Source organism: Astatotilapia calliptera, chromosome 17 (genome assembly GCF_900246225.1).
Source record: "Astatotilapia calliptera chromosome 17, fAstCal1.2, whole genome shotgun sequence".
Lineage (NCBI taxonomy): Eukaryota > Metazoa > Chordata > Actinopteri > Cichliformes > Cichlidae > Astatotilapia > Astatotilapia calliptera.
Window position 1 is genome coordinate 13,393,409 of NC_039318.1, and position 144,179 is coordinate 13,537,587.

Below are 144,179 nucleotides of genomic sequence, written 5' to 3' on the forward strand. Positions count from 1 at the left end.
TCGTGGTTTAAAAAAGGCATCCATCTCAGTCAAGTCGAGCAGCCAACTCTACGTTTTTGGTATGTCTTGATTTTTTGAATTAATTTTTACCATATTTCAGCCAAATGTAGTTAAACGTCTAGAGTGTCGCCATGTAACATGCTAAAAAAGAGCCGTTAGCTTATTTGCTGTTTTATCTGTTGTCAAAGAATTGGCGCTTTTTCATTTGAATTTGTCTTTGGCACAAGAGCCGTAATATCACATTAAACCTAATTACGAGGCACTCATAACATAATTTGGTTTTCTGTGTGAATAGATTTGCCAACTGACTCTTCAGTTACATTGTGTATTTACTGCACCGTGGTGTTAGTGAGATTTTGGACATTGAACAGCTTTAGCTAATATCATCAGCGGCATTATGCTAGCTTACATCCCTACCCCTCCTGCCCTCACCTGCTGTCCTTTTGTTTTTGTTTTTTTTGCTGCACATTGAGAGACGACCTCTATTCTGCATTTCACCAGGAGTCAGCTGATGGATTGTGGGTTCAAGGTGTTATGGTAAGAAAGTATATTCTATTTTCGTTTCTGTAACTTAATTATAATAGGTTTTTTATAATTATTAGGTACATGCATACTCACCCTATTAATACAACTGAGAAATCCAAAATCTGCCATAGGTTTAACTTATACCTGTATGTATTGCCAGAAAGGTGATTACTGGACTCGCATTAATGCACACTTGAACTGAAATGAGGTTGTAACTTGTGGGTTGTTGGGTTGCAAATCAGAAACAAACATCTTTGGATTTTTTTAATCCCATAAGATCTGGAAACACAGTTTTTATTCAACAAAACATTACTGATTAACCAAGCACAGTGCCTGCTGTTATTTCAAAATAATTTTATGTCATTTCAGATGAAATGCAGCATTCCAGTGCATCCCAACCATGCATACAGTCAAGGTTTCTGACGGAGCTGAGTTTCTCTCTGACAGTCTACTGAAAGTGTTTGCAAAGTGATCGGGGGAACAGGGCACAAAGCTAATGGATGTAGCTGCCATTATGACAGTAAGAACTTTAAAATTCTTTAACTACAAAGTGTATATGTATTGCATTAGGTCAGTAAAAGATTTTTATGCTACATCCATTGAAACCGTCAACTATTACCTGTGAGTACTGATTCCACTAAAAGGATGCCATAATTTTCGTCATGCATTTACTGGCCCACTGAGAAAAATTTATCTTTTTTAAAAAATAAATGTTCTGGAAACGATATATCCATAAAGTTGATGTCAAACAGGAACTTTTGATATTGCTTTGTAGATGCTGGTGTTGCATGTTGACTGGTTTAAAAAGTCAAGAGTTTTTGTCTGGGATCATTTTCTTCTGTGCTACTGAAAAGTTCACAAATCTCTGTTTTCTTTGTTATAATACTTTAGGATGACATTAATGCTCGGAGTCCCTCATCAAAGTGCTCCGCATCTGTGTGAAAGACAATTGCAACATCTTGGTGCAGGAGTTCATGGTGAGTGTTTTATGAGTAGATTGTGGCTTTGCAACATTTAAAAATGCATTTAGTTATCCACTTGATCCTCATTGGACTGGTTAGGACCAGTAGTCCTCTTTAATAATTTGAAGTTCACATGAGGCCTGGTAGTGAACTCAGCCGCCGGCCCTTGAGGCCCCACCCCTGTATTAGGGGTCACATCAGTGTGAAAAAACTTTAAATTTGTCATTCTAGTGAACAAAGAAAAATCCCCCCAATATTTACATTAGCTTTTGTTTGAAAAAAAAAAAAAAGACCAACAGCTAACCAAATTGTGGGGCTGAAAGTCTAAATTCTAACATCTTCTGAGTGACATAACCTGGATTTCTGATGGGCCGGTGTCTTTCTAACAAAAACTAATGTAAAGCATTTGAAATTATTATGTTTTTCACCCTCTCTTAGAAACTCTGTTAGACCATGAATGGCAGCATGGCAGGCCACTCTTTGGCTATAGCTATTTACTATGTTGCTTGCATTGGTTTAAATTACTCTAACATTAGAACTGGTAGATTCAAAAGAGATGAGTTTAAAAAGGAATCTTAAAGAAATGTTTTGTGTTTAACCAGGACTTGACTGAGGCCACTGCACAGATTGAGAAAACCACAATGAACATCTGTCTCCAGAGATGCGCCAGGCAATGACTTTTCTGATGTTGTTCTTCAAGATCTGGATAACGTGACCTTTGCAGTAGCCATGCTGTTTGGACTTTTTTTATTCCTTCAACATGAGTTACCCATCACAACTCTGCTACACTTTTGAGGTGATTCAAAGGGTGGTAATGGAGTTGGATGCAACTCAGCTCTCAAGAAAAGCTCACAACTAAGACAAAACTGCTCCTGCAACGAAGCTCACTGTTATGCATGTGAGGTGACCAGCTCTAGGTGAGAGGACATTTAAATCTCACACTTGTTCTGCTGCATTTTTGAAGCTCAATTCCAGGAACGGATCGCAGGGTTCATTTTTATATACTCTGCAACTGCCATGAGGACAAGCCGTTTTTTTTGTTGTTTGTTTTTCCTTTTGCTCTGTACAAGTTCCGTTTGTCTGTTTGGCAGCATTTTTAAATTTCTCTTTGTATTTTTTCTTTCTTTTACTAGTGAAGAGATGTAGCGTGAACAGTTATACAGTCTAAATATCCCATATGGGTCGTGTGAAATGGTATTTTCAGTTTCATTCAGTTGAAGTAAGGAACGTTGAATATTTCTAAGTGTGCTGTTTTGAACCAAGATGTCACAGTATGATCAGTGCTGTAATTTTTGACAGTCACTGTATCAATGTTATTTTTGCGTCTCTTGAATAAAGGTTTTGACCTGCAAGTGCTAATTTCTTTAGTTATTGGGGTAAAATGGGTAATGTTAATAGGAAGGTGTTTGCCAATTCAGTAACCTAATTTAATGTTAATGGAAACTAACATTACCTCAAATTGTTTAGTTATAATTGTTGTTTAACTGAATCTTGATGTCAGAGGCCTTAAATAGAATGTTTTGATTTGTTCTTTCCCAACATTTTTCAAAAGAAAGAGTCTAATTTCTTTACTGTGATTGATTCCAGAGAACATGGAAGAACTGACATTATTTAACTGTTGATTTATATAGATTCAGTGGAGGAGTAATGTCAGTTTAATTCTTTACCTACTGTCAATGCAGTGAAATTAGACATGTTGTTTTTAAAGGTTACTGGTGGATGCCAGCAACCATCTTGGAAGAGAACAATACAATCTGTTATAAGGCCTCCATTTGAAAATTGTGTATTTGATACTAGAATATAATAGCAAAATGTAATTTGAAGATAACATGTAGTATTTAAGTGACCAAGTAGTATTGGGTAAAAGTTATTGAATCGTGTTGGGATAACGTGAGAAAATTGTGAAGGATTAAAATATTCCAAGAGCTCAAATTACTTCATCAAAACATGTTTAAGTCACATTTTATCAACACAAATTGCACAGGTTTATTGAACATGAATAAATTGTGTTAATTTAACTCAATTGTTTAAGTTGCTGCCGAAGCAAAACATCTGTGTGCAACAAATGTCCACCATTGAATTAAGTAAATCCAACAACATATTTTTTTCAGTGTATGAGAGCTGCACAGTGAGAGTCACGGGTGCCTCGGTGGAAAGCTGTGAAAAGAAGGAAAGACGATTTTTTTTCACAGGGGTTTTACCTGCCTTGAAAAGGGGGCGGGGGCAATTAATCATGCACAAGACTGCGCATGCGGTTTGATCCGCTTAGTTAGTCGTAGTCCTCGTTCCACATAAAAAAAACAAAACCACTCGGGTTTTTCATCTTTGTTTCCATTTGCCACACACAAAGGCTAGCTAACGTTTCCCATCTTGAAACAACAACACTGCACTCCCTCACCGCCTTCCCGCCATGACTTCTTCGACACAAACTGCCTACTGTACATAGGCTATTCGTACCAGCACAAGGCCGAGTGATGTCAGACTTGTTATGATTCTCCTCGCGGGTTCCTCCCCTTCCCCCTCCCTCCCCCGCGCGCGCGGCGCGAGAAGCCTCTCGAGCAGTCCGGTCGCGTCGCTGGCCGTAGCTGCTCCTCCTCCTCGTCGTCTGCCCGCCCTCCGTACTTCATGTAAACAACTCCATTAGCCCCACTGCACAGGGGCACTATAGCCAAAAATAAATAGATAAATACAAAATAAATAAAAATGGCCGTGTCAGACGTGGACAGCAAAGCAACATGTGTAACAACTAGACAGAGCAGCGGTGTCAGGCTCGGAGCGACGTCTGCTGTTGGTAGTGACTATAAAAACATTCCCTGTGATGAAAGCGCGTCCATATTGCGTAAACCCTTAATGTAAATAGTCGAGGAATGGCTTATAACCCACTAACAGTGAAGGCAGCAGGGAGGCCAGGAGTAAAGACAGTAAAGCGAACTAAAGAGGAATAAACACTGTCGAAGCTTGTCGTTGCCTTCTCCCCTCAAAGAAGAAAAAAATTAAAAGTTGGCCAAAGAGAAACAACACTGTTATTTACGTCAGGTCACGCAAACATGCACGCTTGTTTTCACTAGCGTAAATATGCACGTGAAAAAGCGACTTGATGCAAAAACACACATATATATATTTACACATAAGTGCAACGTTCGCAGTGAATATTGTGCAGCCAAACGTTAACGCCCAGCGTTGCACACACACCCCTTTTCTGGGCAAAAACAATCAGCATGCTGTGGAATCTAAATATAATCATTTCTTTTTAATTGCATCCAACTCGCATTTAACGTGTGACGAACAACGAGCTCGCTTACCTGCAATCCCCCTGTTTAACGCCCCGTGTTTACATGAATATTTTTAATGACGCAGCAAGACCACACAGAGCAACGTGATTGTCGCCATTTTTTGTTGTTATTGAATTCTCCAAAGCCATGTGACAAAAAAAGCGAGAGAAAAAAAGATCGTGATTTTAAAATCAGGTTTCCGGTTTCGCGGACAAAAACTACTTTTCCGAAGCTAAAAAATTAAAAATAATAAAATAGAATAAAATTAAAAGGAAGGAAAAAAAGGTTAATCTTCTGAGCTGCTGGTCTGATGGATTAGTCTGGTTATTCCACTGAAGACTCAAGGTTGTGCGCAGTATTTGACAGCTCCGGGACGCTGCCTCCGCCGTATGGCTCGCAACAAGTACTCCCTAGATTCCACCCGTGCGCAAATGTTTCGCGGAATGACGGCGTCTCGTTTGCTTGTTTCTGCGCCTCATGCCAGCAGTGCGAAAGCGTGAGAAATTAAGCGGCGTTGTAAAGGCTCCGATCGGCTGAAAATGCTGTCAACAAGTGGTGAAATCCAAGCATAACCAACTACTTTTAATGATTAGCGGGGTAACGTGCACGATTTTAAAGCAGAACTCTCACCATTGGTTTAAAGTGACCTTCCCACTGCGAAGCAATTAACTGTGTAATACAAATAAACCCACTTTTTATTTTTATTTTTTTTAAGACCGACAATAATTATTTTATTTTTTAAATAATCTTTTTCCTTTTTTCCTTGTTTTTTTTATTTTATTTTATTTTGATGCATTTGTACCGCCTACGTGAGGTAAATATTATTATTTTAAAACGTGGCTATGATAGATTGGCAGATAGATGGATGGATAGAACAGCAGTATTTCTTTTCTATGCCGTTGTTAAATATAATAATAAAATTAATGTAAACTTTCCCCTCTCTGTCTTAGAGTGACCCATTAGTCTACATATGTTTGTGGGCTGTATATTTAAAGAAAACTACAGTAACCAGTTTACCCTGCGACGTTCTCTCATCCGCATTTTTTCTGGATGAATGTGCGCAGTAAAATAGGGCGTTCTGGAGACTCCCTCATTCATTTGCAGACAAATCGCTAGTCTTAAAGACGAAGGCGTAGCGTAACGTATCCATAAGAGAGCCTGAAGAAAAAAGGGTGTTTCGACTTGATCCGAGTCTGAGAGCAGGATAGTCCCACTGTGCGCAGAAAGTGGGCTCTGTCTGCGTAAAGATCCACAGTCTCCAGAGATAGGCTGAAATTTACATTGGCAGAGTTTTTTTTTTTTTTTTAAACCGCCCTAACCTTAGATCTATTTGATTGCTCATGCTTGCAACTGATGAGGAATTTAATTAAAAGGTGAGCCTATCTCTGTCTCTGACGCACAACCTGCAGAAGTGACATCTGAGCATCTTAGAATTTTTGTTTTCACAGTAGCTTTTAAGATATGGCCAAGTTATTCCGAGCTGCTATCATGGGTCCACCGGGATCAGGGAAAGGAACGATATCCCAGAGGATTGCGCACAGTTTTGGCCTGCAGTATCTGTCCAGTGGTCATTTTCTACGAGAGGGCATAGCGGCAAAAACAGGTAGGATATGCACAGCAACCTAAACGGCAATACTGTGGTGTAAACAGGAAGAAACCGCGCGCAGAGGGAAAAGTTGATGCAACTCTTAATTTTCTTCGCTGCATATCTTAAATTCACGACCCCCCTTCTCCCGCGAATGCAAAAATAGCAAAAATACCAATCCTGCTAAGGTTGCAGGAGGAAGTTGTGCGCATTTGTTTGTGTCCACAGTTGTTTCACTGTAAACTTTTAGCCCTCTATCCAAACTGCACCGCGCAAGACATTTATTGTTACTATCAACTGTATCTGATTTCAGTCAAATTCACCCAGAGCACTAACTCCAGCAGTTTCTCCAAACAGCCTAAAACCGTTTCTTTCTTTCTTTCTGTCTTTCTTTCTTTTTTTTTTTTGGTTTTTGCGTGCATGTGTCTCTCTGCACTTCCTCATTGTGGCTACAAAAGCACAGTCAGTTTAATTCCCAGCATGTGCCAAGCTCACACTGACAATAAGGTTTAGTTCACTATGGAGGGCTTAAGTAAAAACACATGTGCCTTAAGAAAACCTTGCTGCCATGTTTCAGGAAAATAAATAAATAAATAAATGAACCTCCACACTGACACAACAAGCCCTGTCCTGTTTTGTTTAAGAACTTCAGAATCTGGAATCACAAACGGACACATGTTGTCTGTTTTCACCTGTCTGTTGTGTATCAGAGGCATGCTTGCTGGTGAAGACCTATGTAGAGAGAAGCATGCTGGTGCCTGACCATGTGATGACCAGATTGATGCTGCCCAGACTGGAACAGCTGAGCGGTCACAGCTGGCTGCTGGATGGTAAGAAGAACTGGGTTGTTTTTTGTTACAGTGAATGCTTCTTTCTTTTCTTTGCTTTACTTTTTCATTAACACTTACATATAGCACCCTGCCCCACTACTCTGTCTTTATTGTTTGTAGTGAGGTTGGGAGGGATGTTTTCATGATGCAGCCTCATGGCAGTGTTAGGAACTGCCAGCTATCTTTCAAATCTGATTGGCCACCACTTGGTGCCACCCCTCAAATCCTGACACTGAAAGCTAGAGAGAGAAAAAAGAAGAAAGAAAGCAAAGACACACTTCTGCATTTTCAAAATTTAACCACAAAGAGTCATATGCTTTGGCTTTATTTAAATCTGAGGGGATTAAAAAAATACTCTCCTCACTATTCTACATGTGTGAGTAATAAAGTTTTATGGTCTGATGACCTGGATGAAGAACCTTCACAGACTTTTAAGGTACTGATTTTGCAAGTGTGTGTACCCTGCTTCACTGGTAAAATAAAATGTAAAAAACACTTTCCCCTTTACAGGCAATAGCATTGTTCCATTACCTTTCACCCCCCCCCCCCCCCCCCCAAAAAAAAAAGATCACTTTTTTATGATATTCTAATCATATGCTAATAATCACATACTTTTCATCAGTTAGTCATTAATAGCAGTCTTTATACAGGATATTCATACTTTTGGAAGAACTTGTTACATGAATAAAGCGCTGACTTTGCAGGTTACCGTGTCTTTTTCAAGGTTTAATATTAGCCACTGCCATCAAGAGAAATGCAAAACATTGACGAAACAAGCTAGTGAGTGTTAAACCAATTCAAACCTTGAAGCATGATCACTAAACAAATAATTGAGCAAGAGGGAAAGCAAATCAAGGTTACACACACACACACACACACACACACACACACACACACACACACACACACACACACACACACACACACACACACACACAGACATACACGCCTGCATTTCCTCGATCATGCCTCTATCATGCCTTTGATAGTCTGTGTTGCTGGTGCCAACTGGATATTTGGTTTTTACCATTCAAAGTTCATGTCATGCTTTCATTTACCTAGCTACATACATGCACTATAGACTCCCAGTCTTCGGCATGTCTTCAGTATTTTGTGTCTCTTTCTGTGTTGCAATCTTTGATTTAGTGCTTTTCTGTGATTCATTTGTGGGCTCTGGCATGGCAGCTCTAACCCTGGTGGTTAGAGTTGTAACGGTGCATTATTAACCAAACAAAAGAACAGGAGTGTTCGAGAACTGTCAGTTCTTGGACACAGAGGAAAGGTACAAACCAGGGACACTGTGTAATGTAACATTTAAGGTCAACTGTAAAAAAAGTGCATTGTCATAGCCAACAGAACTAGAAATACAGAATCCATTTGTAGATTTGACTTCTGCCATTGTACGTCCTTGAAAAACTTTGTATCGATTCCTTGTGTTCCGTAGGTTTCTTGGCTTGTGGTTTCTGAGTAAAAAAAGAGAAAGGAAGAAGTTTCCAGATAAAGATCAAAGCACCCAAAACAAATTTTTAATGTGCAAGTGTCATAACAAAAACATGGCATAAAATAGGGGCTGAGCCCCTCCTGAAGCCCGCAGTTGTCTCCACTGCTTTGACACCGTTTAGTTCCAGGTTGTTGTCTCTACATCAGGCTGTCAGACTGTCAGTTCCCCCCTGTAGGCAGACTCATCCCCACCTGAGATGGCCCCAATAAGGGTCATGTTGTCTGCAAACATCAGAAGTTTGAAAGCATAGTGATTGGAGGTGCAGCAGTTAGACACAGGCATTGGCAGCATGAATGAAAGGCGCTGGCTTGTCATTTCTGCTGGTGCTTGATAAAAGCCGTGTAACTGAAAGCTTCGGGGTTTTTTCACCCCATTCATTCACAAGTGCAAAATCCTGATATAATATCATGACTGCAAGCCATTCCACAGGAAAACTGTAAACATCTTCTGCCAGCTGGTGATATTAGCAAGAGGAAATAACAGCATCTGAAACTGTAAAACAGAATATTTCACGTGTACATTGTTTCTTACTCATGCTATTGACTGAGCTGTGATCATGCCTTCAAAAGTGCACATTCACTTTTTAGTCTTTTAGCTAACTCAGTGTGTAACATTGGTTTTTCCTGGTTGACCACTCGATGACTCATGTTTTCCCTTCCCTCTCCCTGACTGTGCCTAGGTTTCCCCCGCACACTCGGACAGGCTTTGGCCCTCAACAATTTGTATCAGCTAGACTTGGTTATCAGCCTAAACATCCCCTATGAGACTCTCAAGGAGAGACTGAGCGACCGCTGGATCCATCCAGCCAGCGGCAGAGTCTACAACATGGGCTTCAACCCTCCCCGAGTGCAGGTGTCAGCAGCCTGGAAGTGGCAGCATAGCCACAAAGTTTGAAATAGTTTGGAATTTAGGTTTTTATTTTTTGTGTGGATGTTTCTTCCCGACGGGTTTTGTGTCATTGTGGGGTTTTTTTAAGCTGTTAGGGATTTAGTGCCTTTCTTCTACAGGGTGGAAACCTGCCAAAATGAAAGGCTGAAACCAGATGAGGGGGATGATTGTTGCCACACTCCCGCACCACCACCACCACCACCACCACCACCACCACAGCTTTGTGATTGGTTTTCTTTAGTTTTTTTTTAAGTTTCCAAAGTCCCAGTTAGCACATAATTACAACTATCTTATCTTATATATAACTGACTTATCATTATCTTAAATATGCAATATTTAACATTGTGTGACTCATAGTGGTGTGACGTGAAGATATGAAGACTCCAGTGCACATTAGCGATTCACAAATATGATATTGTTGTTTTTACGGAGTATTTCTTATGGTTAAAATGTTCTTAAAACAACTGCATGTAAGCATGAACTAATTACAATGGAATCAGATTGCCATACTTTTATCTTATGTCGACTATAATATTCCTGAAAGTAAGCTCCTTAAGATCAATATATGGGTATCATGTTGACTGCATATTGTGGACGTAATGCAGCATGCGGAGGCAAATGCACTGTTGTTTGCTAATTAGTGCATTGTACTGTGCTTCAATCCCATTTGCAAATGTCATTTCACTGATTTGTGTTGTGTTTGCCTTTGCTGCGTTGTTGTAACCTTGCATTGCCTTCTTCAGGGTAAGGATGACATCACAGGAGAGCCACTGATTCAGCACGATGACGACAAGCCGCAGGCTCTGATGGCCAGACTGAGACATTACAAAGATGTGGCAAAACCCGTAATTGATTTGTACAAGTCAGTAAATACTTGCACTTCATTTGATCTTACTTTATATTTTGTTATTTTTGACATTTGTTTAATCATAGTCATATTTAAATAGCTTCTAGAGGAAATATAAAGTATGATAATTTAATACAAGTAATACAGCTTGGGTTTGAACATTACATGTATGTCTTGATGCATGCTCAATCATCCAGGTATGTAAATCTCCAAAAGTTGATTCTGTTCATCTGGACATCTTGAAACGTTTCTCCTACTAAAAACGCTACGTCCAGATGAACAGAATCAACTTTTGGAGATTACAGTTGCATGTGTGTGAATGTTTGGTCACAGAGCTAGAAATAAGTGACTTCTTATTACCCTACTTCATCTCTGCATTGTCAAGTTTGCATTAGTCACAGTTAGCATGACATGGCCAACTCTCAAATTATTGTCAGTTCAGTTGAAATGTGGGGAGTGTAGGAAATAAGCTAATAGAAAAGTCAATACACTTGATGCATCTGTTCTAAATTGTCCATTTTGTGGTACAGCCTCCAGATAATGTAAGAACTGTACCCACAACCCGCTTTTCCTCTCATTAGTTCTCCTATTTCTTCACTCAGGTCACAAGGAATCCTGCACTCATTTTCCGGTACAGAGACAGACCGGATTTGGCCTTATATCAATTCTCTCCTCAGCACCAAGATGCACACACAGCCATCAGATACCTGCCAAGCTCAGACACCATGAGTCTACCCCGAATGAACAAAAAACCAAGGGGAAGGGGGGGAAGAAGTGCAGTGGTGCCTTTATGTACTGGCCTGGTGTCAGCTTTCGGTTTGGCCATTAAGAGTGAACTTTAGAACAATGGACCAGGTCACTGACACACATGTTTCTCATTGACTGTCCAGTTTTCCAAATGAAAGATTGTATGACAATTTTCAAAGACTTATAGAATGAAGATTGTGACAAATTCAGATTCAGAATCCTGACAGTAAAACATTCAAGATCGTTCAAGTGTGCTAAAAACCAAAATGCTTAAACATCCAAATTCTGCACAACACTTTCATTAATCAGTTTATCACACATGAATTTTGATCTTCAGTTGCTCCGGTCCAACCACTGAATGAGCCAATATGCAAAAAGTAAACACTAATGTCTGATTTTTTTTATAGTAAAACCAAAAAACGATGGGGGAAAATAATACTCACATGATTAAAAACACTTACAGTTTTTTAAATATAAATCACAACATAAAATATCACCACATTATTGCCTAGAAAACACACACGAAGAGTAAATATTCTCATGCCATTGCTTTAACTGAGCAATAGTAAAGTTCATCATCGCCCCTTATATGAAAACATCATTTGAGTCATTTTTTTTCTTATACACTAGAAACCTGTTAAAGCCTGTGTGCTACATGCAAAGTCATCTGTTACATACAGAACAGTTTTTTATTTAAATGTATTTGTGATTGTACACTATAGCCATCAGTTACACAGACAGTGCAAGCTGTAACAAACTGCTAATCTTTTTTGCTGAAATGCTGTTAACTTTGGTCTGCAGTCATCTTTGGACTTGTACAAGAATCCTGTACAGTGACTCAGCGGCACTGGGATGAAGATCAGTGCCTTCAGTATTGTTACATTCCTTAAAACATGCCATAAGGTTGCCTTGAGATTCTGATCACCAAAATGTGATATTTTTGGTATGCTGCAATGATTTTGCAGTGATTGTTCAGCTAAATACTTTTATGATTCTGATATGGTCATAGATGCAAAGATGTTCTCATGTCTGGATTGTTTGAATGTATAAATCAGTGCTGCAGGGTGAACAAAATATAGTAGGTCTTTGCAGACTTTGCTTTGTAGCTTTTTTTGTTTCATGTGATTGTTTGAAAGTCGCAGTGATTATTCACAAAACAGAATAGCTTATGAAATGATGACTAAGACAGTAATTTAGCCACACTAATAACTAAAACACATCCATCATCAAATATGTTTCTAAAATATTTGATGTAGCTCTGTTAGTGCTGTCCAACCATTTTAAAAACTTGTATGTAAATTAGCACCTGTTTTATTCACTGCAGCACATTTCCCATGAGCTTCTCTTTGTTTTACATCCCAGGTTTGTAATTTTTTTTCTTCCATTATCTGTGTTTTGATTGTATGGGTATGTTGTACATTTGATTTAAAAGTATTATGAGTTGACTCTCATATTGTAACCAGAAGACCAAAGAGGAAGTAAACATGAGAGTGCAACAGAGCCTGGGGAAGGAGCAAAATAAATTGATACATGTTTGCTAATGTAGGACAAATCCAGACTCTTAGAGGGAAGTGGGTTTAGATTGTGCTGTGTAGGACTGAATGCTTCTTAAATGAATGGATGTGGCAATGGGTTTTTGCCCTGTGTTCATAAAGTGTTGTCAAAACATGTTAGGCATGTTAAATCTGTTTTTCCAGCTTTCATTCATTCAGTCAGCTTTCATTGTTTTTCTCTGCGATTAAGCCAGTACTTGCTTGGCAACATGCACTTGTGCACAACTAGATACGTTTCTTAAGCTCATGCAATATTGTGTAACAGACCTAGGAGATAATTAAATGAATGACAATAATGGGTGTACAAACACACACCTTGTGTGTACAGTGCGTTCTTTAAACTGTTTCTCTACTTAATAAAGAGGGCTGTGTGACCACAACAACTTATGCAATAGCTACTCCTAGGACTTAAATACAGTGCACGCTTCTGTCTATACTGTGGTAGTGTCTCTTCCTTCTTGTCTGTCTTTCTTTCTAGAAAATATAAATGTGTGAATCTTGTATCTCTCAAATCCTCTGAGGAAAGCAAAACGCCAAAATCTAAATGTGTGCCAGCTGCAGGGCATATTTAAAAGACCAACGCTAACACACACTGAAACCACACGAGCATGCTTAGGAATACTATCTCTGTCCTCCCATCGTGTCTAATCCCCTCTGATCTGTGAATCAACCCCACGTGAATTAGAGCTTGGGTGAAAGGCCTTCTCCACTGTCGCGGATTACCGTCTCATCTGCTGTGTTTACCTTCGACGGGAGGCGCAGCAGGGTCGACTGTGAACACCTGATTCAGATTTGGATGATGAACAATGTTCTCACCTGCAACAAACCAAACCAAACACGAGGATTATTATTATTATTATTATTATTATTGTTGCCCGGGGCGGCATCACGGGCATCGGCAAAAAAAAATAAAATAAAAATTGCTCGTATTCATGCTGCCCCGACGTCATGCCAGCGTATATTGGGAATGGCCTAGGCACTGATCGGTTTTCTATCGCCCATTTGCTGGGAGTAAGGGCGCGCCTGCTGCTTGGGAGGAGGGAGGAGAGGGCGGGGCGGCGGGGGATTCTCTGGCTGGCTGGAGCAGCATCCAATAACCAACTCGCAAAATAAAAACAAACCAACAAACACGAAAACACCAGACATTATGATACAGACTTATAATTTGCACCGATGTTTTTTCGAAATTCTGTACGCGAAAAGTGAGCGCGAGAGCCCTCGGTGCGCCTGCTCGCTGCTGAAGTCAAAGTAAAACTTTATTGTCAACTCCGCTACAGTACAGAATATAGAGACGAGACGACGAGGCTCCAGTTACAGCAGTGCAAGTAAACAAACAATATATATAAGAAGAGTAAGAAAATAAATATGCACTTTAGGACTCGGGATAAAGGGATCAATAACAATTTAAAATTTATATTTTACAGTTTGATGATTTAAAGTCTCACACACAGCCCGTCGAAAGGGGAGGGGCCCTGCTGCTTCCAAATAGAGCACATTTCATTCATAATGATGTAAATCCAAGCCCATTATGTATTCATGATCTGAATCCTGGGTTGTGTGAAATCCCAGAAATAAACCTTAGACAAAGTGAATCTGTGAACTAAGGTGTAGGTGTGCTAGGTTATGTTGTGGTGATCCTCGATATGGGGGATGGGTGTTCATACTGGAGTGCAAAATTAAAACCAATGGAAGATGGATAAGAAAAGTTCAAATCCATCAGGTGCTCAGTTTAGAAAAAATAGAAAAGAAGAGGAGGAGAAGATGCAGGTAAGCAAATGTGTCATTGGATAATGGCAGGTCATCCTGAAACAATCAGAATCAGAATACTTTATTAATGCCTAAAGAAATTATGTGGGTTACAGTTGCTCCAAGAAGAAATGGTTAAAATAGCAACAGTAACAGACTAAACTCCAAACTGTTAGGTGTGGCTGTGTGCAGGCAGGAATAGGACCCAAGGTGCAGACTCCGGAGACAGACGTGAACTCAAAAAAGGCTTTAATTTAATACTCAAAATATAACAAAACTAAAAAAAAACTCAAAACAAACTTAAACTAGAGAAATGACAGAACACACAGCTAAGAAAACAGTAGATCGCAACACAGACACAGAGAAACACTGGGCTTAAATACACAGAGGGAGCAATCAGGGAATGGGTAACAGGAGGGAAACACAGCTGGGGCAAATCAGGCCTAACGAGACAAGAGGAAGCAAAACCCGACACATTAACATCAGACATGGACTTTCAAAGTAAAACAGGAAACACATAACACAGACTGAACAAAGACACAGACTCATATGCAGGCACTACAAAGGGAACAGACGTGTGAACAGGGCAGACAAACACTGACTGAACAAGGGGATATAGGAACTTAAGATACACATAGACGCGAACTAGACAAGGGGATGCAGGTGATAGGGGAGACAGAGCAACTAAAGAAGACAGAGACATAAGCCATAAGACAGAACTCAAAGAAACCAAAAACTAGACAGTATAAATAATATCGTAAACTCAAAAACCCTGGGTCAACGACCCAGGCATCCTAACACAAACAATACATTATGTTACAGATTTTAATATTAATTAGTCATTGTCAATTGTTGATTTGTTCTGTTCTCATTGTATGACAAATTATGATGGCTGTTTGGTAGCTGTTTGCATACTATGCCTCTCTCTCTCTCTTCATATGTGTGTGTGTATGTTTCTCTGGTGAAATTCAGTATGGTTCCGACACCAATTTTATGTCAATGGACAATCCTTAATGTGTGTGTGTGTGTGTGTGTGTGTGTGTGTGTGTGTGTGTGTGAGAGAGAGAGAGAGAGAGAGAGAGAGAGTGTGGTGGTGGGGGAGGGGAGGGGGCGCCAGAGGGTGTGTTCACCCAGGGCGCCAAACAGGCTAGGGCCGCCACTGATTGCAATGTGTGCCAAATCTGAAGCATGTCTTGCATTTTAGTGTCGTTTAGCTGACTCGTGACTATTGCGGGGTTTTTTTGTTTGTTTTTTTTAATCTGCTTTATGAATTTATGAATTATGCAGATTTTTACAATTATTGAACGCATCTTTGTGTGGTACGGAAACATTGTCCTTGCCCTTCGCTTCTCCGTGCAGTCCACTCCGGGTTTTCCCCCTTCAGTTCAGGCAGGTTGCGCTGAGCGGCGCAGTTTCTACTGTACAAATTCACGAACATCCACGCTCCCACCACCGCCTCGTCTTTAACTCATCCACATCTTCTACAGATCTACCAATCGCCATCGCGGGACTTTGTTTGTTGATCATGTTCCAAAATGTGATTATATGATGATGCCGTAGCCTCCTGTTGTTTCTGTCATTTTTTACGGGTTAACCTGGAGTTACCGGGGAGTTGTTACATGACAGCAGGTCTCACAGGGCGTTTTTAACGCACTGACCTTTGACTGGCAGCGAATGACAAATCAAAGGTCGGTGTCTGTGAGCAGAGCGCAAAGCGCATCACCACCTCGGCACAAGACGGCGCTCCCGGGAGGATGGTAGAAGGCGCTCAGAAAGGTAAAGTCATCCGCTGGATTTTCTATTCGCACTCTTTGATTGAGTTTATGAGAATTACAATTTATCGTCTCGGGCTCTGCCTCAAAGCAGGAAGAGAAGCGGAGAGCATCACGATCCGTGTGTGGATGTTACATAATATCTACCTCCGGAGATTGTGGCCACTTCCCTGACAGTTCATCCCTGCTCGGTGGACAGATTTCGCTTCCAAGGAGAAATGTTTCCTCCCAGTTAGCATAAGAGAAGGATTGATTAGAGTTAAACAAATTAAAATACACTTGTTTCTGTGCAGTTGGCCTATATTTTGCAAGATGCGCTCACGATTAGGATGAATGACATCATTTGGGTTATTTCTGTCAGGGGCAACGATTTTTCCCTCCCCCCTTTGCATATAAGACATCGTGTCCCTTCTGCAAGAAAATCACAGCTATTGTTACTTTGCTCGTAGTGGCATCGACCTGAGGTGACTGGCTCACGTCACGAGGACTGGCACTTTTCTTTTTTAGTAGTATTTAGATTTTTCTATTGGCAGGTGATTTCGACCATAACTGCATTTCAGGAAATCAGTTAAAAGCACATCCTGTATGTCCCGTCCTCAATTCAGTCTCGCAGGACAAATTTCAAGAAACAGAGCACCGATGTTAAATAATGCTGTAGGAGGAAAGGGTGCTATGTATTTTCCATCACATGCACCATATTTATCACCGAGGGCTCGCTCTTGTTGAGAGGAAGGCTCCTCTGTTTTGATCCAATAGCGTACCTTTACATCACCAAACGTCATGCACACCACGTGAGCGGATTACAGGACTTGGCGTGGATTGATGTTTAACCACTGCTTCACCTTTCGCACCAGGATGTTATAGTCACCCCTCAGGATTTAGAGGACTTGTTTAATGCAAACAGGCGTAAATGGTTTCATTATGGCTCAGTATAAATTGTATGCACAAGGGCTTTAAGGCTTTTTATAGTTAAGTGAAGAGAAAGTCAGATAAACAGGCAGCATCATTCTGTAGATTTTCATGACAGTGCTGATGAAAGCTACAGCAATGCACACTCCAGCAGCGACAATATTTACTCAGACATGTAAGAACTGATGCAACAGCGGCTCAGCAGTTGATTCAGGTCTGCTACCTGATTTATCAGCAGAGTCGTGCAGCTGATGCAGCAGATTCCTGGATTCTGCTTTAACTGTTATAGGGATAATGATTAATCTTCAAACTACCTTTGAGGGTAATGGTAAAACCATTATAAACTGTGATACAGCTTCTTTTCACGTTACAGCAGTTGCCATATAGCAGTACAGTGGAAATAGAAATGAATTCCCAGAAGGTCATAATAGCGGCTTCTCCCATGTCATTTAAAATTTAATGGAAAACAATATAAGAGGTGTATGGTGGTGCGGTGGTTAGCACTGTCACGTCACAGCAAAAAGGTTGGCCCATGTATTCAATAGATGAGCTACTGTAGCTCACTTTAGTGTCAGAGTACTCAGTGCATCACAGTTTGTTGCGTAAGGGGCTGCATAGCTGCAGACCAATCAGGGTACCCATGCTGACCCCTGTACGTCACTGTACAATGGACACAGAACTGGACCACAGAGAAATGGAAGAAAGTGGTCTGGTCTTATGAATCATATTTTCTATTACATCATGTAGATGGCTGGGTTTGTGCTTGCTGCTTACCTGGGGAACACCTGGCACCAGGATGCACTATGGGATGAAGGCCTTCCCACAAAGTAAAAAATATCTCAGGAATGGTTTGAGGAGTTTGAGGTGTTGAGTTGGCCTCCAAATTCCCCAGATCTCAATCCAGTCGAGCATCTTTGGGATGTGCTGGACAAACAAGTTCAATCAATGGAAGCCCCTTGTCACAACTTATTGTGTGAATGGGTGGATGACTGGATATGTAAAGCGCTTTGGGGTCCTTAGGGACTAGTAAAGCGCTATATAAATACAGGCCATTTACCATTTACCATTTATTGGGCTTAAAGGATCTGTTGCTAACATCTGGGAGCCAGATACCACACCTTCAGCGGTCTAGTGGAGTCAACGGGTCAGGGCTGTTTTGGCAGGAAAGGGGGACCAACATACTATTAGGGAGGTGGTCGTAATTTTTTGCCTAATTGTAACCTTGACATTAAAACCAAATTTAGAGTCTGAAAAATGCCTTCAAAATCGTGGGAACGGACATTTAGTCCCCATGTTGGTCCCCACAAATATAGTAGCATGTCATTTGTCTGTCCTCACAAAGGTGTCTAAACATGTACACACACACACACACACACACACACACACACACACACACACACACACACACACACACACACACACACACATATAATCAGTTTAAAATTTGAATTTAAGTGAGTTTTTTTTTTAAAAAAGCCAGAAAACCTTTTTACAGATTATATTATATATTATAAAATACAGATCTGAATACAGAACAGACAAAAAGACAAACACAACGAGATGAATTAAAGCACATTACATGCTACAAATATGTATTTAAGTTCATGTGTAATGACAAAGCAAAGAGCTCATACTGCACCTGCTTGCTGTGTGCTCAACATGCAGGGCATCACTGGCTAAATACTGGAAGGCACGGTTCGGAACTAGACTGGAAGCTCCTTTGCAACAATGCAGGAGCAGCACGTTGCATCCGGTTATGGCCGGGGTATCATTCTTCCCTTTTGGACATTCCGTTCCCGCTGCGCTTTGAGCTCCCGTCTGTTTTCCTAAAAGGGTTTCCCAGGCTCATGTCCTCTTTTCAGAACCATGCATGGTTTTTGTTGCCAGGGGACAAGGCCTAGGAAGGAAGCATGCCATCACTGGTCAGTGCTTTGTCCTACACAGACTTGGGGTCATAACACAAAAATGAAACGGACAAATTTGGAGCTAAGAGACAAATCTGCCTAATTTTAATGGCTATTAAAATCCAAGTTGGTCCAAAAAAAGAAAAAATGAAAAAAGAAAAGAAAATCTTTATGAGGAAGAGTTTCCTTTTTGTGGCAAAGCATGGCACTATTGTGCCCCTGCTCTTATTCATTCTGACAGAGCCAGGAGTCCCTGTTCATTTTTAGTGCAGGAGTCAAATGAAAACTGTTCTCAGTTACGGTCCCAGACTTCTAATCTGGACCTTATTTACACAAACAAAAGCGGCTCTAAATAAATTCAGGTGTTCAATTGCAACACTGGGAGCATTATCATTTAAATCAATAATTCATCTACACACACACCTCAGACCATTCAAATCTCTGCCTCTACTATGCACATGTCATTGCAAGCACGATTCATCATTTGATTGTGGAAATCCAACAGTTTTGTACCCTTCATCACTTAAAAAATGAACTGATTTACTGGGAGAAAAGAAGCCACTGTTCAAATCATCTGTTGATTATGTGAGTCCATTTTAAGTCCATATTTTGCTGTCTTATTGTAAATTTTAATACCTTTGGGTTCTTTATTAGTTTTGACCAAAACAAGTCACTTAAAGACATGGACTCTGTTATACCGTGACATGCATTTTGAACTATTTTGGGACATTTAATATGATTTAATCCAGCATAAACACTGGAAGTAAGTGCAGTTCTTTACAATTGTCCTAATATTTTGCATTAATGATATAACAAGTGAAAGATTTGGGATATTACTTACCAGATTTAAACGAATGCTTCTAGTCTCAACCAGCCTATTAGAGAGTGTGAGTGCAGCTTTAACGCAGGACGACTGTGAGTGAGTTGGGGTGGATTTCCCTTGTACTCAGTCGGGGACTACAGCAGTAGCACAATCGTCGTAGTAGAATGCGCTGCTGAGAAAAGGAGGACGCAATAGAGGAGAGAGAGAGAGGGAGAGAGAAAGAGAGAGAGAGACCACCCGGTTTTCTATCACAAACAGAGGAGAGCGGCCACCCTCTCATCCCCGGACATGTGGTGCACCCAGCAGCAGCAGCAGAGGAGGAGGCACTAGCAGCAGTAGCAGCTCGGGCAGCAGCGGCGGTGACGGCGTCGCTTTCTACGTCTTCTGGGGTTCTTTTGTGTTTAATTTCCCTTCTTTTGTTTCCTTTGGGTATGAGCTTGCTGGGGGCCTACAAGAAAAAGAGCAGTTACGATGGATATGAATCTTTGCAGCTGGTCGATAGCGGAGGGGATAGCTTCAGCATCGGCAGAGGGAGCAGCGGCGGCACACTTGGAGGCTCCATAGCGGCCACCCTCGGACCGAAGGCGGGCCCGCTGAGAGAGGAGGACTGCAGTACCATGGACAGCTCAGGTAAGAGCCCCTACCGCCTCCGGCTGCTTTACGAATGGCGTTTGGAGCCTTCGTGGACGCGGAAAGGGCTTTAATGAAGGTGTTTTGACTTTACTGAGTGTTACCGCGGCCTGTAATTGTCTTGGTAGCAGTGGACAACATAATGGCTAACATAAGTGAAAGTAGCCTACAGAGGAATCCTAAAATCCCAGACCCCACCTAAGAGACTGTACTGAGCTGCTACTGTAAAATAGATGTAAACATATATGTCATATATGAATTTGTAAATACGCCTCACTCTTCTTGCATGACCTATCTGTCCCTATCAACTTCAAACAGGCTTCTATAGATTCAGATGTTTACTGTATCCAAAAATGTGTTCTGAATTTTTTAAACACTTATCAAATTTTTTCTATTAAAATTACGGGAAAAGTCTATGCAAAGTAATTTTATTGCTATATTTGGGTGCTATCTGCTACGTAGACCATATTTCATGGTTTATTTACTTTGCACATGGGCTTTAAGACCAAAATTCTACCGCAACTGTAGCGGAAATATCATATGTCAACAGTTAAGAGGATAAATCTTGTTTAGTTTGGGGCGGTAGAAGCACAAATCCTCTCTGTTTAGGTTTTAATCTGGTAGTTGTTGATGGCAGATTATAAGCCCCACATATCGGATCTATAAGAAAAACAAAAACCCCGTGGATGTTAGTACTCCAATCCACCAAAGTGCTGTAATTTAATCCAGCTGTTTCAATTCATTGGTTTTGACAGATTCAGTTTTTTGTTTAAAAATAAGTCCTATAGGGTGGTATAGTTTTGGGATAGTTTCTGTTGCCTGTGCTCCTTCCATACTTACTATTCCTAAAATAGCAGACTCCATGATAAGAGCCAAATACCTGGCTCATGATACAAATATAAATTTTTGTCACATGCCAGACATTTGGCTCTTTCCATGCACTCTGCCACTTTTAATAATAGCAAAGCATTAGCATAACATCCTATGGACCTCTATATAGAGTCATGTGATGAATGTGAATATGAATGCTGATCAGGCTTCCTTCTCTTATAAATGTATACAAGTAATCATTTGAACATGTCAAGTGTGAACAACCAACTCAAACTTAAAAATAATTTCCAGTTTTAAAAAATTGAAATGACGACACAGTTGTCCAAAAATATTAGCACCGCAGTTATTAATACCTATATTACAGAATAACAACAAAAATTAAAACATATGCAAAATAAATAAATAACATAAGGCTGATAGGCGTATCTAGATTGTGAGGCCTGTTTGTAGAATGTGTGTTCACCACACTGCAGTACTCTGTGGAGTCAGCCAGTCTCCAGAGATGAACATTTGTGTGAAACAAAAGAAGCTGGATGAGGAGGGGTAAGGAAAGGGGATTGTGGGTGGGGAATGGGGTGGGTGTGCGGGGGCACTCAGATGTGTCAGATGTCTGCCTGGCCAGTGTGTACAGACAACCTTTTTGATCTGCGTGTGTGTGCATGTGTGTGTCTATGTATCCATCTGTTTTTCCCCACAATGCTGGATGCGGAGGGGTAAAGGTTGGCACTCTAGGAGGAGGGAACCACATCCAAACAAGCTATTGATCTTTCTCACAAAGCCAAGGGCCCTCTGTGCTGCTGATTTCCTGTGCTCTCTTCCTCTAACTGGCCAGGCTAACCGCTGCTCTATTACCTGATAGAGCCTGTATCACAGCCTCCTCTGGTGTCTCCATTAGCAGGGTTTGTCACTGTAGTTGGCTCACTAGCCAGCAGACTCCCACATCCATCTGGTCATGGACACAGAGGCACATGGGCGAGCTACCAGACCAACAGGAAAGCAAACAGGCAGATTCTAACAGATCTGCAGGGGGATAATGACTGAAAAAAACAGAGATAGGCAAAATGTGCTGAAGCAAAGGTGAGGGTCACATTGAGGGTGTATGACTACAAGGTAACCACACTCTAATAAATATAGATAAAAACAACTTAGGAAATATATAGAAAATAAAGTAAGCCTGCACAATAAAAAATAAATAAATATAACTTGCTTAATTAAGCACTGGTATCATTTCGATTGTAATATTTCAGCAATACAATAAAACTAAAGGCCCTAATGATCTTGCTGAATACACCAATCTTTACTTTTCTTTCACCACTGCTAAATACTTTCTAAGTTATCGTGTAGCTAGCTTAGATTTTTATTGTCTAATTTAATCTAGATTGGGGTTTCTAAACTCTGTGGTCACAGGATGATTAATGGGCCATTGAAATCATGTTAAATACAATTTTTCTTCTTAAATATAGATTTCATTGCCTATTTTAATGTGAGTCCTGTGGAGTTTGGCATTTCACAGTCTGTCTGAAATGATCATATCTCCAGGCCTATGAAACAATTTGTTGTTGTAAGCAGATGCTGCTTCAGTTTAACAGTTTGAGAATCACTGCGTCAGCTTTATAAAACGTCATTTGGTGTAAAGTAGCTGATACAGCTGACACTGTGCAATTAAACTGACAAAAAGGGAACCACTTAGGATAATTAGAATATGGAAAAAATATAGACGTGTGAACAGATAAATGGTAGATCAAGTTCGCTTTCCAGTTTGGTTTCAGTCTTCAGCAGGGTCCTAGTACTTTCCCCCAAAATAAGCAATTGTTTATCTTTTGAGTGAAGGGTTAAAAAAACCAACCAACATCACCTTGTAGGATCTTACTACAACACTTTCTGCCATTTACTGGGGCTAATTTATACAGAGCATGGCATAACCCCACCACAGTTTTACATCTGTTTAAATAACTCAGCTGTTTGTATTGTCATTGTATGTTTATCAAACGTGTTACATGTGACGATAAATAGTTTCTGTGGACACTGCAGTGCCCATAGAAACTCTTCCACTCTTCATTATAGCGTTGCTTCAGCTCATTGAGGTTTGTGGGCATTTGTGTATACACAGCTCTGTTAAGCTCGATGCAGCATTTCAATCGGGTTGAGGTCTGGACTTGGACTGGCCCATCGCAACACCTTGACTCTTTTCTTTTTCAACCATTCGGTTGTAGATTTGCTGATATGTTTGGGATTGTTGCCTTAATGCAAGATCCAGTTTGGACAAGCGTTAGCTAAAGCTAAGGAGGGTGAAAAGAAAAGTGTCTGGACTTCTTGAAGTTTCTTGAAGACGTTTAACATGTCAGCTGAGGAGCTTTTTCAGTTCCAAGAGCAACTGGTGGAGAGTCCCAGATTTTTTAAGCCCTATTGGGAGTGTCCCTAAATGGTTTCCAAATTAATGGGCTGCATCCTCCCAAGGCCGCATTTGTAGACTGATTACGTCACAGCAATGCGACAAAGGCTGTCCAAATTCGTAGACTCCTCCGAATGCAGCTGACAAATGCATCCTCCTTTTCCCCGAATTTGAAGGATGGGTTGGGTGTATCCTTTGTGGCCCACTATATCCCAGAATTCATAGCGCGGCCCAGCCAATTCCAGTTTTCAACAATGGCGGCTGCTTCTAAGTTTAAATATTACTCTTATTACTCTTTCTGGGTCACAAAATAAACTTTTAACATATTTTCAGGCGAGAATGTAGCTGTGTAAACTTCTGTTTACCCAACAGCTTGATAGCTAGCTGGGAGCTCGAGGGTCACTAGAGCCGGCGAGAACGGCAAACTCCCGGCACATGATGTTCAGATCACCGTGGTCTTTCGCTACTCAGATTAAATGTGATATATAAGTCACTTAGATAAACTAAAAATGTTATTGTTTGGCTTTTTTCAGTGTTTTATTTGTTCGTGAGTAAATCGGTTTGGCTGAGATTAAAGTTTATTGATTTGATTAGATAAAATAAAACTTTATTAATCCCCCTGGTGGGTTCCTCCTTGGTTTTCACACAGCTGAATAAACGTCAAACAGAAAACTGATTAAACAGAAGTGTGAGATGGTCGAGAATTTACGCCAGTGTCATGTTATATTTCAGATAGCAAGGAGCAGACAGCTGAGTTTATTAAACTCCACCGAGACAGCAGTGACGCAAATCTGAAGGCTAGACCGCCGTTTACTTCCGGCCTACCCAATCTTCTGAGGACCCTGCCCACGTAGACTGGACTTTAGTGTCCCTAAGAGGGTTAGCTGAATGTTAGCTGAAGCTAGCATTTGATGCTAGAAGAGTTTGGAATACAGACGACTTAAGGTTTGACTCAGTGCCTGCAAGGTGCTCAGGTTGTGTGGTTTCAAAACAAGCCCAGATTATCACCCCTCCACCTCCATGCTTGACAGTTGGCATGAGGTGTTTGTGCTGATATGCTGTGATTGATTTTCACCAAACGTTGTCTCGTCTGTTTGAAGGACATTGTTCCAGAAGTCTTGTGATTTGCTCAGATGCAACTTTGCCAGCATGTGCTGTGCTGCCACAGTCTTTTTAGAGAGAAGGGATATCCATCCTAACAACCTGCACTTATTCAGTCTTTTTCTAATTGTACTGTTATAAACTAACGTTTAGCATGCTAACTGAGGCCTGTAGTATCCGAGATTTAGCTCTTGTGGTTTTTGCAGTTTTCCTGAGCGTTGCACAGTCCAACCTTGGCACGTGTGTTAACACACACTTGAATGCTCCATTTCAGCAAACTGACCAAAGCTTCTGGTTTACTTTAGGTCCTGTAAAAAGTCTTTCACAAGACTGTACGTAATGATGAAGTTTAAAACACAGATGACACAGATTAGTCGGGTTTGTTTTTAACTATCCCAAGCAGCTTTAAGGATCTGAAGGTTCAGAAGTCGTGACAATCTTTTTTAAAATTATGAATTTCAAAACTTTTGTAAAAGAATCAGTTTGCCTAATTCTCTGTCAGCTTCCTCCTACACTTAGTCAGAGCTGTAATACCAGCGTGTCATGCTTTCAGCAGCATGTAAAGGCTTGCTTGTCATTCAAGGGAGCGGAATACACTTCTGGTTAAGCTGTGTAGTAGATGATTAATCATAGACTCCTTTTCTTATCAGCAGCATCTATAATTAAGCAGATTAGCGTCGGGTTGACACTGCAGTTGTTGAAATTCAGGAAGATACAAGGCCTATGATTATGGTACCCCTGAGGTTAAGTGCAGGGTTTTTGCCTTTCGAGCTTTACTGTTGTCCCTGTGCATCTATCTGTGTCGTTAACACTATGCTGGATATTGAGGGAGTAAGGTTTGAGGCTATAGAAGGAGGGAGACATATGCTGACAGCCAACAGATCCCTCTGGACATGAATAGAACTGCCTTGTCTTTTTTCCTCTCACTTCAGTCACCTCTGTCTTCCCCTCCTGTTTCTATTGGTCAGCTTAGTGAATGTGATACTAGGCAGCTGAGGAGGGGCGATGTAGGCTGTCGGACCGGCCTTCTTTAAGTGAAAAAGCTCTTTTGGATGTGACATTTCTTTATGAATGTTTGCTCATTCAGCATCACTGCTGCTTCTCCATCTGTACAGGTATCAAACATGACTGACACATATACTTAGTTCTTGATGTCAGGGTAGAGTGTAGGATCCTGGTTTTCTTAATCCTGTCAAGGTCACTGACTGGCAGATGTGTATGCCAAGGAGCTTAAAATGGGTCAAAACGTACCACTGAAATCACAGCCTTGCCTAAAAAAAGGAAAGAGGACTGTTTTAGCTTTTATTGTTCAGTGTAGACACGCCCAATGATGCAACTATCTATCTATCTATCTATCTATCTATCTATCTATCTATCTATCTATCTATCTATCTATCTATCTATCTATCTATCTATCTATCTATCTATCTATCTATCTATCTATCTATCTATCTATCTATCTATCTATCTATCTATCTATCTATCTATCTATCTATCTATCTATCTATAAGACATGTTTATGCAGTTACATTGTATAAAAACTCGACTTAACACTGGTAATCTTTGCTGTTTGCAAAGTTCAATTCAATTTTTTTAGCATGGGGGAATTTTGGTGTGTCACAGGCTGCAAGAGTTTTATTTCTCAGTAAAAATAAATCCCTGTCATGCACATCATGCCTCAGCAGTCAGAGACCAAAAGTCTAATTTTGGAACTTAGTGAAGAATCGCTGCAAATACATCATGCATGTGGCGAAGGAGTCTCTGTCGAAGGAGTTTGAAGCAGCTGCTGTATGTGGTTGTATATCAAACTTTGCACGCAGCTTTTCTCCTAGACGTTGTTTGTAATGTCTTTGCGTCTTTCCAAGCTCCTAAAATAAGGATGGAGTTGATGCTTTCAAGCTTCTGATCCAATTGCAAAGAAAACATTTAGCAAAATGTCAAGTTTTGACATTTTGATAACATAGCAAAAGTATGTGGGTAGATGTTTCAGATAAAAGTGAAATTTTTTGTTTGGCTTCTGATTTTGACAACCTCTGAGCTTGGCCTGACAGTCTGACATGCTGGTTGGCTGACATGAAAGGCACGGCAGCCAACCAGCATGAAAACAAATATGTCCTTGCATAGCCCATTAGCTATTTCTATGAGCTATTCCTGTCATATTCCATTTTCAGAGTTAGAAACATCCCACAAACTACTAACTAGTGGTACAGTAGTTTCTCGTTATAATGAACCATCTGTGTAACCTCAATAACCCTTTTCCCCAGTACTGTCCAGATGAAAGTCATCGATAAACCCATAACATCTTTAAGAGTGTGAATCTGACATTTCCAACTATTTAAACCAAAGAAAAACTTTGTACAGACTCAGTCTGTTTTTGCATAAGTGCACAGTGTTCCTTCTCCTGCATCACTGGGACTTTTCTTTTTGAAATAGAAGAAGAAGTTGCCTGTTAAAAATATTTTGCAATACTTCCATTAGTTTATCCAGGCCAGTGCAACACATAAACTAAGCTTTCTTTGTTTTTAATCATGGGGAAAAACCCACTTGCACATACGTGAAGATGAATTATAGATGAGGAAAACCAAAAAACAACCCTACTCTGGGCCCGATCTAAAATTTGATGCTCAGCTAGCTTAATGATCCCCACTGACCGGTTTGGTTGGGAGAAGCTCTTTTCACTCCTCACAGATCATAAACTCAAGCACTGACTGAATGCTTCTCTGTCGGCAAGTGCACATTTCTGCAGACAAGACAGGTTGTGCATGAAGCATGATGCTAGGACGAGACTTTGCCTAAAATCCGGTTGTGGGTGTTTGTCTGCGGCATCATGTTTAATGTCGGTAGATTAGTCAGCACTGCCAGATGATATAAAGTAATGACATGGTGGTTTCTATGCACAGTAGGTGAAGAGGGGAGACAGAGGAGGGAGGGTCTGAGTGACTCAGATTAAACACATGGGCCTCATCCAAAGTTAAGAATATATGCAAACACACACAGATGCGCATGAGCTGGTGTGGATTTTAATGTGTGTTTTGTCTCTTATGTCCTTCTCCATCATTCCTTCACACCTACACACATGTTTACTGAGTGTGTAGAGCAGTGACTCATGTTCATCACCAAATGAAAAACCTCTGAATTAGGGCTCGAAGGACTGTGTGTAAATCCATCATTTGCGCAAAAACGTATGATGGGACGTTTCAGCAGAAGGTTGCCCTCCTCTCACGTGTAATTTTGGACGCTTTCCCTGCGCCACAAAGGTGGGATCAGCTGCAATGACTGCCCTAAAGCAAAATGAAGTAGGAATTTGTAGGACATTAGTGACATCAGAGCTTGAAAAGCTTCTTGCTCCTTTGTTCTCAGATATGGATGCAGGCTATGGCGGAGGACTGCTGGATATGGTCAAGGGAGGAGCTGGCAAGTTCTTCAGCAACTTTAAGGACAACCTGAAAGACACGCTGAAGGACACCTCCACCAAAGTCATGCATCAAGTTGCTACGTAAGTGACCACTGCATTCATATGGTTTCATATTACAGGAATGAATACAGTTTTGCTCAAATGTTATACTAATAAGCAAAGATTATTTTTCGAGAGACTTGTGCAACAAAAGCAATGGAGACTTGGTCGGCTACTGCAACTGTATAGAAGTGATGATTAAAAATAAAAAAAACTCTTACAGTAGTTGATAAAAATGTGGCTGATCTTATGTTCAAGGTTGTCGTGTTGTTTATGTCCAGACAGTGATTTTTAGCCTCACATTAACGTCTATTTCAAACTGACCTGAATATTGTCAAAGATCATCACTGTTGATGCTTTCCAGCAGTTTTCAGGTGAAGAGTTTGAGGTTTTCAATCCTGAAGGGAGCACATCCAGTGAGGAACAAAACCAGGATCGTACTTCACTGGGTCAGATGGTCAATACAGAGCTCTGCTGGAACATGGATGGACCTGAGGGCGAGTGTCTGGTGCTACCAGCATGTCTCATTCATCCGAGCATTTTTTGGCCAAACTAACCCAGACCTTGCCCAATACCTGGATCACTCACAGGAGTGATCAGCTCTCTGCAACTTTGTTCACATCCCAAAAACGAAAACAAGTTAAAGCATCGCAGAAACAAAGTCTGACCAAGAGACAAAAAGAAAAGAAAAAAAGAACAAAAACAGCCCAGAAGTGCTCAAAATGATGACCTTGAATATAAGCTCAGTCAGTGCTTCTGATTTTTACAGATACGATTTTTAGTCATTGTGATCACATCTAGTTTATCTTGAGTTTATTACCATGTGACACTGAATTAAATACACTGTGCAGTCAAACACAAGGGCCAGGGGTCAGAATTGGCCCGCCAGAGACTCCAATCAGGTCCACTGGATGGCTTTGGAAAATGTGAAGGAGGGCATAGATTTTGGACTTTTAACTTTATTTTCCTAAATTTTACAGTTTTTCTACTAACCAGGGACCCTATTGTCATTCAAACCACACCAAAGTAATAAATAATAATCTATAATTTTTCTATAATTTTAGAAATGCTAACAGATGTCTCACATTAATTGCTGCAGCATTTCTTATATTAAATGAAATTAAATGTGTAATTCACTTCTTTACCCTGATAAAAAAGGAACCATCACTGGTTCGGCCCTCTTCAGATCAAAGTAGCCAATGTATTTGGCAAACAATTTAAAACATGTTTGACATCCCCGCTGTAGATATTTTTCTAGTGTTGTACAGCTAAAGATGAATACTGCACACAAGTCCAGCTTAAATCTGTGCTTCAGTAGTGAGCGAACTGGTTAACCGAATGCTGTTTCAGATGTTGATCACAAGCGTCTCCAACTAGCTTTAGAAGTGAAGCAGCAGAGCGGTTGGGATGGAGGGAGGAAAGAGTGAGGTTTCAGAGTCTGGCACGGCTCGGTCGTCCCAATGTGTTTGTGCACAGGCATCTGCACAGGGCGGCACAAAGAGGCCTCTGTATTATCAAACACACACACACACACACATTTGGTTGATCGACTGCCCGCTTGGCTCCACCTTTCTTCCTTTCCTCTCTGCCTCCCTCTTTGGTGTCTATTGCCCCACTTCTGGCTGCATTATTCATGGCGGTTCATTGTGCCAAATGGCCAGAGCACTGCTGATACAGAAGGATTCATTTCATTAGGAACCTGTGTGATGCGATGTGAAGTGTGTTTGTGGGGACTGTATATGCATGTGTGATAAGGGATAATGGAGGGAGGAGAAGTAGGCTAGCTCATACCTTTTGCTTTCTTAAACAGTATGCATTCAGACCACTTCCAAACAATTCTGTTTCGATTAATATATCATTATTCCAGCAAAACATTCCATATTTTCTTGTTATGTAGTCTTTTGGTTAAGTTGTTGCTTAACAGAAGATGAGTAAATAGATTTTAAGCAAATTTTGGACTTTATCTCAAATGTGACTGCCAATATTCAACCGTGTCTGCTGACATGGACAAAGTGTTAAGGCAGGTTTAAATGAGATACAAGAATGTCAACCAAGGGAAAAAAAATTCCCTTGAGCTTCCTCGGTATAACGTGACACCTCTGCTGTTAAACGGGCCTTCTTTGAATGCCCCGACAGGTCTTGATCCGTTCCTCTCTGCTTCTGTTCTCATGCGTAGTCAAGGGAAAGAGCTGCTTCTGAATTATTAAAACCAACCTGTGTTTCTTTACGTAGCTGAAGAAGAAAAATTTGCAGGGCAGGCGACTTGAAGCAACAATGTGTTTGTGTCTGTGAGAAGCGCAATGAATATGGAGCCTTGATGGCTGTGCTGGTTTTGTGAATAACACGGTGTGCTTGGTCTGCACCCAGGCTGTAACCCCCACTCCACCGACCTCCCTATCAGACACACATTAATTTGCCTTTTCCCCTCAAGTTTTCAAGCTTTGATCTGCATCTAAAATTCCAGTTTTCCCAATTTCATTATCCATGTCATTTTTCAGACACCTAAACATACAGAACACAAACTTACAGCACATCTTATCTGCAAAATAAGAAACTCTGGTGAATTAAAAAAAAAATCCCACTGTGATTTTGAAGAGTGAATGAAGATAAATCAGGCCCCGAGGATAGATGATTGCAGTGCAAACACTATGTAGCCACTTAAATTGGTTTAAGCAGACATGCTATAAAAATCCTGCTTAAACAAAATGAAGACAAGTGAATTTTAGAGAAGACCATAGGGGAAATGTAGAGAGCCCGACTCTAATATCCATCGGGATCTAACCCACTTACATTGATTTGGTTGAGACTATGTTTGTGTAGTCTTGAGAGGTTCTAATAGAGCACCTCACTTCTCATGTATTCAGCCTAAAATGTCTTATAAGCTCAGGGTGTTTACTTTCTCGGAGGAAAGCATGAACATGAAGTGCTGTACTGCTCAGAATGGGTTTAATAACATACCGGTACATCTATACACCAACCCAAGCAAGTTTACCTTTTGGGGTTTTTTTTTACTGTTTTTTTTTTTTTATCACAAAATGTGAGTTATTGCATCAGAGTTAATACCAATATCAAGTTGAATAAAGTAGTGCAGCAATAAGAAAGTCACATAAAAATTAATAACTGCTAAAAATTGTTGTTTTGTCTCTCAGGTCAGATAGAAGAAAGAAAAGATCAGTGGTGACCATTAGTGATCATGTAATCCATAGAAAGATGCCAATGATGGGGGACCTGTTACAAGCCCACTACAGTAACAAAGTTTGGATGCTGTGTAAACTGTAAATATAAACAGAATGCAATCATTTGGAAATGTCATAGACCAATAGAATGTAGAAAACATAGATAAAATGTTTTGGAATGAGAAAATGTACCACTTTAAAGAAACTATTAGCTCATTTTGAATTTGACGGCAGTAACTCGTCTAAAGAAAGTTGAGACAGAACTGCGTTTACCGTTGTGTCTTCTCTTTTGTGTTCTTGGTGAAAGGTCTGGACAGCAGGCAGGCCACTTTAGCACCTGGAGTCTTCTACTATGAAACTGTGCGTTGTAATCCGGTAGATGCAGTATGTGGTTTAGCATCGTATTGCTGAAAAAGACGTTGTCTGAATGGGAGAGTATGTTGCTCTAAAGCCTGTATATACCTTTCAGCATTGAAGGTGACTGTTCAAGCAGTCGTTTCCATAGGCACTAGTGCACCAACATCCCAACAGAGATGTGGACTTTTGAACTGAGAGCTGATAGCAAGCCAGATAGTCTCTCTCCTTTTTAGTCTGAAAGATGTATCAACAATGTGTTTCATATTCACTAAACAGTTTTCCACTTCCATTTCAAACAACCTCTGACCCAGAGAAAAATCATCGGCCTGAAGAACTGATTTTCAGCCTTGTCATTTAAAGAGATTTGTCGGGGATTCTCTGAATCTTTTTGATTCGGATGTTCAGCTACTGTGTTCTGAAAAAGATCAGATAAAGTACTTTTACATCAAGGAACAATATTCTGATATGTTTCTGAAAATGTTTTACAATTAGAGACATTTTTTGCAGATTGGTAAACATCTGTCTATCTTTACTTCTCAGAAACTCTGCCTTGGTAATATGATCCTTATTACCAGCCTGTTACCAAATAACCTAATTAGTTGCAAAATGTTTCTCCAACTGTTTCTTATTAGTACCCCTTACCATTCCAGCCTTCTGTCCCCCTGTCCCAATGTTTTAGAGATCTGTTGCTGCCATCAGTACAATAGTAAAAAGTGTTTTAGTTCTCTTTCGCCTCACTTTTGTAGACATCTTTCTTCTAATTGGCTGATACTCACAAACAGGAGGTTTGAACAGTAGGTGGGTGGGGCTTCTGTGCTTACAGCCAGTACCATGTGCCTTAAGGCAGCGGTCCTCAACTCTCACGGTCCGTGAGAGTTGAGGCTTGGGTGCTACAACTCTCACAATAAATCTTCTTTTTTTTTGGTTCCGGAACTGATTTTATTTGTTGTATTTGTCCATGATACCTTAAAGGTTGTGAAAATATTGTCGGACATAAACCGGTCCATGGCGCAAAAAAGGTTGGGGATAGTTGCCTTAAGGGGCAATGTCCATAGCTGAAGCAAAATGTCTGAGCTTTAGCCAAACCTGAAGCTCAGAATGTAAAGTCCAAAACCAGTGGGTGACGTCACCAAGGCTACCTCCATGTTTAACACTGTCTATGTCTGAAACCAAGCAGTCTGAAATGTGGCTCACAGGGCTTATTTGGACACTAAATAAATGACCTCTTTATTTGAAACTCTGACTATGTTTAATTGGAACATCCCCCATTGTAACAGTATACATATGAGAGAAAACTAAGATGTGGAATGATATATTAATGGTATGAAATACTAACATCCGTACAGGGATGATAAGTTAATGAATAAGCATTATGTTATCTTAATGAGCTAGCATGATTAGTATCTTGGTAAACCACAATTTTAGAAGTGAGTCCTTCAAATTATTAGTCACACAGTTGCTAGACTGACTACCTTTAGATAAATTGCCCACTTGGTGGGGAAAAAAAGGGATTCAGTGGCAGATTAAACAAAGTCTGAGTCCAAAATCAAACCTTCTGACTATTTATGTGCAATTTACATCAAAATGTATCTAATCATTTTCCAGCAAGAGGAAATTGCACCAGTCTCGTCATTATCTTTTAACTTCCTGTCTGTTAGACATGGGCTTGTTTTTGATTGTGCGCTCTGATATCGACTGCATATCAACAGCTTTTATCAAATGTCTTTGTGTAACACAAAGGACTGACAAGACATTTTTTATAGCAGTCTGAAAAAACATCTGCTGGCATTTAGCATCTCCACAGTAATTAGATCAACGCTCCACCACAGCTGGGATCAGCTGGTCATTACCGTTTTTAAATTGGTCTTGTCAGGTGTTGATAGTGGTGTTATTGTTATTAGCTAGTTGGGGGGTGTTCAGATTGCACATTAATACAATATTTTTTATTTTTCATACTGGAGATGCGTTTCTCTATTACACACAGTTTAGTTGGCTCATAATTGTGTACCTGTTTCCATGGTAATAGATGTATTATTCAGCATAGAAATAGGAAAAACCACACATATGTACACACAGAAGTGTTAATATCCAGCAGAAATGTCACCTTTCTGATCTCCCAGACCCGATTTACTAATAAAAGTATAATGTAAAGATAAAACTGACCTTTTTTTCCACATTAAATTGGTCAAACGTTGACTCTGCTTTTCTACTCTGGGAACAACAAACACTCTGAGATCAAAATAGAAGCTTCAATTGTGGTCCAATTACCTCATTATAGAGGACTTACATGCAATGCCCTCACTGTTGGATTTAATTAAGGTTGTTTGTCTGTTATATTGTAGTATATTAGCAGTTACATTTTTTTTTTAAGGCTAAACTACACAAACGGCCTAAATCAAAGGACACATTCACGTGATATGGTACGCTTGGTTTGTTTACAGAAAAACCCATGACTCATTTAGCAGTCTAGCTGAGAAGGACTGCATTACATAACCAGGTCTAGGACTGCAGCAGGCCCATATGGCACTCCTCCATGATCACACGGAATGACGGTCCCAGCTAGGCCTAGCTTGCAGGATTTACACAGTAGGCAACAAGCCAACTCAATTTGATTCGCATTAGCCTACAAACCTGTCTTGAAAGATAAATGCAACTACAGTGAGCTGAGCCTTCCTCTGCTGCTGTCAGTTGTGAGATTTTCTTTTTGTGAGTCATTTGTCCAAAAACAAATTTTCGTCTCTCACTCTAACCCCACCCTGAGCCTTTTTGGCAGTGTTTCATTAGTATGTGTTTCCACCACTGCTGTGCTGGAGCACTAGTGGACTGCTTGTATGTGAGTGCACCACAGCTGCCCCCACAGTCGAAAAAAAAAAAAAAGGTCCATATGGCAGAGCTACATTTGGCAATGAAAGGCAGTGCTGCTCAATTTAAGAATTCACATATGGTATTTCTTTGATCCCAGGCAGTTCAGCCTAGAGTGGTGAGCCCGAACAAGATAACAGCTCTAAAGCCTGTTGAAGTTAATCACTTGGATATGCCTGTAATGCAGTTCAACCTGTGAATGACAGAAAGGTGGATCAACCTTTTTGGATGCTGGATATTCTTATACTAACTTTTTATATATGCATCATTTTGTCTTGGTAGCTAAATGCACAGAAACAGTCATTATGAATCTCTAACATTTCATATCTAAATCACAGAAATACAAAAGCAAGGTGATTTTGTAAAGCCTACTACAACTTATATTTTAAACATTTATTGAGATGCTTGTGGACAGTGGATATTGGTTTTACATATATGATGTAATAAAACATGTTTTCAAAGATTTCTTTTTTCCTTACAGTTATACCAAAGGAGAGCTGGACATTGCCTACATAACATCACGGATCATAGGTAAATGTATTTCTAGCGAATGGGCATTGTATATACGCATGTGTGTAGATAGATGAACTTTAACAATGTTACTTGGACTGTTTTCCAGTTTTTTGATTGGGCAGCAATGTGCCCTTTAAAAGGCAAAGTCAGTCAGACATTTGTCACTCGAGGGCTTTATATCCCATGGTAGTCATGCTGGAGTGCAGAGCTACTCAGCTCACCTTTTTGCAATCCTGTACTCCACAGTGGGTAAAAAGACAGTTATGTAGAAATGAAAAGTTTTCACAGAACCCTTCTGTAGTCCTGTGAAAAACTAAGCACACTCTTACTGCTTCCATAGGAATTAAGACAGTAAGTAGCAGCCATGTACTTAATTAACTGAACATCAGCAAGTGTGAGCACCTCCGTAAAAGTGGAATTTGTGATCAGTTTGATGGTCTGGTGTGCTTTAAGACAATACCACAGTCTTCCCAGGAGCGGGGGTCATGGAAAATTCACTCCAGGTCAGACTGTACAATTCTCAGAGTTATGTTTTGGATTCTACAGGTCTCGGTTAGCATGTTAAAGACTGACACTCACTGAAAAAAACTCTTTGAATGAACATAAAAAAAAAAAATCGATTAAATTGCTTTATTTTAGTGTTATTCAATTCTGTTATTCCAATGTGTAACATACTAGAGTTGGACCAACTTAATTAATTAATGATAAATCAACTTATTTACTGGAGTTAAGTCCATCATAATTTCATTGAATTGATCCAATCCATGCAAATTATGTTAGCCCAACAAAAGTACTTAATGCTAATAGAAAGATATTTATTTACGTGGAAATCCTTTTCATGATTATTTTAAATTCGAGGAGTCAAGAAAAAGTAGGAAAGGTATGATTACAAGGTTTGATACAGAATTTTCTTTACGTTTTTGTGCTTGACAGGTAAAACCACAATAAATAGCAATGGCATACACAAGGTGTGCGCTTTTCTTCTAACCCCAGTGATTTTCTGGTGGACTGAAATCTTGCATGATCTCATGATATCGCAAATCCAGGCAACTAACCACTCTTACTTGATCGCATCATGTCATCTCAAGAAGAATTTCATGCAGGTTGTACAGGATTTAATTACATCAACCATAGAAACCTTAAAGAATAGTGGTGAATTAGGTAAAAGTATTCTAGAGTCACGTGTGAGGCCATCTCTGACATTTAATGCTTGGTTGAAATTGGGTCATACAACAGAAACAGCAATGTTCCTACGTACACAAGCAAATCCACAAAATTATGGCTGAAATGTTATTGCTGCTAAAGGAGGTTCTACAAGCTGCTGAATTATAGGCTGTGCTTAGTTTTGAACGAGACTGTTTAGAGTTCTGTTAAAATGTTCTCTGTCATGACTGAGTTTGTCTTAATTGCACTGTACATGTGAACATGGCAGCACGGTGGCACGGTGGTTAGCACTGTTGCCGCATAGCAAGAAGGTCCTGAGTTCAATTCCAACATCAGGCCGGGGTCTTTCTGTGCGGAGTTTGCATGTTCTTCCCGTGTTTGCGTGGGTTCCCCTCCGGGTACTCCGGCTTCCTCCCACCGTCCAAAGACATGCAGCTTGTGGGGATAATTGGATAATCCAAATTGTCACTAGGTGTGAATGAATGTGAGTGCGAATGGTTGTCTGTCCCTGTGTGTTGGCCCTGTGACAGACTGGCGACCTGTCCAGGGTGTACCCTGCCTCTTGCCCTATGACAGCTGGGATAGGCTCCAGCGCCCCCCGCGACCCTGAAAACGATAAGCGAATGGATGTGAACATGTCAAACTTTTTTTCAGTGATGACCTATCCAGCTGAGTCGGTGCAGATTGGCTACCAGAACCATGTCGAAGACATCCGCTCTTTTCTTGACAGCCGGCATGCGGACCACTACACTGTTTTCAACCTATCACAGCGTAACTACCGTGGGGCCAAATTCTCCAACAGGGTGAGTGTGACTGTAGCCCATGGATCTCGATGAAGCTGTTACTCATGTAGTGGTTGCTCCACCTTTTTCGCACTCTTCATTTTATAAATATAGAAGGGAAATAGGAGGGCTTAATTACAGTTTTAGGCGTGATTGTTCCTTGATAGTCTCAAACCACCCAGAGAAAAGTTTCATTTTGCTTTTTTTATCAGGTCTGTAATAGCTAAGGATTCCGATTTCATTACCGGATCACTAATTGTATGGATTATTCATTTGATTCCTTATTGAATCTCTTATAGGTTCTCATTGGGTTCTCAATGGCTCTGCTTTGAGAGTTACCACCATCACTAAGCAGAATATCAACCGCATTACATTCAGGCAAATTAATTGCATGCTGTGTGGTGAAATGTTTGTGCACATTGCAGGTATTTTCTCTCTTTGTTGTAATCAGTGTTAATTTTGTGGTAACACAATATTACGTAGAATATTTTGCATAAAGGTAATGCAGTACGTTACTTAAATATTTCAAGGTTTTCAGTAAAATGACCTAAAATGCATTGTCTCATGAGTCTACTTTAGAATCATGAACAGGTAGAAATGAAGACTGCAGCATGACAGGCCATCAGTTTGTTACCTGTGGAAGTTCAGGGTCTGGCTACTAGGCTGGGGTCAGCAGTTGCTCACTTTTAACATCAGCCTGGATTCTTAGCTGCCTTAGTGTTAACATGCTTTCTGTGCATGTACTTAAAAAGAGCTGAAGTTGTTTTAGCACCATAATTCAGATGTTTCTGTCCTGAATGCAGTTTGCCATTACCATCGAGCTCTCGTCCTATGTGATAAAAATAAAATGAATGTCCATATCAACGCTTTAGACTGCACCGCAGTTTTTCTCCTCCAGCGCAAAAACTGATATCAGCACAAGTGCAAGAGGAACCGATAAGCACAATCAATAAGCATAAGTAGATAAACAATTTCATTGAACTACTGTGAACCAACTCTCTGCAACAGCCGGTACTTGAGTCCTATTCCTAGTCATTAGCTTAATGCTAAAAAAGTACATTTTTTCTTTCTTTTTTTAAACTTGAGAATAATTTTTTGAGTTTCATAAAATTGTTGTTCAAACAGTATATGAAGTATCCAGTGTCATCAGCTGGTTTGTGTATAACCCGTCAATTTGGCAGTCACCATTTGGTTTTTTAGAAGCCAGAACTGACTACATTTCGACAAGAAGGTGGAAAGTTTTTTTACAAGCTAGATCGCTAACAAAACCAGAGCATGGCTGCATCACACATGACATCAGTACTTGCTAATTTGTGCTAACACATAAATAAATGGTAGAATTTTACTCTTACCAAGAAAACAAAACAGGATAGTTTTTTTAAATATACAATTAACCCTGCAGCAAGTTGAATAATTACTCAAAAAAAAAATCTCACAAAATACAACAAAACTTCAAACACCTTTGAGAAATCCAGTGTAATGATGCAAATTAACTGATGCAAGGCCTAATAAGCAGCTAGCAGCGATCAACCTCATCTGGCTGTTCCTGAAACTGCAGTTTTTGGTATTTCAGCACTCATTTCATTATTCAGAATTTAATTTGTGTTACGGCTAAATTACCACATTTGGAACACACAGTTTATTGTATCTTATTTTGCTTTTATGGTTATGCTTATCTTTCAGCATCGGGACATTTCCGCAGCTAGGTTTCCTATTACTGCATAGAAGGCACATGTGGGAGCTAAGGAGTCAGGCTTGTTAGGAGTCATGCTTTGTTGAAGCTGGCCCCCTGTCTGCATTGTGAAGTCACTGTATCTTTAGCAGATGACTCATCATGGCAACTGGTCTGTTGTGTTGCTCTGCTGCTGCAGTGCTGTTACTAACTTCCACCACTCCCCTTTCCTCTCCTCTGTTCCTTTTTTCCCCAACCCTTTCCTGCCCTTTTATCTCTCTGATCTGCCTCCTTTTTTCTTTTTGCTGGAATCCCTTTCCTTCTCCCTCCTTTTATTCCTGGCATCTACTTCAATACAGGTTTCAGAGTGTAATTGGCCTTCACGCCAAGCACCCAGCCTCCACAACCTGTTCGCTGTGTGCAAAAACATGTACAACTGGCTGAAACAGAATCCCAAGAACGTCTGTGTAATCACATGCTCGGTAAGGAGATGCACATACATTAGCCCTATATTAAATTCTTCATCCTCCTTTGTATAGTTGAATTTATTAAGGATTCATATGAAATTATTACTAATCATTCTCCCATGAAAAACAAGTACATAGTGAGGTACTTTTGATTGTTATGTAAAGGGACTTGTTTTTGTTGGTCCCACAACACATCCGTTAATTTTTGAGCTGTTTGATGTCCTGTGACCCACTTTTGAATCAAAGCAGAGAGTCTGAAATAGACCGAAGCATATTTAGTGTCAGAATCTTTTTGTTGCCCTTCCAAAACATTTTGCTCAACAATGATATTGGCATCATTGATTACATGTCAACTTTGCTTTCACATCAAATGAAGTGCTTCCAAGACACGGATCTCTAAAGTCTGAAATTGTTAAATGCTACAACAACTGCTCAACAGATTTCCAAACATGACTCACCTTCTATTTCCACATCTACATAAATTGTTGGGTCTGTGTTTCCACAAGCCCCGCTGGTTTAGAGACTTATTCATCATGAAGAAAACAAGACAGTCAGCGATCGATCGATTTACTTGCAAGGGAGGCGTCGTTGGTATCTACCACAAAATGACCCCAACGACGGCCTCCGCTTGCTGCCTTTTATTGGGACAACAGTTCACACAATACACATCACAGCAAAAGCACCGCCCACGTAAACCCCCCCAAATGGTTCTAAGGCAAGGCACTGTATGTATATATGTGTGTGTGTGTGTGTAAACATCTGTATGCATGTGAGAATGTGTGTGTGTGACCTCCTGCTGACCAAAAGGGTCATAAAAGCAGGAAGCAACACCACAAGAAACAGCTCTTCCAGATAGGATGTATCTGCAATAAAACACTACATCACCCCAGAACCTCGAGAGGCTGGGGAGGGGGATAAAAGAATTCCTTTCATCACAGAGTTAAAACAATGTAGAGATGGTAAGCATAAAAATGACAACATTTAACAATTCACTTTAACATAAATCAAAACAGTTTTGCAAAAGGGATCATTCTTCCAGATAAAGACTATGTTACCACCCAGATCAGAAATCTTCTCTTCCTCTTCAACGGCTGTTGCCAATCCTTGACGCTGGAGTAACAGTTTTTTTTCTCCAAATACATTCCCGCTCGGAGCTCTTCAGACTGCTCTGGTGGTCTCTATTAATCAGCCGTGTGAGCTTCCTCACTGTTGTTACTTAGCAGGTGGTACTGAAAAGAAAATGAAAAGCAAAGAAGAAGAATATTTCATTTTTGCATTTTGGTCTGTGATGTTCAGTAAAAATGATAGAAGTCATCTTATTATGCTTATTGCAGAATGGTGTATTCTTTGGTGTCCTATTTAGGCTTATTGGATGAAAGGCACTTTTAGTGCGTGGATCATCACACTTTAGCAATATCAGCCACTTGCATTAGACACATTTGGGAATTCAACCATATCTGACTTTTTCAATAGAAACTGAGTTTCTGTTTATTGGAATTCAGTGACATGACTACTATAGACTGGCATGTGCTGGGGCATGTTATTACCAAGTCATTGTGGGTTTGGCTTTGCCTTGGCAAACTGCTCCTTCTTGCATAATCTTCACGAAACCCTTCCTTTTTTAAAAAAGCTGTGTTTTCACCTCAGTTAACAACAGTGTTACAGTATCCATGTAACCTGAAATGAACTCAGAGTCAGTTCATATGTATGAATAGACTCATAGAAAAATAATACGTGTGTTTATTCAAAAGAAAAAATCCCCAGTGGCTCAAATTGCAGTTATGATAAGATGTACATGTAATTTTATCTTTGTTTTGGGTTTTCAGGATGGTCGCGCTCCTTCAGGTGTTTTGGTCTGTGCCATGTTCTGCTTCTGCCACCTCTTCAATAATCCAGTTCCTGCCATGCAGCTGCTCAGCGCCAAAAGACCAGGTTCTGGCCTCTGGCCTTCACACCGCAGGTTTGCATCAGTGAACATGGGGATGTGAATGTGACAGAAAGAGAAGTGGGAGCCTTGTGCTCGGTTGTCGTCCTTTGGTTCTGCTGATGTTACATTCTTCAATGTCTAATAAATCTGCAGTCTATTTTTCATAGATAATGAACATTTACCACTTCTAATAAAGAATCACATATTAAATGAGGTCAAAACACATTCACACTTAAGAAGAAGAGCACAGTTTCAGATCATATGCTGTTACAGGCATAACATGTTGAAATTTACATACAGCCATCACTGAAGCCAACAGTTATTAGTTGTCTCAGCATAAACATAAACTCTTGATTGCTGGGCAAGAAGAACCACGAGTCCGCCTGCCATACTTGTAGAAGCTAACAGTCGATGGTTGTGCAAGCGTCTCCTCACAAGTGACAATTAATGCATCATTCAGAGTGCTGAAAATTGAAAACTGCTGTTTTTGTTTTCTCTGCCTGCAGGTACATAGGCTATGTATGTAGCATGGTATCAGAGAAGCCTAGCCTACCCCACTCCAAGCCCTTGGTGATCAAGGCCCTCACTATGAGTCCCATCCCCTGTTTCAACAAGCAGCGTAGTGGCTGTCGACCTTTCTGTGACGTTCTCATTGGAGAGACGAAGATCTTCACCACTGCACAGGAGTATGAAAGGATGAGGTAAGTAACATTAGCGAGATTAATAAAAAATTTGACAGCATTGAACCGCAGAGAGCACGGTAGCGTTGCAGTTCTGTATTGGAATAGAATAACTACAAATGTCTCAGAGATTTTATGCTGAGTATGATATGAATGAAAGTAATCAAAGTGTCATTATATCCCCTTCCTTTTTCTCACTCTGTAACACTTTCCCTCAATTACACTTTGCTGCACCTTCTCTGCACGCCTAGAGAGCACAGGGTCCAGGATGGCAAGGTAGTTTTCCCTCTGGGTGTAAGCGTACAAGGAGATGTTGTGGTTTCAGTCTACCACATGAGGTCAACCATTGGAGGACGACTGCAGGCCAAGGTACGCTTCTGCTTAGTCTGCTTTATAAGATAAAATGTCGATAAAATCAACATCTCAATCTAACTAGCAAGCAGCAAACTCCAACTAAGTCACAGTGACAGTATTGGAACGATTGCGGTGATAAGATCATGCTAAAGTATAAGCCATTGTAGAGTTTCAGGTAGCTTCAACAGCTTGTTGTGTCTCATTGTTACATTGTTTAAGACAAGAAGAAGCTGGATGAAGGTTTTTGACTTAATGATTTACTTCATTTATAGCAATATGCAGATTTACTCACTCATCACTGCTGCAAGAAGCATTTATGCACTATTTATGCTATTTTTGGTTTAGTTTGGTCCAGGTGTTTCATCTGGGTATTATTGTCTTTCAGTAATCTTATGACAGATTATTGACACATAGGTGTACATCACCATGCGTTGCATTATAATAATATGTGCATATGTAGCTTAATGACTTCATTATTTTGCTATATAGCACATTAGTACTAAAACCTAGATCAATAGTACAAAATAATTAAAAATCCATTCAGCTAAAATGGTTAAAGTGGGCTTGTCTTTTTTTTCTTGAACATTTTTCCTTTTATTTTGTTTCTTTTACTGGATTTTCTTATTTCACCTGCTTCTATTTTATTACATGACAAAGATTTATCACATGCAAAACTTGAACATAACACCTAAAAACATTTCAGAACAACAGGTAAGGGGTAACTGACTGCAGGAGAGTGCTGATAAAATATAATGTAACCAACATTTATCTTTGTTCCTGCTTGTGTTAGGTATCCAACACACAGATCTTCCAGATTCAGTTCCACACTGGCTTCATCGCTCCTGGAACCACTATGTTAAAGTTTAACAAGTAAGGAAAATCTCTTACAAAAATCGGGGAATTCTGGTTTCTCACTATAAAAAATAATATTGCTAGACTTCCACTCTGTTGACTGTTTTACCATCTCAATTTTCTTTCTCACACATATTGATTTTCCTCTCAGACCAGAGCTCGATGCCTGTGACTCTCCAGAGAAATATCCCCAGCTCTTCCATGTGATATTGGAAGTGGAAGTGGAAGGGGTGGACAAACAGAAAGACCTGACACCACCATGGGAACAGTTTCCTTGTAAAGACTTGAGCCCAAATGTGCTCTTCTCTGGCCACCAGGAACATCAGGATGCACTGGCGATTGCTGGTAAAAATGGGAGGGTTTCACTGGGGCAACAACTGGTGTTCAGTCTATAAAATACGACACATTAAGTTTTGATTTTTTAAAAACTCAAATCAGATGTTAAGTTTAGAATCAAACATTTACTGCTTTGTTTAATCTGTTGTCAGATTTTACTACCAACATAATTAAATTAACGCAAAAATTTCCCTGTTGTGGGATCAATAAAGTCTTATCTTATCTTATCTTATCTTGTCTTATCTTATCTTATCTAAACTAAAAATATTTAGCTAAGAACTGAAAATGCTGAAGCAAAATGGGTTAGCTGCTAGCAAATTAGCAGTTAGCTTGACTAACAAGCAATGTGGAATTTTGTATTGAAAATGTTTTTAGTTGGCATTTTTGCTTGCTTGTTTTGTTAGCCTTTACAATTTGTAATCATACCTTTTCCTAAAACCAATTATAATGCTACATTAACCTTAATAACAAACTCTAACCCCACACCTGGATTGACTTTACGTAAGTTTACCTGGTACCAAAATAAAGATTAGGCAAAGAGAACTTGCTACTAATTTTTTTTATGACTTATTTTAATATTTATGAACCAGCCAGCACGACATTAAAGCCATTTGCCTAATATTGTGAAGATCTCCCTCACCTCATCATACGGATGTTTGGAAATATTTCCAATAGCAATGTTAGTGGTTTTATTGTTGTGGCTAATCAATTTACATTAACACATAGTCATAAAAACTAATGTGACTCATTTTTGTCCCTGCAAGATGAGATGGAGGGCTTGGATCTTGAGGGTAAGACGGTAGAGGAGATCACAGACCTGCTAGAGGAACTATACTGTGAGCGTAGTTACCCAGGGTTTGCTTCAATTCACTCATGCTCTACCCAGGAAGATTTTTTGTTATTGGAAAATCCATTTGGTGGTTTCCAACTGTGATTTGCATTGATTGAATTGAAATTTAGCCCATTCTTGTAGCCCATGATGTATCATTTTGGTAGAAATATTTTGTCCTGTGTCTTGTATAAACACCAGTCTTTTAACACAATTTCCATAACATGTATGCCAGCATTTTTTTTCCTGGGCATACAGAGACAGGTTTTTAAGGGTTTTTTTTATGGATATGGAGAACTAGAGGGGAAAACTCATAGTCCCAAAAGGAAATAAAGGGAAAACGTGCCTGGGGAGTAAACAAATCCAACGTTAAAATGTTCTACCAAAGTGAAATATTGCTTTTGATTTATACAGCTGTTTAATCCCATGTACAAGCTTCTTTTTTTTTTTTATCATATTCTTTTACGTTGAAATGTATCACATTTAAGACATTTTCTCCAACTAGCAACTACTAGCTAGAATTTATTTGCAGACTGTGTGTATGTTTGCAACCTCGTAGCACAAATAGCTGTTCTGGCTGTAGAAGCAATGACCTGCGTAGTTTACCATCATCCTCTGCTTCACTCTTGTCCCTTTATATCTGAACCTCAAATTAATTCCCTTTGTCTGCTTTGTTATCTCTTCAGTCATTGCTTTGTTCGTGATTGATGTGTCTTTCTCATGATACTCTTTTCTGTTTTTCCCATCTCATCATTTTCAGAGCCAAGTCGGTCCCACGGAGGTCCAGACGGTCGGGTACGTGGCGAGGAGAGCGAGCCGTCGGATGATGAAATGCTTTCTCTCTCCAGCCAGCAAAGCAATGCCAGTGCAGCCCATCAGAAACCTGACCTCCCAGCTCCCACTTCTGCCACCCCTGCTCCCACCGAGGAAGTCGATCTTCTCGGCCTCGATGGTGACGAGGTCAACCGCCCGTCATCTAAGCCCCCATCTACAGCAGCTGCAACCACTGACCTCCTAGGGGACTTGTTCGGGGGCCCACCTCAGTCAACCAGCGGGCCTCCATCTGCCCAGTCCACTCCACACAAAGTCGCCCCCAACACTGCCTCACCATGCCCCTCACCTGCCCCACCAGGTGAGAAGTTTGAAAAAGCATTTCCTTTTAGGTCCAACCTAAAACTAGACTTCAAATAGGCACAATTACTCTTGCAATTTAGCATAAGACAATAACACTGGTGGATGGTTCTCCTCAGCATTTGATCCTTTTGGGACGGGTCCGATGCCTAAACCTCAGGACGTGATGGGTTCATTCCTCGGACCAGGTAAAGTGGGGCAGCCAGACCCTTTCCTGCATGCTGCTCGCTCACCATCACCCACCCTGCAGCCTACAAGCCTCGGTAAGGCATGCTCCTTGCTGCTCTGCTGAACATTTTCCCAAACCATCGTTTTGGGTGCACTTAAAGCATTTCAAGAGCCTGAACCAAATTAGGGTAAGGCATGTTTTCAGATATTTGCAAGATGCCACTACGATAATTTCCCTTCATCTGTGCGTCTATTTAAACTGACACCCAAACCCGACTGCTGAGTATATATCCATTTTTAGCTTACTCACACATTTTTCTTGTATTGCTCATGTAATGTATGATTTGTAATTCACGAGTTTGCATGCTGTATGTGAAGTGTTTGCAGGTCATCTCATAGGGATTGCGCAGCTTGATTTTTCAACTCCAGCACAAGCTCCTACTAGTAATCTTTTCCTCAGCTCACAGTCAGTATTTTCAACTTTAAACATGACAAAACAGTTTTTCTTAACTTCAGGTTTACACTTTTTATACTTTGAGGATTTAGGGCATGATGTGTGCATGAAGAAGAGCCTTCTGGCTTCAGTCTTCTGTGGACAATTTTTAGTTAGCAACTATAAATTTTGTTTCCACACCCATGAAACAACAGCTCTCTGAAGCTCAGTTCTGTTGTTATTTTATTTGGCTTAATGTTTTCGTGTCCTTCAATTCCCATTTTCCGTGTGCTCCGCCCGTGACCGATGGTTATATGCTTCAACAGGTCGGAGTTCCCCCGTCCCACCCACCACCCCTACTGTCAACATTCAGCAGCAAAACGCCATGGGAGCATGGGACTGGAACAGACCTGCTACCACGAGCACAGGTTCTCCCAAGCACACAGCCACACATACATACAAGCAGATACCACACTGTTTGTAAAACACGTTGGCATCAGTGTCGTTTATTTTTCCTGCTTTGCTGATGGCCGATTCATTCAGGAGGTTTTGGTATGGGCAGTCGGTCAGCCACTACCAGTCCCACTGGCTCAGTCCACAGCACCCCCACCCACCAAACCAAGCCAAACACTCTGGACCCATTCGCTGATATTGGCAACCTGGGGGGAAGCCTTGGAGGTGAGACGCTGGTAATGCTCCTAAGTTCTTAGTATTTTTGCTACTACCTCGCATGCCATAATCTCTGTCCTTTTGATCAGGAGGCTCTGGCTTCTCGAGCAAGCCCACCACCCCTACTGGAACGGCCCCTCCCTTTCCTCCAATGGGCTCCCCATCGAGGCCTCCGCCATCTCCCCAGCACACAGGAGCCTGGCAGCCCCACGCAGGAGGCACTTTCCCCTCGTGGCAGGCTGGTGGAAGTGGTGGAGGGTGGCAACCGCAAGGACAGGGTCCTGCTCCGCAGCCAAAGCCCAGCCCCAGCCACACTTCCATGCCGCACACATCGCCCCAGAATCGACCCAACTACAATGTTAGCTTCTCCGCAATGGGAGGAGGCTCACCCAGCGCAGGGGGAAAAGCACAGGCTGGGATGGGTAAGCTCGACAGGCTCATTGTTACGCTCCAAATGTTGTGGCTGGTCAGTTGGGGTATATTTCACATAAAAGGACATTTTTCTTTTAAAACAAAATAGAGATTACACTTAACTTATATTTCAAAATATAAGGTTTAAAAATGTTATTAAGAATTGTGAGCATTTTGAAGGTTTTAAGGTTTTTTTGTTTGATTTTTAAAGTTAAATGTTTAACAAAATATCTGCAAACATTTAGAGACAGCGCCGCATTTTTTATCCATTAAAATTTTCATGCTGTGCACACATACATTGTTCTTCAGCTCACCGTATAGTAATTAGTACATTTGTTGCTTAACAAGTATGTATTCTGTCTTTGTGTTTGTCTGCCTCTTTGTCAGGTCCGAAGCCCAAACCCTCAGATGCCAACTTTGACGACCTGCTGTCTGCTCAGGGCTTTGCGGGGACCAAAGAGAAGAAAGGGCCCAGGACTATAGCAGAGATGAGGAAGGAGGAGATGGCCAAAGAAATGGACCCTGAGAAACTAAAGGCATGAGCTGTTTGTTTGAAACTAATGAAGTTGAACTAATAAGTTTTGGTTCATTGTGTCTGATTACAATTAGTTTTTGATGACATTTCGCTTGGTGGTGGTCGCCTGTTTATCCAGTGTAGCTCAACAGAAGCAGTTCAGTGATTCCCAAAAGTAGGATAATGTACTCGAAAACCTTTGGCTGTTAAACTTTTTCTGTTTATTTCAGAGTTAATGAAGCGTCCAATGTAGGTCTCCCATGACCAAATTTTGGTTCATCTAATTGCTCCTTTAAAAGCTTTTTTTTTTTTTTTAGATAAAACCAGAGCCAGAACTACTGAAAGCAGTTATGCTAATAATTGTTTCAAATCAGGTCCTCACTGGTTATTGGCTCCCCTCCTCTGCCTCCCTCTTCTGTGCCCTAGATTCTGGACTGGATAGAGGGGAAAGAGCGTAACATCCGTGCTCTGCTCTCCACCATGCACACTGTGCTTTGGGAAGGAGAGACACGCTGGAAGCCTGTGGGCATGGCTGACCTGGTTACTCCAGAGCAGGTCAAGAAGGTCTATCGCAAAGCAGTCCTGGTTGTTCACCCAGATAAGGTGAGACAGAATTTGTGATGAATGGGATCTTTATGCTTCCTGTATGGAGGCATATCCATATGTACAGAATAAATCAAATGCAATAACGAGACATTCTTTACTTAAAAGCAACTGAAGGTAAAGTCAGATGAAAAAATAGAGACTGTCTTTATTTTCACTTTCTTCTCCTTATATCAGGCTTATAAGCAGGGGTGCACATAAGTGGTCTGCAGGTGCGCATTCGCTGTCAAAATAAAAGACGCGCACCAGACAAGAAGTTGCAACGCGTGTTTGCGTACATATAAAAGGCATTGTTTTTGTCTGCTAGAGTGGGATTTTCACGGCACATTCTGCACCACATCTCTGTGCATTGTTTGAAGCCAGCTCACCTCCTACAACCACTTTTCCGAGAATATGTGCTTCTTTTGCAGTTTGGACTCCTTCTGACATTTCTTTGGAGGTGGAGGAACACCAAAGTAATTGCTTAAAGGAGCTTGCTTCTTCAACATCTTTAAGAGTTCTAAACAAATGTCTGTCCTCCTCCAGAAAATCTTATGTACGCAAACGCGCGTTGCAATTTCTTATCTGGTGCGCGTCTTTTATTTTGACAGCGCATGCGCACCTGCGGACCACTTATGTGCACCCCTGATTATAAGCAATTCTGGATGTGATGTGGCCATATTGTGACATGAAAATGATAATGAAAATAAAAACTGGTTTTAAAAGAAAAACATAATTCCTCACAAGCATGCATATACAGGGATGGAAAAGGAAAGATTTGACAGCACTTTGTGCCGTTCTGTAAAAAACTAAGTACAACTCCTATTGCTTCTATAAGAATTAAAGGGGTAAGTAGCAGCCAGATGCTGATAATCATTTGCTTGAGTAAGTGGTCATCAACAAGTTTGAGCACCTGTGTGTAACAAGACGTTCTGCCCGTTTGCTGGTCTGAGTCATCCATGTGTGTTAACACAATGCCACAGAAGGGGACACCCAACCAAATTCATCCCAAACTCAGACCATGCAGTGGTCAGAGAAATTCTGTATCAGAAAAAAGATATATAAAGTACAACGCAATATCTGGCAAAATCAAACACAGGGTATCACCACAAACAGCTCATACTCATAGCAACTGATAAGCACGGTGGTGGAGGGGTGATGCTTTGGGTTGTTTTGCCGCAAGATGACCTACGAACCTTTATACGAAAAATATTCTAGGGTCAAATTTGAGGACATCTATCTAACAGCTAAAGTTTGGCCAAGTACTGAGTCATGCACAATAATGATCCCAAGCATTACAAGACAAACACAGACATGCAAATTTAAAATGAACAGACCGATCACATAAATTTAGACACACACACACACACACACACACACACACACACACACACACACACACACACACACACACACACACACACACACACACAGTAGTGTCTGTGTGTTCAAAGTGCTGGAGGATGAAGTTTTTGCATATATGATGTTGCAACAAGAAAACAACCAAACCAAACTAAAAGTATGTGTGAGCGTGTGAACAATATAATGAAATACAAAGATATCTGAAGCTCTGCACTTTACTCTGTGAAGTGAAGAGTCTGTTAGCGGAGAGTGCGTCACTCTCAGACTCTCAAGCCAAGCCAGGCCACAGCTTTCCTTGTAATCCACTTAAAGATACAGCTATGCAGTACAGCAGCTACCATGTGGTCAGCTGAAGCATTAGGCAGGGCCTTTCCCACTGCACCCACTAAAACAACGCAGCTTGGCTTAACATGGACTCTTATCAGAATTAAACATGGGATTCAAGTTATACCTGTAAACATCCATGCATGCAGGGATGTGTGTGTATTATAGAAAGAGTGGGGTATACTTCCTGACTCTCAGCACTGAAAGACAAGTTAGTGTCTTACCTGAATTTTCTGTAACAGTGAATAATATTATGTAAATGGCCTGTATTTGTATAGCGTTTTTCTAGTCCCTAAGGACCCCAAAGCGCTTTACACAACCAGTCATCCACCCATTCACACACACATTCACACACTGGTGATGGCAAGCTACATTGTAGCATGTTGACATAATGCTCGAGTAAAGCAAGCTATGAATGAGAGACAAATGAAATGGGAATCCCAAAAGGCCAACATGTCTCAAATATGCTTTACTTATGGGTTCATAACTATTGTGTTTTTTCTCTCCTACTTCGTAGGCGACGGGACAACCATACGAACAATATGCCAAGATGATTTTCATGGAACTAAATGATGCCTGGTCAGAATTTGAGACCCAAGGACAAAAGCCTCTCTACTGAATAAAACGTAAGGGGACTTAAGGAGGAGGAGATGATGTCCCTGCTGATTCCATCATCTAACCCTTACAGTGTTACCACCTCTTGTCCGCATACTGCAGCCACACCCTGCAACATCTGCCTTTATACCCATGCTTTAACTCGTGTCTCTCTTCTTGCAACAAAAACGCAGAACTTGAGTGATGACAGGCTATAGAACAGCCTCCCGTGCCCGGACTAGAAGCTCAGACGAACAGCTGACTCTCTGTAGCTCTAATATCCATACTGTATGTATGAACCATCCCATTCAAAAAATTAAAAATCACTGGGACGTCAAAGAGACGGATCAAAACAAGGTGAGAGCTGTTGATCTGGAAAAAGAAATGCGCGAGAATAAACTGAGCAAACATTTGTCAGACTGCTCTTTGCGAGAGCTTTGGAGCATGAAGAAGTCTGTGAGGCACAACAAGCATTTAACAGCATTCAAGCCATTTTTTTTGTACTGTGAGCGAACACTGAAGTCAAGATCAGTTCCGTCATATCAAATCCAGTTTTCACACTATTTAATGTCCCTATAAATAACAAACACAAACAGCAGTGTCAAGTTAAAATAGGCTGTTTGGAGGTGATTGGATTAGAAAATCTTGATCAGAGGTCGAGTTTCACCTTGAAGATGTCGTCTGCTGAGTGTAGCTGAGGAAACAAAATTAGTTAAAAAAAACAGTAACACAATAACTTGACTTGTTATGTGACATATATGATATCATGTGGAATGGTTTTGTTATGAAGAGGTTTAATAAGAATAGGTGTGTCTGATATCCTGAAGCCTTGTGGGGAACTGGGGATTGTATGTTTTAGCATTAGCACATGTACAGTTCCTTACATGAAGCACCTTGAGGCCTCGCACACTCACTCATATAATAATATATTTTTGCTTTACATCTCTGTGAAAGCACAAACTGATGAATCAAATCGGTGCAGCTCTCAAGGAAGGCAATCCATGAATTAATTTATTAAATCGCTTTGTTTGTCTTTAAAATATTGGTTCAAATTCAATCTGCTCGTGAGAAAGAGTTCAGGACTTTGAGGCTGTTGTCTTAAAGACTTTTAACGTCTGTCAAACACAGTCGTCAGCCAAAACAGTAAAAACCACTGGCAGGTAAAGGAAATCTGATCACAGTGCAGCTCTCTGCTGGGAAACATCAGGCAGTTCATGAGAATGTGACGCCCTTAACATCACACCTATCCTTCAGACTCCCCAGATCCCCCACGTCTGATCAAGGATCCATGGGACGCACTCTAACAGACGCCTCCACACAACCAGAGGACTCAAAAAATTTGCCTCTGTCCCAGTGCCAGAGTTTGTAAGACACCCCAAAACATCCCATCTTGATGCTCTGATGAGTCAGAGACGTTATAGAGGGGAGCCTGCATTAAATTAGGGAGGTAGTTGTAAGGTTGAGACTGGGTGGGGTAATCTCTGAACCACAGAAGTGACACTAATGTGCTTAAACGCAAACCATCAAGAACGCAATAAGAGTTCTGTTTACTGTATATCACTGTTTCACGTCAGGCAGATCATACTGTGTTTCATCAAAACACTGATTTACAACAATTTACTTTTTATTGATTTGTTTTGTTTACTTTTTACTTCATTTGCTACACGTTTATTCATAATCAGCATAAAAGAATGGGGTATGCATTAGAAGTAGTGAACAGCAGTAGATGCTGCAGCTGATGTGTACTAACCTAACACAAACATTTGCTGATTTTGGATGCATTTGGCCCCTTTTTACGTGCAATTATTCACAAAATCAGTTCTTAGTGCTAAAAGCATTTCATCATTTTAGAGCAAAGTGGAGAAAACAATAAAATATGCAATAACTAGAGAGGCAATGATCAATTTCTTTCAAGCACATGAGGTTTTCACAAAACACTAATATGTTCCTACACGATCCCCAGAAACAGTTTAAGCTGTTTCAGGGTGAAACAGTTTAGGCTGTTTAGGTTTATTCTTCACACACAAATTGAGCCAAGTGTTTACCTTCTCATGCTCATGAGCAGTTGAAGATCCTGACACTGTTAACTGTCTTCATGCTCTCTGATTTGCATAGTAAGGTCAAAGGTGATTTTCTGTTGGCATCATACTGTCTTTTCCCTTCACTGGATTTCATTCGTCCAGTTTGTTCATCTGCATTAAGGATGCTGACTGACTTCTGACCAGCGTAAGAGAATTATGTGAGGTGTGGTTTCATTAGCTGGCTGAGGACCCCGAAAGGATCCCAAAACAAGTGTTGACTGGGCCGTCGAACAAGACTCCGGGTCTCAGGCTGAAAATACTGAACTTTAATCTGGAGGTGACTGCTTTCTTTGTCGTTTTACAAGATATGAGAAGTGTGTAGTATGTGTCTATGCTTTATTTACACTGAGGACCTACATGTGAAATAACCCTCATTGGCTCCCTCGCTGACTGAATCTGCGATCTTACAGCTATGTTAAAAAGCTAACCTCTATATTGTCGTCAGTGGATGTGTGTTGTTTGAACTTGTGGTATGTATGGAGGAGCTCAGAGTTGGATACAGAGTACTGTAAGTTATGTGTTTGCCTGTCTCCTGTTCAAATATTACTTAAGCTGTGTAAAAATTCTGTTCATGTTGTTCTTTTCAGTTCTGTTTACGGTTACAGGATGTACATAATGATCAAGTGCAGTGCACAGAAATAAACAGTAAACAGAAACCGGAGCAGGGTGAGCAGCATTCCTGTTTTTATGTCTCGCTTGGCCTTTGTCTTTGTAACCACTAGAGGGCTGCATTGTACAGCACATGAACTATATGTCATGTTGAGCTGAGAGTCCCAGTAAAAGGATGTGGTGCCACCTTCATGGGGTCTGTTTCTGAGAGTTTGGCCAGAAACATGCACATGAGGACCCTGCTGGTGGTGATGTGCTCCTCATATTCCTCGCCCAAAGGAGCAGATACCAGTCTTGCTATAGTCGAGTCTCTTATAACTGCGCATCTTCTAGTTTTCCCTCCACACTCTTGATACTGTGCCTCGAGACACGGCAAACCTTCTTTTGACAGCTGAACTACCTGTGCAGCTGTCACAGGCTGCAGGTGCAGCAAGTTGTAAACATCTAAAAAAGACCTTGAATTTATTTTTATATGTATTCTTTTTCAATCTGAAAGAAAACCTGTCAGAGTAAGAAAGGAACGCTGCAAAGAAAGGAACCCAAGTTAACTGTGCTGCCATCTCCACCCTATAAGCACTTAGAAGAATATTAATTAATATGATGGTGTACTGCAACTTTAAAAAGGCTTTTCTCCTCACCAGCTTATCACCATCATGCACTGGCTCACAGTCAGGTCCCGAATCTCCAGTAAAATCCTTCTCCTCACCTCTAAATCCCTATGTGATCTTGTTCCCCAGTGTTTATCTGATCTACTCCCCCCCTGCACCCCAGCCTGGATTCTGCTTTCCACAGATACAGATACTCTGCATCCCTCTACACCAAACTCCAATCTTTTGAGGGCAGAGCCTTTCATGCCCCCATCCCCCACCCTCCTGAGATGTCAGGCATTTGGGCTTTGACTTTTGACCAGAAAGCGACCTTCTTGGGTTTCTTGAAAGGCCCTTAACATACAGACTCACAATGGCAGCAATCATCAATGTCAACTTGTGGCAGTGCACGACTGCTCTGATGCTAATGAGCCATTACAGTATAAGCTGTGGCACAACACTGCTATTTGCTACTCGTGCTCCAGCCTCTCCGGCTTTGTTACCATCTGGGGCTGATAGTTCTCCCCTTGGGGCCCAGTTTCGGGAAAACATGGCTGCGGTGCCAGCGTTAGATTATCCAGAAGGAAATTTAGGGTAATTGAATATAATCCCCCCCAATCAGTGATTCATTGTAAAACAAAGTTACTGCTGGACACAGTTTTTCCTTCTTCCAACTCGCTCTGCTGACAGTGCTGACGCACTTCTCGAGAGACTCCAGTGCTGATGGATGTTTACCATCAGCACAGGCCGATGTTTTATTTTCATGATATCCTACACCATTAAACACCAGCCGCATTTGGGTGTCAAGCTGTTAGACACACACAGAGTTTGAAAAAAAGAAAGAAAAAAAACTATGAGCAGAGGGGATTTGGATGAAATTAGAAATGAGTAAGCATGTTTGCACCACAAAATGATCGCTGAGAAGAAATGTATTTAATTTATAGGAATCAGAATCAGAATACTTTATTGATCCCTAGGAAATTATTATAGGAAGTCATTATTGCAAGCAAATTGACTGTATGAGTTGCTTCATAATCTTACTAGTTGAAGCTGTTTTGAAATGTAATCCATTTGCCCTTTTTCTATAATATGGTTGGACTGTTTGCACCAGTCTGTGGAAAGAGGTGCCAATCCTGTCACTGAGCCTGAGCACCACCAAAATAGTTTTGTTTTGTTTGTTAGCCCTCTGCTTAAAATTTATTATATATACTGTAAATTTAATGAATGGAGCTCTGAGAGAGGTTTCCCATTATGTATGGAAAGTAAAGTAGCCCCCAGAGTAAGAAGACAGTCTCGCTCTGGGTTTTAATAAAAGTGTTGTCTTTTATTACAGTTAAATTAACGTAAATCCAATTTTTCTGCCCACAGAAAAGCCAGCTTGGTTTCATCACAGCTCACCTGCTGCTGAAGCGAGTCTCATCTCTTTGTTTTTTGTTATTTGTTTTATTGGAGTTCGTTATTCACTCATCTTTTTGTGAACAATGTGAACATTTCCACATTCAGTGTTTAATGCACCCTGTAATTCACTCTATATATAAAGAGGCCAAAAGATCCGCTGTTTGCTGCGAGCCTGATTCACACAATCAGATTATCTAGATTTTAGAAATGAAATGAAATGAAATATAAAGCCAAGGTAAACACTGACGTGCAGTTCCCAAAAAGGGGGTCTTAATCATCTTTCTAATATAACCAACATAAACCTGGACTGGCCACAAATTGCTCTCACAAAGAGACTGATGGTAACAAGGGAACATTGTTTTTCTGCATCAACGATGAAAAAAAAGTAGATTGGTCTGTGGCGAGCACTGTCGTCAGTTTAAAGGATAAAACTTATTTATGCTGGAAACTCCTGTGATGTCAGGAATGGCTGGAAAAACAGGTCGTGTGCTGCTTTGTGTAACTAAATATTGTCTTAAATGTATTTAAGACAACTTCAGAATTGCACGAGCACAGTACAAACTGTGATCCAACTGCCGCTTCCTGGGAAAATGTCTCTAGAGATGCTATTCCCTCAGTGTGGGAACATTAGAAGTACATAAAAATATCTTTTCACATGGCCTTTCCAGTCAGTGGTCAACAAACAAAAATACTAGGGGCTTAGAACTGGTTGAGTCCTTTTTTTATTGAGCTGATTAGTGGATTTACTGTTAACAATATTATATCATATTTAAGACAATATTATATTTAAAAAGTAGTACTATATTTATTTATTATATTTAACAATATTATATTCAAGGCAACATACAATAAGTATTGTCATTTACTAAAGTTGATTCTATTGAAAAATATAGTGGAAAAGGATCATAAAATCATTCATTACGGAAAAAATATGAATAAAATGTGAATGGTTTCTGTTTAAGTCTTGAGATAAATTGCTGTAAATATGATTTTCATGTTAATGTAGACATATTTTTAAATACGGTTGTGAACAGTAGTTTACGTACACATGACGGGCATCAATAGGCGCAATTGTACAGCCTACATCTTTAATGACTTTAAAAAAACAAAGGAATGGGGAGTTTGGATTTATTTAGGATTTTCTCGAATTTAAACGGAGTCAAAAGTGTACATACGTGATCAAATATATGAATACATCCCCACTAATATTTGTCTAAATGTCCCTCAGCAAGCCATCGACAAGCTTTTGACATCATTCTGGCTGAATATTTGCCCACTTCTTTGATGTGCTTCTTGGCAGAATTGGCAGAGTTCATTTATATGTACTGGTTTCCAGCAGCTTATATTAGCCTGGTTAAGTTAAAGAAAGAAAAACGTTTTGATGCGTGTTTGAGATCACTGTCTTGTTGGAAAACCAAGTTGTGTTCAAGTTTTAACCATCTGATCTGAAGTGATGCAGAAGAATTTCTTCATTATTTTATCCACTTTGTACATTGTATCAATAACACTGGCATCAAAACAGCCCCACAGCACGATGCTGCCACCGCCGTGCTTAACAGCTCGTACAGAGCTCTCAGGTCTCTAAGCTTCAGCTTTACTCCTCCAAACATGTCAAAGTGGTCAAATAGATGAACTTTTATCTCATCTGACTTTAAAACCTTTCTCCAGAACAGTCTTTGATCAATGACCAATTGTCTTTGATCAGTGGTTGTTGATCAATGGTCACAACAATTTGCATATTAATGATCAATTAACTCACCTCACAGCCATTGTGTATTCAGTGGTGCTGGTTTCAGTCATTGTGCAAATGTCCTGTTTATATGATTGGGGAAACCTGCAGTCAGCTGAGAATGAAGAAGTCACTTGGATGAGTGACGAAACGTTTCTCCCACAAAACGCTATGTCCAGATGAACAAATAAACTTTTGGAGATGTACTTACCTGGATGACTGAGCACGCATCAAGACACTTTTCTCCATATGGTATTTGCCTTGTTCATCTGGACAGCGTCAAATTTCAGTCAAGCTTAAAGATGCTGAACTTGGAACAGGGACTTCTTACTTGGTCAGCACCTTCTCATTTCAAGCCGGTATAAAATTCGCATCACTGTGGACAGTGATGTTGCTGTTGTAGTTGTTTCAAGTTAATGGTAGGCTGCGGCTTTTGAATTACTGCTCCTTACTTCTTACACTACCTCCAAAATCTTTAACTTCACATCAGATCAACAGCATCCTTTTTATACTGGCAAAGAGACACATTCAAGTGTGTATGTGTATATACTTGAGGCTCTATGTATACTTTTGATCCCGTGTGGATTTGATAAAAATACAAAATAAAGTCAAACTTGTTCAACCAGTTGTTGTTCCTTAAGTTATTAAAGGTGTATGCTTTACAAATATTTCACTTACGAAAAAGAACAATTCAAAGAAAAAATTAAAAGCCCCAAATTAAATGTCTGTAAATGTGACCACAGCTGTATGAGTACAGATAGCACCAGAATATAGATTTTTAGCTTGTTCGCCGCTGCCAGATTTATTCTGTTGATAATTAATGAATCACTAGAGTCATTATAGTGAGACTAAATTCCAAGTGGTCAAGTCAATCAAAAGCAAAAATAACAACCTCAACATGCCATGAGTGTCCGATCCATGTACGTCAGTCTAATGTAAACCCCAGTGTTTCTGTTTCTTGTAGCCAAAAATAATTTTCATCAAGGAGGTGAGAAAGTCCAGCTTATCCATGTTTTTAGAGTTCTTTGACTTCTGTGAACTTTGACCCTTTGTTCCATGTCCTCAATGAACTGTCCTCAAGTTTCTTTGTTAGTGGAGCAAGTGTGTAGCCAAGAGGCATGTGTGGAATGATTTGGTGAGTTATTCTTCACTTGTGACATTAGTTGACGGTTCTGACAGATTAAAGGCTGTTCTTTTTATGTTTCTCTCATACCCTGAAGTTCGTTATCACTCTTCCCTCATATTTTCCGTTCATAAATGGTTATCTGAAATCCCCGTGCTACAAGCATCGACTTGAATGAAAGGAACATTCTGCAACACATCCTGTCTGATGCAATAAGACTGTAGAAAGAGAGGGAGGGTGTGTGTGTGTGTGTGCGTGCGCATGTGTGTGTGCGTCTGTGTGTGTGTGTGTGCCTATTAGTCTCTCACTCACACAAACAATGTGCACGTGCGCGACAGATGAATAGGAATGTCTGGTTTGCACAGCAAAACACTGAGATATTGCTGCCTGGGTGTTAATTTCATACATCAACAAGAAACAGAATATCTTCTTTTTTTCAGTCTTGTGTTTTTTTAATGTCTTTTCTCCTCTATTATTACTGACTGATTACGAACACCATCTTTATGTACGACAACTGGAGACTGATCAACTTTACACATACTGTGCCAAGCGTCAGTTTTATCTCTGAAAACATATCAGCAGAAAACTCAAAGATAAATCTTGTGTGCATTTTTTTACTGATCACACCTGGTTACAGGAAGCCAAGCCATCGTAGCGCAACAGTTGCCAAGATTTTAGGCTGTTTTAAACACTCCAGGTGTCATAGAGGTCGACCCCATAATGCTGCTGGGCTCAGCAGAGGTTTGTTGTCTTACTGGCAGTTTAAAAATAACACTTCTCTCCCCTCTTTGGCTCTGCTGCCAGCTGCAGCTGTGATGGAAATCAATTGAACTATAATAATAACTTTTACAGGCAAATCTCCTTTAAAATAGCACAGCTGTTGTTGGGGTTTGTTGCCACTTGACCCTGATGTTTTGCTTTCCCACTTCTTAAGATTTTGTAGCAGGTGTACAAAGAATTTCTGGACAGTCTTATGTATGTTTAACTTTGAGTTTAAATGGGTCATTTCCTTTGTTTTATTGTTAGATTATTAGATCCTGGCACTTGGAAGTGGGGCAACAAAAGGCTTGTGCTTTATACATTTGTTGTGGATGGTGCCAACCTGTAGTCCAGTATACCTTTTTTCATCAGTATTTCTTCTGTGTTTGGCACTCACTGGAGCAGAACAAACAAATCCAATCTGGAAAGCAAATTAGGGTGATAACTACATATATGTTGATATACAGCAGGGATAAACAATTAATTTTCCCATGGAGCCACATGAGAAAATGCGACTGGTGTGGTGGTTCGTGTAAATGAGCTGAACCCAGTTCTACATATAAAAGGTTCAATAAATATTAAATATTTCCAATATTTAATAATAATAAACAATTCTGGCAAATATTTCATGGTTCAGGCTTTACAGGGTTGATTTTATCTCTTTATCAATTTACAGATGTGGTCCTTCACAACACTCCCGGTTTCTTATGTGGTTCCTTGGGACAATGAATAGCCCGCCTTTGACCTACAATGTAGATAAACAGTAAACCTAGCTATGATGATGTCGTCCATTTGTTTTTGGACTTCCATTTATACGTTTGGCGTGTTGGAGTTGTGACCATGTTTGAATATGACGGTAGAGATAGTTGGCGATGCTAGAACTACAGTGGGGCAAAAAAGTATTTAGTCAGCCACCGATTGTGCAAGTTCCCCCACTTAAAATGATGACAGAGGTCAGTAATTTGCACCAGAGGTACACTTCAACTGTGAGAGACAGAATGTGAAAAAAAATCCATGAATCCACATGGTAGGATTTGTAAAGAATTCATTCGTAAATTAGGGTGGAAAATAAGTATTTGGTCACCTCAAACAAGGAAAATCTCTGGCTCTCACAGACCTGTAACGTCTTCTGTAAGAAGCTTTTCTGTCCCCCACTCGTTATCTGTATGAATGGCACCTGTTTGAACTCATCATCTGTATAAAAGACACCTGTCCACAGCCTCAAACAGTCAGACTCCAAACTCCGCCATGGCCAAGACCAAAGAGCTTTCGAAGGACACCAGGAAAAGTATTGTAGACCTGCACCAGACTGGGAAGAGTGAATCTACAATAGGCAAGCAGCTTGGTGTGAAAAAATCAACTGTGGGAGCAATCATCAGAAAATGGAAGACATACAAGACCACTGATAATCTCCCTCGATCTGGGGCTCCACGCAAGATCTCATCCCGTGGGGTCAAAATGATCATGAGAACGGTGAGCAAAGATCCCAGAACCACACGGGGGGACCTGGTGAATGACCTGCAGAGAGCTGGGACCAAAGTAACAAAGGTCACCATCAGTAACACACTACAACGGCAGGGAATCAAATCCCGCAGTGCCAGACGTGTTCCGCTGCTGAAGCCAGTGCATGTCCAGGCCTGTCTGAAGTTTGCCAGAGAGCACATGGATGATACAGCAGAGGATTGGGAGAATGTCATGTGGTCAGATGAAACCAAAGTAGAACTTTTTGGTATAAACTCAACTCGTCGTGTTTGGAGGAAGAAGAATACTGAGTTGCATCCCAAGAACACCATACCTACTGTGAAGCATGGGGGTGGAAACATCATGCTATGGGGCTGTTTTTCTGCCAAGGGGACAGGACGACTGATCCGTGTTAAGGACAGAATGAATGGGGCCATGTATCGTGAGATTTTGAGCCAAAACCTCCTTCCATCAGTGAGAACTTTGAAGATGAAACGAGGCTGGGTCTTCCAACATGACAATGATCCAAAACACACCGCCCGGGCAACAAAGGAGTGGCTCCGTAAGAAGCATTTGAAAGTCCTGGAGTGGCCTAGCCAGTCTCCAGACCTCAACCCCATAGAAAATCTGTGGCGGGAGTTGAAAGTCCGTGTTGCTCGGCGACAGCCCCAAAACATCACTGCTCTCGAGAAGATCTGCATGGAGGAATGGGCCAAAATACCAGCTACTGTGTGTGCAAACCTGGTAAAGACCTATAGTAAACGTTTGACCTCTGTTATTGCCAACAAAGGTTATGTTACAAAGTATTGAGTTGTATTTTTGTTATTGACCAAATACTTATTTTCCACCCTGATTTACGAATCAATTCTTTACAAATCCTACCATGTGGATTCATGGATTTTTTTTTCACATTCTGTCTCTCACAGTTGAAGTGTACCTCTGGTGCAAATTACTGACCTCTGTCATCATTTTAGGTGGGGGAACTTGCACAATCGGTGGCTGACTAAATACTTTTTTGCCCCACTAGCCAGCTTGGTCAGGAAGGATCATCTATTTGATTTTCATGTGATGAAATGAAAAGCAGACTGAAAACAAAACACAATGGAGAAGTATATAAATGGCCAACTCCTAAAAGTATCTTTGAATCTTACCAAACTCTGGGATCTTACCAAACTGGGACTGTAAGAAACTCAAGGATACTGGATGTGTTATTCTGTGTGAGGGACCAGTCAACCACAGGGTCCACATGCCCTCATTTCTTTCTGTTTTACTGCAAAAGGGCAAATGATTTTCAGTTTCTCTCTCGCTGTTGAACTGAAACAGACTCAAAATAATAAACCCATTTAAAAAAATGCTTACTGAGCTCACAAAAAAAAGTAGAGCCAGTTTAGCTTTGGATTCAGCACACTCAGACTTCTTCCTGTAACCAGTGGAGATGACTCAATCTGGCCAGTACAAAACATATAGATTTAAGGAACTTCTGCATTAGACAGCATTGTTCATCATGTATGAATGATATGTAAGAATATAGTATAATGCAAGAATGTAGTACAGCAGCTTAGTGAACATTCCCTTTCACACAAACAGGATGTATTTTTAGACTTACAAGAATATCATGTAAGAGGTTTTCCCCCCCATCTTACAAGTAAATAAAGCAGGGTCATATCCTAAGGTTTGTTTGGCCTGGTCAGAATAAGTATGGGTCAGTGAGGGGAGAGCTGCTGCAAATGGCTCACAACCCAAAGCCAGCTCTTGGCTGTGCGTCAGAAGATTTATGGGATCAAATATCACTCATTGGACTGCATGCACACACACACAGACACAAAGCCCACAGTAGCTTAGGCAGAGGGGAAAATTTGAGGAGGCCCTTCACAGAAGGTAGGCTTGTCACTGAGATCTCTGTGTGCCCACAGCTAGAGGCTTACACATCCAGTCCACTTACATGTACACAAAAATAGAGATGGCTTTTATCCTCAGTGCCATCTACACTTGAGTGGCACCCACTCCAACAGTTACATGGATGATTGTCTCGTGTATTTACACCCTGTCCTGTGTGTGGTGTTGTGAGGGATTGGTGTGTATTCTGATAGCCTGTATCAGAAATAGCACCTGATGCCTAGCGACATGTTGCTCCGCATAAAGCGCTCTCTCTCCGTGTGGGACTTTAAAATGTCCAACTTCAAATGTTGGCCATATCAGCTGGAAACAAACTTTTTTATCTTTCACTTCTGGATATCTGGTGGTGTGGGGCTGCTGGTGAGTAACTGTAAACACCGCAACATTTCATAAGACTGAACATAATCTTGTATGAAGCCTGACAGACTGCAAAGGCCGCCCGTGTCACTGAAGTTGATTTTGTGTTGACGGTTCGTTGGTTGGTTGTTTGGAGAAGTAACTGTCATACATGGTTGATCTCCCTTGTGTTTCTCATCACTCTGCGCTCCATTTGTTATACTGAAACGGTACATTCCCCTCCCTCGGTCTTTATATGTACAGTTTCTCACTTTCTTTCATTCTGCCTCACTTTAATTTAATTAATCACCACAAACTTTCTGTCTTGATAAAATGTCAGAGCTCCGCTGTGTTCTTACTTATTTTCTCTCCAAATTTTAGTGGCACACTTACACCTGTGGCCAGAAATCAAGTGGGATTGAATTGTTTTCAATCTGTGCGTTGACACAAGCAAAAGTGTAGTAGTGTTCGCTTTAGGAGGCTAGTGAGTTGGTATTTGAATGAAAAGAAAAATATTTGAATAGATCAATTGCAAAAACCCAAGAAAACTAAACAAAAAGAGACTGGGAAAAGTAGACTGCAGAGGGTAATGACCATCTGGGAGCTGCACTAGGAGGAATAATTAGGAACAGGGGAAAGATGGGGGATAAACTTGTTGGTAAAAGAGCAAAGTACCAAAGTTAAACTAGCTAGGATGCATGAGAACCAAGGATTACTGTAATGAACCGCTGATCTGTACCATAAGTCATCCTTGCGGGGGTTGTCGGAACTGTATGCGCAGTCGCACTAAGAACAGATGTGATCAGAGGCATGCACCGTAACGCGTATAGAGCAGTCTGTCGCGGCAGGAATAAGTTGTACAAAGTCCATCTAGACATGTGTGTCATGCAAGCTAGCAGCACCCCATGAGACACGGGCCGAAGTGTTTAAGTGTTTACCGGAGTTTTGCACCCTTGGCAAGCGGACTGAGGTATGTGATGAGAGATGATCTGTTGTTATATTTTATTTAACTGAACTGTGTAATCCCTTGATGCTGTTTGAAGTAACCACTTTTGTTTTATTTAATCTGTGACTGTATATCTCAGAATTACTTGTTTGAACTTGCCTGAATTAACTTAAGCTCATTGTTATAGTTCAAAGGGTACTGTACGGGTATCAATTTTTTCTTATTTTATAGTTTTCACGGTGCTCAACGTCCAGAGAATGAGCCGTGTGTGGTGAGGAAATAAATGGCTGCACCCGTTAGAGACTCTTCTGTCGTTCTTGATGCCAAGGGCTGCTACAGTGAAAACTCATCGCTGCCTTGCAGCCATCTACACTCATCTTATTCTTTCGTCGAACTGTGAGTAAAGGAGTGTATCGCATCATCTAGAGACTACTGGATCAGTAAAGGACTCAAAATAAGGACATTATAAATACAATGTCATGCACACCTTCATCTTGTAAGCTGTGTGAGCAAATGATCTTCAACATGGCAGTCTAAAGTAATGCAAGAAAGAAAGACCTCTTCTGTATTTAACACAGTAGCATGTAAAGTTGTGATGCTGAATATCCCACATTTCTTGCATCAGAATGTCTAAGACTGAATCTGGGCTTTATGCTATCAGTTGTACTTCTGTAAAAACTTAAGTGGCAAATTGTCTGATTTGAGGGCATCATCAGTATTATTTTGGTTTTGTTGCCAGTCTGTGAGGTTAAAGGTGTAAATATCTAAGTTGAGTGTTAATAAGTTTGAAACCACCACTCAACCCATTTGAGTTAAGATATATACACTTAAAAGGGCAGGTGCAACAAGCCAAAAATAAAATTAATAATAATGTTGTCCCCTGTTGAAGAAATAGACAAATCTACAGAGGCACAAGAGGCCAGGTCCAGCTCCAGAGAGCGAAGACTAACAGAAAAGGGGCAGGAGATGCATGAACAGGAGGCCAAGAAAAATGAAAGGTCATTTAGCAAGGCATATGAGTCCTGGAAGGAGTTAGCAAGAGGAGTTAGAACAAGGCTGAAAGGTTTCTGCTCAAACGAAGACCTTGTTAGAACACAAACGGACATTAAGGCTAAAGAAGCATTAATGCATGAACTGTATGAGCCTATCCGACGTAATCATACTTCTACTCCAGATGTTGTCAAGAAAATGGATGCGTGTGTTGCCCTAACAACAGAAATTTGTGATCTCATTAGTAAACGACTAGAAGATATAGATAAGACTTTTAATGACAGGCTCGAGAAGGAGCGTGTAAGGATGATATTAAGTAAGGAGGAGTATGGATCTGTTTTTGGGAAAACTGAAACAGAAACAGTTATTTCAGAGCATTCAAAGGGCTCAGATTCATACTCTGGAGCCACATCTACGACTTCTAGCAAACGTGTGGATGCCGAAGCTGACCTTGCAGCTAAACTAGAACAGGCGAAGGCAATGCAACGAATACATGAACAGCAAGCCAAGTTGAGTAGCTTAGAGCATGAGTGGAAAATCAAGGAAGCACAAATGATTGCAGAAATGACAGCAAAGCTAGAGGAAGAGAGAACTAAACTGCAACAGCTACAGGCAGAAAATGAGGTAAAAGTAGCAGCAGCCAGAGTGAGAGCTTACAACAACTACGATGGATTGGAAAGCCTTAAGTATGAAGCAGATGACAAATCACAACTTGATAGCCAAATCATTGAATCTCAGAATCCATTGAATCCATAGGCTGAATCATTTCGACCTCAGTGTGCACCACCTGAGATTTTGCAAAGGCAACAGGAGGTCAGCTTAACACAGGAGCTTGCAAGCTTGTTTGTCTCCAACCGTCTGCCTGCACCTGAACCCACAGTGTTCACTGGTAACCCTTTAAAGTTTATAGACTGGAAGATATCCTTTATGGCATTGATTGGCCACAAACCCCTCCCCGCAGGCGAAAAAATGTTGTACTTGAAAAGTTATCTTGCTGGTGAGGCACGGAAGGCGGTCGAAGGATTCTTCTATCGAAACTCAAAAGATGCATATCAGGGTGCCTGGGAGATTCTTCAGGAGAGGTATGGAAGTTCATTTGTCGTCCAAAAGGCTTTCAGGGATAAACTGATGAAATGGCCAAAAATAGCTCCCAATGACCCAGTAGCCCTCAGAGAGTTTTCAGATTTCCTTCAAAGTTGTGCCGAGGCCATCCCTCATGTTAAAGGGCTGGCAATTCTAAATGATTGTGAAGAAAATCATAAACTTCTCAAAAAACTGCCCGAATGGCTGGTGCCTACCAGCCATTCGGTGCGTACCAGCCATTCGGGCAGTTTTTTGAGAAGTTTATGATTTTCTTCACAATCATTTAGAATCTGCGTAGATGGGGTCGTGTTGTTGTGGATGAACTAGACAGATGTCAAGAGTATCCACCATTTGCTCATTTCACCAGATTTCTACAAAGGGAAGCTAGAATAGCCTGCAACCCCATTGCTTCTCCCTTCTTATTAACCACTAAAGTTACAGATGAAAGGCTTCCTAAGAGAACCAAGGCACTCAGCACCAATGTTCAAGCTAAGCACTCTGCAGGTAAACCAGGGACCTTAATTTCAAAGCCAAGACCACCATGCTTTGTCTGCAACGATGAAACACACGGTGTCGCCAAGTGCCCAACCTTTGCCACAAGGCTTCCTGATGAAAAGAGAGCTTTCATTCGTGAAAACCGTCTTTGCTTTGGCTGTTTAAGAAAGGGTCACACTAGTAAAGAATGCAAAAGAAGGCACACATGCACTATATGTGGTCGAAATCATCCAACTTGCTTGCACATAGAGAGAATTGAGGGAGCCAGTGAAATGTTAAACAGTGATTCACCATCTGCAGGAAATGAGACAAAGGAAGTCCGCAATGTCATGTCACACACATTGACAAGATACTCCTCAGCTACGTCTAGCATTGTTCCAGTTTTTGTGTCATTGGCAGAAGACCCCCACAGTGAGATTCTCACATATGCTCTGCTCGACACACAGAGCGATTCAACTTTCATCTTGGGAGATCTGGTCTCTGCACTAAATGTGAAGACTCAGCCAGTGCAATTAAGGCTCAGTACAATGACAGCAGTAGACACAGTCATAGCTAGCAAAGTGGCTTGTGGATTGCAAGTTCGTGGGCTCCATAGTGAGTCGCATGTTCAGCTACGCCAGGCATATACAAGGGATTTCATCCCAGTCGATAAGTCTCACATTCCTACAAAGGACACCGCACTTCAGTGGCCACATCTGAGGCAACTGGCAAACAAGCTGCAGCCACTTCAAGACTGTGAAGTGGGATTGCTGATTGGCTATGATTGCCCATCAGCACTGGCCCCTCTAGAAGTCATTGTAGGGTCAGAAAACCATCCATTTGCTCAAAGAACCGTGCTTGGCTGGAGCATCATAGGATCAGCAAATCCATATCTTGATAGAAAGGAACATCAAAGCTTTGTACACAGAGTGGCAGTAAAGGAAATGCCATTGCCTCCGGTCAATGATGTGTTGAAGGTCCTAGAAATGGATTTCAGCGAAAGAAACTATCAAGATAAATATGTTTCTCAAGATGATGTTCATTTTGTAAAACTCCTCAGCAGCACAATCACAAAAAGGAAGGATGGACACTATGAGATGCCACTTCCTTTCAAGGGCAGCTCTCCACCTATGCTGCCAAACAACAAGCGACTGGCTGAAGCTCGTTTGCAACACCTCAAGAGGAAGTTAAGGTCCAACAGGCAGTACCATGACCATTACACAGCATTCATGGAGGAAACCATCAGCAAAGGTGTTGCAGAACCAGCCCCCCCAGCACATGAGGGAGAGACAATTTGGTACATCCCACATCATGGGGTGTACCATCCTAGGAAACCAGATAAACTTAGGGTGGTCTTCGACTGTTCAGCCAAGTTTCTGGGCATCTCTCTGAATGACACCTTATTGACTGGCCCTGATCTGATAAACTCTCTAGTAGGAGTTCTCTGCCGCTTTAGGAGGGAAGCAGTAGCCATCACCTGCGACATTGAAAAAATGTTCCATCAGTTCTATGTTCCACCCAACATGCGGAACTACCTGAGGTTCCTATGGTGGAAGGGCGGTCAGCTGGAAACAGAACCCCAAGAGTATAGAATGGCGGTGCACCTTTTCGGTGCTGGTTCCTCTCCAGGGTGTGCCAATTTCGGCCTTAAATATCTTGCACAGCAATGCGAAGCCGATTATCCTTCGGCTGCTGCTTTCATTGAAAAGAACTTTTACGTTGATGATGGACTGACTAGCGTCCCATCAGTCACAGAAGCTACAGACCTGATTATCAATGCACAGCAGCTGTGTAAGACTGGAGGTTTACACTTGCACAAATTTAACTCGAACAAGGTGGAGGTGTTGTGTGGTGTTGCGCCTTCAGAAAGGGCAGTAACCACCGGACCTCTCAACCTTAGCCTGGATTCAACAGCGGAGGGTCACGTACTTGGCATTCAGTGGTCAATAGAAAGTGACGCCTTCAGCTTCAACATTGACAAAAGGGACCAACCCTCAACTCGTCGTGGTATCCTGTCCGCTGTCTCCTCCCTCTACGACCCTCTGGGTCTTGTAGCTCCCTTTATCCTGAGTGGTAAATGTATTCTCCAGGAGCTGTGTCGCATGGGCGTAGGTTGGGATGATCAGCTTCCCGATAGCCTACATGCATGGTGGGAGCAATGGAAAAGGGATCTACACAGGCTAAAGGAAATAGCGATACCCAGATGCTACCATCCTCCAGACTTTGGCAACATAGTGAGGGTGGAACTGCATCACTTTTCAGATGCCAGTAACATAGGTTATGGTGCATGTTCCTACCTCAGATACAAGAATGGAAAGGATGAAGTACACTGTAGCCTTGTGTTAGCCAAAGCAAGAGTCGCACCAACAAAGCTCATGAGCATCCCAAGGCTGGAGCTTTCGGCTGCAGTAATCTCCGCAAGGCTAAGCGTCATGTTAAAAACAGAGCTCGGCATGCAGATTGACGAGGAATTCTTTTGGACTGATTCCCAAGTTGTATTGGCCTACATCAGCAATGAGGCACGGCGATTCCATGTGTTTGTCGCAAATCGTGTTCAGCTAATCCGAGAAACCACAGACCCTGCTCAGTGGCACTATGTGGATACGGCAGAAAACCCAGCTGACCACGCTTTGAGAGGTCTATGTGCAGGGGACATTCTGTCAATGAACTGGTTATCGGGTCCTAAATTTCTATGGAAACCTGAGATACACCCAACACTACATTTTTCACCAGATTTGCTAGTCTGTGACCCTGAAGTTAAATCGGTGAAAACCTTTGCCACCCATGCCAATGAGCAAAATGACATTCTGAACCGTCTAAGCCGCTTTTCCAGCTGGACAACGCTCATCAGAGTAGTTGCAAGAATTAAGAGACTAGGCATGAAGTCAGATCGTGTCAGCAGCATTGTGACGGTAGAGGAAAGGAGAAAAGCTTGTGAACTAGTAATCAGTCTGGTTCAGCGACAAGCCTTTTTGCAAGACATAAAGACACTTCAGAAGGGCAACTCTCTTCCATGCTCTAGCCCCCTAAGTTGTCTTGATCCCATCTTAGATGAAGGACTTCTTCGTGTAGGTGGAAGACTGACAAAGGCAACACTCAGTCGAGAACTAAAACACCCGGTTATCCTTCCAAAGGAAAGTCACATTACAAGACTAATACTGTCTCATTACCATGCCACCATCTGTCATCAGGGTCGCAGTCAAACCCTAGCAGAACTCAGAGCAAATGGGTTTTGGGTGCTTGGGGGAAGCAAAGCAGTTGCCAAGTTAATACATAAATGTGTGCAATGTCGAAAACTTCGGCGCCCCACCGAGGAGCAACGCATGGCAGAGCTCCCGAAAGAAAGGACTGAAGCCTCCGCTCCTTTCTCGTACTCTGGTATGGATTGCTTTGGTCCATTTTCCATCAAGCGGGGCCGTAAGGAGTACAAAAGGTATGGGCTTATCTTTACATGCCTGTCTTCACGTGCTGTTCATATCGAGATGCTAGAAGACCTATCAACAGATGCATTCATCAATGCCCTTAGATGCTTCATCAGCCTCAGAGGAGCTGTTTGCCAACTCCGCTGTGACCAAGGCACAAACTTTGTAGGAGCCAGAAATGAGTTCAGAGAGGCTCTCAAACAATGTGACATGCAGGCACTGGAGGCTTTCCTGGCAGACAAACAGTGTGAGTTTGTTTTCAATGCTCCTTCTGCAAGTCATGCTGGTGGCATCTGGGAACGCCAAATTAGGACCATTCGTAATGTGCTAAATGCCACTACTGCTCAGTGTGCAGGAAGACTAGACGATGCCTCTCTTAGAACTTTGTTTTAATAGGCCATGGCTATTGTAAATAGCCGCCCCTTGACTGTGGGCAGTATCTGTGACCCAAAGGCACCTGAACCTCTTACTCCGAACCATCTTATACTGATGAAGTCCAAAGTTGCTCTACCACCACCTGGGAAATTTGTGAGAGAAGACTTGTATGCAGCGAAGAGGTGGCGTAGAGTACAATACTTAACTGAGCAGTTCTGGGGTAGGTGGAAAAGAGAATACCTCATGAATGTCTCCACAAGACAGAAGTGGCACAAAACCCGCCGTAATCTAAAAGTGAATGACATTGTTATCATCAAGGAAGATATGTTACCAAGGTGTCAGTGGCAACTGGGGCGTATCGTTGAAACTATCGAAGGCGATGATGGTTTAGTCCGTCGGGTCAAAGTTCAAGTAGGAGTCCAAAGTCAGACCAAGAAACAGGACCGTGCTTTCAAGTCCCCCATCATCGAGCGGCCTATTCAAAAACTGGTGGTTCTTGTTGAAAGAGAATAATAACAACCATGTTATTATCTGAGAGGAACTGACATACTGACATAAACAATGTAACAGTCCAGGTGGCACCTGCTCTATGATGTTTGTACACCTGTATATTGGTTGAAGTGGTCTCATTTTGTTGTTGTTCAAATCATGTATGATTAGCTAGTTTGTAAATCATAGCATGATTGGTGGGAGTGTAATGAACCGCTGATCTGTACCATAAGTCATCCTTGCGGGGGTTGTCGGAACTGTATGCGCAGTCGCACTAAGAACAGATGTGATCAGAGGCATGCACCGTAACGCGTATAGAGCAGTCTGTCGCGGCAGGAATAAGTTGTACAAAGTCCATCTAGACATGTGTGTCATGCAAGCTAGCAGCACCCCATGAGAAACGGGCCGAAGTGTTTAAGTGTTTACCGGAGTTTTGCACCCTTGGCAAGCGGACTGAGGTATGTGATGAGAGATGATCTGTTGTTATATTTTATTTAACTGAACTGTGTAATCCCTTGATGCTGTTTGAAGTAACCACTTTTGTTTTATTTAATCTGTGACTGTATATCTCAGAATTACTTGTTTGAACTTGCCTGAATTAACTTAAGCTCATTGTTATAGTTCAAAGGGTACTGTACGGGTATCAATTTTTTCTTATTTTATAGTTTTCACGGTGCTCAACGTCCAGAGAATGAGCCGTGTGTGGTGAGGAAATAAATGGCTGCACCCATTAGAGACTCTTCTGTCGTTCTTGATGCCAAGGGCTGCTACAATTACAAAATAAAACAGGAAATGATGGGATATTCAGATATATATTCAGGAAGAGTGAGAAGTAGAGGAGGCCGAGGAAGAGGACGTGGAGGTGAAGAAGTAGGACGAAGAGGATGACAAGGACAAGGACGAGCAAGAGGAGGACGAGGAGGGGAGGGAGAGGAAGGGTAAGAAGAGTAAGAAATAGAATTGCTGATGACATCAGAGCTACAATAGTGGACCATGTAATCAACCGTGGAATGACCCTGAGGGAAGCTGGCCAACGGGTTCACCCTAAACTGAGCCGCTACACTGTAGCAAGCATCATAAGGACGTTTTGAAATGAGAATCGGTTAGTACAGTCACTTTGCACTAAGATCTGTAGCACTGCCATATTCTAATGAGAAACACAACAATACCATAGATGTAAAAGTCCAGAAGATATTTTCCCCAGTGCCTTCGACTAGAGGACATTTCATGTGATGTAGAAAAAATTTTGTGGCCAGATCCAGAGAGACGACACGATGTAGACTGATTTCTTTTTTTTCCTCAGTGAAATTACTATTTCGTTTTGACTTGGAAATACAGTTTTTTCTGAATGCTTAAACCCTAACTGTGATTCCTGTAGCACAATCTCTAAAACTATTCAGACTTATAGCAAAACCACTCACTGAGTCTGCAAAACTAAAAGCACAAAAACTGCTTTGCACTCAGTTTGCAATTTTGTAACACACACTTTGCAAAACTGTAGGCACAATTCACTGCACAACACTCAATTACCAAATTTCCAACACACTCCTAGCAAAAGTATACACATGTATGGCTATCATTAACACTAATTTGCCAACTGTCTGGCACACTTTCACGTGTGAAAACCTTTTTAGATAATTAGTTCACTTTGCAATCAGCCTAAGCACTATAATACAGGTAAGCTGTGTGTGCAGAGTACAATGGTGGGAGCAGAAAGAGTGAGAAGTAGAGGAGGCCGAGGAAGAGGACGTGGAGGTGAAGAAGTAGGATGAAGAGGACGACAAGGACAAGGAGGAGCAAGAGGAAGATGAGGAGGGGGGAGAGGAAGATGAGGAGGGGGGGAGAGGAAGGGTAGGAAGAGTAAGAAATAGAATTGCTGATGACATCAGAGCTACAATAGTGGACCATGTAATCAACCGTGGAATGACCCTGAGGGTAGCTGGCCAACGGGTCCAGCCTAACTCGAGCCGCTACACTGTAGCAAGTACCATAAGGACATCTTGAAATGAGAATCGGTTAGCACAGTCACTTCGCACAAAGATTTGTAGCACTGCCACATGCCAATGAGAAACACACCAATACCATTGATGTGAAAATACTGAAATTGTTACTTTACAGAATTGCTAGATGACCAGATGCTGGGGCAGAGGAAGCATGTTCACTGCAGACCAAGTAACCCATATAGTCATTATGGCGATTGCAAATAATCCTATACTTGGAAATGAACACTTGTGTTTGTTTTGATGTGTTTGAATAAACACCAGTACTTGAAGTTTGGATCCCTCTATGCTTATGGATCTATGACAGAAGTATGAGCTCAAACTGACATAGCCTACCTTGTGCACAGAGAAAGCAAAAGCCAGATGTGTTTTGTATTCATACCATCAGTGTGCAGTTGGCGCATTGTGTGCTTAGTAGATGATGGCTTGTGTGTACTGTTTGATACGGAAACACCATTTTTATGAAGGTGTGAAGAGTTAATCTAGCTGTGTTTGCTTTTGCAAGAGAACTACAATGTTTTGATGATTGGGTGACAGGTTTTCTTATTTGTGTGTAGAGTTTTGCAAAATTAGCCAATAGTTACAAAAAATGTGCTTAAGCAATCAGAAAAAACTATAAATTTGGCAGCATGGCTCTGTTGCTGGTTGGATGGCAAACACATTTCATTTATGTAAAACAATGTGCGTGGAGATTCACATCAGGAGCATTGTGTCTTCAGCAGTGAAAACACTAACATTTTTATACTCGTGCTTTTTAGGCTGAGATCAGGTGCCCATGTCACACAACTATTTCAGACAAGCCTGAGGCAAGAAACTGTCTGGCTTCGATCGACACTTTAGTAGCTGGCGTTTGGAGAAGGAGCCACTATAGTTTTTCACTCTGTGTTAGCAATAAGAGCTGTGGCTATTCTGCTGGATGCAGAATGAAGCCAGCTGCACAAACTCTGTTATTTAAATTTTGAGAGCAAAAGGTGAGGTAATGGTTACGGACATCTCCATGGTGATGCTGTTTGCTCACTTGAAACGCAGTTGTCTAAATAATATCTATCTATCTATCTATCTATCTATCTATCTATCTATCTATCTATCTATCTATCTATCTATCTATCTATCTATCTATCTATCTATCTATCTATCTATCTATCTATCTATCTATCTATCTATCTATCTATCTATCTATCTATCTGTCTGTCCGTCCGTCCGTCCGTCCGTCCGCCCGCCCGCCCGCCCGCCCGCGGTGTAAACATTAAGATAAACTCTGTGTGTGTGTGTGAGGGAGTTCTGTGTGGATACACACAGCTCTGTTTAGTCTGAAAGCTGACAGATGCAAAGGATGAGCAAGAGATTAGATGGAAAAAAAGAAAGTAACCTAGGAAGCATTATTTGAAATACAAATCCTTCCTGTCTAAAAAGGATACGGGAAGATAAAATTTGACATATATGCAGCAAATTTAAGTTGAAAAAACAAAACAAAGAAACTTTTACTTCTTTTGGAGAACCCCGATCAGATAAACCCCCGATGGATGATGTGAATACCTTTGATCATCTTGTTACAGTGCATTGCTCTGCTGAGAACCCTTTGGTCCTGGCATTCATCAGGACGCTAATTTGAAGCGTACCATTCTGATGTTCCCATGCCTCAGTGTGTCTGCTTGTCTTCCGTCTCTCCTGTGAATCAGCAGCTTGAAGTATATGATCACCAAATGTTCCGGTGCTGCGCGTCCCACAACAAAATACTTCATCCCACCTGTTTATGAGTTTATATCGGTTTATGTCAGTGTGATATGATGCTAATGCTTTTAGCTATGTAGAGGTGCAAATATTCTAGGAAGGAAGGCATGACCCAGTATTCACTTATTGGAAAATATATATATTTTTCCAAGTAGATAAATATAATGAAATGAGTTTCTGTGCTTTGCTTCATTCTCTGTGTTGCTTCGGCTTCACTTTTTCCATTTTCTGCCATTATCGCAGTCCTCGTTTTGTTTGCTCGTTCATTTATATGCCATTTACAGGCACCCATACACTGTTCCTCTTTCTCGGACACTAATTCACCCACAATTTCTATTAAGGCTGTTATGTGACGTGGTTCGTTTATTTTTCTGATAATCTGTTTTCTGATAACACACACAAACCCATGTGCAGTTACACGTGCACATACTGATTTCTACCAAGCTCTGCTTAGTCACTGCTGAACGCCATAGGAAAGGTCAAGCTATCCTCAAAAAGGTGAAAAAATATGTTGGTTAGAAGTTTTGTTCCTTCCATTACTGTAAGTGTTGCAGTTCCAGTGAGTTGCAGTAAGTGTTTTACTCTTATTAAAAATGATTATTTACACAGTTTTTATGTTTTAAATGTCACTCTAAGCCTGGAGGAAAGCTTGATTATAATGACAATGAGTTTGAAACTGAACCGATAGCCTCAATGGTTTACAGCTTCAGACTGCAAATATAACTCGAGGTTCAATAAGCCATTTTGCTTGGAAAACACTGAAATAAAAAAGGGGATTCTATGACCTGCGCCAGGAGAATTTGATTTGAAAGAATAGATATAGAGCATTCATTCAGGATGGCACTGGAAGAAAGTTTGCATCTCAAATGATACGTCCCTGCGAGGCGTTATAACAACCAAAGTGATGCTCTCAGTGGTGCTCAACGGATGCAGTGAGACATTAAGGCATTACTCAAACAGAAACCCACAAGGATGTTATTGCGTGCACTTGACAGCTTGCAGCTGATAATTTAACACGAGTACCTTAAGAATGAAAAAGAAACTCACATACAGGCAACTGAAAAACTGGGGGAATTGTGGACATTAAGCCAAACTGTTGGTAAACACAAGATTCTGATTTATTGATATAAAACAAACTCCAGCATTTATCGGAGCTCCTCGCCCCCCCCCTGGTTTAACTGTTTCAAACTTTAATTTCCTGTAAGTACTTATAGTTTCATGATGACTGTGGTGCAGATTCCTGTGCTTATGTGGAGTGCAAAAGGAAGAGAGTGGTTTTCTTTAATTTTTTTTATTGGCTTTTACCTTTTCAATAGTCTATTCCAGTTTTATATCCTAAAGCTGCTATTTTATGGGAGGCTTGCCACACACAAAATCAGCAGCACAGAGTGAGTGAGTATCATTTACACTTACTGATAGCCTGGTTTTCCAGTTTAATTTGAGTTGATAAAGACTTTAGTGTCATGTATTCAGTAAAAATGGCCCTGGATATGTTTATTGACATTAGGTTTGCCATTAGCATTCAGCAGTTGCTTAGCTACCTATTAGTATCCAGTCAGGGGTGCAGGATGCAGAGCAGCGTAGATGACAGCGATGAAGGCTCCTCTGTTGACCTGATTATATTATTTATTTATGTGCAGAGACTTTGGTATTAGATTTTGTTGGATTAATGTCTGTGTGTTTGTTGCTGCTTTACTTCTCACAGAACTTCCTCAAAGAGCCATTTGTTAACAAATGTAACCTTTCAGCTACGCACTGTGTAAGGTCATCTTGACGTGTTTCACATTATTCAGGTCGAATATTTACAATCCGTCATAGAGACGTCAACATCTGTGTTTTCTGAAACAAAGTCAAAAAAAGAGGCCTGGTAATTCAGAACCTGTCCTCACATAGTTTTTCTGCGTTGACATCAAGCCCGCCAAAAATCTATTGTTGTTAATCTGAGCCATCTTAGTAAAACTGCACATGCTCAAATGCATTAAGGAGAAATGGAAGCTTTGCTGCTGAGCAAAAACAGGCGAATATTTTAAAGCAGGTAGTTTTAACAGGCCAGCAGCAGGACAGCAGAGTTCTAGAGTTAAACATAGAAAATGAAGCTGCTAATGAGTGTGGGAGTGACTAGACAGACAACAGAGCTGGTGTTACAAAAAGAGAAGTGACTGAATTACATTTAGCTTCTTTTTAGAAACACTCTAACCCAGTTTTGTTGCCTGCTTGGGCTGTTTGTGAAGACTCCTCACTGGCATGTTGCTACTTTTTCCTCCTAGATATGTTTGATCGATAGTCTTAGTTAATCAGTAAACAACTACAACTACTACTAATGTTTCTGTTATAGCCCTTCTGTCCACAATAATGTGTTCTCAATATGTAAAAATTGGCTGGGCACAGGCCAAGGGAAACAATGCTGCATGGGCTCGGTTTCCCCTTTCTTATTGCTTTTGCAGCTATCTGTAGGCTTTCTTGAGTTAGAAGGAAGTAGAGGAGTTATATATTTCCTAAATGACCATAGCCCCTGCACCCTTATTTATGTATTTATTACATTTTATAACTGCCCTTGTATACAGCCACACAATGTTTCTGTTTCAGTGTTTCTTACGCATACATCATGTATACAGTTTCACTCACATATATGTATACATATATATTGGTTTTTATTTTTTTATTATTATTTATTTATTTTTTCCCTTCGTTGTATATCGTTTTCTCTTCTTACTTTTGCACCTTTGTGATCCAGCTAACCAATTTCGCTATGCAATAAACTGCACAATGACAATAAAAAGCTCTAAGTCTAGGTTTATGTGAACTTGCTTTACAATATGTTCATGCTGCACAGACTGAATTTTTACCAGTGCCACACACCTGTTTCATAAATGTTCCCTTGGAACTGGAGTATTTTTTCCCCGAGTGTGTGTGAGTTTAAGTTGCCAAAGCCGACACCAGAGACAATCTGATTTGATCTCAATGAGTTCTGTATGTGCTTAAACAATACAGTAGTATAAATTATTTGATCAAACATGACTTGGGAATGACAGGCAATTTGTTTCAGTTTATTCAGCCTGAAAGTCTACTTAAAGATTTAAAATACTAAATCACTGCAGGAAACAAAAGACTCATTGTCATGATATTAGACGTCAGATGATAGTCAACTACTGGTCTTGTTGCCTGACTCCACTTCACTTCTTTACTGTTTTATCACTATTGCCGCGAGGGCCAGCGCACCGGGTTCGAGATAATCAAATCTGATGACGCACAAGTTTTGCTCTGGGAATCCTCTTTTCTCCTATTCTCGCTAATTCTGTCCATATTTGTGTTCTGCCCTGGAAGGTGGAAAGAAGAGAAATGATCCTTTAAAGAGTTTCTCGTCTCTCAAAGGAAAAAGTAAGAGAGAAGCTGTGTGAGTGTCTGAAAACATAATTTACTTTGGACAGAATCAGCGACACACTGGCTCAGTGTGTCAGTGTGTGTGTGTGTGTGTATTCATGTCTTTGTGGGGACCAAAAATTCAAAGTTTACTATACTTGTGGGGACCAACAGCCCTTATGCAGCCAAGGGGCGATCGTGGCTCAAGAGTTGGGCGTTCGCCTTGTAATCGGAAGGTTGCCGGTTCGAGCCCCGGCTTGGACAGTCTCGGTCGTTGTGTCCTTGGGCAAGACACTTCACCCGTTGCCTACTGGTGGTGGTCAGAGGGCCCGGTGGCGCCAGTGTCCGGCAGCCTCGCCTCTGTCAGTGCGCCCCAGGGTGGCTGTGGCTATAATGTAGCTTGCCATCACCAGTGTGTGAATGTGTGCGTGAATGGGTGGATGACTGGATATGTAAAGCGCTTTGGGGTCCTTAGGGACTAGAAAAGCGCTATATAAATACAGGCCATTTACCATTTACCATTATGGAGACAAAATCCTGGTCCTCACGAGTTTGAAGGCATTTTTGAGACTCAAAATATGGTTTCAGTGTCAGGGTTACATTTGGGTTAAGGTTAGGCATTCATTTTTGATGGGTAAGTGGCCAGGGAAAGCATTATGTCAATTAGATGTCCCCACAAGACATGAAAACACAGTGTGTGTGTGTGTGTGTGTGTGCGTGTGTGCGCACGCATGTGTGCACAGAAATAAGAGTGAAACTGTGCACCAGAGAAAGGCTGTGGTTTTATAAGTCATTCTATCAGGCGCTGATGATGTGGTTCTGGCAGAATGGACAACAAAGTGAGAGTCAGTACAGTGTTCTCGTGTCAGCACATTGTCATGCCTGCTGCTGCGGACTGTGCGCTGATTTGTAGGAGCCAGAGGGAAAAGGACAGAGAGGGTGATAGAAAAAAAGAAAGACACGACTACAAGATGAGTAGGCAATACTCATCTCAACTGGGCCCCCAAGGCCTTTGCTATGGCCTCTGATGCTAAACAGCTCCACCCCACGCGAGTTCATCTTCAAGCCTTCCTGGTGTCACAGCCAGATGGATCCACTTACATCTGGCAGTCACTGGTTTTTCATCATGCCCGCTCCACCCCCCCCCCCCCCCATCCCCAACACACACACACACACACACACACACACACACACACACACACACACACACACACACACACACACACAAAATAACTCAGTGCTTTTTGTTTTTCAGGCGGTGTTTGTGCCAGCTGAGGAGCACAGATCTTTACAAATCGAATGAAATGTATTCGCTGCAGCTCTCTCAATGACTCCTGTGAGACCTGAGGGCTGCACACTAATACTCTCTCTTGCTCTCTTTCTCTCTCTCTCTGTCACACACGCACAACACAACCTGTTCAGAGCGGGTGGGGTTATTACGTCATAACTGTGCACATGATATCATCGACCTCCATCTGTGTAGCAGCACAAAGGCAAATCTGTTCAACAAAAACACAGGAGGGTCACCAAAGTAAGAAAATAAGAACAGAAAGCTAGAAACAAATGACTGTTTCCAATGTTAGTCAATTTATCGACCAATCAAAGAACACAAAGAGCAGAAACACATTGCAATAACACCATTGAGCCCAAGGTACATCTTTATTTTGTTTTGGGTTTTTTTTGCTAAATCTATTTTTTTAATGGTTCAACAGTGTTATGAGTGGGCCAGGAGGCCTTAATGTTGAAAGCTTCGTCACCTGTTGCAAATTCAGTGAAAGTATATTGGCACCCAGAGCTGTTTCTGGGGCTTTGTGCACATAAGTGACTGGCTGAGCTGGACTGCCTGACTCACACTTTCTTTCTGCCTCTTGGCTATTTTCTTTGCCAGTCTCTTTTAGAAGTGGCAGACACTTCTAAATTATTGCTGCACAATAATGTTTAATATTTAGTATTTACTGTCATATTCCCATATATCATTGTGATGTTGTTTGTTCTATTACTCTTGTTCTCTTCTGCTTGTTTTCTTTTTTCTTTCTCAACAGGTGATCCAGGTGATCGATATATGCATTTTTTTTTCTTTTCTTTTTTTTTCCTGCCCGTTCTGTTGGTTTTTGTCTTTTGCCCTTCTCCCCCGTCCCTCTTCTCAGCTGTTTCTCTTTCCCTCTTTCTTTCTCCCCTTCTTTCCTCCATTCAAGTCTGTCCCGTATTCAGCAAGTGAAAATAAAATAAACAATAAAAGGTGAATCAAATGGACCATTATGGCAAGGCTGGGATGGTCAATTTGGTAAAGTAAATCCGTTGGGCATCTTTCTTTGCCTTTAGACAACAATTCTGATGGCAAAAGAGCCAAACGGGACAGGCAAAAAAAAAAAAAAAAAAGAAGTGGCAGACACTGCATCTAATGTGCAGCTGTGCCACACACTTGCACATTTCTGAAGAGAAAATAAAGCGCAAGTGAAAAAATAACAATGTCAAAATATTTCAGATTACCTACACTGGGATAGGCTAGTGCCATCAGGGAGTGCCTGTGTTGCAGTGTGTTGTGTGCTTTTTTTTTTTGCCTGTCCCGTTTGGATCTTTAGGATCATCATGGCCTTGCCATATTGGTCCATTTGATTGACCTTTATTATAATTATGTATTTATTTTATTTTCGTTTTTTAAAGGCGGGACAGACATGACTGGGGGATAGGACAGGGAGAAAGAATGAGGGAAAGAGAGGGAGAGAAAAAAAATAGAAGGGAGAAGAGAGGGTGAGAAAGGGGAGAAGAAAAAAAACGAAAAACAAACAAAACACCTGGATCACCTGTATGGAGATAAAAAACCAGAAGAGAAAACAAACAACAAAGAGCAACATAATAAAAACAACACCATTACAATTAACTAGCTAACAGTAGATAACAGTAGATACTTTTTAAATTTCACCTGTTGAGAACGAAAAAAGAAAACAAGCAGAAGAAAACGAGAATAAATAGAATAAACAACATCACGATGATCTATGGGAATATAACGGTAAATACTAAATATCAAACATTATTGTGCAGCATGTAAGATCGACAGCGCACAGTGTGCTTTGAGGTAGGAGCCAAAAAGGGTGTAGTTTGTGTGTGTGAGTCCCCGTGTGTACACCTGTGAGCTTGTTTTTAAAAGGTTCCTTCATGTAATGATCTGCTAGAGGGTGTGGGGGAGCCACAGCCCCGTCCTCCAGGGCATGAAGCAGGTATGGAGGAGATCAAGACTCCAGACATCCAGAGGCCCTCAGAACACAAGAGACCAAGGAAGACCAACAGAGGGGCAGCCGCGCCACTATCCCAGAAAGAGCTGAGGAGAGTCCCAGATGAGGGGTCACTCAGCAGCCGCGGAGCAGAAGCCAGGAGGGGTTGCAGTGACGTGCCCGTGAGCTCCGCTGGCAGCCAGCTGTGCCAGAGTGACCGAGCCCGAAGCCGAGAGGCTGAGGGCACCCCACCCCCGAAGTGGCCCAAGCGGGCCCCAGGCTCCAGGCCCCGACAAGCAGCCACCAAGGAGTGAGCCGGTGTGTACCTGGGTGCCCATCCCCAGACACAAAGAACCACCAACGCACCGATGTCTGAGGGCGTCTGCCACTGGCAGGGGAAGTGGTGGGGGGAGATAGACCTTCATACCTCGGAGGACCTGGGATGTCCCCAGAGAGGTGGCGTCTGATACCCAACCTGACATATGGACACAGACAAACAGGCACACACAGATACAAACATCCATTCCCACCCTCATGCTCTCATATGCAATTACTCAACACTCACCCAACGTGGAGATGGACATAGAGAGACACTGTACACACAATCACACTCCCCAAGCGTACTCTAAGCCCTGGGTCTAGGTACCCTTGCCCCTGGAGGGGGAAACTGCACCCAGACCCAGGTGGTGTTACCCTTTTCCCTGGGGTGGGGAGAAGCAGACCGCCCTGATTCCGCAGCAGCAGGGAGGCCCCACATTCCAGACTGTGTTGTGTGCTTGTCTCAACAATGTTCAGGTGGGTAGCATGTGTCTTAGTAATATTCTGCTGGTGTGGCTTCCAAAGATTGGCCTGTTTTTATTTTAGATTTTGGCTGTACAAACAAGAGCTAATGACAGAAGCAGTGTCAGCTTGTATTTCTGCCAGCACATCCCGTAAGGAAACACGTGTTACAGCTGTGAACTGGGAAAGCACGCTTTTGTCAGTACACACTGCTGCACATATGATGAAGAATCAAATTCATGATATAACAAGCATGTGCCCTCAACTACTGAGTGGTCATGTCTTTTCAGAAAAAAAAACCCATGAGGGCAAAGGTGTGTGTTTGGCAAACTTTCAGGATTTCTTCTGCTCAGCAGCAAGGCAGCTGCCTGCTAGGCGTGACTGCGTTTCTAACAGGGACATTCATAGTGTGGCCTGGGCAAAATGCCAGTGGAAACAAGGATGTCCAGTCCAAGGACCTTCCACAAACATGAAAACAGAGAGCTCAACAGTATATTCTGCACACTGAGCACAAACACACTAAAAACATCTGATGTTCTGTATTGAACTGCACAGATACTCATTCACATCTTTAGAATTAGAAAATTCAAGATGGGAGTTGGAAGGGAAAATGTATTCCCGTAAGCATGGGCCGAAAATTTCCCCAGTGGAAAATACCATATAATAAATAAATTAGTTATATTACGTCCATCCATTTTTCCAAACTTGTCCAATTTAGGGTTCCAAGGGGGGCTGGAGCCTATCCCAGCTGCAATGGAGTGAGAGGCAGGGTACACCCTGGACAAGTCACGACAGGCCTAGATAACCAATCACACTCACACCTATGACCAATTTAAACCATAAGTTAACCCAACCCCTCTAACTGTATGTCTTTTGACTGTTGGAAGAAGCCGGAGAACTCACCGAAATGCGGGGACAACATGCAAACTGCATACAGACCAGATAGTGAATTAGAGTCCAGGATCTTCTTGTTAAAAGGCAACAATTCAATGCAGTTCAATTTTATTTATATAGCACCAAATCACAGCAGCACTCGTCTCAAAGTGCTTTATATTGGAAGGAAAAGATCATACAATAATACAGAGAAAACCCAAACAATCGAATGACCCCTTTGAGCAAGTGCTTGACAATAGTGGGGAGGAAAAACCCCCTTTTAAACAGGAAGAAACCTCATATGTAATGCAAACACAATTGTTCCTAGCACAGAACCCTGTGGAACTCCATAATTAAACAAAGTGTGTGAAGAGGACTCCTCATTAACAAATTAGAGTCTATGATATGATTTAAACCAGCACAGTACCTTTAATTCATACAGCATGCTCTATAATAAAATACTGTGGTCAACAGTAACAGTATCTAACACTGCACTGAGGTCTAGCTGGAGAAGCACAGATTTGATCCTTCTTATTGCCACTGTCACAGGCCATAAGAAGACCACATGTAACCCTCACTAAATCAGTTTCTGTACTTTGATGAGCCCTGAAGCCTGACTGAAACTCTTCAAATAAACCATTCCTCTGCAGATGATCAGCCAGCTATTTTACAACTACCTGTAATTAGCTAAGATATCTGGGTCAAGTGATGCCTTTTTAAGTAAATGTGTAATTATTGCCATTTTAAAGGAGTGCAGTACTTAGCGATATCTAGAGATAGATGATCATATTTAAAATTGAAGTATTAACTAATGGTAGGACTTCTTTGAGCAGTCTTGCGGGAATGGGGTCTAATAGACACAACAATGCAATATACACAATATTTTATATATTATATTATGTTATGGGATCACTTATGGCACACAAGAAGTGTAGAAAATAAATAATGAATTAATGCACATATCTACACAGTTTACTGTTGCTCCTCTTGCTCTGCATAATTTGGCCTCTTGCCCTATCGCTCTCTCTTTCCAAGAAAAAGCAGCTCCAGGACGACAACGCGTGTTTGTGAGTTGTGTTTTGTTTTGTCTTCTCTTTACTCCTTTAAAATTCACAGTTAAGAATACTGAAGAAGTATAAAATTTCTATAGAAAGATAAGCCTTCCTGCCAACTGCAAACGGGTTCCTTCCAGAGAATAGCTGAAAACAAAAACATGGCAGATGAGTAATTTCTGTGGAACACACACTCTAACAATAGCGATTTATCTGTTTCTATTTCCTGCTTTATTTCCTCTCTTTCATGCTGAAATTATAGATGCAAGGGTCACAGCTTAATATGGAAAGCTAGGGTACAAAGCAAGCATGAATTTGAAGTCACTCTTTGAATGTGATTTGAATTCACGTAGAAGGGGATGAAAACATGTACATCATGCATTTAAAATGAAGAGATGATATCATTCCCCTCAAGTGACATCATCCTTACCAGACTTAAGGATGACCTCATCCTCTCGCTATGCAATCTCCTCCCCAAAGGTTTTTTCAGCATGCCATGTGTTTAACTATTCATGAATGGCTTCCCAACCTGTGAGACGCAGAGGCATCTTTATGCTTCAAGCCACTGGGGGGTGTTTGTTAGACAGCATCCACTCATAATGTTGAGACCGTGTGTGACTCATCTGCTGCAGCAATGATACTGTAGATCTCTTGTCAGGTCATCCACCTACTTTTTAGTGGCTCATACAAAATATTGTACAACAAACAATTCATGTGGACATAAGCAGCACGGACATGGATTGATCCCCCCCTTCTCTGACAGCATTTGGCTTGTTGGTGAGATGGTGCATGGCGTCACGTCAAACTATTTGTGACATTTCTGTTTTGTTTTTTTAATAACTTTTTACTATTAAAAGATATTGATCAATTAGATCAACTGAGATTTTTTTTTTTTGGTGGATTTTAGTTGAGGTTTCTATTATATTTTTAAAAAAATGTGTTCCATGATGTGATGTGCATTAGTTTAATAGTAATAGTGGTCGTTTCAGTTTGTATAAGGAACAATTACTCACATGGTAATGCGATGCATGTAGGAGCAGTTATCTTCTTCCTTTTCTTACTGAGCATCAGGGTTTGTCTAATCCCCTCAACAAAGAGCAACCACCTCAAAGACTGAACATCAGCACAGAAAGCACATGCAGACCGGATCCTTGTGGTAAAAAAAAAAAGAACAAAAAACTGCTCCTGTCACTCATCAGATGCTGAGCTTGTAATTTTAAAAATTAGATTTATAATTAGATTATTTTTATTAATACCAGCATACCAGTTGGTGTTGTCACCGCTGCACACACGTTAGCATGATGTCATTCCAGAGGATGATGTCATGCTTTTGGTGAGGCTGTCTTTCCACTGGTCTGTTAATCACTGAACCTTAGATTTTAACCCAGTTTTATGTACAATGTCAGACACTACACATCTAATTTTTCACTAACTTTCTTTGAAAGTGCCATGAAAAATGTCAAATATCCCCAACAGCAAGAATGTCAGCTGAAGCGCTGAAGAGATCTGGGTTTAAAAAAAGCTATTAACTTTGGCAGCAGTTTGCTGTTTTTCCACAATCCAAAGCATGTTGTCTTTATGAGTAATGTCGTCTGTAAGTGTGAATAACACTATTCAAACATTTGCGCTTTGGGGTACTTAGGACCAAGTAAAGCGCTATACAAATACAGACCATTTACCATTTACCATTTAAAAATGGTCCAAAAGTAGGAAAAAAGCATTTTACACTTGTTTTCCATCAAGCAGCTGAATCATATGTTTTCTCACATAAATTGACAAAAAGTAACTAAAGACAAATGCAGCAGCAGGAAAACCAAACATACTTGTCATCTCTCGTCCTTTTACTCCTGTTTGACGCTCATGTGGGTGGATTTTGAATGTGTGAAACCAGATTCTTCCAAGCATCCCTGCAGTATAGTATAGCGACAGTGCAGCGCAGGCTGCTGAAAACAATGAGCCAAATCAATCTCCATAAAGACCGGTGGGCTGTGAAAGCGAGGTGATGCACCTCTATCATGACGCAGATCAAGGAACTCCCCTTGCAAATTAATCTCCTCATTTTTTTGCAAAGGCGGTTTATGCAGTGACGCATCCTTTCTACGTCATAATGGCTTATAGTGACTGCAGGCACTATCTCACTATGGCACACACATACACATGCACACTAGCACTACTATATTTGTGAGGGTATTATCTGTCATTTAGTCCCCAGATGCAAACGTTACTACGCACATGTTGACACATCCGTCCTTCCTGCCACTCAGTAAAGAGCTGCTGGGCCAGCTGCAGTCTCTGACAACATTTAATCTGTTCCTCATGTCGCTCTGGATATCATCCACATGCTCCATTTCCCTGTGAAAATCCAAAGGCATGCGAGTCAGATGATGTGGCATATAAGAATGTAAGTGTGAATGTCTTTGTTAGCCTATTTTAGCTTTTCAGTGTCCTCTCTGCTCTAAAGTTTCTCTGCAGTGTTTACGCTAAAATTGATGGATTGATATCTTTGAAAAGCATTTCCAGCCTTGCTCAGTGAGTCTTTCACATATGATTGTTGTCCCTACCTCCTGAACAAGATTCAAAGGAGTGTATTACTGCATATATTTTGTGTTCACCTAAATGTCAGGGTTTGAGTAAAACCAAAAAACCTTTCTTGTCGTCGCTGTAACAATAATAAACATCTAATTAACGTCATAGTTCTCCATGCAGCTTTGAAGGATGTGAAACTGAGGCAAAAGCCTTTAATCAGTTAACGTTGCAGCTGAAAGTATCATTTGGAAATGAAAAGCCAGGAGCATCTTCCTTGGAGGGTTCAACCCGGGGTTGCGGTCATGGCCTGTTAAGGGCTCTGTTGGCTCTCCGGTGACGGTTTCCTCGTGGCTGCGTGCAGCGGGGCTAGGGGAGGGTCTGTGCTGACAGACGTGGGTTACTGACCTGGTAGCATGGCTGCCCCTGGGTGGGTCCGGGACAGGCGTGAGGTTCTGGGGGCGCTCCATCTCTGGGCTGGGGCCCTGGCTTGGCCTTGGGGGATTGGGTCCCGGTTGGTGTGTTGCCAGGGTTGTGGGTGGGTGGGTGTATGGGGGCCCAGCCCTGGTGCAGGGTTCCGCCGGCTCATTGAGCCACCTGTGGGGCTCTTCAACTGGTGGGGGAGGCTGTTACATCTTGCAGGAGGTCTCCTCTCTTCAGGAACTCTCTCTGCAGGAGGAGGAGATGCAGGAGAGGTGGAGGAAGATCTCAGCCTGGGCGTCTATTGTCTTGTGTAGTCTGGACGATGAGTGGATGACGGGGTGGGTGCAGTTTTCTCTGTGGTGGGGTCGGGTTGGCTGTCCTGGGCTCTGTGGGGCCAGGCGGCGCTGCCGAACTAGGCCCCGGTCCGGAGGGGCCTGGGCCCCCTCTCCCTGGCGGGTTGTAGATTATGGGGGTGCCTACTGGGGTCAGCGGGGGAGCTGGCCGCTGCGGCTGCTGAGTGAGCCCTCATCTGGGACTCTCCTCAGCTCTTTCTGGGACAGTGGCGCGGCTGCCCCTCTGTTGGTCTTCCTTGGTCTCTTGTGTTCTGAGAGCCTCTGGATGTCTGGAGTCTTGATCTCCTCCATACCTGCTTCATGCCCTGGTGGACGGGGCTGTGGCTCCCCACACCCTCTAGCAGATCATTACATGAAGGAACCTTTATCCCAGGTGCATCGACTTGGATAACATCAGATGTGATGTTGATGAAAACATGTGGCCTAACCCTGAAGATCGCAGAGATTAGATGCAAATCTTTTGCCTTTTTATAGCCCCCCTCCCCCTCCCCCCCTTTTTATCTTGGCTTTTTGCTGTTGTTTTTTTGTTCAGAATGCTCTTGTGTGTTTCATGGATATTTTGTTCACTGTAAGCAATACTGTAAAACTTTCTCTGTCCTATCATACCGTGTTTCTACTGTACCTCCTGTAGTGAACAGTAAAGAAACAAAAACTTGTTTGCTTTTTACTGGAATGCTTTTGAATGTGAACATTACTGTACATGTGGACATACAGTTACCAACCAAGACATTTCTGGTGTCAATATGGTGGATTGCATGTTTCGCATGCAAATACCTGTGAAACTGAAACATAAATGTCTATGCAGTTTTTGTAATGTCAATGATAGCCAGTATTTTGAAACCTGGTGTACTTTGATTGACTGCAAATACAAGCGCGTCCATGCTCACAGCTGTACACACGGGGACTCACACACACAAACTACACCCTTTTTGGCTCCTACCTCAAAGCACACTGTGCGCTGTCGATCTTACGTGCTGCACAATAATGTTTAATATTTAGTATTTACTGTTATATTCACATAGATAATCGTGATGTTGTTTATTATGTTGCTCTTGTTTTTTTCTTCTGCTTGTTCTCTTTTTTTTTCTTTTTCAATAGGTGATTCAGATATTTGTATTTTTTGTCTGCTTATTTTGTTGGTTTTTGTTTTTTGCCCTTTATCCCCGTCCCTCTTCCCTGCTGTTTTTCTTTCCCTTTCTTTCTCCCCTTTCTTTTCCCCAGTGAAGTCTGTCTCGTATTTAACAAGTGAAAATAAAATAAAATAAATAATAAAACGTGAATCAAATAGACCATTATGGCAAGGCTGGGATGGTCCATTTGGTAAAGTAAATCCGTTGGGCATCTTTCTTCACCTTTAGACAATAATTCTGATGGCAAAAGAGCCAAACAGGACAGGCGAAAAAAAAAAAACTGTCACATAATCACTGTGACAGTGATTATGATAACTAAAGGTCACTGTCACAAGGAAACACAATTATGTTTCTCAATAATTTGCTTGCACAATCAACTGTAATGTGAGAGCAGTTTCAGCTTGAAACCGAGCTGCTCTTGGGCTTACCTAAGCCTAGTCAGAGTTCAGAAAAATCAAATCTAAAAAGCAAACTGGAACCCGAAAAATGACTTAACAGTCACAAGTGGACTGTGGATCGTCACACTATTCACATACACCCACGCACTGTGCCCCTTAAGAAATGTCACAGTGAATATAATCATATGTCTCAGATTCTAAATTAAACTAATTAGAATTCACACCTATAGACAGACTAGTCAACTCAATAACCACATATTCCAACTGCAATACTAATTAGTAGCATTATGTTTCACTTCATGCGCTGCCACAAATGTAGCTACAATGCTTTGGTCAGTTTGGCAGCCGCTGATTAATGAATGCTATTACATTACATTTAATATCATTTGCAATGCACGTGACAGACAGGATACAGCCAGAATTAAGATTACTGATAAAGTGTCCCGATGTCCTGGAAACCTGGTGTATTGCAAAACGTTTTAAACAGTGCCAAATCAGAAAATTAAAGCATGCCTGTGTATTTACCACGTGTTCTGTTTGGGGCACATTTGGGGCAATGAATGAACAGCGGGTATTACATATAAAGTAAGTTCTGTATTTTCACTTGTGTGCTACATCACTCAGAACAACAAATTCATTCACTGCTGTGAAAGCCCTGTATAGTTAATCATAATACAGACATACCTTCCATTCAAATAACAGACTGCCTGTTTGCATTTGGAAAAGTAGGCTGACTTCGTGGTGTGGACAGGGAAACTTTTTTCTTTTTTCCAGGACTAGAAGAAATTGTTAAGGTAATTCAAAATTAAAGGAAAAAGCTGCATGTCACAATAACCCTAAGTAGGCTACTGGACTGTTTGCACATATACAATCAGCAGACTCAGTTTCACTTGTGCTTTAGTGACAGTCTTTTTCTTTTTTTACTCAAGAAGAAGGGAGTAAAAATTGCTTATCACCGCATAAGGCCAATGACAAACTTACTGTCAAAAAAAACAAACAAAAAACAAAAACCTCGTGATGGTGCTCTTGTAAAGCCGTTAATTTCTCCCAGGTGTAACATTTCTTATTCTCTGTCTTTAATTATTCATAATAATTATTCATAATTAAATAATTAATTATTTAATTATTAGCGAGACCCTCTGAGCGCAGGGATCAGACAAGCCCTTATTCTGTGTGATGCTTAGCCCTCGGGTATACCCAGTGTTGGGACTAACGCGTTACTTAATAACGCGTTAGTCCCAACACTGGGTATAACAAGTGCTTACTGTAAAGTTAACATATATCTCAAACTCAGGTTTGAGATTCAGGTTCACAGCAGAAGAATTAATAACAGTGGTGCTTCGGAACCGTGACTAGAGAAAGCAAGTTACTGCTTCACTCAGATATTTTGGATATGCAAAAAATTACTTGGCTCACACACTTTATGGGCTTTTAATGGAATGAAAACCTGGAAGGAGAGGGCAAACCAAGTCATTAACGTTTTGCACATTTTCATGGCCCACGAGTGCAAGTGGCTTTCAGTATTCCAGTTATTGGTGTGAAAGACTTCCCAGATACAGTAGTTACCCTATCTATAAACATATGGCAGGCTAAAGAGACGCATAAACTAGACTCATCCATAGATAGATGGATTTAGTCAGTTTTAACTTTAAACAAATGATTCCATTTATCTTGTCATACTTATTACAAAGCATGTTTTATATTCAATATAATAATGGAGGAGGGTTAAATTATTTCAAAACTGCACTCGAGTTTAGACCTTGAGCAACAGCGTAGTAGATTCTTGTGGGATTCCCGCAGATGTCTTGAACGCATCACGATGGGCCGGGCACTGGAGGCTCTCCCTCCTCCCTCGGCTCTTTAGCTGTTTCAGCCGCCTTCAATCTCGTTCTGGGCAGCGGCTCGTTTTGCGAGAGGGAGGGGAAACTGCCCGTCTGTCACTGGGAAATCCTGATCGCTACCCTCGGTCTCAGTTAGCGGGGAGTGAGCTGTGATAGAGGCGCGCAGGTCTTCAGAAAGGATTAAATTCAACTGAATGAAGCGCACACGAAGTTCTTCGGCAGCGACGTAAGAACCCTTTCTCGTTATTACTAAAGCCGTGTCCGATCGTGTTTCTGCCTGTGACCTTTCACGCTCCTGTGCGGTCCTCTATTTTTCCACACAGAAGTGAGGAATAACTGCTGAGTTAACTCGCCCACTTCTGACAAACTGACAGCTTTAACGTTTTTTAGTGGCATGTGTTTCCCCCTCCGTCATTTCTGTACCTGCCGCCTGATAATAAATGCCTTTTATTACTTTTCTCTTAGATTGTGATTTCTGGGCATCATCTCTAACTTTTCTCTTAGTTTCTCTTAATTTCTCACTTTTTTTCACTTGAACTTTTTATGATATGCTTGTTCCAGAGCACATTTTTCTGTAAAGTGTCTAAGAATGGAATAGCCAAACTTTTTAAACTTGTTGTGATGCAGCTTGGCAGAAACTATGTTCCTGCTTTTGTGGCTGCTGATGGGAAGGAGGGGAGGAAACAAGCCCCTGCGCGCCTCTGTGCAAAGCAGCTTCAGTCAGGGTGTGAGTCAGACATGGATGAATAGCTGGCGAGGTGGAGTCCCTGGAGGACACGGATAGGAGTCCTGCAAGTGGAAAATAGTTTCAGATGCTCGTCTTGATCTAAATTGTTTCCAAAGAAGGGGGGGGGGGGCAACAGTGCTCAGAGTAGGAAGAAGGGCATGAATAACAGCCCTGAGTTGCTCAGTTCCACCTGCAGATGATGATGATGATGATGATGAGTGAGCATCACTTTATTGACAGCTGAGCTTTTTCTCTGCTGCACATGTTTGGTTGCACGCTGGGCAAAGGTAGGATTATTTGAACACATTCACGTCTTTTTCCGACGCCGTGGGTGTGTATTTATGCACGATTTATTTATCCTGTTTTAAGATGGTGCAACAGCTGATCACATGGAATTCATTACTTTATTGTTTTTGGAAGAATCTTTTTGTGATTTTGAGATTTTGATTGGTTCTTGGTAGGCCTGCGTACTTTAACGAATCAGTACACTGTGATATGGTAGAGGAGTTTGTTTACACCGTGACTGCGATCCTATTAACATCTGTGATTAATCTGAAGTCTTTGTAGGAGGTGTTGCAAATCAGCGAGAATCGTGTCAGTGTTGAATTCTTCTGTGCGACGGAGTGTGATGCAGGTATTAAATGCATAGCACATTCCTATTTCACTATTTTGTCCATAGAAGTTTCTCAACATATGTTAACATCCTGGCTCCAAATTCCACATGCTGTAACATGGATGCAAGCAGGGAATCCTTGTTTTCCATCTCACATGCAAATGACTGTGGGTGAGAAATCTGTCTCTACAACATTTAAGCCTTCAAGTGTTTCATGACCCTGCCATGAGCACTGTTTTTATAATAACTGAGATACACTATATGCAGTCTTACTCCCACCATAGCTTTTGTGAACTGAGTTACCTTTTTCCCTGTAAGTTAAGAAAATAAAAAATTGCTAAAAAAAAAAAAAGGAAATGCACAGCATAAGTTGTTGGATTGGATTAACATTAAAAATTTTGGAGTTTTTTGGGGGAAATTTTAGTTAAATACAGTAATATTGTCATAAAGGATTCCTGTTAGGTTAACGTGAAACTGAAACCTTTGTGATGATTCTTTCAGTAATTATACTGAAGTGATAACAATGCTTTGCATAACAGACTTTCCCCAAAGCTGTTCCAAGAATCACATGAAGGTGATGGCAGGTGTATACGTGCCTTTAAATAGATGAGATGCTTCCTCTACTGATGTTTCTGCTTTACATGAATTCATTGAATCCTTTATGGTCTGTTTCCACCAGATAACAAACCTGTCGGCCAGTTTGCTCTTATTTTCAGTGGATCCTTACAAATTTGGCCACAGATTGGCTTGCTAATGATTGGTGTATTACAATAGAATAGAATTCAACTTTATTGTCATTGCACATGTCACAAGTACAAGGCAACGAAATGCAGTTTGCATCCATCCAGAAGTGCTGGATGTATTGTACAGAAGTGCTGTAAGTATTACACTCAGACCAAACGCACAGTGCCTGCTGTGCATCTGTGGTGTTGTTTTTCACCAGGACGCTGTGTGTCTGGGGTTGGTGTATCACTGAATTAAAAGATTGTATTCATTTACTGCCTCGCTGCTCTTGTTTGGCACAGAAACAAGCAGAAGTGGAAAGCTTCACGATGATGGTCGATAGAAAAAAAATAAACAGAAAACATCTGAATTTGATTATATTTCTGTTAGAGAGAAAAGAAAGCAAATTGCCTATTTTTATCTAACATCTATATTCACGACGTCTAGTGAACAGTTACATGGGCAAAATACAGAAAAGATCTCCCTGTAATATTCATTCCTCCTGCCTGGTGTGTTTCATGAATGAAAAGCAGTTGAGTGTGAGGCGGGAGAGAGGGAGGTGCTCATATCAGCGAGAGACCTTTTTTTTTTTTAATAGAAAAATTGCATTTAGAATCTCCTTGGCTCTGCCTTTTGCAAAGACTTTTAATTGTCACTATTTATTCAGGTCACGACAAAGTCCTGACTCACAGTCCCTTTGGAGATCCAAGCACCTTAAACAGCTGTGTCTCTTTTTTCTGTCCTCAGTGAGATTCACCACAGCCAAAGCCTATGTGGTCCATGCTCTCGTGATGACCGCTACAATGTAAGTATTACTGTCTGTTCTCTAATCTTCTGTTCGTGGGGTGTTGAAAAGAGCTCGCTGCATATGCAGAAGTAGCAACACTAGTTTTTGATTTTGTATCCACAAACTTGTAGTCTGACGATCTCAAACATAAGACCCGGGGGCAAGAATTTGGCCACTGGACAGCTTTGAAAAATGTGAAGAAGAGAAAGAATTTTGGACAGTCTTATAATTTTTATTGCTTTTCCTACTAATAAAAAAATGACTCCCATGAACATTCATACTACACCAAAGTAATTAAGTAATAGAAAACAATTAAATGACATAAAACTTCTACTGTGGAAGATTTCAGCTTTATTCAGTGGGTCCAAAGTGGAGAAAAAAGCTACCAGAACATTTCTGTAATTTTACACATTTATTTCTTACAATTTAAGTCCAAAGAACAATACTTATAGATTAACTACAGTATGTAGAAAAACAGAGAAATTCTCTTATAATTGCATTAAAAAAACCTTCTAAGATCTTTGGAGGATTAAATGTGCTGTTAAACTTCTTTTCTCTGACAGAAATTTGAGTTTCACTGGTCCTGCGTTTCACTGGTCCAAATGAGTCAGAGATCCCTTTTTGCACAGTAAAAATTTCGTACCTCACAGACAGACATAAACATTGGCTTATTTTTTTAAATTATGTGTTTATTTGCCTTCTGAAAGCTTTGTGAGATGAACACTTTAGAAACTGTATGAGTTTTTCAGAGACTCCATGAGAAAGTGTCTTGTTGGAGCAGCTCATGGTTACATATGTTGCAACTTGGAGCAAGTTAAAGTAAATGTGAGCTACCTTCAACCTGTCCTCAGGCACCAACCTCTTGGCACTTAAATGGTATTAAGCGGTTGTGAACTGTCATTGTCTTGTGTTGTAACAGCCCAGGTTTTTATGTCAGATGATTACGTCTGCAGAGAAGTCGGTCCAGTTCTTCCAGTGCCCTTCCTGCAGAAAACTGGAATGCATTCCTTCTACTCCCACTGCTTTCCCATATCTGTTCTTGAAAAACCTTTTTAGATTGAGTGATAGTAATCAATCAGTGACTCATAAAACACTGAGTTTTGCACAACCTTACTTTGTTTTCATGCTAAATGAAAATCTATCCTTCAGCATTTTCTTTTTTCTCTCCATCGCTCCATCTTCCTATTTCTTATTCCTGCTTTGTTTCCCTACAGGGTTCAGTCTGTAATGCTGACAGGCCTTGTGTCTGTGTTCCTGGTCTCCTACGGTGAGTTCCACCTCCAGCACATCATCTTTGACCTCCCAGCTTGTAAGCTTAACCTCTTCTAGCCTTTAAATAGTTTTTCTCCTTTAAATAAACAGTGCTTCTCACGTGTGGTGTGCGTAGAACAAAAAAAGTTTACTTTTTTTAGTTTACTGAAAGATTAATTTAAGAAAGTGTTTATTTTAGAGAAAGTATATGCTCCAAACACTTCAAAGACACACACGTCACCACGTGTCTTTTATCAATCTCGCACACTAAATTTGTACACCATCCGTGGATGTGTTTCTACTTAAGATGCACATCCACATCAGTAAGAGGCTGTAAAAATTGATTTTTTGAGATTTTGGCAGAAAGATTTTGGTCTTTTAAAGACGCTACACATATAACGGCGTATTTACACCATTGAGCCCTGCTCTCAAAAACTGATATAGATGCAACACTGTCTGTGAAGCTGGATTTAGAAAAATAAGTGCTTAAAATTAAAGTTTTAGCTTGTTTAATGCCATCTTCTCTCATTACGAACGTGAGGCAATGTGGTTGGTTGGTTGGTTGCAGCTAATAGACTTACATTAGCTTATGTTAGGTAACTACTGACTTTGTCGCTATATTTAGCGAGTTTTCAGACCCCCTTAGCGACTTTTCTTCTAAAAACCGACTAGCGACAAATCTGGCGACTTTTTCTGGTGTTATTGGAGACTTATTTATGACGACTTTTTGACGTGAAAGTGCAGGTTGCTCTTAAGACACCTATGCGTCCAAACAGCAAATGAAACGCGCACGAGCAAAGCCGCCGCTCCCGCACTAACTGTAACGCAGTCAATTCTTCTTTTACTGTTATGCTGTTTTGTGGATCACAAGGTTTAAAATTACTTATAAACACACACACACACACACACACACACACACACACACACACACACACACACAAAGTAACTCCACCAGAGTGCCTATTCCGGGTCACTTTTGCACAGGTCCAAGCCCGGATAAAGGAGCACGGTTGGAATTGTGACATTAAAAAACAATAATTGCTAAAATAAATTTAATTTGTAGTTCTAAATAAATTCTAAATGCATTTAACACATGCTTTACTCACTTTATGTCTCGTTCCACGTTGTTATTTCTCTCTTCAACAACTTAGGTTACAATTATATTAGCATGACCAATTATGCAAATTAGGCGATGACATCGTTTAGCGACTTCTAGCAACTTTTAGGACACCCAATAGCGATTTTCCTTACTTAGGAGTTGGCAACACTGATCTGTTGTTTGGCTAGCTACACTCAGACGGGAAAGTCCACCTGTTAGCTAATGTTTGTCAGTTTTTGAGAGCAGGGCTCAATGGTGTAAATTAGCCTTTATATATGTAGCGTTTCATGTCCTCTTTAAATCAAGATGTAATTAATTTTCTATAGACATAATGTCTGGGATGCTCACATGAATGGCAGAGTTGGTTATGTAGCCTCTTACACAGAGGTCCAGTTTTATCTTTATGTAATCTGATCAAATTAATACGTGTGAAGAATGGCCAAGCAAGAAGTGTGGAAGAATTATTTATGTATACAGTGCTTTTCATAAACACGAGTACAAGTAGCACACAAATCAAAAGAATAAAATCTGTCGGTCATATTTATCAGTAAACAGAATTGTCTTTAGCAGACTTACTTGAGTCTTATCTGAGGCGCTATTATTTTTATCTTTTCAATTATTGCTCGTAATTTCTGCTTATGTCAGTTTTGAGTAAATCCCTATTTATTGCATTACGCTTACTCTTTCTTTCTAAGAAAGGCTTCTTGCTTCTCTCTCCTTTCGCCTTTGTCACTGAGACACAAACACAGACTGTCATCACATTCGGCAGATGTTCAGCATCCAACTTCCATGAAAGAGCCGTTGCTATTGCACAACATTTTAGGGAACAGAAACAGTCAAAAGAAGCAAATGTTCCAGATAGCTTTGACCTTAAGTAGGCTGTCACTTTAATGAGATATAGAATAAAACATATTTTGCCTTTAAATTAAAAAAAAAGTAAAAATTGTAATACACAGTAAAGGTCTTGTTAAAAATCTGCTCGTGTGTCATCCCCACTTAATTTTATTGCCTCCCTGTGAGCAGGTGCTCAGAGTTTGAAGCCCGAGGATGGAGCCTCTCTGCGTTCAGGTGCCGGGGACCTCCCGTGGCAAGATGAGCTGTGCTGTGAGTCACCTTCAGCCCACCTTGGTGTGGAGGGAGGCAGCGCAAATTCACCAGAAGCAAACCTCTCCCAATCAAATCTCCCACACAGTCCCGGCTGCACTTTTAAGAGCTCGAGAATTGATTCACATCATCCCCGATCCTCTGGCGGTAAGAGTTTAGCGCCAACATGTTTCATAACACATACATTAGGCCTTAATACAAAGTGTCTGTCATTGTTGTGTGTAGATACTCATCTGTGTGATCACTGAATCACGTCCAGGTCCAAACGGGTCTACTCAAAACGTGAATGAGATCATTTCATTTCTGTACGTTGACATACTGAAATCTAAATTATGGTCGTCAGGTTTTTGCAAAACCTCTAAAAAGTGTATTTTTTTATTTTGCGTTGATGCAGAAATTAACATCTGATGAAAAACTATTGTGTACTTATGTTGCTCCCACTTTCCTGTCAGTGTGGCTGATGAGTCAGTGTTCATAAGGTTTATCTCACTAGGATTTCGTGTGTTTTTATTCTTTTTTTTTGCAAGGAGAAAAAATACTCAGCACATAGGATTCATAATTATAAAATCCCCTCTCTGTGTTGTATGGATCTGAAAGTACACGGGGAATGGTGCAGAGAATTTGTTTATTTGCACTGATCTATTAGGTGCTGTGTTGTGTAAGGGCTTCCAGCTTTATGTGAATTTTAAATCTCGAGATTCTTTATGATGCCTAACAATCAGGAGTGATTCACCTTCTGTAAAACACTGGAGCTAGACGAGATCAGGTAGGTGGTTTGATCCCTGGCACCTGTCAAAGTGTCCTTGGGCAGGATATACACTCCCAAAACGAACCCTTATTTACACTGGTAAAAAAACAGAAAAACAACTGTGTATGATAAGAAGAGCGTGCTGTTTTAACGGATTAATGTAGCATAAAGTGCAAAGTAGGTGTCGAAAATTAAGAATTGGGTGCATTTTATTTACAGACACAAACAGCACGCACTTATGCCTCTTTCATTCATGTTTTTCCACTGCTTTCAGCAGCCAGACGTTTCCCACAGTGATGGGAAACTGATAAAACCGATCATTTGCCTATATATGTAAAGCCTGTACGTGCAGTAAATAGATTTGATGGTCTGTTCTATTTCTGATTGTGGCATGAAAGCTAACTGTATTTCAGAACTTTTACTTGAGCAAAGAGCCCAAGGTTGTTCATGCAGCTAAGGATTTCAGTGCTAGAGAGGGTTTGTTCCTTTTTACCAGGCTGGAGGAGGCCTCTCCCCAGACTGCCACTCAGTCTCAGGCTTCTTCTAAGAATATTAAACCAGGCTGTTTTCTTAGAAGCCTTCATTTGGAGGTCTGCCAACAGTCTCCTAACATGCAAATGTAATTTCGTTTCAGGCACCTGTTTGGACATCCTCTGCAGAATTGATGGAAACTGGCAAAATTTAATCTGCGATCTTCGGTCTCGTGGTCAGCCGTCCGACAGTCTTATGGCAGTCAGCTTACGGCGGCAGTTGTGAGTGTGAAGCGGCTCTCGTTAATGGCTGCGTTTTGCCTGTTGAGTGTGTGTGAATGAGTGATTGTGTGTGCCTTTGTGTGCTTTAGTCTGATTGGCGATGTCTCAACTGCTCACTGGGGGGTTAAGTGTTTATCTTACTGGCTCCAGGCTTGTACTGTGGTAGGCTAATGCGATTAGGTTAGCACTGACCTAACAGGCACTTGAGAATTTTACTCAATGGTTTCCCCCTCAAGTCTGATTTATTAGCTGTTTTGACATTTTTTTGAGCACTTAAAGTACTTTTTCTCCAAGTCAACAAAGATATAAGAAAATGTAACAAAAGATATAACACAACAGTGAATTGAATAGTGAAATGTCACTCAAATGCACCACGCTGAAACATGATAATCTAACATACCAAGAAATGCCAGAACTTTCTGACTGAACTGTTTTACCATCTGTTTACAGATTTCAGCAAGATGGTGACTATCCCGCATCTGAAAATCCCGTTGTTTGTGAGGCGCAGGATTCCTTCATGTGCTCACTCACTCTTGACCCAACAACAAGCTTTGTCGCCATGGTAACTGTCAGCATCTCTGATGCCGTGGCTCCACCAGTTCTGCTCAGAGTTCCTGCCCGACCTGGTGAGAAAGCCATGATTCATAGCGGGAGTCACACTAATTAAAGTAATAATTTCAGCTAATAAGTTTACCTTGTAAGACAGTGACATCCAGGTATTTGGTCATTTTTCTGGTGTTTTATATGTGTGACCACACTGTTTTAAGTGTATTACGGTTACCAATCAAAGAAGCAAGTTCCCAAACAGTCTTCTTTTTTTCCACACATGAAAGGTCCTAAGAATACATTTAGTCTATGTATGACGGTAATGCCGAACCTCTCATTGGTTAATTCTCCATTCTGACGTCCAACCTTAACATGATGGACAGATAAGGAGAAAGACCTTTCTATAGCTGCACCGTGACCGGAATACAGCTAAAAGCGTGTGTGTGCAGCCGAGCTGTGAGATCTCCGCAGTAACAGACAAGCACTTTGCATGCTGAGTTTGTTCAACCAGACCGCTTAGATGAAACGGCACGGAGCAGAAAAGAAACTGAGTAGTAACAGTCAGGCTTTTGCTGTCTTTTCACTGCACCGCTGCAGTTTTATCCTTTTGGTTCATTTAATTGAACTTCAGTGATCTTGAAACCAAACTTGTATTATTCATGTCTTGTAAAAATAGAGCCCCCTTAATGAGGTGTCGATTTTACATTTTCTCAGCCAAAACTCTAGGTTTGAGGCTCTCCATTTGGCGTATATGTATTTACAATGTGTTATATATTGTTTGCATCATGTAAATGGCTAAAGTGGCTGTTGCCTTTTTGTGTTTTCTCTGTATTCTTGGAAAAAGAAAACACTTTGTGGATTCAGTTTATTCAGACTCAACTGAGTTATAAGAAGCACCAGGAACTGGCACTCGAGGCTATTTCCTGTTACCTGCACTGTGTGAACTGTCATTAAGCAATGGTGCTGCAGTTGTTGTCATATTAGGGAGGGCGTAACTGTTTCCTGATCTCGATTTATGTACATGTGCAAATTAGGCTTTGTGATGAGGAGTAGAAGCACTTCATGTTCCTAATGGCGGAGTAGTGTGGGAGCAGAACGATTTGGCTGTTACTCATAATGTTTATTGATCTCTTCTCGCCCCGTGGGCATTTTTGTGGTTTTATGAGACTTAATTATCTCAGGTTGTTTGTGTCATAGTTGAACATGTGAAACGGGGCTTTGTTATCAGGCCTGCTCCACCTGTCTGATGTTTGTCTGGGTCCACGCTGCTGAGAAACCCGCCTGAAACAAGCAGCTTTTTGTACAGTAGTGTACGTTATGTGATTTATAGATTATTAGTAGCATGCTTTGATGACATTTTACTGTTAGACTAAAGTGTAAAGTGAACTTGCCTTTTATGCCTGGTTGAGAAATTAAATTGCATTCAGCTTCATTTATTTCATTTTAATAATTCAGAATTGGAGCTATCATTAGATTTGCATGGCTCTAGTGGCATACTGTCAGAGTGACAGTAAATAACAAACAGTACCAGAAGGAGGCTTTTGGCCTTGTTTTCTTTTTATGGGCCATGAGCTAAATCGGGTTGTCTGGTTGTAACCTGTGATGATGCACTCTGACAGCACTGCAGAGTAGTTTTATGAATTTGTCAGATGTGCTGTATATTGATGGTGTTGTGAAGCTTACGTTGCTGTAATCTTTTTCTCCAGAGAAACCTAGTCCTCCAGGCAACCTGTCACACACTCAGACCATCGAGGCAGAGCTGATCGTGCTCTGGGATGACCCGGCCGACTTTGACGCTGGTCCACTGAGATATGAAGTCCGATACTCCTCTGGCACCACTCACCCGGCCTGGCAGGTAAATACTAACTATTTATACTTAGAAGATTATATAAGAGGTGGAGAGTTCTACTAAGAATTTGCCGTCAATTAACAGGATTTCCTGTTTTTTTTTCTTCATACCTTTGCATGTAAAATGTCAGCTAATATTTGAAGCCTGGTTGTTCACCACAAGTCCCCCAGGTTAATCTACTGAGTGTTTTTGCTTGGATCATATCGGCTTTAAATTCTTGATTCATAGTGATTGTTATAAATCACATATAAATGGTAAAAATAAAATGGCCTGTATTTGTATAGCACTTTTCTAGTCCCTAAGGACCCCAAAGCGCTTTACACAACCTGTCATCCACCCATTCACACACACATTCACACACTGGTGATGGCAAGCTACATTGTAGCCACAGCCACCCTGGGGCGCACTGACAGAGGCGAGGCTGCCGGACACTGGCGCCACCGGGCCCTCTGACCACCACCAGTAGGCAACGGGTGAAGTGCCTTGCCCAAGGACACAACGACCGAGACTGTCCAATGACTTTCCCTCTCTGCTTTGGGCACTCTGCCAAGCTAAGATTTCACAATCTGCTTGAGTAACATCAGTGTACTCTTAGGCATGTTTTTTTTCCTGCTTCATTTCACAATTAAAATAGATTCTTCATCAAATGCATCATGCTTCATAACGATAATAATCAGCTGCTGCATGTAGAAACAGTCCAGTTCCAGTTGCAGTTCCAGTTAAGAGGACTCTAAACAAAAGCAGCAGCCATGCTGTGACGATGGATTTGACTTAGTCATCACTCCAAGTGGACAACACCCAGCAGTCTGTGGGTACATGTGTGCATGTTCTTCAGCATTCCTTATCTGTCTCCAGGTGGTGTCTGCGCCTGGAGAGCCCAGAGTGTCTTTGGATCTGAAGCCCAAACTAAACTACACCGTTCAGGTCCGCTGCTCCGGCCCGGAAGAGCCTCCACTGTGGAGTGAATGGAGTGAACCTCACCACATCCGCCTGGATAGTAAGAGCTGCTTCCTCACAGCAGAACCTTAGGAGATGATTCATGGGACCAGCTTCTTATCTCTCTAGAATTGTTTGAAAATCACATATAGTCACTGTATTCATCAGTTGATCCGGTACTCCATTTCATATAAGAAGGAAGTGTAAGAAGTTAGTAAGTGTAAGATTCATCAGGGAGTAAAGGATAATATAAGTATAAAATTATCTTTTTTTTGCAGTGAGCCTAACATTTTAAACCTGTCCTGGTGGCTGTGGGTCAACTCACATTTCTCTGAGAGGCTCATTCAGATAGGGTCAAGCACTGAGCGCAGTTATGTCCAATCCAAGCTCATTAGACTGAGTCACTGAAAAACTCATATGAGTATTTCATCAGAGGTCATTCTCCAGGTTAATGATCAGCATTAAGAGCTCATAAAAGGGATTATTTACTGTATAGTCTTTTTATTTGATCACCTGTAACAAAAACAAGAAAAACTAAAAATTAAGTTTTAATTTATTAGGCAAAATAACAAACTGAACCTATCAGATATCCTAATCAAATAAAGTTAATAGTGCACTTTACAGTTTTTGGACAGCAACAATAATTATATTTCAACATAAAAAATATTGATTTAGGTAAATACAAGTGTTAACATGGGATTGCTTTGGTAAAAACACTGAGTGTTGGTCTAATAAATCTGTCAAGCACTATCTGTATCATTAGTGCATGCAAAACATTTTTTAAGTTATTCAACTCAAATCACAACAACAGTTGCATCAAGGTGCTGTATGTTGTAGGTAAAGACTCTACAGTAATATGAATTATGAAACTGAAAGTTGAAAAACAAGAGCAAGAACTGAGACATAACAATTGTTTGCATGAACTAAAATCAGAAGCCTTCATGTCAGCTGATCAGTGACTCATACTAAACTTGGGCTAATTGATTCCAAAAGCTTTACACAGCACAAGTGACGGCGTCTTGTTGTATTGTCACAGCAGACATATTTGTGATGTTTTTCCTAGATAATAGATACTGTTACCCAAAGACTGCCCATGTACTGTGTGTCAGTGGTACAGTAGTGTGTGTCATGGGGTTAAAAGTTTGTGAGACTCAGCAGCTCTGAGTAATCCCGCTAAAACGAGCCACACAGTCGTCCTTGTAAAACAGCAGTAATTTCGATGATGTGAGGTGTCTTGGCTTGAAGGGTGACTCAGAAACTTCTGGCTAAAACGATGCCAGAACAGAAGAACACGCCGCAGACGTCCTGCTGAAGCATTCACAAAAGTTACATTTTGAGTGAGTCAGTGCTCCTCACAGAAGTTTCAGGTGGCTGTGTGACAGGAGTCGGATAGCTCCCCTCTCGTTCTTTTAATGGCAAACTTTGACAAAGTTTTCATAATTCCATAGAAAGGTTTGTTTTTTTCTTTTGTAAAGGTCTACGTGACAACTGTGGGTGAATGAGAATGAGTCATGTGTTTGATTTGTTTGAGGGTCTTTGTTTTTGTCATCTGAGTGACATCCATTTGGCTTTGTGTCTTTTGTAAAAGGCTTTTCAAAGTATAAAAAGTTAAAAATGAGATTTCTTCTTTGAGGCAGTAAACATAACATAAAATGACGTGTTTTTTTTTCTTTCCTGCGTGCAGCGGTGAGCTACATCCCCAAGAAAGTGGTGGCTAGACCCAGGGAGAACGTAACAGTATACTGTGTATTCAATGACCACAGAATGAATGCCAGCATGGCCGTGTGGAAGCTCAACTTCCAACCGCTGCCTCCACCCACCCTGTACCACCCAGTCAACCAGTGGGTAAGAAGTACAAAAAAAACCCCTCTCCCTGCAGAGGTTTTTGTGATGCTCGGAACATTTCTGTGGGCCTATTTTTAAAAGAAATACAGCCTCCAGTACAGTAAATATTTTTGTTGACCCAAACCAGGTGAGCAAGATCACATTGCATCCTTCAGAGAATCAAATGTATGACCTCCTGAGGTGTACCGAAGAGTGGAGCATCCCTTACAGCCAGATCTATGTGGAAGGTGAGCTTTGTTGGACCAGTAAAAACAAGTCTAAGTGTTATCCAATGTATTTCTCTTCCCTATTTTATAGCGAAAGTAAGTTTCTTATGTTTTAAAGTTGCTTGAAATCCATGTCCCTTCAGTGTTCATTTGACAAAGCAGAGCGGCGACTTGTGAAAGCACAACAGCGTGAACCAGAATAACCTCAGTGTGCAGGGGCTAGCTCAGGTGATGTGTTTGTGACTGTCACCCAAATTAAATTTGTTTTTCTTTGTGTGTTTCAGGAGCTGACATTGATATAAAGTGTGTAACCAACGGGGACATTGACGCCATGGACTGCAGTTGGACTCACAAACAGCCGGATAAGCTCAGATTTCAATCCAAGTAAAGCACCTTTTCCAATCCAGTTGATATTTCCGGAGTGTTTATGTTTCTTAAAAGATGCTGCATTGCTCATAAAACTTTTGTGTGATGAAAAGCTGGAAGTTACTATACACACACACACACACACACACACACACACACGCACACACACACGCACACACACACACACGCACACGCACACACACACGCACACAGTGTACCAGGACACCAGGTTCACTGAACACACCCTCGACCTGTGTGTTTAGCACTAGAGAAGCAATATCAGGAAGTTTATTTCAACAGTGGAATGTAAGTGTGAGTCGTTAGTATTATACAATACAATAGACTACAATAGTAAGTCTCCTCTCTTTAAAACCAGTGTGGCCTGACACGATTATGCAAGCTCGTTCTAACTGACTGATGTACTGCAGATGTAAGTTGTATTAAAGATGACGAGAACATCTTATTTCATGTTTCAGATCAGATTGTTTTGCTCAGACTTCAACTATTCTAGTTGTCACCAGTTCTTTAGTCTTGGTAAAGTTGTGTTTAATATTTTAATCTTTTTTTTTCCTTGAAGTAACAAATCTATGACATCACATTGGTGCATTACTGGTCCTGGAGAGACAGTCGTTATGATGTGCAAGAACAGCTCATGTGGAGACAAAAAAAGAACACGACTTCATCTGTGTCTTTTTGTTTTTAATGTCAGGTGGGCCGACCTGCCATGTGACGAGATGGAGGAGAGGGAGAGAGCGGGTGAGAATCTGGGGGAGATGAGTCCTGCCTGCATGGAGGGCAGGCAGAAAACCTGCACCATCCACCCTCTGAGGATGAACTGCTATAAACTCTGGCTGGAGTTGCCATCGCAACTGGGTCCCATCAGGTCCAAACCGGTCTACCTGTCACCTGTAGATCACGGTGAGAAAGAAGGATTCATTTTAATTAAAGAGCTCCAGGCTTATTAGATGTTCTTCAGCAGCACCGTTACTCCAGGTTTACCACAAAGAAACCGAACTTCTGTCTTTCCTGCAGTGAAGCCTCACGCACCCGCTAATGTGAAGGCAGTGAGCCACAGCAGTGGGGTCCTGGAGGTGACCTGGCAGGCTCCGCCTTTGCCAGTCGATGGTCTCCAGTGTCAGTTTCAGTACTACTCGCCATCCACCGTGAGCCCCCAGCCAAAGTGGAAGGTGAGCTTATCGCACAGTTTAGCAACCACACGCTGTGACTGAATGCTTGGTGTGGTGGGTTCACAAATCAATGATTCAAAAAAGCCTCTAAAGTTTGGAATGAATGATATTTCTACAATGATATGATACTGGATGATTGTCAGAACTCTACTGCTGTTAGCTTCCTGTGAAACACCCAGAATAAAATATGCCAAATGAAATATTTCTTTAAATGATACAGGATGCTCTGATATAACCTCAGCTTGTGTGTCTCTTATGAGATCAAACTGCAGTCCTCTGACTGAAAAATTCTCCTGGATTTGGACAAACGCTCTCATTTGTGTTCTCATCTCAAAATTTGCTCGAAATACCAAAAATATAAAGAAATCATTTTCTGTCTTTTCATAAAATAAGGAGGCTAGACAAATGTTCGCTCTGTACTGCGCAGAGCGAACATTTTCCATTAGGAATGCGTGTTGTTTCTTTAATGAGCTCCAAAAATGTCCGCAGCTTCAGGATCCTGTGCGGGTTCTGTGGGCAGAGGTCGCCGTGCCAGATATGTGCCGCGTATACGTGGTTCAAGTGCGCTGCAAGCACACCAACGGCACCGGCTACTGGAGCGACTGGAGCGAGTCTGTCTACTCCACTCCGCAAAACAGCAGAGGTAAAACATGTTATCGAAACAGCAGCGGTGGCAGCCTTGACTTCTGATATGAATGTTCGTTTCCAGTCGCATCTGACCATGTGATTTCTACTCTAATGGACATGGCGCACACAAATGCCATCTCCTAGCAGAGAAATACAAAAGTAAAGGCTGCGAGTGGATGTAATGTTTGCTAATTGATCTCCTCAGCTCCTGAACGTGGCCCTGATTTCTGGAGAATACGTCAAGATGATCCACACGGAAACCAGTCTAACATCACGCTGCTGTTTGAGGTACATACATTACAGTATTCAGCTTTTTTTTATTAAGAGTTAGGTGCAGTGATATTCTTCTTGTCTGCAGGTCCCTCTAAAAACACAAAAAGATGCTAAACGAGTATTTTCTCTGTGGCTAAACCTGATTTTTATTTATTTTTATTCCTCTGTGGGGTGAAGCTTACTATTTGATCAAATGCTATAAGAAAACACTTCAATAAAGCACACTATTCCCTATTAGGTTATTTATTAGTATCGGGAGAAATCTCTGTGCCTGATTGACTAGGGTGATAATCACTTATTGGATAGCTGTGGTCTTTGGGTATCAGTATCCAATAATGAGGAAGAAGCCATATGAACATGACCCAGAAATGTTGCTGTCTGCATTGAGGCAAAGTGGAAACTGTTCTGCGGTCAGACAAAAGTCAAATTTAATATATATTGACATGAAGAAATATAATGCAATCTGGCCCTTGAAGTTACTTTTTCTGTTAGGGAGGATTTGTTTGCTGTTGAGGTCAATGTTAAAATAAGTTCTTTAAAAAGCCAAAAATGATTTCATATGAAGGCAATACGAGCAGAGAGTACAAACGTGCTGAGTTTGGCTCTGTTAGTTCAGTGAGATAGTCAAAAACAAATGTGAACACTTACGTCTGCATTTTTATTTTGTTAAATACGAACGTGTCCGGATACAAAGAGAGGACCAATGTGTTTATTTGGTTATTTAATAAAAGGCTTCAGTTCAAATCTGCCTTCGCCTTTGCAGTTTTGTCGTGTTATGCAATATTTGAAATGAAAAAGCAACAACAAACAAACCACTACATTTTCAGAAATATTTGTGGGCGTTTTCTTGTTGGGGTTTTTTGTACTGCTTAAGTGGTCCTCACATGAGATGACAGTGCCAGCAGAGGCCCACAGCTCATTTAAGTTTGAGACCCCTGCTATAGACTGTCAGCAGCTCTATCAGACAGGAACTGGGACATTCCTCTCCCAAAGTCAAGCAGCTGGTCTCCCAGAAGTTCCCAGATATGCATAGTGTTGGTAAAATAACTACACGTGTTAACCATCTTTTGTATGATGCAAAGCTATTCAAGGCCACTATTTAGAATATTCTTATGAATAAAGTTCAGTAGGAACTACTAAGCTTTGGCCATATTGACCCTTGTTTTCAATGCTTAAATGTTCTCAATTTGTTTTGTAGAATTTCCCACCTTCTGGGAATTCCTATTGTGTGGATGGATTTATAGTCCAGCGTCGGTCCTCAAGCGGATCTGTGCTGAGGGAGAAGATCGAGCTGACGTCCTCCTACAGCTTCGAGTGGAACCAGGAGCTCCAGACTGTGACTGTGGAAGCCTACAATAGTTTGGGGACCTCCACAGACAACATAAACATGACACTGGAGAGACAGCCCAAAGGTGAGTGAGTGAGAATATAACAGGACGTGTGACCAGTCACACACTCAGTGAATTTATTCTATTAGGCGATGTTCTTGTCACTCTAGCCTGAGGCTGTTCTTAATCAATCAATCAATAATATCCCTCATCATCCTCATTATATTAGTATTCCAAAAGAAGCTCAGTGTGATCATGCTGGAGGCTGTCAAGTTTTAGATAAAGAATAAAATAAATCACATAAGCCATATATTGATATAATATCTTTAAATCAATCCAGGATTTCATCAAGAGACAGGCAGTTTTAACAATCTCAGGCTTCACGTTCCTCTGAAAATATAAACCTTAGCTGAGATCAAAAGTGTTCTTGAACACTGAAAAATGTACAGGCTCACAAAAGCAAGGGCAAGATTCTTAGCAAACAGTCCATGAACCTTTCATCAGTTCTTACAGATTTATGGACACTCAAACGTGCACAGACACAGGTGCAGATTTACAGGAAAGAAAAGAACAAGGTGGTCAGTGGTGTCCATTCATGGCAAAATACTTACTGGAAACATCATTTTTGCCAGCGCTTTAATAATCACCAAGGCTTGTATGTTGAGATTTTGACAAGCCCAAGATGAACTCATGTTTCTGTATGTGTTTATTTGCCAGTGTGCTTCTGCCCCAGCCTCATAACACATGCTCGAAATATCTGGCCTTAAAGCAGAGGCCAAAAACATCCATTTAGTTTAAGACTACATCTAAAATAATTATCTCTGGGAGCTCATAAGAGCCATGATACCGACATCCATTAGTTCTAGTGCAGTGAGTGCTAAGAGTAATCGGAACATAGGAAACAAGGCTGATGTCTAGTGTGTGTGTGTGTGTGTGTGTGTGTGTGTGTGTGTGTGTGTGTGTGTGTGCGTGCGTGCGTGCGCGCGTGTTTGTGTAACATTTTTCTCTTCCTTTAATCATGATTCAGAGAATAACTGTCAGAATAAATTAATTGTCCATAAAGCTGGACTGTTTTCATGATTTGATTATTAGAGAAGAGTTTTATTAGCAGCAACCTGAAGACGAGAGCACAGCAAATTTGTGGTAAATCATTGAGCACCTGACTTAGAAATCTCCTTTGGTGGAGTTCCACACAGAGCAAAAGGACTAACAAGCATCAAGTGGATATGCATTTGTATTTCCACGCCAGTTTTCTTCTGCCCACAAACTTGAATTAAACAGGTTTTACTCGGAAAATTCTTTAAATTTATAAGCGCTTTCACTTTATTCTGGTTGCAGTGAGTTACAGCAGCATAATCAAGCTGGCATAACAAATCTCACACTGAATAAGAACTGTCGAAAACTCTCTAGCAATTAAAAAGTCAAGTCGTGTAGGTTAGGACGACTTAAATTTGCACACAGCAAAAAAGGAAGATCAGTGGTTCCCACATTTCAGCTCCGAGATTATTCCACAAAACACTTTTCCAAAAGGTGGAAAGGCGCTTAATTGAATTGGTCTTTGCTGAAAAAACATACATCTAATTTTAGTTTGCTTGTATGTTTGGTGTAATTGGAAGTGAAATGAATTTTATTTGTTGTTTTTCTTCTTTTTTTGGTGGCTGATTTTTGAAAGCATTGTAAATACATTTCCCTGCAGGAACAATTAAATGACACATCGACCACTTTGAAATTAAGAGACTCTTTTCTGTCAGTTATGCTGTTTCACTTTCCTCTATCATTAAAAAATCTCTGTAAAATATTCAAATTCAAATATTCAGATTCAGATTCTGGGGGTAACTAAAATTGCTTTGGCTCAGTTTTTCACAGCTGTTTGCAAGAGTCTTTTTTTCTTTTAACGTTTAATGTGTAGTGAGATTAGTGCACATTCGTGCTCCTGTCAGCAGCAACTTTAAATAAATAGTCATGATTACACACGTGCACGTGCTAGCATCACTGTCCTGAATGCTCCTTAAGTTGGTAGCTGAAGCTCAGTGAGCGTTATTCAGCCTTCGATGTTGACAGATGAGAGAAAAGAAAAGAAAAGCAAAGAAAAGCCACTGTGAATGTCGAGGTCATCTGACCCTGGATGAATTCAGTTGTTTCTTTCTGCACTGCAGGTCGCTGCGTGCGTTCATTCCACGTGTTGCTTATCAACAGCACATGTGTGTCACTGTCATGGAGCCTGTTGGAGAACAGCTTGGTGCCTCTGTTCATGGTGGTCGAGTGGTTGCCACACAAGCAGCAGGACTCTGGGCCAAGAGCAGAGACGTGGGCCAGACTGCACTACACTGATCACCCCGTCTATCTGAGAGGTAGTACATTCTCTTCTTTGTTAGTTGCACTGTTATTTCAGAGTCTGGTTATGTTAAGGTAAACTAAGCTGTAACAATTTACATTTATCCCATCAGGTGATTTTTTTGCCTCAGAGGAGTACGGCTTTTTCTTGTACCCTGTGTTTGCTGAGGGAGAAGGGGAGCCGATTTACACTTTAGGTATGCTCACTGCGCACGGGTTGTGTCATCTGCAGCACTAAAGGATGACAAAATGCCTCTTGTTGTTCTCGCAGTTAAAGCTCTCATGTGTGTTACAGCCACCAGAGGAGATCCTGAGGCCTACATGATGCTGATGATCATCTCCTTTCTTTTCATCATCCTGTTTGTCACCCTGGTTCTCTCCCAAAACCAGTAAGAGCTATTCCAGAAAAATGTATTTACAAACTGACACAAATGTGTAAGAGGGTAAAGCGATAAAACATTCAGACTTTTTGCAAAAAAACCTCTCTGGCCATTTTTCAGTGATGTGACTCAGGAACAGGAGAGACTGTGACACTAATCTTTAGCGCTCACCAATCAAAAGTCGTCAATTAGTAAATTACATTTGTCTGGACAGGCCTGGATGTACTGTAAACTGTAGCTTGCCTGGTTTGTGGAGGTACACAGCCAGAACATGATAATTCTAGGGTTCACCGTTTGATCTTGTAAAACTAACCCTGAATATACACGATTAGTTTTTTTTATCCGAACAGACACCTGTAAGAAATGATATATGATAGTAATTTCTATGGTGCAGTCTAATTAAGGGCACAGAGACACTGACCATGAAAAATTAGTGGTGTGACATTTAACAGGTCACCAGGGTGTAATTATGCTTGATGTTGGCTGATAAAAGGTGGAAAAATTAGAGCCGAGAGAGGAAGGGGAAAGGAGCGTTTAGGCATCAAATGTCTAACATGAATATCTGCTACATTTCCAGGATGAGAAAGATTGTATGGAAGGATGTTCCCAATCCAAGGAAGTGTTCATGGGCTAAAGGAATAGACTTCAAAAAGGTATGAAATGTACACTGTGAATGTCATTGTTGACTCATCCGTTTACTAACCCTAAAATCTTAACATCTAGGTCATACTAGCCCTAAAGAACAACATCATGTGAAAGAAGCTAATTTGCACTGTTTTCAAATAAAAATAGAGAATTTTGATCAGTGTTTCAATCTGCATGCTGGAAAATGACTAAGGTAGCTTAGTGTAAGTCGGAGAAAGTCTGACTCTGACAGATGCTGTTACCTGCCAACACGATCGCTTATTAACATGATCTTATTTTCTTAAAGAGCGAGTGGAACCTCACATATACCTTTTGTTAAATTACAAGTGTTTTACAAGTGTTACAATTACAAGTGATTGTTTTTAACTTTAGATTTTGTGTCAATTAAAAAGAGACCAGAGATATCTCAGCCAAAAAAGAATTATTCAAAAAAGTGCCGCACAAAGGTTGGAGGTTAATCGAGAAAATCACTCTGCAGAGGCACACACATGCAAAGGTGATTTGTGATTAGACACAGGCAGGGACGAGATACAAGCAGAACTAATGAAGATGTGGCAGAAAATCGCAAAGGAGACAAAAACAAAGACAGGAAGTAAATACAAAAAGAGACACATGAGACAGGAAACCATCAAAGTAAACAGGCAGTAGTCAAAAGACACAAAACACTGATAACGGGGACAGGAAACACTTGAAAACAATCATAATAACAGAAAGATAGAGAGAAAAGAAATGAAGGAAATAAAAAAAGACGAGAAAGCAGAAACTAAAAACAATAAAATACCAGGAAAAGGAGCAAGAGCACTGAAATGAATCGATTTAAAAACACTTACCATGCAAGTTCTTCAGTAGTTCCTGTCTATCTTGATAAATAAAGAGGCAGAAGCACGATGACTTTGTAGCTACCTGTGGACAACATGTTTGTCATGCATGTTTGTCGCCATCTGTAGGTTATTAATGCTTGTGAGCGGTTTGCTACCGTCAGGGATCAGTACAGCAAGAAAATATGCATTTAGTCTCTTCTTAACGGTCTTTTCCATCATAAGTGGATTCTCTGCAGTGTTTTCTCGTGGCCATATGCTTCATTATTCATCAGCTCTGAAACTTTCTCCAGGTGGACACCTTTGACTATCTGTTCCGACCTCAGGAAGGTCTGCCGGTCTGGCCGCTGCTCATGCCCTCTGAGAACATCTCCCAGGTCATTATAGTGGACAAAGTTCTGACTACGGCCCTGATCCAAAACCCACTTCCAGACCCTGCAGATGCCTTAGCTGGCTCCCATTCGCCTGGGTTTGACCTGAATGTCGATCAGTTCATGGAGAATGAGACTCTCCCTGTTGAGGGTCCTTCTTCAGCTGTTCTGGATATGTTAACTACTTCAAGCCCAAGAGCAGATGATCTGCAGCCAGCTGATCCCTCAGTGGACCAACATCCAGGTAGCACCGACAACTCTGGGCAGTCTTCAGTCACTTACACCGCTGTTCTGGTCTCCAATCCCGGTCAGGACCAGCAGCCCCCCATTCATCTGCCTTACAAGGATGGTAGTGATAACAGCTCAAGCGATGAGGGAAATTTCTCTGCCAACAACTCTGACATTTCGGGATCTTTTCCCGGTGGCCTCTGGGAGCTGGAAAGCTGTCGTGGTTTGGAGATGGATGACCCGAGGCGCTCCTGCTCGAACAACTCTGTGGAGGAGCTTTCTCAAACATCAGATCAAGAAGACGAGCATGGCGTGAGACGGGAGAAGGACTTGTATTATCTAGGAATGGACTACCCAGCAGAGGATGAGGAGAGTGAGAAAGACGACGAGCAGAGTGAAGACGAAGAAGCCAAAGTGGAGCTGCTTAAAAGTACTCCTTTGAACAGAGGGCACTGTTCCGTGGAGTTGCATCCTTTGCTCAGTCAAGATAACCCGAGCGAGCCCGGGATCCTGCCGTCACCGTCGACGTGTGGCTTCGTCATGCCATACCTGCCTCAGTTCAGAACTGCTACGTGCACAGTGCAACACACACAACTTGAACCCAGCTGTGATTAACGTGTGCACCATTAAATCCATAATGTGACGCATCAGCATTTGCCAAAGCTGATTTGCATCTGTTCCTTTGGGCATAATGAGGTGTGAGGCCAGAAAAAGTAAAAAAAAAAAAAAAGAATTACCTCAAGCTTTGTATGATTGCAAGTTAATGTTCATCAATGCTGCTATTGTGTGCTGTTGGAAAAGACATCAGGAGGGCACAAGCCTCAGGAGAAGGCATTTCTTTCTTTTTTTGTTGGGCATTAAAACCCAGATTTTACTGTGTCATACTGCAACTGTGCCGTATCTGTGGCTGATGTTAAAAAAAGTAGAGCTACAGGCAAGGCTGCGCAAGCAGCATACCGGTCTTTGAGAAGAAAGGAAAAAAGAGGTCTTACAATAGGCGTACAACCGATTACGCACAGGTGGTCATACCATACATGCTCAGAATCAAAGGGTGCTCTTTGTGCCTACGTTTGCACTCCCATATTACAGAAAACCATTCTTTTCATTCTCACTACTGATTCCTTTTTGCTACATTCACAGAAAGATTAAAGAGTTTCACAGAGAATGGAAAAAAAAACAAGGAAGCGAGAGAGAAAAAAGGCTCATCATCTGCATATTTTCAGCTTTCTTGGCACACATTTGAGTGTAAAGTAAAAGCAACGCTTGGATGTTGCTTCAAAGCTATTGGTGTGACTAAATGAGAACAGCTGAAGGTGGTGAATTACTGCAGGCAACGCTTTTGGACACTTCATGTACTGCAGTGTAGCTTTTGTATCAACATCTGCATGGACTATCTCAGCCATCAAACCATCAAGCCTTTTTGCACTTTGTGCTTTAACGTGTTTAAGAGTTTGTTCCAGTATGTGAGAAACGTGGCGTCTATTTTTGTGCTATAGTTTTGCTTGACAACTTAACTGGACAGCTTCTTTATTCTGTAAGAAAATGAAAAAGATTAAAGAAGGAGAATCCTGAGGATGTTTAAATTGAAAAGTAATGAAAATATAAAAATATGATTGACAGAAATTGTTGTTCTAAATGGAGAATGTTGTCTATTTTTCATGGTGAAATAAAGTATTTATTGTAAGTGTGGTTTTTTTTTTGTATCACAGGGACTGTTATAAGGTTCACACTGCATGGAAATACAGATACAAAAATAAACTTTTCTTATCAATACACAACACGCTAACACTGAACTGCAGTAATAGTCTGCCACCTTGTGGCTGGAACCAGTAAATACATTACAATTTCATCAGGCTAAGGTTTGTGTGTCACTTCAGTCAAATATATAGGTAACTACCACACACAGTAAATTTCATAAATTAAATGTGATAACTTTTATCAATATTTTAGCTGTTGAAAAAGGGTCTGTCTGCATAGTCATGTTACTTCTCCAGCCCGATTGCTGTATGCCCTCATATACACAATTTGAAGTTATTACTAGGTGTCTGATACACATTATTCAAATTTTTTAATGAAGGACAGTATTTGCTGATCAATTCATTCAATACCTTCCTCATATTCAAAATATATAAGCCATACAGAGGGTTTTTATTGTCCAACATGATTACCTGATCCATTTAAAAAGAAATTGTATTTAGTCATCACGTTACAAACCAAAAAAGTCTCACTTGAAATGTATTTGTTTTCCCCTCTGCACAACACAGACAAGTCGATCTCTCCTTTCTTTAAACCACAGGAGCTGTTAACACAGACTGATCGTCTAATAAATAAAATGTAATAACCTGTAAAAAAAACAATGCAAAAAGTGCAAAAAACTGCACTAATGTGCACCATAATTAATCTGATGACCAAAAGCCTGAAAACAGCCTGAAGATTGAGGCAGGAGTCGTCAAATTCATGAAGAATCTGTTGTCAAGAAGGAGTATCGCGTAAATGCAGTTGCATCTTTCATCCACAAGGTGACAGAGAAGCACTGTGGAAGGAGCCCAGCGGGCTCCTACTTTAGTGATGTCAGGGAGGTTGTATCCTTAAAGGCCCTTTAAGCTTTTGTATTTCCCAAAGAAGGACATGGTGGTGAGAATGGCTGCTAGCTTTGGCAAGGAGATGCTTTTGAAAGCACAGAGGCCATGTCAGAATATGATAGAGTAACAGAACCACCAGATAGCGGAGAAACTGTGGATATGATTATGTATCATTATCATATATGGTTATTTAGAAGTTTGCTCATTGTTCTATTCGCTGATCTGAAGCTACTGCAGGGCTTCAAAAAACTACATCCCACTTGTGATCAAACCGATCTGAAGTCAAATACAAACTACCAGAGTGATGCTATGTCTAGCCAGATGACCCAGATTCCCCAGAAGCCCCCCAGCATTGGACCTCAGTATCTGCTTCATGATGTGCAAACCAGCTGCTTTACAAAGGGGGTGTGAGACAAAACGGCCTGAAGGGAAAGTGCTGCATATGTGAACGTTCTGTGGTGCCCTGCTGATCTCTCAGCTGTGACACATTAACCACACATATAAGCGTTCAAAAAGGTGACTGACCGCCCACCAAGAAACCCTTACTGTAATAAATTGTATGAAAAACGGATTTTAGAACAGAAATGCTTTTTGATCACAACTAAAGCTTGATTTAGACTGTATAGAAAGAAGATTTCACAAGCTGATTAAGTCTTTGAACTCACACCACACTAAATAAAGTAGGAGTATGTAATCTCGTTCTTGACATCAAGATTTTGCTCATTAGTGGAAAATGGAGTAAAGTGGACTCTGGTAGAAAAATAAGATTATGCTTAATAACTCACATTTTGAAGGTCGCATGAGATGCTGGACTTTCCTGGCAGAAATTAGTCTGTTCAGAGTCATGGCCGCAAGTGTTTTTTCAAAATATGTTTTTCCTCTAAAACAGTCATGCTTACAGGGGCTGTGATGATAATATATGTATTCTTAAATAACATGTAGAACATTTATTTTGTTCTTATTCTGCGCAGATGCTTCTTTACCTCCCTGGAAATTAAACTTTCTTCTAAAACATCTCAGATGTCTTCAGTTTATGTAAACATAAGCATGTAGGAGTCTAATGGAGAATCGGTTGTAGAGAAAAGGTTTTCTTGTACATTACATCCTGCCATCGAGATGTCAGACTTCCGACCGGTGGCACTGACGTCACATCTTATGAAGACTCTAGAGCGGCTCTTCCTCAACCTCCTCCGACCACAGGTACAACATGCCCAGGACCCACTACAGTTTGCATACAAGGCGGGTGTCGGAGTGGAGGATGCCATCCTGTACCTCCTACACAGAGCCCACTCACACCTGGATGGGGGAAAAGGCACTGTCAGGATCCTGTTTCTTGACTTTTCCAGTGCCTTTAATACCATCCGGCCCTGTATGCTTCAGGAAAAACTGAACAGGATGGAGGTGGACCCCTGCCTGGTGGCTTGGATCTCCGACTACCTCACCGACAGACCACAGTACGTCAGGCTGAAGGACATCACGTCTGACACTGTGGTCAGCAGCACAGGAGCACCACAGGGAACTGTGCTGTCCCCTCTTCTCTTCACCCTGTACACCTCTGACTTCTGCTACAACTCTGAATTATGCCATATTCAGAAGTTTGCAGATGACACGGCCATCATGGGGTGTATCTGGGATGATCAGGAAGAGGAGTACAGAAGTCTGGTGAGGAACTTTGTCGCATGGAGTCACACAAACCACCTGCAACTCAACACCTCAAAGACTAAGGAACTGGTTGTGGACTTCGGGAGGTCCAGAGAAGGTCCACTGCCGGTTCAGATAGAGGGGGAGGAGGTGGAGGTGGTCAACAAGTACAAGTACCTCGGGCTGTGGGTGGACAATAAACTGGACTGGTCATGCAACACAGAGCACCTGTATAAAAAAGCCCAAAGCCGACTGTACTTCCTCAGGAGGCTGAGGTCTTTTAACATCTGCAGGAAGCTCCTGAGGATGTTTTACCAGTCAGTGGTTGCTGGAGTACTTTTCTATGCTGTGGTGTGCTGGGGGAGCAGCACAGCAAAGAGGGACTCATCCAGGCTGGAGAAACTGATCAGGAAGGCTGGCTCTGTGGTCGGCATGAAGCTGGACACTCTGGTGACAGTGGCAGAGAAAAGGACATTAAAGAAACTGATGGACATTATGGACAATGCCAGGCATCCTCTGCACACGGCCATAAACAATCAGAAGAGTCTGTTCAGTGACAGGTTGCTTCTCCCCAAGACAAGAACTAACAGACTTAAAAACTCCTTTGTCCCACATGCCATCAAACTGTTTAACTCCTCTCTGGAGGGGAGAGGGAGGGGAAACAGGAGGACAAAGGAGGGGGGAACAACTAAGCTGTAGTGCCTCTTCACCTCACTGTACAATACCTTGTGCAATACTTTTTGTAAATAGTCAACAGTGCAATAGACTCAATACTTGAAATGTGCAATTCACTTGTATTTTTATTTTTTATTCCTATTTATTCTATTTATCCCCTTTGTATATTTTATTTATATTTGTCTCTGTATTTATATATATGTGTGTGTGTGTGTGTGTGTGTGTGTGTGTGTGTGTGTGTGTGTGTGTGTGTGTGTATATATATATATAACAATTCTGTAACTGTAACTTCGGTCGTTGTTGTGCTTTTTTTGGAAGTCGAATTTCCCAGAGGAACCCACCCGAGGGATTAATAAAGTCCTATCTTATCTTATCTTATCTTAGCATTGGCAGACCAGACTTCTTTGCATTTGCAGAGTATCCCCTGTGAAACCAGCTCCCTGTTTGGATCATGGGGACTGACACCCTCTCTACTTTTAGGCTTTGGTTTGAAACTTTCATTATGGTTAAACCTGATCAGGAACTTCCCCTTGATGGACAGTGAGTCCTTCCTTTTTACTCAATTTGCGCTTAAACACAAGTCTACATTTAATTATTAGTTATTATTAATCTCTGCCTCTCTTCCACTGCATGTCTTTTGTCCTGTCTTCCTCCTCTGGAGTTTTTTTTCCCCACTCTCGCCAAAGCACTTGCTCACAGGGGGTTGTCTGAGTTTGGAGTCTTCTCTCTCTTATTGTAGGGTTTTTACCTTACAATATCAAGCTCCTTAAGTCGATTGTTTTGTTGTGTTGTGATTTTTCGCAACATAAATAAAACTTCTGACCAGAATTTGTCCAGTTTAAGGTTTTTGGTTGCAAACTAAAAGTCACCAAGCCACCAAAATAATTCTTCAAGTTGGAGAAGATACCATTTAGCACCCAATAAAGTTGATTTAGTTCATCTGGATGAAAATTTTCATCAGCCTTTTTTAGTCTCAACTGGCAGCAGGTTTCCCAAACCTTATAAACAGTACAGTTACATAACAGTGAAAACCAGCAACAATGCATAATAATGAGCTGAAACTTTTACATTATAGGTTTAAGAGAAATTCAAATGGTGTCAGCAGTATGTTTAGCCCAGGAGGAGCTAGGTTCTAAAATGCAGATGCAATGCACGGTGATTAACTGTGGTTAGGAAACACCCACTTTTGTTTAATTACAAAAATCCTCTGGATTTTCCCAGACAGAGCGGTTACAATTAGTCATTTTGTGTAATACCAGATGGCCGGTGAGTGTGCCCAAAAAGAGAGAGAAAAAAGAAAATTAAGAAAATAAAAACTAAGCTGGCAATCCATGAAATGTTTACTGTTGTTTAGACCAAGTACTGATACTATTACTTGTGATGTGTTAGGTTGATATAACAGAATGACTTTATTAGATTTGTGAAAAGGTTTTGCACACCATGGCCTTGTCGCCCTGACCGTCAGTGAACTGACAGATTGCTCTAAACTGCAAATACGTCTGCATGTTCTGACATCACTCTTCATGCTCCAGCTGTTGTCATCAACCCCGTTAATGTGAATCGGGAGAACGATTTAGCAGCTCCTCATTGTAAATCCCTCATTGATTGCCTGGCATTCATTTGTGCACTGATCGTGACAGGCTTTATCCACTGATGTTTGCCCAAGTTGGCTTTGAAGGTCTTAACATCTGGGTTAAAGGTCAAAATGTGACAAGTTCACCAAAAAAATAAGAAGATAACAACTGAAATGAGGCAAATCTGCTGGTTTAGAGCTGTGTGTGTGCTTTGCATTGGATATTATCTCTATAAATAAAGAAAAGTTGGTTTGGTTGCGAGAGACCGCTGCACTGCATGCTGAAAAGATTTGGAGTTTTAGGAATGTCTTTCTTTCCCTTGCTGTAATCTCCAGAGAGAGCTCAATGGTATAAAGTCAGCGTTATCAACATTCGTGAGGATCGACAAGGAAATATCAAACAAATGTGGTAACAATATGTGTAACAACAGGTGAGCAGAGCAGAGCAAACAAGGGAAAGCAGAGTAAGGAAGAAAGCATGTGGACAGAAGCCGTGCTGCCCTCCAAGCTGTTTGCTGCCCTTTGCTATCTCGTCAAACACCTGCGATATTTCAGAGCAAGAATTTTACCAGTGATCTATCCTAGGTACTGTATACAACTTCAAGAGCCTTGATACAATAGGGCAGGTGTTACAGATGAACTAGAGACCAATATTATTTATTCCTCAAGAATTTTATCTTCGCTTTAGAGTTTCCAGAGGTGCCGGATCGCCAATGCATTGCGTACATAAATATTTATTTTGCACATTCTAGTTCAAAGAGAAACTTCTTGTATTTTCCCTCATTTTACACCACATTACTGAAAAGCAGTACTACGTTTACTAAAAAACTGTTGTAATATCTTCTGTGGGTGGGGATGAACATTTTAAAAGTCCCAGAAAATAACATGGTCAAATATGCATGTAATCCCACTTGAGACTGCTATACACTGACCAAACTATAAATGGCCAAAGTTCAGCCACATTGCAAGTCCACTGAGGCCACATGGCTGTCTAGCCTTTCCCCTTCTCACAAACATGCTCCCCATGCCCCCCTTCCAAAACAACCCCTCCCGAGAGTAATTTAAATTCGGTTAAATAGCCCATATTCCTAGTAATTAAAGCTCTGCTGGTTTCAGACCGCACATCTAGATTCCAGGACTTTCGTGATCATAACCTTCCAAAATGTCAAAGTGATGGATATCATCCAGCAGCTCATCCTCATTGTCATTGTGATCCATTATTCTGCTTCTTTGAAAAAGTGGAAAACAACCGTTACCCTACATATTCACAGGGCACGCACAGACATTCAACCAAATTTTCCCCAATCTTTTGCAAAACCTTTTTGTCCACTTGTTTGTAGGTGAAAACGTGAGATGCACATGAGATTTTGAAAGTGACCTGGGGCAGCCTTTTCACCCAGCTTTGTCTGTTATAAGTGGGTCGAATAAACGAAATGCCTCCACATCAGTCAGAATGTGTGTCACAAAGCATGCTTGTCTCTAGCTAACAGGGTGAAAGAGGCTCGGCTGAATGGCCCCCTTTTTTCACTCTGACACTCAATTAAAGCCTAATTGGTTTGGGGTCCATGCAGGCATGTAGCAAGGCAACACCCCAGGCTTCCGTGCACTTGTTCCCTATTTTCTGACTCCCCCCTCCAGAAATATCCCTTTGATCTGTGAGCAAACAGAGTAGGTTGTAGGCCAAGGAGCTGACAGCTTATTTCTCCATGAAGATAGGCAGCAGTCTGAGACAAATTTGAGTGTTTTTACATTTCATTTGAATCCCAAATTAAATGGGCACTGAGAGTAATACCCTAGGATCACTGGTATACACGTGACGATATGTAGTCAAGTGCTAATATGGATCCACAGTATAAGCACAGTTAATTTGTCTTTATATTTTATGTGTGTGTGTGTGTGTGTGTGTGTGTGTGTGTGTGTGTGTGTGTGTGTGTGTGTGTGTGTGTGTGTGTGTGTGTTTTACTATCATGGATTATTGGAAGGTCTCCTAAGATCACTGCTCCTCATAGGCCCACACATTCATGATATAGAAGAAATATCAGTGTGGTTATGACTTGTTTTTACTAGTGTAGTCATGCAACTCCTACATTATACTTTGGTTTTTAAGTCTCACAGGAAAAGTGAAGTAGTTAATTTCACTTCTAATTATATTTCACCATTTAACAGTTCAAGGTGCTTAAAGTATGTAAGGTAAAGACTATAAAATATTTGAGGCACCTGCCATGACTGGTTAAGGGGAAGAAAGTTTGTGGACAAAACACATTAGTAATAATAATAATAATAAACTTTATTTATAAAGCACACTTAAAAACCAAGGGTATGCCAAGGTGCTTAACTAATAGATGATTCAGAGTCACCTAATCCATCCCTAACCATGAACTTGATCAACAAGGAAAATTTCAAGACTAATCTTAAAAAAAACTTTCTCCTGAATCCAAACTATGAGCTGGTTCTATGGAAAGGGTCCCAACTGCACTTCCGTCCCAGTCTACTTTCAGAAACTCTAAGAACTGCATGTAAGCCTGTGGTGTTAAACCTGTGGTTTCAGAGCAAAGTGCTTTGTTTAGATATTATAGTATTATAGTACTATGAGATTTTTAAGACATAATGGGTCCTGATCTTTCAGGACTTTGGATGTGAGACAAAAGATTTAAGACTCAGTTCAACAGGGAGACATCAAAGAGAAGCTAATGTTGGGATAAATAACATCTGTCTCTTTAGGAAAAATTAGTACTAGACTAGCTCAGTGTTAAAGTAGCATATGTCCAAACTAGTTTTTTAGCATCATCCTGAGACAGAGTATTATAAAACTAATACTGACGTGTTATACTTCAGGATTTCTTGAAACTCAAAGTATCTACAAAGTTTTCTGCTAACAAAATGCAGATCTGACACGTTAAACTGTGGAAAGACAATGATTAATAATCGTGTTTCCATTTTCTTTTTTACTAGTAAAGAAAGTAAACACTTTCTTTACATGCCAAGTTGGCATACCGCAGCTTCTTACGCTCAAATGCTTCCTCAATTGCTTCCTCCCACGGTACCGTCAGCTCAATGACATACACAAGTTTTTGGGAGTTAGACCAAAGGTCGCAGAGTAGTTGTTATGATCTCTGTGGGAAAAATTAGCCTCTGATCCAAGTCCACTTGCACCTGCCAATCCCTGGCAACCTTCAGTGGGCCCAGGTTTGTCTTCTTCCCGGACAAATGTTGATGAAAACTGACGTTCCTCTTGGTTCGTCAAAGGTTGAGCGTTAATGGATTTTCTTTTGCGCTGAACTTTCTCGGCTAGACACCTGAGGACCTGGTTGTGTCTCTGTGTGTATCTGCCCTGACTAAGGCTAGTCCTACTACCAACCAAGACATGCTTGAGTGTGGCTGGGACTATACACATGGGGCAGGCTGGGTCCTTTCGAACCACATCTGCAGATTTATTGGGGAAGGTAGCACATCACATATCGCTCGGATGATGAAACTTAGTCTATTAGACTCCATTCCCCAGATTTCACTCGATGAGAGTTTCCTCTTTTCAACACTCTCTCAATTCATCCAGCGACCCTGCTTGGCCAGTGCTACGGCTCTAGCATGTCTGGCTGCTTCCTCCTGTCTTCCCACCTCCTCCACGTTCGGTTACAGATGCCTGTTGCCACAGAGGCGTTACTGCTCCAAGACCAAATCCTCCTCTGCCCTGTTGGACATGACCCATCATGTCACAATGCCGAAGAGCAGATTTGGCCTGTAGCACAGATGTGGCTGAGGTCCACTTCCTCCCCATTGCTAGGGTGGGAGCAGTGACTCTCACTATGGGGTCCCGGAAGTCCGTGAATGACATCTCAAGCCTCACTTTTGCACATTTAAACTCCTCTACCAGGCTAGGGACAGGCAGTTTTATTTCCAATATGTTGATAGTGTTAATTTAGTATTTCCATTAAAAAGGCTTAGGGTTAGGGTTTGATGGAGCTACGTGGACAGGGGGGGACTAAACTATGTAAACCAAAAAACATGCTGTTTAAAAATATACTGTTTGTATTCCTAAAAAAATATGCAATTTTTCCTTTTCGGCAAATGTCCTTAGCTCATATTGTCCTGGGAACCTTTACTCGACCTTACTTCACCTACTTTGAAAATAAAGGCTTAAAGTTTAACAGATATACTTAAGGTCTACTCAAAACTCTGCGTCAAAGGACCTGAACACAATAAGACATATTTGAGATGATCATATCGGATAAGAAATGGATGGTAATTATCAGTTAACATCTCTGAAAATTAAAGCAAAATGTGAAATATGAACCATTCATTTTCTTTTATTTATTTTTGTTTGACATTTTTTCATTACAGAGTATAAACTGACCCCCCCCCCCCCCCCCTCCAGAACAGTCCACTGCTTATTTATTTATCTATCCATAACTTCAAATCATGTTAGCCTGTATGCACATCCATGAAGGGAATATTTTTTATGTAAAACACATTTTAAGCCTGTCTAATGAAAGAAATGTCCAATATTACAGCTCTCTGCCTGTCCGTGTTTCCTACAATCAGATGACCACAAAGTAATATCATATTTACATCCTTTGTCACTGTTCTTGTATCTTTTGATGGAATGACAAAACAACAACAGCAGAAACCTACAGAGTATGCACCCACACACACACACACACACACACACACATACACACACACACACACACACACACACACACACACACACACACACACACACACACACAGGGACGTTAACACAAAACAGATGGCCTCATCCCATGTAACGAGTTACTCCACTGCAAAATCTTTGTGTAGCCATCAGAAGCATGAACCATAGTTCCTGAATAGTTGGCCTCTGGTGACCTTGACCCATTCTGGTTTACGTCACTTTGTGGGAACACCACAGCCTAATTCTGCCTCTTTGTTTTCTTCCCTTGGTGTCTCATAGAGCCCACAGATTTCTGCAGGAAAAACACTCAACAGTAGCAAACAGCTCGTGGGACGTCCTTGCACATTCCAGCATCTGGAAACATCCTAACAAACTGTCACAGGGTCCAAGTAGTAGTTTACAGGAAGACATGAGTGGATATAAAACTAAAAGATCACACATACAGAATGGGAATAACAAGCGAATTACTTTTTTTTTTTTTTTTAAATGAAAGGTATAATGTGTTAACCTGAAGTGAGTGTAGGAGTCAAAAAAGAATAATAACAATAAAATGGGCAAATTTATTTCTGTCTTCATGTAAGAGTAGATAAATTACTTAGAAATCAGTATTTTATTTACTCTAACTTATAAATATATTTTACTTTTTGGGTTTGAAAAGATGAAGCAGTCCTGATCTGTGGTTTCCTCGCGCACCACACTGTGGCTGAGTGGGAAAAAAGGGAAACCTTGTGGGCTTTTTCTTCCTGGTTTTGGAAGATTGAAAGTATTTTGAATGGTTGCTGTCATGAAATCGAGTGGTGCTTGAGGACACTGGTGATGCTGTGTGGCTGGGATCTGTGGCTCATTATAACTATTATCTTTAATTCAGATTATACTCCTCACATAACAGGACTGAACAGTTTTCACTGGATAGAAATGGGAAATCACTGTCTGCTGACAGAAATAATAAAAAAATCATGCACTATCCGTCAGAAAGCATCATAACTTCATTAATTTATTTACTGATATTATTTAAAAAAAATAGTATTATTACTGGAATGAGAGACATATACTAACAGTGTGCAGTTGTCAATCTGTTATTCATGTGTTCTGATTGCAAACATTTTTCCATATAGCATTAAAAGATTTGGGGAAATGTGGATCATGGATTCTCGTTACCCGTTACTACCGTCATATATTTCTGATGAGAAAGAAAGTTAGTTTAGAGACGACATGAGCTGAAAAATAAAACAATTTTACAAAGTTTGTAGAGCATGTTTTATGCTTTTCCTTATTTTATGTTACAAAAGGTAGATACACACTTTAAACATGTCTAATGTCCAGGTGATGACATCATTGTATGTACAAGTAGTCCATGTAAGCAAATCCAAATGCTCTAGCAGAGTCCAGGAATAAAAATATGGAACTTGAAAAAGTAAAAGTTGAAGTAGCAGTAGTCTTAATTTCAGGAGGAGTTATGCACTGTTGAGTTATTTCCTTGCTGAGGGAAGATTCTGTTATGTCCCTCTGTTTCAGTGTTTAAGCTAACAGCCTTGTGGCTCTAGCTTTACTCTAAAATGACTGTGGTAACAACTTTCTCATGTCCAGCAGGATAACAAAGACAATATACTAAGAAGATTCTTTTTTAAGCACGACAATGTAAGCAGGAAGTCCTCCTTATTTCCGGCATCTCACATCATCTATGTGCAGTCTATACACTAGTCACCCACTGTGGAAGAAAACATGCTCAAGTGGAAAAAAACAGAGACCGTGTCAGTGCTCTGAATACAGGTTAACACGATCAGTCGATTGACTGCAAGCTAAAAGTTGCCTCTCTACAGCCTTCTAAGCATCTGTGGGGCTTCTTGTGGTTGTAGGTTGTAAAATTAAAGTCCTTGCTGACACAGACATAAACACCAGCCGCAAACACTGCCTGCTTCAATTAGCAGACATGTGCATTTCCAAACGAAACCACTGTCTCCTGTACAGGGAAAATCAATGGCTGACACTGACACTGGCAGCAGCCCGTAAGAGCTCCACGTCATCAACACAGCTTTGGTTTCTCTGGACGAGAGAGCAATGATTTTATTACTTACCAGGGAAATTTTAATGTGCAAACTCTCAGGCATGCCGTACATTCACTTCTAATTATGTACATGTTTGTCAGAATTAGAGGTTTTAATAGGTGGTTCTGTGGATGTTTTTGTCCCGTTTGTGCATTTTTCTTTTTCATGATGGAATTTTACCACACAGCCCAACAGATTAAACGCGCTATCCTTGTAGATATTAACTTTAAGCACCACAGACGTGCGAGAGTTGGTGTGAGAATTACTGTGTGAGTGGAAGGCTGATATGAGTATATCTGAATTTAATTATTTTATTTTTAAGTATACAGTTTTGAAAAAAGTAAACACATCGGCAAAGATATTAGAATGTCATCACCATGTAAATATTACATTATTAGTACATTATTAGTACATTATTAGTACATTATAGTACGTGGATTGCACCCATTGAGCACTTAAGTGATAGCTGAAACTAATAAGATATTTGTATAACCGATATTGTGCAAAAAAAGTGGACAAACTTGATCGGGAAATTACACACTTAAAAATCGTAGATAAAAGAAGCTTAAAATATTTTAATAAGCTTTAAAGTTCTTAAAGGTTTTAAAAGGATTTTTTGTTGGTCTAGACAAGCTCCACTTTTAACTATCTACTTCTGCGGTTTGGCAGCTGGGTGTCTCAGTGCTCACCAACCCAGTGTGCATCGTCACACCTCGCTAACATCACCTCAGTCTGTTAGCCTAACATTTACATTTACATCAGTTGAGAACACACAACTACCATCATTTTAATCCACTCAGCTAAACATGTTCAGCAAACAGGAGCTCAGAGGTTGCTGTTAGACTACATCCCTGTCCTCTCTGGTGGATCTAAACTAGAAGAATACTTGATTTCTAAATAAACAACTACATACATACATCCCTGTGGATTCATATATGTTGAACTGGCTGATTTATGAAGCTGTTAAAAACTACATACTCGTTTGACACCCCCTAAAATCATAGTAATGGCTTTTGTGCCTTGACCCTTGAGCAGCTGTGATTCCCCCCCTCCCTTTTTTTCAGGATCGTTTTTCACACCTTTTGTAAAAGCTTCCTTTTTATCTGGTGCCATCAAGAGGCCAGCATTCTTTCAACCAATACTTTTAATTTATTTCTTCAAATACTAAAAGTTCTTGATTTTATGCTGTTCACCAGCAGTTGTTGTTGCATGTCTGCACGGACATTGTTAGCACTGCTGTGTCTGTGCAAACCATCTTATTGTCGATACTAGCTTATATTGTTTCCCAGCCTTCCCTTATCCATGATCTAGCCCGGAAAGACTTTCTTAGTAAACATGGTCCATGGGAAAAAATATAGTTAGAGGAGTTTTGATGGGATCTACAAAGTTTACTCTCCCACAGCTGTGAGAGCCGTCATTACTCATGATCATGATTCAGATAAGCAGTTAGAAAAATGAATGAATGGATGTATGAAAATAAATGGGTTTGCCACAAACACAAACTGAATTCTGGTATGGGCTGATGTTTGCACGTATGCACTCTTTATGCTTTCTACCCTTGAACAATATGTTTAGGCCTGTGACATCACAGTCTAATGTAGTAATGAACTTCGCTCTTCAAATGCAGGTATCTTCTGTTGGTATTTAGGTGAAGCTGAAATGTCTAAGATTCTTGTGCGTTACATATCAGTGCATCTACAGAGCTGTGCATATATTAAGTATTGGTGGTTTCATGGATACCAGTATTGTGGTCGATGACATTCTTGAGAATGGAGTCCATGAATGCTTTGAGTGCTAATGGATCTTCGCTGCACTCATTGGTCGGGCTAAATATTGATCAGGAATCCACTATTGAAAGCACTCAGTAGTTTACATTAAGCTGAAATAGCAGCTAATCAGGGAGATTCTGGTGTTGAATTTCCAGTTAGTTTGCTCTCATTGGTGGAATCTGATAAACTGAAAAGTTTTCTCAAATTGATCCCAAATGAGTGTTCAGGGAAAACAGCGTTATATGACTGTGATCTTCAAAATGCTCTAAATAAAATGCAATGATAGCACGAACCAAACATTTAAAATAGCTTTAATTATTAGACACACTCGTATAATTTACATACTTCATGATATATATCGCCCACATCAATGAACATAATCTGTTAATTTTTGAACATTTTGACTTTACAAGGAAAAAAAGACAAACATTTTTTCTAGAAGGCATATTGCATAACAAAATAAAGCTTAACTTTATTGATTCAGCTGAACTGCAGTCAGTCTCTCTGGCCTTTGTCTTTTTATCCTCTAGATTTTGTTTAGCTTAAGTCAGGTTTTGGACCTGGGTCAGCACCCAGCATGCACCCAGTAGGGTTTGATTCAGTTCTCTTGCATTTACTTTGAACATTCTGAGATGTGAACAAATACACAGAAACATGAGACTAAAATATAAAAGAACCTTAAAAGAAGGAAATGCTGTCAGCTATCTAGAGACCCATATCAGTCCCAGGATAAATTGTGCTTGGGTGTTGTGTATGCATAAGAGGAAGGAAGAAAACAGCAAGACTCTGGGAGTGGAAGCTTCCTTTTAGCTGCACGCTGTGCACTCGGCTCACTGTTTATCCGCTGACTCTGCCTCCAGAGAGACACACCAGTTTGCCTTCTCACTTTTCAAAAATGGGTAAAAAATGGCAGAAAAAGGCCTCTTGGGCGAATTTTAGGTGGCTGAAAGAGAGGATAGCTGAGCTTTATACCAAGGGTGAAGCAGGAAATGTCAAAAAAACAGAAATGAGCAATTTCCTCTGCAGCATTCCCCCCAAAATGCAGAATTCGTATCATTTTTAAAGTAATAGAAGAGCAATGAATGGGTGATACTGAATTTTATTTTTGCCTCTTGAGGACACTAAAAGTTCTGTTCTCTGCTTTAAAAAATGGACTTTGGGGCTTTGATGTGGTTATCACTGGGAAGTACAGATCACAATTTTTAGATACAGTGAGAAAGATCTGTGTTTTGCATTTCATGTGTTTAACATACATAGGGGGCTGTCTACAACGATTACATGTGTCACATGTAATCTGTCACTGGTACTCGACAGACTGGATTAAAAATGAGTTCTAAAACAGAATCACTTAAAAAGTATCATATTTTTAAAAGTCTTTTACATTGTTACTAACTACATTTGATACTTTTTTTATGAACTGACCTTACGTATAATGGTCAAATAATTTGGATGTCTGCTGTCTGCATTTATCACAGATTTTATCTCACCTGCTTTCATTTAGACTGTACTGCTATGCTGTTACTGGCACTGCAGTAAACATTGTTTTATGTAGCCACTAGAGCTCAAGCCTGCTTGGCCTCATTGTCATGGCAACCATGTTCGTGTGGGTATCCGCTCGTCTATGTAATCACACTGTTTGTCTTGCACCCAGAATAGCCAGAGGAGGTATTCTGAAGCCAAAAGCACCTGAAGCCAATGCAAACACGTTGCGCACCGGCCATCTGATAAATCTTGGACACAGAGAGAGCAGAAGAGAAGGATTTACGATCTGCCCAGTGATGTTCACCTTCATACCCTATGAAAAATTCTAGAAAGAAAGAGGACATTTCTCTCATTCTAGATTAAAAGTATTTTTCACAAGATTTTCAGAACTTAGTAACACTTCCATTGTTGCTAATGCACACAGCCGTTATCATCTCACTTTAAAAAACAGTCAGATCACAAGCAGTTCCCCCTGGCACCTAAACTGTCAACACTCTCTGCCAAGGAGAGGTTTAAAACATCGTCCATTTTCCAAATGTTCCAACTGTGCCCAGTGAAAACACATTAAACCATTAGAGGACAGAGTATAACTTCAGAAAGACACACTATAGCTTCATATAATGTGTTTTACAGGCTCATTCCCTGAACTAAACGTAGTTTTTTTTCCCCATATGCCTCCGCTAATTTGGAAAAAAAACCACAAACTGGCGGAGCAGACATTTTTTTGGCATGTTGCATAGCTTTACAGCCAGCATATGTTAAAAAGGGAAATGGTTTCAAATGACTTCATGTCTATACTGTGGTCGGAGGATATACCATGGCTGAAGTAACTATCCTGGGATGGAGAGATGCTCTGCTTGGCTTTAGGGATAAAAAAGATGGGATTTTTAACATCTTCACAGTCAGTTCAAGGTTGAGCTTCATCTCACTTTTCCTCCCTAGTCTCGAGGACTAGCCTACAGTCACTGCGTCTGTGGTGCCGGCTGTATGGTGCTGTCTTCGGTGAGAAGGCATTGTGTGCGCATGATGTGTGTTGGCACTGACTGAACATTTCCATGAAACCAGTGTGGTGGTGGAAAGTAGGACGAAAAGAAAAGCAGGAGGAGAGAGGAAACACTTCAGTGGCTAAAACAAATGGAGCTGTTGAGTTTAAGAACATGATTAAATTAGGATGGAGGGAATTGACGCCAAGTCATCACATTCTCTTTTCTAATAGTACACTTGGGAGAATTTTGTATCCAAAATTTGAGCCAGATAGGCTATTTTATCACATATCATTTCATTAATCTAGAATGTCTTTTCTAAATTATGTCAACGAAAATAGAGCTTTTACCAGAAAGCGAACTTGTCCTATCTAGCTAAAGTGACACTGACTGGCAGCAGGTTACGTACAAAAGCTCAGGTCACAACTTGCACGTTTACTCTTTATTATTATCCTATGACAGTTAGTCATGAAATTTTGCCTCCAGCATCTACAGCCAATATTATCCAAGGCCTCAGTAACACAGGCCTACAGACCACTTGCTGACAACCAAGAAAAATGGGTGTTTCATAGTAACATTTATTGCTAAATTGCACTTACGCAGGTCTAGAGCCCGGCTAGCTCCTCGGGTCATCGGAATATAATGTCTATAGCCTGACTGTTTGACAAATGGTTGCTTGATGTTGCTTTTAAATTGATTGCAAAGAGACACATGCTGCTGCATTTAAAACCTTGCGATTACTTTGGTCACATGCAGACCGCCATGGTTACCTCTAATTTGCATGTGAAATGCCAACTTGTCTGCAAACACTTGCTGCTTGCTGAGCAGTACTGAACAGTGCGACACACAAAATACTGTTCACCTCCAAAGTAAAACCAGTCTGTGTCTTCCATACAAACCATGGACAACTGCAGGAGCCTGCTAACTACCAGAGGAATTGCAAGGAGCTGGAGGCTTGAGGCCTGTGCAACTGAGCCTTTATGTAGCTTCCTGTGTGCATTTTTAAACTCCTCCTTACTTGATATTTTTTCCAAAATAAATAAGTCATAGTGTTATGGTCAGTGCAGAAAAATTTTATAGCTAGCAATAGTGAAATGAGAAGCTAACTCTCGTGTATCTGAGCCCCAAACTGCATATGTGGCATGTGAAAATAGAATCTGTGACCATTCAGATACAAAATGGCTGCATGAATAGTCATCTGGTTGTTTCAAAGAAAAATGAAATGTTATGTTGTTATGGAACCAAGATGACTGAAATGTGCAGAAAGTATGAAAAATGCCCATTTGTGTTGGAACCAGTATCAAAGCTCATATTTTATCAACACTCATATTTAATAGTTTCAAACACTTCCAGGCACTGAAAGAAACTGGACAGATTATGTAATATGTTCCCCTCCATTTACCACATGTGTTGCACCATCCCTGCACCATTAACATGAATAACTGCAGACTGGTGAGTGATGTAGTTACATTGTGATGAGTAAGCTGAAAAAATCTGCGATCCTTTGGGATTCATCTATTCTTATTCATACCTGGGAGGTCGGCTGTGTCTTTCTCTCGCACATGCACATAAAAAAAACAGAACAACAATTCCTTCATTAGTAGCACTGTCATCTATTGAAGATCAGACAGTATTATTAAATTTCAGTTGCTGAGAAGAGGCTGCTTATGTAAGCCAGCAGACAGCCTTCAGGAAATATTGCTTTTCTTCACTGATTGTGTTCAGTCTTCCGCGTACTGCTCACAAATCAACCAATAAAGATGTCAGCACAGGGCAAGCAATATCCACCCAGCCAGCATAACACATTTACCAGTCGATACTGAATAGCACACAGACTTTTGGTCTAGCTATTTGTACACGCAAGCAAAGCCCACGGAGAGGCAAAACTAATAAAAGATTATCATCACAACAGTGCAGTCATCTCAGGGAACAAACAGGCATATGTAGTTAAGGTTTACACCAATCAGGCACAACATTTGCTTTAAAGAAAACTAATACAGGTTAGCGTAATTGTCAAAACAGAAGAAAGATTTTCATCCAAAGTCAAGATTTGCCTATAACCAGTCACAACTAGTAACCAGTGCACTGGTAGCTGTACTACAACTCAGTGACTATACAATCGTGCACATGTTTGGTAACGCACTGAAGGGATTAGCTTCACAAAGACACAAATGCTATCACTGGCACTTTTTTTGTTTTTTAATGTGTTAAACTTTTATCTCAGTGCTTTGTCTTCTATTGCAAGTTTGACATATTTTCTAGTGCTGATCAGGAAAGTGTTTGGGGATAAACAGTTGGGGAGAAAATCACATTGTTTCTCTATTTTTTTGTTGAAACAATAAGGCGGTCATTAACCACTGGAAGAGTAGTGATATATTATCAATAAACAAGGATCAATATAGCAATCTTTATTTAGGATTTCAATGAGAGGTTGATTTTACACTATTACTGCTCAACACGTTCTCACTCCCAAAGCGTAACACTAGGTGACAAATCGTCAGTATATTATGCTTTCGGCTGCCCAACACGTCCCTATATTATGAGTTTGGAAAACATGAGAACTGTCTGGAATGACTCTACATATGTATGTTTAATTTGTTTAAATCGCACAATCTGGCGCATAGCTTAGAAACGCGGAAGGTCACCTTTCGCGTTTCCATGGAACGCCTCGGGACGTGACAAATCGTTAGTATATTATGCGTCGGGAGTGACTCTACTACTATCTTATATGCAGTACACTGGGGTTCATAAAAGCTGTTGTTTGTGGAGTGCGGTAGTCATTCCCAACCTCAGGGTCAGGCCCCTTCAAATGGGCCCTGAGGTAAATTTGAAGAGCTCAGAAGAAACAAAAGAGTTAAATACACAAAACATTTGGTTATTTCTCATCACACATTTGCTTTTGATTTGTGAAATACACACAATATGGGCAAAAGTACCGGCCCACCCACACATTACACCAACAGGAGCTGCTCAGCCATTGAAATGATGCCATGAAGCTCCTGGCACACAGATGTTGTGCTGATGTTAATATCACAGGAGGTTTGAAAGTCTGCAACTGCTGAGTCAGATGAGCATTGGTGACTTTTATACCAGGTGCACTTTTAGCAGTTGGTAACTTTATGTGGTCTACCACTTTGAGGCTGTGTTGCTGTGGTTCCCAAACACTTTCGTGTTACAACCTGACGTATTGCAACAGTGGTACAGCGGTATCCTGTTACAGTACCATGCTTGAATTCCTTAGAACAACTCACTCTTTCACAAATGTTTGTAAAGGAAGACTGCATGGTTAGGTGCTTGATGTTATAGAGTTAGAACAATGAAACTAAAAACACCTGAAGGATTAAGGGACTCTGTGGCCCGATACGTTTGTCTATATATATTGCATTAAATCTTCTGCTCTAATACCTCTACAAACTAGTCCAGGAGTACATTTTTTATCGTCTGGCACAGCTACATTTACCTTATTACCCAGAAACTATCACCATAACTGAATAATTTTTCATTTGAAGAGGATAAAAGATAAAAAGTTGGGAATTACTTTCATACAGAATCCACAAAATGTTAAATTGATTATACAAAGTAACTAATAATAACTAGTTTTTGTAAAGGTTCAGAATTAATATATTGGTGGCAATATTGTTCCTAGATTATTTTTTAAAAAGTCAAAGTCAAGGCAAAGTTTCAATTTTGACTTGCCGATAAAGTATGTGTCAAACTATCTGAAGTCATGTTTCAGCTCTCTGGCAGATCGTCTCACTGTGCTTTATTTTTCAGGAAAACAAAATAACGTAAAAGAAAAGAAACTGAAATAATATCAGGGATTGTTAAAAAGACCCTGAGGAAAATCTGTGACACAGGATTTTAAAGTTGATTTTGTGAGGCACCCCTGTTTGGCTATATATGGTCCAAAATCCCTTAATACTGACATCAATGTTTTATAGGAAGTTAGTGCAGTTACAGGAAGGAACAAAAGAAGAAACAGGTAATTGTCTCTCATACCCAGTGTCTTTCACCGGGGAAAGCCCCATTATGTGCCTTTCACAACATCAGTGCACTCTTCTTTTAATCTTCAGTGATCTGGGTTTTGATGTTGCAGAAGGAGTGTTCAATAGTGGCTTTAGTCCCTCTCTGTGATTATTCTTCTTACAAAAACGTCACATCTTCTTGCGACTGCACCCAGTGCCAGTGGGCGTCGTACTCCAGATGCATTTTGCCATTCATTTTGCACGTGTCCAAGTCAATCTTTCCATTTTTGTAAGGTTTAACTTTGGGGCTCTGGCTGGTTGCCAGTTTCTCACTGAGACAGGTGCGGATCGGGCTGCCTCTTTGTGTGGTTGATTTCTCCAGGACACCATTAGCTTTAAGGCCTTGCGTTGGAGTACTGACCTTAAACATGGGGCTTCCCTTATCTGTCTCTGCAGTCTTGGTCCAGATAGGAGCACCTTGCTTGAGGCCCTCAGACTTGGCTTGTGGACAGCTGCCAGGAGCTGCTGGCTTCCCACTTTCAGTTCCTCCAGTTCCCTTCCCAATGGCAACATTCCCAGGTCCACCTTTCACTTCTGGAATAATTCCAACCCCAGTACCATTCTCACTTCCCACAGCACTAGACCCGGACTTCAGGCCTAACACGGGCCCTGACACCGCTGCAGTGGCTGTGGCCACGGAGCCTCCCACCATGCGGCCCCCAGCAGTAGCCTCTGAAACTAGAGGTGTGGTGGAGCAGATGACGGATTCGGAGCTGGAAGGGCAGTACTCATCCATGTCGTCTGCCAGCGTGTCCAGGTAGCTGCCAATGGAGATGTTGTCTAGCTTGTCATTGGGGTCCTGCAAGCTGCTCCAGGAGCCTCTCCAAGAGGTGTCGGGTCCCTCCCCCAGGCTGTACTGGCTGCTGGTGAGGCTGCTGCAGCGGCTGGTCAGTGTGCTGCGCTCCTCAAACAGCCATTTCACTGCTTCGATGCCCTCGTGCACCGCCAGCAGCTGTTGCAGGATCTTAACGTCCACCGAGCGCAAGTGAGCCTGCGGACACAATAAAGGAGATATTCTAAATTTACAATAATGATGCATGCTTACTTTCACAGTGGTCATGTTTTGATAGTGTGCAATGTGCAACAAAAGAGAAATCTAAACAGATGTTGAACCTAGGAGACCGCACATATTTATGTAAAGCTGTCAGCTTTGGCTCTAGGGACAAGTGCAAACACCGTTATAATGCTATTAAACTATTCCAGATTACCCTAATTGGAAGAAACTAATAACAGAAACTGCCTGGAGTCCACAATACTAAAAATGGGAAACAAACAAAGTAAAGGTGGAGGGGAAACAAGGTTACAGATGGATATTACAAGGGAATGTGACTGAAGCTGAGTTTGTAGGAGAAGCTAGTGAGAGATGGAAATTTGATACAGTGGAAAGTAAGACGCATTAGTAAAGAAAGTCGAGAAAAAGACTTTTTTTCCTTTTCAGCTGACTTTTAAATGCTGTAAATGGTGCAAAGGATTCAAAAGTTAATCTACAACTTCTGTCATAAATAAATAAAGCAATAATTGCTTCAGCGGGCCTCTAGCAGCCATGGGTATCTTCAAATACAATATGTGTGTGGGAGGATAAGAAAGCTAAATGGTGACTTAGAAGGAGAAAGATGGCTGCAGTCATGGAAAATTCTTCCCTAGAATACATTTGCAGAAGTTCTCAAAGCAAAGTGCAGAGCCCAGAGGTGATATATGGCAACAACATTCAAAGCTCTGACCACTGAGATCACCTCGGCTTTGAGCCTTTGATTTCAAAGTATTCTTCAGTTTCCTCCTTATGTATCACTTTCTGCTGGTCTATTACTGTGCCCCGGGAGGCTGGCTGTATCCCTTTTTGGGAATCATTAAAATTTGTGGTAATTTATACATATTTGTGTATTTCATCTCAGATAATTTTGGGTCAGACAGACAAAATATACAATTATAGTTTTACAGTCTTTTTATATTTTATTTTACTACATCGCACTGTGAAAAGTGAAAGTCCTGCAAGTGTAACATTATGTATATTCCAGCGCTAACACAGCATTGGGATAATAAAGTGTTGAGTAAGTTTAACACCCCAAAAAACTCCGAGCAGAGGCCTCAGGCCACTAAGATCTTTCTGACCTTTTGGAGTTTAAGTGTAACAGTTTAACTGATCCTTATAAATCAATAAATCAGTCTGATGGAATGAATTGATTGATCCAACCTACTAAGTTACTCATGTTTATCAGTTCTGATGAAAACACTGGCAGAAGAATTAAGAAAGCTGCTCTATGGGGTGTTTAAAAGCCTGACGTTCTTCCATCCAGATGGAAAATGGTGCACGTGAGCATGAATTAATATGTCTCATACTTCGTTTCTATGCATAGGTAGTGGCTGACCTTTGGATAAGCCATTCACTGTTTAAGACCACACCACAGGCTGCTTGGTATAAAAAAAGGAAAGAAAGAAAAAGCTATGGCAAATTCAATCCACTGATGTTGAGTGGTTTTCCTCCATCTTCCTCAGTATCAAACCAGCAGGAAGCTGATCGACATCAGTGGTTTCTAAACTGGGTATTAAGAAAAGATCATTTCTGCCCCGTTTTTTCCTCTAAGACTGCTGAATACTTTGACCTCTTGAATCTTTCTAAAAGTGTGGTTTGACTCAGCTGCAGGAGGGAGAGGTAGGGCAGGATGGTTCAGGGAGCAGAGTCAGGGTGGGTTGATTGGCACAGCTGTCACATACTGGCTCATCAGTCTCTCCTTCTTATGCCGTAACATGCTCGAACCTTGGGCTGCACCACAGGCCAACCACAGAGTCCGGCTCTGTGCATCATGATTAAAAAAACGTAACCAACAATTGTCAAACTCATCAATGGGAAGCAGCAGTTTTAATCACTGCATGCTCAAAGTTGGTTGGTGCCCATCACCTAAAGAATACTAACTTTCTCTTTGAGCTTACCACATTTGCTCAAAAACCTTTTACTTAGTCTGTGCCGTGAAAGATTGAAATGGCTCACGTGACTTGTAGAACATAACCACAGCATGACTAAACCATAACCAGACCTTATCCAGAGTGTAATTTTAACTGTGGAGAAAACACACAAGATTGAACTTATGGGAACCAGCTTTTTTGTTGATTATCACAAGTAAACACAGGCAACACACTTCAGAAGAAAAAAAATGTGGATATGAGATGAAATAGAAGGGTTTCATTTTACTTTCTTTACTGGAGGAGAATTGAGCTGTGTGGTCAATGTTCTGGTAAATGCTGAAGCCAAAGTCAGTGGTTATGCTAAATTACACAGGCAGACACAGCTCTAATACACACACACACACACACACATATATATATATATATATGTATATACAGCTTTTTGTTCATGAATATGTGGGTATGAACCCACCGGCATCCTGGCACACACAAGTTTTGGGGTGGGGCTCAAGGCTTGAGGTTTTTGGCTGGCAGAGACCGAGTGCTTAATGAGGGTGGCAATAAAAGTAGCTCCGTGCCTGTCAGCGCTGAGGTGGCACAATGCTAACAAAGCTATGAGCTCCACCAGTCTATGAACACTTTGCTGCAGAACTACACTGACTTTAACTGTTGCTGTCGCAACAGGTCATTTTTTTTTCTGCGATATTAATTTGGGTAACTTGGGTGGTTGGTTAGAGATGATATTTTTATACTGTGTATTAACCAAATTCACCAATGCATGAAATTAAAACAAGTTATACACCAGAGATGCATTTGAGTATGTAATTTTACACAAGCAGAGGGACCATCTGTGAGTGGCCTTGCTGCCACACCTTAGCTTTTTGGGGGGATAATAATTCTTCTGTAAGGCTACTGCCTCTGAAATACAACTAGATATATGGCATTTGCTCTTAACACAATATCTCAGAAAGTGTTAGTGGAAAATCTTCAATAAAAATGTAAAAGAAATCATCTTTGTCATCTCAACTCTGCATGCCTTCTTTACTGAGGTCACAAAATAGATTAGTTGCCTACAAATCAACATATTAAAATATGCAAAGTTTTTTCGTAATGAAATTTAAACAATGACAGCCACGTGTTCCAGCTTTTTGCTAAAAGTGAAATCCATCATGTTTGTGTCAGCTGTTTCCTGCTTTGTTTGCTCTGCTGCTCTTCAAGTGGGACTTGTTTCAATCCCCACTATATTCATTACTTTGAGACTGATTTGAAGCATTTAATTACACAACAAAGTCAAGCGTGCACATCAAAGAAAGGATGAAAAAGGTCGAAGTGGGGCCAACAAAGTTTAATGTGAATGGGACTAAGCAGCCTTAAGGATTTAATATCATTAATCATGTTTTTTGCATTTCCTGAAACATCGGTACATCGCCAAACACACTCCTGCTTCCTTACTCAGCATGAAGCCACGCACCAGCTGGCAGACCCACAGGTTTCTGGAAAGCTAATTTTCCTGCCTTTTATATTATCAAATAAGACAAGTACCTGCACTCTGCAAACAAGTCAAACTCGTTGTTTCATATTAAAAGATTTCTGGTGCAGAAGAAAGACTTCATTTGTTTTGGATCCCTGCTAAAATCTTTGTAATATTTATCCGCCTCAGGAAATATTTATTACTGTGTAATGAAAGCACAAAAAGTACTGCTTCATAAAGTGTCAAAATATACGTCATAATAACATCATTAGGTATCTTTATCTTTAGCTCTCCACATTAACAGTGAAATAAATAACTTGAAGACGTGTTTCTGGTATCTGATCAGTTAATTAACAAAAAAAAACAAAAAACACAACACAGACAAACCAACAGTGTAAATGAGTACTTGTGGTCTTAAAATGTGCAAATACTGTAGCTGGAGCACACGGTGCCCACAGTGGGACGTGAGGAAAATCTTTTAGCTCTAAGAATATCAACAGAAGAAGACGACTGATGGCAACACTTGAGTGATCTCATCTGAGGGAATTTAATTGTTGAAGGGTTTCCTTCTCTAACGTTGCTTTGATCCCTTTCAGAGTCAACAGAACAAATGGAGAACCGCAATGTGCCCCGAAATGCGTTCTGAACCTTACAACGAGAACACGTTATAATTGTTGGACAATTTACTACTCTAGATATTCACCTTTCTGACTTTTTTTTTCCTTCAGTACTTTTATGGACACCATTTTCTGTCAAGCTGTGGGGATGAGAGTGTTGAGCACGCGTAGTGATTAATACGCAGAGACCCTTGCAGAGACCCTCTAGTCTCCTCTAGTCTTCTTCCTGTTCTCTTTCAGACATGATGATTGAGTTGGCATTTCATGTTATGTTGATTTTGTTTGTGCACATATGTATGTGTGTGAATAAATGAATGTATATGTGTATTTATTTGTTTTTTTGCTTTACATGTCCGAAATTAAAGTTTATCATCATCATCATCCTGTAGATTGTGATAGGGTATGATCCATGACGCACACTGTCCCATGTGGCTTCCTATCATCTCACAGCAACCTAACAGATTGCTGAATTACTGCCAGCTGGAATACCAGCAACATAAACACAGTCACTGCTCTCTCTCTCTCTTTCGTATCCCCTGGTGCCCGTGTCTGCTGTTTCACCTTCCCAATCTAACTCGGGCCCTCAGACATACTGCGTCCTTGCAGAGACCCTCTAGTCTCCATTAGGCAGCAGAAGGTCAGCCCTGGCCCTCCGTAACTCGCCAGCTGCTCCATCTGTCTGCATTCATGTCTGAATGCCATTCTTACTGTTCCTTTTCTTCTTTCTTACTACAGGACAGAATGCTGAATGGCAACATGCGAGATTTCACCGTAAGCACAAGTAAAGCCAAGTGAAGATCACTGTCTTATGAAATAGCAACGCAAACTACAAAGAAATGCTGAATTTTGGCCCTCATGGAGCATAATATGCAAGTCAGTGGATACAAAGAGGAGCAGAGGCTCATTCTTCAAAGCTGATGTAGCCCCTTCTCTGTTTGTCCATCTACTTCCTGCAAACATTACTGTCTAAACCTGCTGTCACATAAGAAGAAATGAAGCCTGGACAGAAGACCTACCAGGCTCTCTGATATTATGGTTACAAGCAACAAAATGAGATGGAGAGAAAACAGGAAACAAAATTGTGGTGGAGGAATAAAAGAGCTGCAGGTCACTCAGGAATAATTGAATTTAACAAAACCCTGTACTGACTGTGACATCAGTGACAGCATAGCCAGTAGCCAGTTAGAGAAAGAAGCCTGAGATTAAACAGACTGGATTTTGATTCCCTACAGCTCAGCTCTGCACGGAGAGCTGACTTTGCACTGACATTCATCTGCCCAGAGGTGGAAGACAGAGAGAGGCTGACATGGGAAAGCTAAAGTGAATAAAAAAGGAGGAGTTAGCAAAAAGTAAGGACATACCTCGAGCAACAGCATAACATTTGCCCTTTGGTAGCTTAAAATACAGATGCTGATCATTAATAAAATGCACAAAGCAGCTTATATATAAAAGGCCCTTCAGTGTGTGTGTCTCTGTGTGTGTGTGTGTAAGGCTTAGTGCCAGTCTTCTCTGGCTTTAAAGGAGTGTCTCTATCCAGTAAATCTGTTTAGATCAGTGAAGTGGAGAGTGGAGATTGCTGGAGACGAATGCGAAAGACAGATGCTTTCAAACTGCTCCCGCAGAGATGAACAGCAGCACTAAAATCATTCACAGCAACATTTATCTGCCTTCAGCTCTTTCCCCACCAAATCAAGTCATGAGCCGAGCCGGCGACAAACGTGTTCTGAAGTCACCCGTTACTGCAAACACATGAACACATTTGTCTGGAAGCAGTTACATAACACATTACTCTGCTAGAGTCGGTAATCACACTACAGCTACAGTATAATAAATCATTTAGAGCAGCTGCATCGAATATCTGATGAATTCTTTGTTCGTTTTTTTGTAGTATTACAGTTTTCTTGAACAAATATAGTAACTGCCAACTCAGGTTCACTTGTGTGATGACTTGCATTATTTTCAGATTTCTTAATTGTTAAACTGTATTGTTTTTAGGTTTTGAACTAGCTGGGTATCATTTGGGCAAAGAAACGTGTCCGTATCTTTCGCTTTCCTGAATAATGATCCTACGTCACTGTTTGGTGACTCTAAGCTGGCTGTCTTAAAAGTCTCTGATGATCCATGTCTATCATCTAAGTAACAGGAAATAGGATGTTAATGACCATAACAATTTTAAAGGCTAATTTTAAAGATCTGTAGTTTCGTTTTGATTTATATTTTGTACTTTAGGCCAATCGAATCAGTGTGTTTTTCTGGACTTGAGAGTTATGCAACATGTTTGTTTAAATCAAAGACGTACTGTATTAGAAATGTAACATGACCTCTTGTTTTTCCTGCTATTTAACAAGAGTAACACTTCAATATTAGTGGTAACGTACACACACACACACACACACACACACACACACACACACACACACACACACACACACACACACACACACACACAAATATGCACAGTGTTGATCTTACACAGGCAGATGCTGCAGCCCACCAATGCCACACAGTGTGGTTATGGATACAAAGTAACAGATGAATGAGGAACAGAAGGGTCCACACAAACACACACTTTCAGAGTGGAAAAAGAAGCAGTTTATAGCCGACTCATTAACATCCCGCCTGTTCGTTTGAGCTTATCAGCATGGCAGAAAATGTTGGGGAAGAAAACAACATGGTGACTTTGCTAGGCTGTGTGCACGACTGTGTGCACGAGAGAGCTCTTCCATTTAGTATCTCCCTGCAGCCTCTGAGCACACACATTAGTACTGCACATCTTACTAAGCAGATTTCAGATGATGCTCCCATCTCTTCTTCTGCACTCTCATTACACAGCACCACTCACACAGATGAAATAACCATGCACACTTGCATGCGCACACACGCACGCGGGCACACACACTCACATACTGGAGCAGCCCGGACTGTACTGAAAGTTTCACTCCCTTAGAGTTAGAAAACGGTTCTTCATCACTATCACTTCTCTCTCTGTCCTCCCGCTTCTGCAAAAAAACTTGATAAATGACTAAAACTACTAACAGTCCAGCCTGCTTCTATAGTCTTAACAGATTTCCAGCAAGTCTGGATGCCTTGTGAATACAAATGTGGGCTAAATATGCAATTAGGTTAGGTACTATACAACCTACAACAGCAGCTGAGCTTTCTTCTGTACACACTAACCCACTAACACTCATTTATTCATTTATATTCTGATTTATATCTAAATATTGCCATGTTTACAATACATATATGTATTATGAGAAGAAAAAAAACACCTTAAAACTCAGACTTTTTGCTTTTTAGAGCTAACACATCCATTACTACGGGGTGGCTGTAGCTCAGGTGGCAGTCCTTAGGGACTGAGTAAAGCGCTATACAAATGCAGGCCATTTACCATTTACCATTACAATGCGCCTTTCTGGTCACAAAATTACAGACAGGCAAGCTGCAACTACAGAACCCATGTGATGTTCACACTAAACCTCCCGCGTATGCGTATTTCCGTTGACATTGTGGTCAACATGTCCAGAGATCAGATATGACTCAGATGTAGGACTACATATGCACTTGGCCCAGATGTGATGTGAAAAAGGGTTTTTTAAGACTTCTGTGGGAAAAAGAGGAAAAAACAATCTGAGTCATTCACACACACCACTTCTGAAAAAATAAAAAAAGGTTTTGTGATCCATCTTCCAATGGATTCACACGAGCCTACATCAGTTAGTTCTCAGACCACACCCGTCACCAAAAGCCCTGAACTGATACAACAACCTAAGAGCGAGCGTTTTATTACTCACCAGCTATTTAAGCTAACCTAAGATATACACACACACAGGCTCAAGGAATACGAGCCTAATTCAAACTCAAAGACATGTGGCAGAAAATACTAAACAAATGTGACGATGACAGCCGACACGCTCTTGTGTCACAACCACAGATGGGGAGACGGGGTGCATGCCTGCATCTGCCGCAGGAATGTATGACATACATGAACATGGTTGGGGGGGGGGGCAACTGTAGAGTGGTGCATTATTGCTACAGACCTCCACTGTTTGACGCGAGGTGGGGTTGATGTAAACAAGAAAACAGAGAAGTACTTGTTGAACGGAAGCTCTGCTGTAGAAGAAATAATCAGTTCTGAAGAAACACAGAGTGGCCTGCTGTGGATAAACGAGGGATGGAATCATTTAATAAGAGAAACTGAAAAACAGTCTTGTTCAGAGGTATGATATGAGTATGTATCACACCAAAATTAAGCCCAGTGGACTGAAGATAGAAATGTATGCAATATGTTAAAAATTACTTTCTATAAATGGTGCAAGCGCAGCTAGACAATAGGAAGAGAGCGCCTTCACCACGGTCCTGTGTGCATTTTTACCTCCACTTATTTCCAAACAAAGTGCAGCTGCTGGCAGAGCGAAGAGCAGCTTGAATTATTGAATGAGTGGATACAAGGGGCCTTCACATTTTATTACTCAAGTCCAGTCAAAGTAAAATTACATCTGTTGCATTTAGTCACAAATTCATCATTAATCATTCATCTTAATAATCGAATGTAGACTCCTGATTTTCTTCTTATACTACTTAGTATTATACTACTTAATAATAAGAGCAATGTTCATATTAAAATTTAGTTTGCACACATGTTAGGGGAGGCTGTAGCTCAGGAGGTAGAGCGGGTCACCTACTGATCGGCAGCTTGGTGGTTCGATCCCTGGCTCCTCCAGTCTGCATGTCAAGTATCCTTGGGCAAAATGCTAACCCCAAGTTGCTCTCCAATGCATCCATCGGAGTGTGAATGTAGTTAGAAAAAGCATTAAGCTTAAAGAAAGTGAATGTGTTGTATAGAGTGCTTTGAGTATAAAAGTGTGATATCAGTCCACAAATTCCAAATTATTTTTGTCATAATCGTACAGCGACAGCAAAGTCAATGTCACATCTTTAATTTTACCTCCTATGGCGATCCTAAGTGAAAACATTACCAAAGAATACAAGAAATGTACAGAAAGACACAGCAAGTGTTGCATTGGGTGTAAACGTAGAATTTAATTATGCTGGATTCAAAATACATTAATACTTCACTGACCTAACTGGCTAATTTTGACATGTTGATAACATAGTAATTACGTTATCTAAGACATTAAAGAGAGATTGATGCTAACATTTAGCTTTCCAAAAGCTGAAACATCCATTGGCAAGTATAATTCTTAAAGCAGGCGTATGTAACGTTTGCTACTCAGTGATAACAGCAGCCCCTGTAGCTTCAACTGGTAATAAAAGGCCTCTGGACTTTGGAGTCTTTTAAGCTCCAGTACTGAATTGTAGTGAAACAAATCATAGCAGCTGCTCGCGCAACGAACAATTCAATTCAGTTTCATTTATATAGTGCCAAATCAAAATACAAGTAACTTCAAGGCACTTTATATTGTGAGGTAAAGACCCCACAATAATTCTCAGAAAACCCCAACAATATGAAAGCAGTTGGAGACTGGAGACAGTGGGAAGGAAAAACTCCCCTTTAAAAGGAAGAAACATCCAGCAGACCAGGCTCACGGAGGGGCACCCATGTGCCGTGAAACACAAAATCGTCATCTTGATATGGAATAGAATTTGTTGGTTTACTCTTCATCCACCTAACTTTAGGAACATTTTAGCCACAAACAGCCATAAGAGAAAAGTTGGCATCTATTGCAAGTTATTAGAATAAAGTAATCCTGCTCTTGCTTTGTGTCTAACCAGCAGCTAAACCACTTGATTTTGTGTCATGTAGGCATAATCTGCCGAGCTCTGCCCTCAGTGTCTCCTTAGAAATGTACTTTCCTGGAAAACTGTATACATTCTCCCAAGTTACATACAGACTGACACTTTTGAGGGAAGGAGTGGGAACAAATGAGATGCTACTGGTGCTGTTACGAGTCAGCGAACTCATAAATCATGCTGAGGCTGGTATTATTCCCAACATTAAGGTAAAACACTTACTTATTATAGCTTTAAATGTGTGAGCCCACACAATAATTAAGGAATATCCAAAAAGCTGAGGTTAGTGAGCTTACCGGAGGCCTAACAATTAGCAGGGGCCCTAAAAGCATCCTTAAATCTCACTGTCCTAAAGTATCATTCATCACCAGAGGCACGGGATAAGAAAATTATTTGGCATTT

General features: G+C 40.9%; 5 protein-coding genes and 1 long non-coding RNA gene across 13 annotated transcripts in view; 4 read left to right on the plus strand and 2 right to left on the minus strand.

Annotated features, from left to right (window-relative positions):
* Positions 1-5,715: 5,715 nt before the first annotated feature.
* On the plus strand, positions 5,716-13,144 carry ak4 (adenylate kinase 4). 2 transcript variants are annotated; one of them, XM_026146178.1, is made up of 6 exons: positions 5,716-6,132; positions 6,208-6,362; positions 7,055-7,174; positions 9,355-9,527; positions 10,307-10,425; positions 11,013-13,144. In XM_026146178.1, the coding sequence occupies exons 2-6, from the start codon at positions 6,221-6,223 to the stop codon at positions 11,137-11,139; spliced, it is 681 nt and encodes a 226-aa protein (XP_026001963.1). In that variant the 5' UTR covers positions 5,716-6,132; positions 6,208-6,220; the 3' UTR covers positions 11,140-13,144. The 2 variants fall into 2 exon arrangements, with proteins under 2 accessions (XP_026001963.1, XP_026001962.1); XM_026146177.1 differs by having other exon boundaries at positions 5,720-6,362.
* Positions 8,070-18,029, minus strand: LOC113008630 (uncharacterized). The gene is made up of 3 exons (XR_003270053.1): positions 17,912-18,029; positions 13,455-13,526; positions 8,070-8,637 (listed from the first exon to the last, which is right to left on the minus strand). It is a non-coding gene; the product is annotated as an uncharacterized LOC113008630 (long non-coding RNA).
* A 1,842-nt stretch (positions 18,030-19,871) lies between these two features.
* dnajc6 (DnaJ (Hsp40) homolog, subfamily C, member 6) lies at positions 19,872-53,173 on the plus strand. Of its 4 annotated transcripts, none has more exons than XM_026146172.1 (19): positions 19,872-20,494; positions 28,179-28,314; positions 35,149-35,198; positions 36,999-37,147; positions 39,158-39,280; positions 41,092-41,225; positions 41,699-41,893; positions 42,124-42,241; positions 43,017-43,096; positions 43,230-43,423; positions 44,179-44,205; positions 45,004-45,375; positions 45,494-45,637; positions 46,302-46,403; positions 46,519-46,653; positions 46,734-47,066; positions 47,443-47,591; positions 47,996-48,172; positions 50,355-53,173. In XM_026146172.1, the coding sequence occupies exons 1-19, from the start codon at positions 20,296-20,298 to the stop codon at positions 50,454-50,456; spliced, it is 2,919 nt and encodes a 972-aa protein (XP_026001957.1). In that variant the 5' UTR covers positions 19,872-20,295; the 3' UTR covers positions 50,457-53,173. The 4 variants fall into 4 exon arrangements, with proteins under 4 accessions (XP_026001957.1, XP_026001958.1, XP_026001960.1 ...); XM_026146173.1 differs by having other exon boundaries at positions 46,522-46,653; XM_026146175.1 differs by having other exon boundaries at positions 45,494-45,562.
* An 8,993-nt stretch (positions 53,174-62,166) lies between these two features.
* On the plus strand, positions 62,167-113,292 carry lepr (leptin receptor). Of its 4 annotated transcripts, none has more exons than XM_026146486.1 (22): positions 62,373-62,434; positions 63,588-63,752; positions 92,676-92,733; positions 93,930-93,982; positions 96,089-96,316; positions 97,552-97,669; positions 98,120-98,295; positions 99,922-100,070; positions 100,920-101,061; positions 102,685-102,845; positions 102,973-103,072; positions 103,336-103,435; positions 104,127-104,335; positions 104,450-104,604; positions 105,094-105,247; positions 105,437-105,519; positions 106,703-106,916; positions 108,989-109,183; positions 109,280-109,363; positions 109,462-109,555; positions 110,124-110,199; positions 111,303-113,292. In XM_026146486.1, exons 2-22 carry the CDS (start codon positions 63,677-63,679, stop codon positions 112,221-112,223), a joined length of 3,546 nt encoding a protein of 1,181 aa, XP_026002271.1. In that variant the 5' UTR covers positions 62,373-62,434; positions 63,588-63,676; the 3' UTR covers positions 112,224-113,292. The 4 variants fall into 4 exon arrangements, with proteins under 4 accessions (XP_026002273.1, XP_026002271.1, XP_026002272.1 ...); XM_026146487.1 differs by lacking the exon at positions 62,373-62,434 and adding an exon at positions 62,443-63,380; XM_026146488.1 differs by lacking the exon at positions 63,588-63,752 and having other exon boundaries at positions 62,167-62,434.
* On the plus strand, positions 65,639-71,104 carry LOC113008769 (uncharacterized). Its single transcript, XM_026146490.1, has 2 exons — positions 65,639-70,647; positions 70,855-71,104. The coding sequence occupies exon 1, from the start codon at positions 66,197-66,199 to the stop codon at positions 69,716-69,718; it is 3,522 nt and encodes a 1,173-aa protein (XP_026002275.1). The 5' UTR covers positions 65,639-66,196; the 3' UTR covers positions 69,719-70,647; positions 70,855-71,104.
* Positions 113,293-130,321: 17,029 nt separating the features above from the next.
* Positions 130,322-144,179, minus strand: part of lurap1 (leucine rich adaptor protein 1) — a 15,247-nt gene continuing 1,389 nt past the window's right edge. Inside the window, exon 2 of the mRNA XM_026147709.1 lies at positions 130,322-134,025. Within this exon, the coding sequence (XP_026003494.1) occupies positions 133,153-134,025 (873 nt within the window). The 3' untranslated portion in view covers positions 130,322-133,152. The remainder of the gene's footprint in view (positions 134,026-144,179) is intronic.

What these genes read in the sequence shown, in the direction of transcription:
- ak4 (XM_026146178.1), top strand. Translation starts at nt 6,221, where the DNA reads ATGGCCAAGTTATTCCGAGCTGCTATCATGGGTCCACCGGGATCAGGG. An exon ending in TCACAGCTGGCTGCTGGATG is followed by an intron (nt 7,175 to 9,354) that starts GTAAGAAGAACT and finishes GACTGTGCCTAG; the next exon opens with GTTTCCCCCGCACACTCGGA. An exon ending in CCCGTAATTGATTTGTACAA is followed by an intron (nt 10,426 to 11,012) that starts GTCAGTAAATAC and finishes TTCTTCACTCAG; the next exon opens with GTCACAAGGAATCCTGCACT.
- dnajc6 (XM_026146172.1), top strand. Translation starts at nt 20,296, where the DNA reads ATGAGCTTGCTGGGGGCCTACAAGAAAAAGAGCAGTTACGATGGATAT. An exon ending in CTCTGGCCTTCACACCGCAG is followed by an intron (nt 41,226 to 41,698) that starts GTTTGCATCAGT and finishes CTCTGCCTGCAG; the next exon opens with GTACATAGGCTATGTATGTA. An exon ending in TGGTTGTTCACCCAGATAAG is followed by an intron (nt 48,173 to 50,354) that starts GTGAGACAGAAT and finishes CCTACTTCGTAG; the next exon opens with GCGACGGGACAACCATACGA.
- lepr (XM_026146486.1), top strand. Translation starts at nt 63,677, where the DNA reads ATGCCAAGGGCTGCTACAGTGAAAACTCATCGCTGCCTTGCAGCCATC. An exon ending in CACTCCGCAAAACAGCAGAG is followed by an intron (nt 105,248 to 105,436) that starts GTAAAACATGTT and finishes TGATCTCCTCAG; the next exon opens with CTCCTGAACGTGGCCCTGAT. An exon ending in ACTGGAGAGACAGCCCAAAG is followed by an intron (nt 106,917 to 108,988) that starts GTGAGTGAGTGA and finishes TCTGCACTGCAG; the next exon opens with GTCGCTGCGTGCGTTCATTC.
- LOC113008769 (XM_026146490.1), top strand. Translation starts at nt 66,197, where the DNA reads ATGTTAAACAGTGATTCACCATCTGCAGGAAATGAGACAAAGGAAGTC.